Source organism: Saccostrea cucullata, unplaced genomic scaffold (assembly GCF_032062105.1).
Source record: "Saccostrea cucullata isolate Sc308-1 unplaced genomic scaffold, CSIRO_AGI_Scuc_v1 ctg294, whole genome shotgun sequence".
NCBI lineage: Eukaryota > Metazoa > Mollusca > Bivalvia > Ostreida > Ostreidae > Saccostrea > Saccostrea cuccullata.
In genome coordinates, this window is record NW_026936003.1 from 207,332 (window position 1) to 351,510 (window position 144,179).

Here is a 144,179-nt window from a genome sequence, read left to right on the forward strand (position 1 = left end):
AGTTTTCTTGCATTCGGACAAAAATTTTCTATAGCCTCTTTTTAATGTGTAGAACTTCTCACGACATTGACTGGCAGACGGGGGATTTACTTCATTTTTGGACAGCTCTTTTGATAGTCCCGCCCATATCTTTTTGTTTATGGAAAAAGAATCTGGTGCAACTTTTTTCTTTTCCTCTAATATATTTAGGAGTTTTCTGGTTGTTGTCAGTTTCCATTCATATCTTGATTTTGATCCTGACTCTTCCCAATCACTATTGTCATCTTGGTGCATGGGGAATTCTGTTTCACTCGGAGGGACAAGATCTGAGGCTTGATCACTCGGATGAACAAGATCTGAGGTGCTGGCTTGATCACGCGGAAGAACACGATCTGAGGTGCTGGCTTGATCACGTGGAAGAACACGATCTGAGGTGCTGGCTTGACAGGATGAGGAGCTACTTTCATTATTATCCTGCATTTCATCATTTCGGAATAATTCTTGTGGAATGACTACTTCTCCATCAATACAATCAATAAATATTGGATCCTTCGGGGGGTCAGGAGGTAGTAATTTTTCTAATTGATTAGATACCACATCAAGATCTAGTAATTTTAAGAAAAGAAAAAAATGTTAATTAATGAATTACCATAAGATCATAAAACCTTAAGTTCTATCAGCATTTTTGATTTGTTCAATGCAACAAACTGAGCATAACTCAGTATTATTAATTTTTCATATACTAGGCCTAAAAAGATAATATTTGCATCGTTTATGTGACTATAGTGAGAAAAATAAATGGGTAAGCATGTTAAGACTATATTTTTGAGACAGATTTCTAAATAATTTTTTAATTAAAAATTGGCTAAAACTGTTTTATTTGTATACATCAGAAATAAATAACTGTTTTTGAATATATTTCATTAATATCAGGGTAAAGTATCAATTAAGATTTACTATGATTAATCTACCAAAAAATTTCCAACCTATCCGGGTATTCCCGATATATATATAATTTGTTTAAGGAACTGGGAATGAGTTTAAAATGGTTTTTATTCCTTATATGATTATATATATTTGTTTAAGTAAGCAGTGCAAAGCGCCGCTCACATAGACTAACGTGTAAGAACAGAGGAAATTCCGAATGAAATCTGTTCATTCGTCAACGGTCACTTTATAAGACTATATAGCAGAAAGTGTGCATACTTACTGTCAGATATATGCTGAATGTTTGAAGCCTTTGTTAATATACGGTAATTTTTTCCTGCAACAACGAGGTTTAAAGGAAAAAGTTGAGATAAAAAATCTGTCGCTTTAAGCACATATGCCATACCCGCCATTTTTCGTGACGTCATAAAAAAAGTTACCATCGCTAACAGAGCTCTAGTTCGTCTGCAGAAAAATCTACCTATGGTAAATTTTTTCGGCAAACTTTGGTACCAATGGCATACCAATGGTAAAAAATTCTACCAATGGTAACTTTTGTCAGCCAACGGTAGTACTCTGAACGCACCCATTATAAGGGAACTGTTATCTCTACATAGTATTCAAACAAATGATCACTTGTTTTGGAAAAAGAATATTACCTGAAGACAAGTTTTCATATAAAGTTTAGTTATGTCCATAAAAGTAATTTTATTTTGTTTTAGGAATACAATAAACAAACTTCATTGTGAATTTGTTGTTTCTGGAAAATGGTGAATAACTCAACATTTGCCGTTGGTTACCATTGATTACCATTGGTGACCATTAGTAACCAAGCGTTATCATTATTCACCTTTGACAACCATCGGTACAGCCTTTGGTCGTTTTGTCATTGATTTACCAATATATGCTGTTCACAGTTTAAAGGCAACCAATTGTACCATTGTTCAACATTGATGCCAAAGACAAGCCAATGGCAAATCGATATTTGTACCAATGGAAGAATTGTGAACGCACCCAATGTTTATCTAGCATATATTGTGTTCATTTGAGATAATTTCCATTTTTCAAAAGATAAGATATTTATAAGCTTGTATCTTTAACTTGTTGTTGGGAAGCTGACACTTATTCAGTTCCCAAGGAATCTGTAGCTCTGGAGCTTCAAACGCTATTACCCAGAGAACAGGCCCATAGCAACGCGTATCAAAGTATCGGGAGCAACCTCCAACATCGCTCACCTGAGCACATGGGCTAGGTAAAAACAAATCAGCTCAGCACTCAAAAGTTTATTTGGGGAAGGGAGGGGGATGGACTTGAATTTTATACTTCTTGCCACCATATCAATATAAACTAGTGCTAATTGTAACGGGGACCGTTACAGATGTTCCCCAAACGCTCCCCAATTCCCTTTTGATGCCATATTCCCTCTAAGCTTCATTAAAGAAGACAAACGCTATGCATTTGAGACTTTAACAACGTTTACCCAGAAGTGTACCAAGTTCATTCATATTTTAGCATTGCACGCATGCACATGTGAATGCATGTGTGTAATGACCATGTCATCTTGTCTAAACAATCTAATTAATGTATTAATGTAAAAACTTTGGGCCAGGAAAGATGAAACTTATGTAGAAGCATCCTCAGGTAGTGTACATTCAAGTTTATTCAATTCAGGACCCCCGGTGGTAGGGTGGGGCCACAATGGACGACCAACGTTTTAAATAGGAATATATAGGAAAAATCTTCTTAATAACAGCAAAGCCATGATTGGTCATGTTTATATGGAAGCATCCTCAGTAGTGTAGATTCAAGTTTGTTCAAATCATGACCCCCGGGGGTACAGCCACAATGGATGATCAAAGTTTTACATAGGAATATATAGGAAAAATATATAAAAATCTTGATTGGTCTTGTTCAAATGTTAGCATCCTCAGGTAGTTTAGATAAAGATTTGTTAAAATCATGACCCCAAGGATTGGGTGGGACCACAAAAGTACATAACTTATTTGGAATAAAGCCACAGTTAGTCAAAAAATATGTAGGCACCCTTAGTTAGTGTAGATTCAAGTATGCATAGATTCAAGTTTGTTCAAATCCCCCCCTCCTCTTTTAGGATCGGGACTTCTTAGGCATTTACTGAATTGATTTTTCATAGCCACAGTGCTCAGGTGAGCGATGTGGCCTATGGGCCCCGTGTTACATGGATGAGTTCGATGTCAATTTTTTGTTTTTGTTGCATAATATTTCCATTTTAAGATATGAACTAACCGGATACATGAAGATGACCCTCTAACCATCGTTTGCATAATTTTTGAAATATGTTTGCACTACATGAATGCAAATCTCATCAAACAAAAATAAAGTTTCTACTTGTGTGACTAGCCATGTTTTAAATTCATTTGTATTTGATCTAGCTTTGGACATCTTGCAATATTTCTTTCAAATGGTGTAAACTTCAATTTTATGTAAATAACCGTAACTGACTGCGATGCGACTTTTCTTATTTTGATTTATTTTAATGTGCCGCGGCGCCCTCATGGAGCAGTGGTTAGAGCGTCTTCACTAGAGTCACGAAGTAAGGAGCTGATCCTTACGTCGCGGGTTCGAATCTGTGGGATGCAGTAGGTGCTACCTTTGAGCTACCACGAACGGTTCTTTTCGTTTGGAAAAAAACCTCTCCAATCTATGACAAGTATCATTCAATAGAATAATTAAAACCTGATCTTCCTATTCAATTGGAAATATCTTTGGTAATGTTTCCATAGTGACGTTATTCATTTTATTTATCTATTTATTTTCATGAGGAATTAATTCATACATTGTAATACTTTCTGAGAAATCTGTGACGAGTGCCTAATCTTTCAATATTATGAATAACGACTACAGAGTATTCCATACTGAAATTGTAACATTGTTTGCTATGTGCTAGAAAAAGTTGTTATGGATTAAATGAGTTTTAAAATACTATCGAAAAACAAACATTTCAACATCATTTTTTTTCATGACGTGATTTAGATAAAGATTTACAGGTAACATGAATATGCGTCAAACTTTCTTTGTGTCGTTGCTAGGGGAATGGTGTTGTTGCTATGGAAGTAAGTCATTGAACAATATTCAATAACTTGATACAACATTTTAAAGTCTTTCCGAGCAATCAACATGCAATTATCAGTTATATATTACTTGAATATCCAATTCCATGACAAACAATACAATCCCAAAGTCAAATCTGTTTTACAGGAGACATAGGAACTTTGGTTGTCATGTACACGGAATCCTTGCCATATGGGTAGATTAAGTACCAAAAATAATTAACAATAATAAAACCAACATTTCATTGTCGATTTTGCTCAACCGGATTTTTCTGACTTATTTTGAATAAGCCTTAATAAGATTACACGAATACACGCCAAAATTACCCCTTTCTTTGCCTTGTTGCTATGGAGAACCTGTCGTTGCTATGGAGATAAAGAATTATGCAATATTCAATAATGTGCTAGGGAGACCGAATTTAATTACCCTATTCAAAAATTTGTATCTCGTTTATCATAAATAACCTTTCATTTGACTTTTCCGTAAACTTTTTACATTGTTTCTCATTTTATGCATCAAAAAGCCCATTTTTGTTGCTAAGCAACGGATTCGATTTCCTAAAGAGCCCATGGATTTGACTTCAAATTCTAAAAGAGAAATACCTCTGCTTTTATGTGAGATACATGCAACAACTGTATTAATCTGGCCATTTTTAAAATTTGGCCTTGAATATTGCCAAAATCACAAAAAATGCTGAATAAGCAAAACTTGTAAAACATATGTACCTTCCAATGTCTACCACAGAACTGACTTAAGACCTAAATATTCTTTATTACATTATTAGAACACAATAAATGTGTATCTTTATTATACCCATAAGTAAGAATAATTCTCATGGTATTTACGTGTTATTTTAAGCCTCAAATATAGGTGATTTTTTGTCCTTCAACACTGAAAAATCCGCCCGTTGCTAAGGAAATTTCTTTGGCCGGGTTTCCATGGTTACCATGACTCAAAACATTTTTCATTTTACATACATTGTTCATACTTCAAAATAAATCTATGAGTGAAAAATCATCAAATTCTGAGAACCCTCATATATCACCCTTTGTCTGATTTTTATGTGGACTGGTACTTAATTGTAAATACATGTAAGTGTACATTAACTGGGAAAGATTTAACCATATTGCAAAACAAATGTGTATGGGGGATTTTACTGAAAACGTCCATCCTCTTTTCCTTTTTTATCATCTTCTATGCCATTTATTATCACGTATTTGATGGTCAAAGTTCTCCAGAAAAAAATTGGATAGCTGGTAATTCTGTGGCGGTTTAAATACACTCCCTAAATTGTGGGTCGATAGCCGTATCATGGGCTGCGCAGGCAAATAGTGGGGGCGTTAATTGAAACGGGGGGGGGACTAAACCAGCAAAAAAGGTCAACCCCACTTTTAAATGCCTATATTATGTCTATCTTTGCAAGAAAGCCCCCCCCCCCCCCCGTTCTGACGCTTATGTGTATCCACGGTTTCAAGGAGCTTGAGAATTGAATGTGTACAATTTCCGACAGTGTTGCGATTAAATGCAGTATATGTAGTACTCGATTGATTTAACACTTGTCGATAAAGGGGGAGAAAATTAAATATTAGGTTATGATGTATCTTCTTTTCTTAAACTATTCTATTTGCATTTTAACTTCTTTTTATGAAAGTTACATGATCGAGTTTATAGTGAACAAAGCAAGCTCTGAAAAACTTTGTTACAGGTATTTCATCACTGTAATTTTTCTTTAAATGAGTGATTTTTTTTTTCTTGGCTACCTTGAAGCAGTTCCTTCTCTTCAATCCTATAATTTGTGCACAATGATCTCGGCCAAATTGTATATATAAAAAAAGTCGGATAAAATAGAGAAGAAAATTAGTACGATGGACAAGTAGACTTAGCAAAATAATATGTATTATTTTGAAAATTTTGAGCCATATTTATTTTGATCTTAGCATAAAAAGAGAGTTGAGATAATATTTATTGAATACCATATTCTGAAATAGTTTTTATATCAAACCACAAATGATGTTAATGAATGATAGTCAAAAGACGTTATCAAATGTCGCGTGTGCACATGGTGAGGCACAGACGCCGGAACTGGGGGGGGGGGGGGTTGGGTTGCAGGCGTAGGATAGGCTCCCTTTCCACTTTCAACAGGCATGTTGTATTGCAGTCAAAAAAGAGTACGTGGTAGTGTTAAAATAAAGGCGATGAAAAACGCTCGACCCACTCCGACCCACCCCCCCACCCCCCCCACCCCCCCCACACACAAAATAGTGTTTAAGTACTTTTTTTTGCATGTCAGGGTTTTTCAGGTTTATATTTTTTCTCTTTCAATTACCCCCCCCCCCTACTTTCAATTTGCTTCTAACGCCATTGTGAGGGGAGGGGAAAGGAAGGAGTTGAATAGGCTCTTCAATACATATACTCAATACTTGTAACGGTCCTGAAGCGAATTATGAAATCAGTTTGAAAAAATCTCTTTAAAAACGGCCACAGCGTTTTATCAATCGCGTTGATGATAACGTATTTTGTATTTCAATGTGTGTGAGGGTGGGGGGGGGTATACTGTTATACCGTGTAAAGGTATATGAAAAATACTGAATATATCAATAAAATACCCTGATATTAAGCGAGAGGAAAAAGAGAAAGGGGATTTCCTACAAATATTTTGAAACAAATTGAATTCATTTTAAAACAAAATAATTAAAATGAAATATTGTATACTTAAATTCATTTTCTTTTATTTTTTAATAAATAGTTTTCTACGAAATGATAGCGGGTTACAGCAGTTTAGTATTTTTATAGAAAAATTGCCATTTGCTATTTTCCAATGCATGACTGTGGCTTATTTAACTACAAACAGCGATAGAAATTGTATTAAATGGTTGAGACATCGGGATCGAGATGCCTTTCATATCTCGATACGGATACGGATACGGATACGGATACGGATACGTCAGATAGAACAATCTCTAATAGAAGGGATGCGAATGTACTTCCTAAAGGCACTGGGCTTCCAACGACCCATGTTTTGAATTTGAATTTCTGTGTATCCCGTTGCAGCAGCTGTTGTTGCTGCACCTATCCTGAAACTATGGGCCTGATATTTCGAAAGATCTAAATTGCTAAATTTAAGAGCTAGCCGAAGTTGTGAAGTAAAATATTGACGGGGGACTGGGGTGTTGTCCATAAAAGAAAAAAGGGGTGCTTCTGGGGAATCGTGTTTTCTGATGTTAAGGAAATCTGTGATCGCGCGATATGGACATAGCAATTGGTTTATGGTGTTCTGACATAGGTGGATAGTTGTAGAATTTGACTTTGAATGTTTGAAATGAGGTATTGCAACTTCCAGGAAACCTATGCCATTTGTTTTGTTACCCTTTGATACGTGTTTTGCTAATAGTTAATGATGGGTCTTTCTGTTGGTTTTAGTAATTTCTCCTACCCTTAGAAAGGCGCAATAAGCTAAGATAAACATGGCCCGAAGCAAAATTCTGGAAAAATATGAATCTGCAGTGTAGGGGAGGGCCTGTACTAGTTTTAGGAGAATATCTGGGGTTATTGGGAGTCTAGGGTCGCCAATCGGTTTTGCTTTTAGAAAGCCTTGAAGCATTTTTTTGATGATGAAATATTGGGTAACATCCTGGGAAGAACTTAACTGAAAAATGAAACTAAGAGCGGATATAATGGTTCGCGTAGTGGACGCAGCTAAATTTGTTTGGTAACAATTTGTTATGAAGTAAGGTAGGTGTTCCAAACAGGGTAGTAGTGGTGACGTTTCTTGACCGTAAGTTTGTAATATAAAGAGCTTGTATGCCTGGAATGCTGATTTATATGCTGCAACTGTGGACGGTGATAGAGAACGATACAACAAGGACTCTGCGGTTTGATTCAGAGACTTATCAATGCTGGGTTCACAGGGGTGCAGGCCGAATCCATGTAAGGAAACCGTGTTTGGAACTCTTTGACCTGCAATCGAGAAAGTAGATCTGCAGCTATATTCTTGACTCCTTCAATATGTTTAGCTTGAAAATGTATATTGTATGTTAGGAATAAGACCATCAGTCGTCTCATGAGTTGCATAAGCAATGCATCTTTAGAAGAGTTTTTGTTGATGACGTGAACAACTGCTAGGTTGTCAGAGTGCAGAATAACAGTGCTGTTAGAAAATAAGTGTCCCCATATGTCGAAAGCGATCACAATAGGCAGGAATTCCCTGACGGAGATGTGAAAATCAACCCATTGATTAGGAAAAGGAGCATAAAACCATTTCCTACCAAAAGTACAGCCGAGCCCCAGATTGCTAGCGTCAGTAAATAAGTGTAAAGAGGAGGATGTGTGTAGTACCCCTGAGAGGAAAAAGGCTTTGCCGTTAAAATGATCCAGGAAAATGGTCCATGCTCTCAAATCGGCTCGGGCTTCCTTGTCTAGATTCCTATGATGAAAAGGATTTTGCAAACCTCGAGTAAGATTGATAATCCGCCTAAGGAATGTGCGTCCAGGGGGAATGACTGCGCAAGCATAATTTAAGGTACCTATCAATGACTGCAGTTGGCGGAGTGAAGCGGTGCGTTTATTTTGGAATGATTTTATTTCAGATTTTAAACGCTGCAACTTATCCGCAGGATAAGTCTAATTTCCAATTTTAATGTGTCTAATTCCAACCCCAAAAATGTCAAGGTGGTAGTTGGGTGAACAGTTTTCTCGGATTTGATAGGGAGATTGATATCTTTGGCAAGGGAATAGAATGCTAAAAGTGAGCTATAGCAGTCTGGGGACCTGGGGGGACCCACGAAAAGGAAATCATCTAGTATGTGCACGCAATAAGTTATACCGAACTTGTTCTCTAAGATCCACTGCAAAGCTGAGCTGAACTTCTCAAAGAGATGGCAAGAATAACTCAAGCCAAATGGAAGTGTTTTGTCATAATAATATAACCCAGATATCTTAAAACCTAGCAGTTCGAAATCCCGTGGATGTATGGGTATTTGTTTGTAGGCATTTTCCAAGTCAGTTTTTGCGAGAAGAGCCCCCCTGCCAACTTGTTTGATGATTGCGATGGCTGTACCAATTGATTGGTAACTTACTGTAGTCATTTCTTTGGGGATGTGGGAATTGATGGAGTTCCCTTCCGGGTAAGACAAATGATGGATTAACCTAAAATCCCCAGGGGCTTTTTTAGGGACTAGACCTAGGGGGAAATTTGAATATTTTGGAAAGGTGGCAATAGAAAAGGACCAGAGACTCTTTTAGCTTCGATTTCCCTACAAATCTTGTCCAGTAATATTTTTTCTTTGCCTAAGATAGAAGATTACGAGAAGACCTAAATTTACGCTCCCCCATATATGGGATCTTAAAACCTTGAGAAAAACCTTCTATTAAAAACTGCGATAAAGAATGGTCATATCCAGCTAAACAATTTTGAAGCTGTTGAACATTGATCGGAGTAACGATAGAATCAGAGTTTTTTAGGGGGGCTGTCGATTCTGTTCTGGTTGCACCTTGTTTGGAGTTCTGTGTCTGAGGTTTGTCACTTGGTTTAAACTTTGGGCATTGTCTCTTGTGGTGTCTAGCTGCACAGATTTGGCAGACATGGGGATGTGGACATCCTTTAGTTTTACAGAATCCGTTATTGTTGTATGAGAAGCAATAGCGGTGCTTAGCCTGGGTGTTTGAGGCACGAAAGGGCTGGTTTCTATTTTTAAACTTAAGCTCTAGTCCCTGTGCCATGGCTTCCTGGTACAATTCTATATTTTTGGATTGCCATGGGCAGGCTTTGGGATCCAGTTGTCGCCAGCGTCGGAAACTTTCATCGTAGGCAATTGCCGCCTTGTCACCGCTTGATTTAGAAATTTTTTGCACGATTTGGCCGTATACCATAAGATTTGGTACTTCGTTAGGGTGTTTTTCCGCGTAGATAGCAACAAAAACATGAAAACACTCGATCCATTTGTAGATGGAAGTGATTTGGGTTTTGTCTGAAGTCTTTTTAAAGATCATATGTCCGTCTTTTTCTACAGTCTTGTAACTTTCTTCTTCATCAGGGTCAATGGGTTTAATTAGTGAAGCAAATTTGACGAACTGGTCACTCTGAATTTTTGCCCGTGTTTTTTGATCTACGCCTAACGTTAAGGACAAGGCAGATAGGGCCTGGGGGGATCTGAGTTAGCTACACAATCTTTGTTCGTACTATCTAGAGATTGATCATCTGTAATTTCACTAAGGAGTGTAGTTGCTGGCGACGTCATACTTGGTTCCAGTGGCCCTGGTGGCGGAGGCGAAGATGCAGTTGGCTGAGGCGAGGATGCAGTTGACTGAGGCGAAGATGCAGTTGGCGGAGGCGAAGATGCAGACTTGGACTTAAAATAATCGTCCATACACGTTTTAAACGTCTCCTCGATCGTCGGCATGATTTTCGACATGCATTGCTGGAAAATTATACTAACGTCTTCGCTTCTCGTCTCTGACGTTGTCGTTGTTGTAGGTGGATCCTGACGTTTGGTTGAGGTTCTTCTTCGTTTTGGTTTCGAAGCCATCCTAAGAAAATTCATAAGTCATAAATAAGGTGGTAATTAGAAACAACTGTAACAAGTGCTACCAATCAGTGTTTACTGAAAATATCATTATAATCAGAACCATTAAGGCCTGCGTTAACTGCATATATGATTATAAATCATATCTTTTGTTTGCTATTGATAAATAAAGTAGCATATTATATAAATATATGGGTGTACATATTTTGCCACAATCGGCCGAATTATTAAGCCGTGTGGATGAATTATATAAAAGCACGAACCGCTAGGGCAGTGTGATATCAAATCATAATATAAAATATAATACCACATATATGCCGAAGCTGTGTGGTTGGATCGTATATAACCACTATCCGCCGAAGCAGTGTGGTAACAAATCATGATCCATATACATATAAAAAACCATATTGCCGAAGCAGAATGGTTCAATCATATATAAAAACACAATCTGCCGAAGCAGTGTGGTGAAACAATTATAGTTCATATATTAGCATTGGCCACTAATTGTGGTGCTTCCATTTGAAGCATAAATAAAAGTTGTTACTGCCAAATAATTAAGCAGTTAGAACATGAATGATTTAGACCAAAGAAACGACTACGGCTAAATCATTAGGTTTTTCGTCATACAGAAATAGGTAGCCAAAAAACTCTTACCTTCCAGGTCAAATAATAACAATATTGGAACCCACGGATGTAGATTCACCCTAGGACACAAACTTCTGCTGTAACCAAAATAATTGAATTGTAAACATTGCTGAATATGCTTAACCAAAGGTGCAAAAATATGGACGATTCATGAAATTATTATGTAATATAAACCATAAAATTTTTATACTACTTATAAATCAAATATTGTATGCATGATGATCATAAAAATAAAAAGTTAAAGAAATTTAAAATGTTAACAAGAACACATAATGTGTATTTTGCACCTGTGGACCCGAGAAGCCCCTGTCTTCAAGGGTAATTAGTGATCCCTGGATAACAGAAGGAGAATTCCCCTAATTTGTCTTAAGAGTTTGTACTGTCCAAGATTATTTAAATGGACCCCGTCACATAAAACGTTATTCCTGCTACGGGTAAAACCTTTCAGTTTCCAAAGTGCATGTCATCTTGTGTTACGCAAGTCTTCAACAAGCGATTGGCCTGATCCACTCGACGAGTGTATTCCGAAGGGCTGATATTTCTTGTCCGATCCCGGGGAATAAAACTCAAAATCACCACGCATTTGAGGTTGAATTGTCTCTTAATTAGTGACACAAATGAAATCAGTCTCATTACGATACAGTCAATGTCCTCAGAGGAATCTAAATCGTTGCCTCCTAAATTCACAATGATATGCTGTGGTCGCTTATCTCTAACCGCGGCAGTGATGGCGCGGGTGTGTGCGTGATTGCCGATTGATCCGCCACTTATACCATAGAATTCGAACAATCCCAAGTTCCTAATATTAAATGTTTCATCGGGATGTTTACCATTCACAAAGTCTCCAAATCTGCGTACATGTGAGTCACCAACAAAAAGAATATGCATCTTGGCGATTGTACTTAGCGATGCGCTGTGGATATCAGGTTACAGCGATGTGCAAACTGGAGGACGAAGTGACGCTATTCGCCTTATGACATAAATAGGCTCCGAATCGAACAAATTACCTGTTCTGTAAGACACGATCCTCAATAAGACAATACTCCCTTACGGGGCAGTTCCATTTTGTCCGGCGTCCGTCTGTCCGTCTGTCTGTCTGTCTGTCTTTCCGTCTGTCCGTCTGTCTGTCTGTATCAAATAAGCTATTGGGCCAATTTCAACCAAACTTGCCACAAAGTATCCTTGGGTGAAGGGGATTTTGTTCAAATGAAGGGCCACACACTTATTCAAGGGTAGATAATTGGGAATTAATGAAAATTTAGTGGTATATTTTAAAAATCTTCTTCTCAAGAACCACTGTGCCAGGAAAGATGTTTTCTTTTAGACAATGAATGCAGCCAATGTTTACAAATAAAATAACCAATGCGCATGCGCATGGAAAATTCCACTAGGAGCTATGCAGAGCAGTGGGAGTGCCCACATGGCCGACCAATGTTTTACATGAAATATATAGGAAAACTTCTTCTTTTAAGAATCAAAGCCATTTCACATATTTATATGGGAGCATGTTTTTCCTCATGATCAATGTTTTACAGTGGAAACATCACACATCCATATGACTCATTGTCGGATACATTCAACATCAGCAGATGCTCTTCAAATTTGCAAATCAGGCAAACATAGAGATATATAGGAAAATTCTTTAAAAATCTTCCTCAAGAATGACAAAGCCATTATTCATCATATTTATATGGAAGCATGAGGTAGTGTAGATTCAAGTTTGTTCCAAAGTATGGCCGACCAAAGACAAGAAATATATAGAAAATTCTTTAAAAATCTTCTTCTCAACATTTTCTAAAAAATAGCAAATCCATATTAAGATTTAAACTTTATAAAAAGAACTGCAGAAGCCTCCAAGAAGACTCCATAACAAAACGCCTCAATTTTTCAGCATTAATAGATCATTACAATCCACATATTATACATGCAACTGAAACCCACCTTGATAAGTCTATAAAAACATCAGAATTCTTAGATCCAGATTTCTACGAAGTGCAAAGGAAAGACCGACTCTTTACTGAAGGACATGCAGGTGGGGGAGTACTTAATGCAGTGCGTAAAGATATCATAGCCTGTGGAGAAACAACACTAGAGACCAATTGTGAAATAGCATGGACAAAACTACAAGTGCAGGGCAGTAAACCCCTGTATACAGGGTGTTTCTATAGGCCCCCAGATAACGACACCGAAGCATTAGAACAGCTTAACATTTCCCTGAATAGACTCAATCATGGAAAGACACTAGCAAATCTACTACTGACAGGAGATTTCAACCTACCTGATATTAACTGGGCTGACAATGCAGCAACTATAAAACCAAGGCCACAATACAACTATGAAATCAATAATACGTTTCTACAAGTGGTAGGGGACCACAATCTAGATCAATGTGTCAGAGAACCAACTCGTGAGAACAACATCTTAGATCTTGTACTTACCACCAACACCAACCTAATTAAAAGCATATCTGTTGAAGATGGTATGAGTGACCATCAGGCAGTAGTATTAGATATAGACATCCAGACAAGACCAAATAAGAAACGACCGAGGAAAGTGTATGTATATAAGAGAGGAGACATGGAAGGGATTAGGAAAGAACTGGATAGCAGATATAACAATTTCAGTAATGATAATATCAATACACCAGTAGATGAATGTTGGAGATCTTTTAAAAACATCCTGACATCATTAATGGATAAGTACATCCCATCCAAGATGCTAACTACCAGATGGAACATTCCCTGGATTAATAGAACCATCAAGCAACTAATCAGGCGGAAACAAAGATGCTACAATAAAGCTAGAAAAACCAAAAAGGAAGACGACTGGGAACACTTTAGAGAACTACGCAGGCAAGTGAAAGCAGAACTGGAGAAAGGACATCAAGAATACATCGGAAACCTGTTGAATACATCATCAGACATGACCAGCTGTGACAATAACCCCAGTGTGAAAGCCGGAGTCAGCAAGAGATTCTGGTCATACATCAAAAATGCAAAGAGGGATAATAGTGGGGTGTCCACACTTAAGGTAAACAACACAAGCATAGAAGGCAGCAAACAGAAAGCTGCGGCCCTGAACAACCAATTTGAATCAGTTTTCACAATGGAAGACCACCAATCAACACCAGACCTTGGAACACCGGTAGCACCAGTCATTGGAGATTTACACATCAGCATAGAAGGAGTGGCAAGGCTACTGCAGAGTGTTAATGTAGCAAAGGCTAGTGGACCTGACCAAATATCCTGTCGGATCCTAAAGGAAGCTGCAAAAGAGATTGCACCTTACCTGACTTTCATATTTAAGAAAACACTCCAAACAAAGAATGTACCTGATGATTGGAAGACAGCGAACATCATAGCTTTATATAAAAAGGGAGACAAAAGTAAACCGGAAAACTATCGGCCAGTTTCACTGACATCAGTCCCCTGTAAAATAATGGAACACATCATGTTTAAGCACATTATGGAACACCTTGAAAACATCAAATACTGGTGGAATTTCAGCATGGATTCAGACAAAGAAGATCATGTGAATCTCAACTTATCATAACAGTAGAAGAAATATCACGTAAATTAGACCAAAAACAACAGGTAGACCTCTTGATATTAGACTTCAGCAAAGCTTTTGATACAGTGCCGCACAAAAGACTTCTACTAAAGCTGGACCATTACGGCATCAGTGGAAACATCAACAGTTGGATAGAGTCATGGCTGGTAACAAGGCAACAGAGGGTACTTGTAGATGGTGGGGAATCTTCATCAGTCCATGTGAAGTCTGGAGTCCCTCAAGGAACAGTCCTTGGCCCCCTGATGTTTTTGTTATACATTAATGACATTGGTAATAACATCACCTCATCTATTCGACTGTTTGCTAATGACAGCTTATTATATCTTGCTGTTTCTTCCAAGAGTGACTGTGAAAAATTGCAGAAAGACCTAACATCTTTTATACGATGGGCAGAAAAATGGCAGATGGTTTTTAATGCCACCAAATGTTATGTTCTTCGTATCTGCAAAAAACGAAAAATCATAGACTTCCCTTACCACATGAATGGACATGTTCTGGATAAAGTAGACCATAATCCATACCTAGGAGTAGAGCTGACATCAACACTCTCATGGGACCACCACATAAACAACATAACCACCAAAGCAACAAGATCACTCGGATTTGTCAGGAGAAATCTAGGGAAATTTCCCCAAGAAATAAAACATCAAGCATACTTGGCATTAGTAAGACCTCATCTAGAATATGCAAGTAGTGTATGGGACCCTTATCTTCAAAAACACATACAACAGCTGGAAATGGTGCAAAGAAGATCTGCAAGATTCATTGCTAGTGAATATTCAAGAGACCCAGGAATAGTTACCACACTTTTAGATAAATTGAATTTACCATCTCTTGAGATAAGGCGAAAAATATCACGCCTTCTCATGTTTCACAAAATACTACACCAAGAAATTGAAATACCAATACCTGACTACATCCAAGCATCAGAAAGATCAACAAGAAGAACACATCAGAAACGTTTTATCAGGCTAAGATCCACTGGAGAACAATATAAGAACAGCTTCTTTTCCAGAACTATCAAGGATTGGAAAGATCTACCACCCAAATTATTGAACATCGATAATTACGAGTCATTCAAGACCAGACTCGTAGAACATCTGAATTAAACACCAGAGCCAAAATTGTTTTTATCCTGCACTTCTACTGTAAATAGATGATTTTAAAATGCACCATTTGTCTGACGTCAAACTTGTGTGATGGGTCGGTGACCTCTTACAAGTAAAGAAGTAGAAGTAGAAGCAGTAGCTGAATCTATTAATAGCTAGTACTGCGTATAAAACTAAAAATGAACACACAGTGCAACCACCATAAACCATTTATATATGTAAATGTGTTAATGATGTAGTGAAAATAAATATTGAAAAACTTTTTAAAGTGTATTTAACATTCATTAAAGTGTCCTGCTTTATATTTGCCAGTGCGTGTGTGTATTATACGTACAGACACATTGACAATATATATTTCTGCAAACATGTTAATTTTTTAGTTTATAGTAGTATGCTTGTTTTTTCTACACTTTTTGTACTCACGCAGATCTATCATTTATTTATAATTATCCTTCTTAAATCGGTGTTTGATGTTTTTGACAGGGCATGGGTGACAAAAGTGTTCATCGAGCTACGAAGAATGAAGAACACGTGTATTCTATTTTGTATTGTAAATATTCTTCGATTTTAAAAACCTTTCGTAGAGATAGAAATTGAAAAGATTACTTAAAAAAATCAGGAAACGTTTTTCTTTTGAATCTACACAGATGTACTTATTTTGATCATCTACAGAGGCCTATATCTCAATGAACTTCTGTTGACGACAGTAAACTTCCCCTTTATGTTTAAATATCTTTTATCTTCTGCCGATAGTCATCTTCTTATGTGGAATAATTTGTCTCATTATACCTATTTAATTCCATGACGGATGTTACATTTTGCCGACAAAGACAAAATAATTTTGATAATTAACATTCCTTAATAAAATATCACTTGAATTTTAACTTAATCTTACATTAAGTTCAGAATTACAAAGACAGCTACTGATGAAAATAAGATTGACATGTTTCGTTTTTTCTCTCTAACCATAAAAAACTTTTACTATCCACTCTTTGCACAATTTCTTTTCCTTCTTCGGAGTCAACCGAAATGAAAATTGCGCAAAAATAATAGTTTTCTTTATGCAACCAAAAATTTTTATGTTGATTTTACATTTACTGACTTTCGAGGGTCTCACTGTCCACCGAATTTCCCGGCCGGTAGCCGTAGACCGGTGGTAATCGGTAGTAATCGGTGGTGTTAACGATGCCCCAACATCGGTCCACATCGGCCTATTAGTCCTAAAAGTATTAGTCACATTATCCAGCGATGTGCATACGATGGGCAACCAATGTGTTTTATGAAAAAAAACAAAGGTTCAACGATGCATTGTACATCGCTCATACATTGGTGAACATCGTTCGTACAAATGTTTGGTAGAACATCGACCGATGATCGGTTGTTATCTGTTGCCCACCACTCAACCCCATGATGACCTCAGATTCAACGGATATTGGACGATGCTCAGCCATACATCGGTCGATCCTTGAAAGATGTGTTAATGATGGGTTGCCGATGAGGAGCGATGTGAGGCATCGTTGGAGACATCGCCGATTATTTCCTAGATGACCCCACCGATTCGCAAAAAAGACTCAGTCACCGTCCGATCACTAGTGGTGCCCGGCCGGCAACCACACCATTTTCATCAAAAAACGCATCGGTTTCTCATCGTATACCCCATCGTTGGATAATGTGACTTATACTTAAGGCCGTTAGGCCGAAGGCATACAGTTTGGTTTGAGGGTCGACAAAACGCATTTTGCCCGAGAACATACAGTCAATAAATGTTTTTGTACCGTTCATTTTAATTTTATACTGTCTTCCGTGGTGTAACCTCAAGTCCGTCACTTTTGAACAGCAACGAATGAAAATGAGATTATGCTCCGCCCATTCTGTGACGTAAGCGGTCCAACATTTCACTCAACTGTCAAACATCGATTTTTTATGCACACTCAGCAAAACATTAAAAATGTTTTTTCGTATAAATCATAATAGGAACAAATTACTATAGCTATAACAATAGATTTTTTATTCAGGTCTATGAATAGCAACTACCTATGGCAATCAAAATACAAGATCGTACATTAATTTTAAAGTTGTTCAAAGTCAACTTTGAGAACTACTGCGGACAAAACTTAGATAATCAATGTACATCTACATACTAGTATCATACATAGAGACCGTCATGGTAGTTCATCCGATAGAGCTTTCTCCCAAATGACCCTCGTAAAAATGTAGCAACTTCTTCTTCGCCATGCTCTCGGTACTTTGAAGTGAAAGTTTTTGGACGGGACCTTAAAAACCAAGGCTTCATGCCAAATAGGAAGGAATTGGTACGACAAAGACCTCTGATTAGTGGCTTCAAGTGCCAAGTACAGATCTAAATATGCGGCCCTTCACCGGATAACGGTAAGTATCTATATGAGTGAAAAATTGTCCACCTGAACGTCAAAAACCTATAATCAATTAATGGAAGACAAATTTTATCATTCAATCATACGTAAAATAATTACAATCTAACTTTATTTCAGGTGAGAAAAACAATGAATTAAAACGGCTCTGAAATAACATTTTATGAATGAAGAGGCTTTGTTCCTGATTTATGAATCTGTTTACTATATCCACGTGTTATGAGTGATCTTATTTCATTTAATCATAATCAATTGCAACATTAAATGATTTATTTGTATATGTATTTATATTTTCAATAAAAAAAACATTTGAAAAAAAATATTCAAATGAAAACTTTACAAAATAAGCATTTTAATACAAAAACATTTTTGATGATATACCGGTATTAATCCAAGCTTGAGTGAAATACAACTTATTTAATACAAATGTTATACAAACAGTACATACAAACTTACGATGAAACATTAAAATAAAACAGTAAAAATGTACAGCAATATAATGTGATAAGAAAAAAAATTGCTAAACAAATAGGAAAATTACAACACAAATAGGGAATTATGTTTTAAAAAAGGAAATTAAGGAAAATTTCCAGTTGTAAAAGACAATCATTTAATTTGTAAGAAAAGTCAACTACGATTTTTTGGCCTTTACATTTCAAACATTCTAAAAGTGATGTATATTTTAAAAAAGATATCTAGGTTTTTTTTATATTCTTACAGAAATATAAAGAAATTTAAAAATCGTCGATATTTTTGTCCTTATCAAACAAATATTGAAAATCCCCGTTTTTGTTTAATTTAATAAAAATATACCATAGATCGGAAATGAAACATTTGAGACGTCTATTTTTAAGGATTGCCTTTCTAAATACAGATTGGAAATTAATTGAGCTTTTTTGTTTTTATTATTGGTAAATGTACTGTGTTCATATTTTGGACTTAAATGATGATTTCATGTTTGGTGATGCAAGATAATACTATTTTGACAAGGAAGGCCATATTTTCTAAAATAGTTAGCTTCCGTATTACAAGGCGTGCAGCTCGTGCAACTCATTTCCCGCCAAATTTAGAATAAAACTGTAGGTGAATGTCAATCATTTCATTAACCATGTGTTGGCTTTTGAGGAAAACATAGAAGTGAAGAAACAGGGGTATGGCAATGAGTGATAGAGGTAAGATAGAAAATAAACAATGCTTCAAACAATATTTGAATATTCAACATATGCTTAAAGCATCGTTTACCAGTCTTCTTAAGCCGTGTTGGGTGCTATATTTATCAACAGTGTTGTGTTTTGCATATTATATTGTGCCTAAATGGTTGTGTCTGTTTGAACATACAATTATAGTTCAAGAAGGAAAGAATCAAACTTGAGGAAACACAATAATTAGTTTTAGAATTGAAGTGTATTGATGCCAAACCGATATACATGTGTCCCAGTGAACATGAAATAAGAGACACCACTGAGTCTGCCAGTCTGCAGAGTCTTTTACAAACTTAATGTTTAAAATATTTCAAACCATCTTCACGCATTTGTGTTACATTTTAGATCACTTTTTTATCTTCACCATTTAACGTATAAAGGAACTGATATCAACATTATTATGATGATACATTATTATACTAAAGAAGTATTCCACTTGAGTATAGTAACGTGGTTCCTTTTTACACCCTTGGTTTACTGGTTAGATATAAGGAAAGAGTATTTTGTTTGATTTCATTGTGTATAACAAAGTATTTCTTATGGTGGCATATTTCTGCCCCCTACATGCAAGATAAATTATGTTAACATGCAAGAAAATTATGTCAGCATGCAAGAAAATTATGTATACATGCAAAATAATTATGTTGACATGCAAGTCACAAATCTTTTAAGGGAATCTGATTTAAATATGGGTAAAATCCCGTGCTGACGCCCGTATCTGACATCGTAGATGCAAGATGCAACATAATTATGAGAAGATGCAATTTACATATGTTAACAAGCGAGAAAATTATGTTGACATGCAAGATATTTATGTCAACATGCGAGTTAATTATGTACACATGCAAAATATCTATGTCAACATGCGAGTTAATTATGTACACATGCAACTACTTTATGTCAACATGCAAGATACTTATATTAACATGCGAGACATTACGTAGACATGCAGAATATTTATGTTTACATGCAACTTATTTATGTGAACATGCAAGATAATAAATTGCACATCAACTTACATATCTTGCATGTTAACATAATTATCTTGCATGTTGACATAAATAAGTCGCATGTTGACATAATTATCTTGCATGTTGACATAAAAAAAGTCGCATGTCTACATAATTATGTTGCATATTGCATCTAAAATGTCAGATACAGGCGTTAGTAAGTAAATTTACCCATATTTAAATTATATTTTCTTATAAGATTGGTTAACTTGCATGTCAACATAATTATCTTGCATGTATACATAATTTTCTTGCATGCTGACATAATTTTCTTGCATGTTAACATATTTTATCTTGCATGTAGGGGGCAGAAATATGCCACCATAATTTCTAATTAAAGCATTGTGTATTTATAATGAATAACTAAACATATCAAAAAATACAAGCCAATTTTTAACACCCATCGCACTAAAAAAAAAATGCCGGAACATTTTCCCCCATCAGACGACGGTTTCTCCTTTACATGGAAATGTGCGGAGACATTTAGATTAGATATTATAAAAAGAATATTCTTGATATATGATATTTTCCTTTCAAAGACGAATTATATGTTCAAGATTCACAATCAACTACAAATACAATTTTCTATTTACAAAACTTGAGCAATTAAACACTATAACAAGATTAACCAAACAAGTCCATGCTGACCGATATAAAACTGGACGTTTCAACTGAGCGCTAGCTTGCTAGCATGTTTGCCCGGGCATTTACCCGTAAAGACACAAATCCACGTGGCTTGTTTTGATTCTGAACAGGTCATAAATAGGCTAGGTCTTTCAACTAATTTTTCAAGTTGCACATGTAGTAAATAACATTTCATTGATAGATTTATAGGTACACGAAATTATTTAAAAAGATAATAACTCTTGCATACATTTAATTAAACCATTAAAAAGTTTAATTATCTACAATTGAATTGCACGATGTTGTGTTTTAAGGACAGGTAACTCAGGTGTGAAAAATGACCAACTAAATGCCAATTTATGAGTTATCGTTTATAGGAATGACATACAGGCTACTTCAGCATTGGTATTGTTATGTACACCAAAGGGTTCCTTACATTGTTTTGTACACAAAAGTGTTGACCAAAAGAAGGAGAATGTCTTCACTCTACCTGAAATAACAGTGTCAAATGAATGGGGAACAGACTATATTTAATATTTTTAACTCTCTTTGACGATTGTTATGAGGAAGAAAATATATTGGCATGTTTTTTAGTGCGCACTTTTGCGCTTCCTATATATATAATTATATATATTTTTACAAGTAAATGCAACAATTAAGTATCTTATTTGTGTTACCTAACACGAAGAAGAACGACCGAGTACAAACATTTAATCAGGTTAGAACTAAGAAGGGGGCTAGATTTCACTTTTTATTTTTATCAAAAATTTTACTTATATCTAATTAAACGGTGTCCGCAACTATGTAATAAATAAAATTAACATTAGTGCTAAATTTTAAACCACTGGATTCTATTGACAGCAAAGAAACACTTGGGAAATGATAAAAAATGACTTACGTATAAACAGTTAGATACTTCGGACCTGCTCTAAACAAGTTTCAGCAACGAGTTATCGTTCATAACAGCGAATCCCAGCGGCAGTTGAAAGGCCTACAATAATAATAATCTTTATTCAGGTAAAGACATTTAGCAATGTACAATAACATTTAGGTGTGAGTATGAACTCAGTATAAAAATTTATAAATAAATAAATATACATAATTTAAGAGATCAGTTATAAAACTAATTGACTTATAAATCTTATTTTTATATAATTCAAATAAATATATTATATTAAATATGCCTAAACCCAAGGATAGCCCATGAAAGCCAGTATGGCTTATTCCCAATGGGGTCCTTTTATATGTAACAAAATTACTGGCATATGACATATATAATATACAATATAAACAATAAATAGTATACTAACTATAATCGAGGTGGCTTAAAAATTTAATCATACTATGAAAAAGCATCTAAAACATAAGTTCTTAATTGTAGAGGTAGAAAGAAAAATTAAGTTATAAATCTAATAGTATAAAAAATCCTCTTTGACATTTTTCTTGAGTTTCTCCATAAAATGTTTTTTGACCTCTTTTTTGAATTTTGATTTACTTGTTATTGTTTTAATCTGGTCAGGTAGAGCATTCCAATTTTTAATTCCATTATAAAAAAATGTTTGAATCTCCATTTTTTGAACCCTTGGCACAAAAAAATTGAATTGACTTGATCTTGTACAATTTTTAGAAACATTTCGCTTAAAATTGCTATACATATAATTTGGACCTTTATTATGAAAAATATTGTAGACGTGATTGAGGCGTAACTGACACACTCTACTTCTAATGTTCAAAAAAACTAATTTTTCAAATTCAGTAACACTTACTCTTGATCTAGGTGAAACATCAAGAGTAAATCTAATAATCTTGTTCTGTATAACAAGAGGTTAATCGCGTGTAAAAGAAGACAGCGAAGAGGTTCAAAATCACAATACTTTAGTGAGAAAACAGAGAGCACAAGGTTGTTCAACAAAGATATTTTTACTCAACCTTTACACATATAATGAACACATTATACATTGTATATCAAATTTGACTCTGAACAAACCTGTGCTCGGTGTTTACGAAAGCTATAAAGTGTGTACCTGTCATTGATGTCTTACATATTCATGAAAATCAAAGGACCCTAACTTCAGCACGCAGCTTCGTATGCTGCGTATATCTATTATTTGACATTTTTAGACGATGACTCAAATAATAAAGACATTAGTTAATAATAGAATATAATTTTTAAGGCGTTTGATAAATGTTCGAAGTTTGACGAGGAAGCGGAGACCACAGATAAGCCTTATTGAGACTTGCCCTTTCTTATGCATAAAATATTCCTTATTCCTTACTGACAATAGCAAAAATACTTTTTAAAACGTCTTCTTGGCAGAAATTTCATTAGAAAATTCGATTGTTTTCTTATTTAATTGGAAAATTGAATATGCTTAGTATGAGTACAGCGAATCTTCACTTTAAATTTATTATTTTAAGAATGGCCGTGCACAAAGTGCACGTATCTTAACAGACCAGAGAGGATGTGCTGCGAGATTTGTGGCTTCAGGTCTATTGAAGATGATGAAGTCCCTTCTACTATTGTTCATCCTCTCTCCACATTTGACATAGAGGAAGATTCTGTAACAACCGATTCTAACCGAGACTCCTGGAATCCACCCCATCAAATATGTCCACCAAGTCAGTCCACAGGATATTGGTTTGAGCATATGGGCGACGACAGGCGAAAAGGTACATACATGTGCTTAACGATGTCAAAAATCCACAATCAGTATTAAAACAAATATCTATATTATTTTATTTTGGATGTTGTGTAATTTTTAAAAGATAAACTACTTCAGAAATATTTGAGTGTTATTTTGTCATTTTTGATATCTCAAAAAATGTATTTCATATACATTATATATGTTTCGCATTTCTGGAATTTCAACCTGATATATTTTCTTCTGATTCTTAAAGTTATCAAATACATCAACGAACAAAAATTTCAGAAATCTATTTTTGGAATGTTTTCATCACTGAAAATATCCTCACACTTATTTAATCACTAAAAAAATTCCTATATTTGTTTTCCCTTTCAAAGACGGAAGCTTTTTGAGAGATGAGTTGAGGATCATACTGGTTGGAAAAACCGGATCTGGTAAAAGTGCGACAGGAAATACCATTTTGGGCAAAAGGATTTTTGAATCGGATGTATCTAATTCAAGTATTACCAAATGTTGCAAAAAAGGATCAGTCCGAAGATTCGAAGAGGAGTTACTAGTCGTAGATACTCCAGGCCTTTTTGACACAGGTCTCTTATTAAATGAATGCTACATTTCTTTAAAATCCAGAGGCAAGAGGATGGGGAAAAGATTTAAAAAGATATTTTTTAACATATTTTACACATAGCTATTTAATCTTTTACGCTGATTTATAAATGTAGATCCAAATTATCTGAGTTCAAAAAATTCATGCACGAAATATAATTATGAAGTCACAACCGTAAATAAGAAACGATGCCTAATAAACTTGTCTATCTTTCGAGAGTTGTATTGCGGAAAAACTATTTCTTCCACCATGCAATTATAACAGTTTTTTCATCTAGAAAATTACAGAGCAAACCACCATTTAATTTTTTGATTATATTTTAGACTAATAGGCTTATCAAGATAATCAAAAATACACTATAATTTATCAAAATAAAGAAACAGTTGTATTATGATTTTTCCAGGCATGACAAATGAGGATATTACTAAGGAGATTTTGAAATGCGTGGGAATCAGCGCCCCAGGGCCTCATGCCATTTTGCTCATCATCGGAATCGGTCGGTTTACCAAAGAGGAAAGAGACACAGTTGAATTACTACGGAAAGCCTTTGGTCCAAACATGCTGAAATATTTGATAATTGTTTTCACACGAAAAGATGATTTAGACCGTGGGGGAAAATCTATAGAGCAGATTATAAATGATGCCCCTTCGTCTTTAAAAGAAATAATCAGCAGTTGTAAAGATCGATTCTTTGCCATAGATAATACAGAAAAAGGTACTGAAAAGTCTGAAAAGCAGGTGATGGCCCTTATAGAAATGATAAAAGCAATGGTGAAGGAGAATGGAAACAAATTCTACACTAGTACTATCTTTGACCAATCTGAGTTGGCTATTAGAGAACGCGAAAGAGAACTGAGAGCTAAATATGAGAAAAGCATGGAGGAGATCTCAAATCTTAAAAAGAGAGAAAGGACATTGGCTGACAAACTAGCATGTATGGAGGATCAGCTTCAAATTGACCAACAAAGTCTCACTCGCCGACTCAGTTCTTTACAGACGGATATGGACCATTTGATGATCGAAACCATTCCTGATAGTTTTGATGAGGATGAAAACTCAAAATTGGTCAGTTTGCAACAGATGATTTTAGGAGTGAAGAGCCGTCTGGAAGATGTGAGGCAAGAACAAGAAGAGAAGATGGACGAAGATTTCAGGTGTATGTTTCCCCATGAGTGCTCTGCATTTCATCATCCATATAGCGATGGGCTTGACCGATATTTCAGAGACAATGTTCGAAATGAGATTGAAAGTGGAGATACAAATATATTGAAAAAAGCGTGGAAGAATATCAAAAAGGCGGGATCAGAGCTAGTCAATAAGTTTAAGGATATATTTGACACAGTGAAGGAGAAGATGGGAGTTTGATGAATTTTTCATCAGTTACTTTATAGTTTCATACTCTTGATTGCATGTTAATACATCATCATGCACCAATTGTTGTGATTAATGTTTCAGTAAAAAAAATCCACTTTGCATCAGCAACCTAAATTATCATATAGTAGTCTCATACAAACGTTGCTATGTTATATATTAAAATCAAATAATTTCTATGCTAAAAGTATTACGGGTTTTTTTCTTATGTCAAAAAAAGACGAATCAGATGAGCGTCAAACTTTCAGCTGTCTGTCAGTTTTGTTGTTTGTTATTTATGCATGATCAATGGGATTTTTCTTTTACTTTTTTGTAATAACGAACAAAATACAGTCCTAATTTTACCTTATACGAAACAGAAACAGTCATATTGTTTAAAAGTACACACATACAAAGTTATTTCATTTTCATATACATTCCTGGTTTTTAAGAGGAAAATTTATTAAGGTTTCGTCAAAGGTCAACATGTCTAAAAAATTATTTTTACAATAGCTCAAAACTATGTGTGGTATAAAGTCAAAACCTTTACAGTTTATAAATATATCATTGATTCATAGATAGAAAGTATCACTTGATAACAAATATTTTCAAAAAGATATTTTTTGAGAAAATTGTATCAGAAAATGTGCATATTTAAAGAAAAATGCACCTGCTTAATTCTGTCTTTTTTGTGAAAACCATCATTGCAGAAATAATATATGTTTATCATTGAAGGGCAAGTTGGACGTGAATAGTCTCTGAAAGGCTGTAATTGAAAGCATGACATGTATAAAGACAAGACCCCTACAGAATCCGCCATTTGCAAGGTACTTTCACTTTCAAGTCTTAACATTTGGACAAAATAAACAGGGGAAACAACTTTCCAGAGGCTATCCAAGTCCAACTTGTCCTTCATTGATAAACATATTTTGTTTCTGCAATAATGGTTTTCACTAAGAGCGTGGAATTAATTAGGTGTATTTTTTGAAAATATAAGCATTTTTAAGAAGAATTTTTCTCAATTAATACTTTTTCCAAGTATTTTTTTTTATCAAGTGATACTTTCTATCTGTTAATCAATGAAAAATTTATAAACTGTAAAAGTTTTTTAACTTTATACTTCACATAGTTTTGGGGCTATTGTAAAAATAAATTTTTGGACATGTTGACCTTTGACAAAACCTTAAAAGATGTACTGCCAAACAAAGATATTCAAGATGTTAAGTGGAAAGAGAGTTTTAAGATGAAGGTTTGCACATAAACAATATATAAAACTATGTATCTGATTTGTTGTGTTTGTTTCACATTATATTACATTGGACTATCTTTTAAACACACCATATTTTGTCATCTGGAAGGCAAAAGGGTAGATGCTTATCATCATGTATTGTGTATGATGAAAAGTGATGATTACAAACAGTAAACTATCTTTTAAAAAAAAAAACAACTAAATACAATACAAATCTTGATCAAGACAAAAAAAAGTGTACCCCTGAAAATTCCACGGGTGGGATTATGTGCCTTGGAAAAGAAAGCATCCCACATCGACTGGTCACACTTGCCTTGTGCTCTCTGCATTGATCAAGAAAGACGGAACATTCGTTTCTTAAACTTAATTTGAAAACAAAGACCAAATAATGATAAAGAAGAAGTCGGAAAAAATATGCCTTAAAAATAGAAGAATTAAACTTAAAATTAATCAGCCAGAAAGGATATTTATTAACTCTTTAATTTAATACTTATTCAAAAAGTCTCAAATGAGACTTGAAATCAAATTCTTTTCAAGATTTTGCTGAGCGGGCATTAAAAAAATCAATGTTTGACCGCTGAGTGAGATATTGGACCGCTTGCGTCACAGAATGGGCGGAGCTTAATCTCGTTTTCATTCGTTGGTGTTCAACAGTGACGGACCTGAGGTTACATCATGGAATACATTACAAAATACATGTGTTTAAAAAATTAAAATGAAAGGTATAACAATCATTAATATAGACTATGTTCTCATGAAAATGCGTTTTGTCGACCTTCGAACCAATTTGGTTCTTGGAACAGACAAAACGCATGATGCCCTTGAACTCAAATAATGTATATAGTCGTATATAAATAATTACCATTTGTATTACCTCAAACTTTTAGTTAACGTTGTTATCTGACGTTGATATCATTGTTAATAAATTAGGTGGAAGAAACCTCTAGAGATCTGTAGATTGAAAAGGTCGTTGTGAGAGAAATTAGATTTATAAAGAAACCTTATATTTCTCATCAATCAAAGTTGCTTATAGAGAAACTAATTTATTAGATTTTTTGGAAAATAATATAAGCCCTGAATATGTCTCTGTTTTTAAAGAATATGGCTACTAGCTTCGAATTCTTGTGGGAAACCCAAAATACCCCCTATCTTTAAAATGATAAATTGTTCGAAATGTTCGAATAATAGGAAATTAACAATTAATAATTAACACCACGCCTGAAATTATAAAGAGGAAGACAGTGTGTTTTTCTGCTCTGTAGCGGAAGGAAGGCAGGAAAAGGCAGAAGACTATTTAGGGATAACAGGATTTGTTCTCTGACCCAGTTAAAACAGTGGGTTGGGCAAGGGAGATATAAGAATGAAATATGGAGATCACAAACAGTATCTAAGCTCAAAGTCTATATAAACAATCAATAGCTGAAGCAGAGCAGGGATCAAATGCAACGGAGGAAAAATCCGTAGAATAGTTCAATGTAGAAATGATAACCTTAGAAGTAAACGAATGGTTCTTCTAAATGCAAAGAACATATCATGTTCGTTTTTGCTCCGCTCCTATTTTGTAATGTTTGATGGACTTTTCAGCTCGAATACTGTTCGTTATCTCCACATACTCCATAGAGAATGATCTCTCTGTCCATTATAAAGAAAACAAAATTCTATTCAACCACTACATGTAATGTGTCAACTGAATGAGCATAATTGTATTTTAAACAGAGGATAAAACTACAGTGCATCTCAATGCCCTGTGGAATACAAGGCATACACCACGTATCTTGACAATTGCAACAATACTTTCCATTCCGTAACAAAAGGTTTTATTGTTGATAAAACTTAGCTTTACATGTATATTGTTTGTACATCAGTAACTGAATATTTTTGCAACGACCTACCCGTAGGGGTCATGATTTGAACAATTAAGAATCTACACTACCCCAAGATGCTTCCGCATAAAATTCAGCTTTTCCGGCACGTTGATTCTACAGAAGAATATTTTTAATGACATCAGTCTATTTTTGTCTTTTCTTACTTATCTTCCCTTGAAATGTACTTGACTTTTAATTTTAACAATTTAAACACCCCCTCATCCAAGTATGACTTTGGTATCAAGTTTGGTTAAAATTTGACAAGTGGTTCTTGAGTAGAAGATGAAAATCTGAAAAGTTTTCAGACGGATGGACGGACATTGATGATCGGAAAAGCTCATTGGAACCTTCAGCTCAGGTCAGCTAAAAATGCTAAGTATATAGTGGAAAGCTTCGTCCAATTTTTTTTTACTTCAGATGCAAACTAGAATACCAGTTTGGTGCAACACATTATCATTGATTTCGTCAGGCAAACATGTTTAATAGATGCTATTTGGAAGTAAGTATTAATTGATTAAAACACATTAAATAGTTGATTAAAATTAGAAAACAGACAAAGCCTATTCGCACCCTCTCCTTGTATAATAGGTCAAGACAATTACAATATTGAACATTATGATTAATATAAAAAAATTATAAGATTCACGATCAAGTTTATTTCATCAGTATTGATGATCCCCTCATAACATACAAATTACAAGTACATGTATTCATTATAAGAGACATGATTCCATATAATGCAAGTTTTAACTTACTTCTCTTCTCTTTTTGAATTTATAATTCCAACAAAAACATAAACTCTTTGTAAGAATTATAATTGATTTCAAATCATAACCGGCCAGTGTAGTTGGTATTAAAAACGCACACACACCCTCACTCACCCTTTCTCCCCCCACACACACCCTCACCCTCCCTCAATCTTCCCCAATACACACCCTCTCCCTCTCCCCCCCCCACACACCCTCACCCTCCCTCAATCCCCCCCCACAAACACACACACTCTCACCCTCCCTCACCCTCCCCCCAACACACACACACCCTCACCCTCTCACAAGCACGCTGAAGGATATGTCTCTGGTCGACTGAGCAAACGAAATGATAATTGTTGGACCAGTAATTTTCAAAATTAAGTTAAAGATAGAAATAAAAACAATAGAAACGCTGATACAAATAACGATATGTGTAGATATCATAGATTGATTCCATGTCTTTACAGGATAATAAATGACATAAATAAGCCTTGAAAATGATCGAGGGAAAAAACTTAATTCAAAGAGAGAAAATTTTTTTAACAAAGTTTATCAAAATCATTCACTCTTCACACATAGATAGTGTGTCAAAATGATCAAACAATTCTTTCAGTAAAAATGATGAATTCACAAAATCGTCGAAAATTTACAACAAAATACATTATACAATTTTTTTCATATGTTACAGATAACTCTGGGGACTTTATTGAAACAGATCTATTATATCTAGGAAGAACATAATTGTATGTTTTGGTACGATGTGTATATAACACTAACAACCAGAAAACAACTGGGGCGGTGATGCGCATAGTTACAAAGTTATTCTCAGTTTTAGTGTTTACTCACTTTACCACCCACGTTTTACTTTTAAGGAAAGAACAAAGATAAACTTTATCTGTTTCAAAGGTTTAGATAGATGATAAACTATTTTGGGTTTTAAAATCGATCAAAATGGCAACAACCAAAATAAAATTTTAAGAGATGGAGTTGGATGATATCAACATTTTTTTCCGAGTTTTCTTTCCTATCTTATCTTTCTTACAGAGGAGTATCCAAGACAGGAACAAGTACTTCCTGCCTAAAGATATTGGCTAATTTAGTCATTATCATAAACAGGAACTATTTCCCAAACAAAAATAGTATATTTCCTTGTGGAATTCTGCTTTGAAAACACATGATTCTAGGATTTCAAACAAAAACCGGCTTCCTTCGGAATCAGACTCTAGAACTTTTTGGGAGACTCAGATGGAAGAAGGTGCCGAGTCAAACATCTTAACGTACCCTTCATCAACAGGTAAGATGTTTGCATTTTCTTACATTAACCATCACTCAATTCAGTGTTAAAGCAAGGTGTTTTGTCACGTTGATAAAACTATATTCTTAATATTGTGGTGAATTATTTTCATTAGGGGAATGGCAATGTGAAAAATGCACCTTCCTAAATAATCCACTTGAGTCCGTGTGTTCTGTTTGTGGCTTTGAACAAACACAGATGGAGAGTTCCTTTACTTGTCTCTCCTATCCAGGTTCGCTTCCAGTCGAGGATTTGGAGGAAGATTCTGTTCGGAGAGATTTACCACCACTTCCAGACCTTCCCCCGTCAGGAGCTTCTGGTAACTCACAACAATATGTATTACACAATTTTACACGAAAGTTTTTTATTATTTTTTTGTCAGAGAAAGTTTCTTACTATTTCATAACGAAAAGTTATATTTTTTTTTAAAAATTCGTTGTTTCTTTCTTTTTTTAAATACACAAAGTATTTTTCCTAAAAAAATAAATGCAAATTTTTCTGAATAATTTGGTATGCTGGATACTTTTGTTACAGATACCAAAGTTTTTATTATTTCATCCCGGTCACAGGATTTGGAACTTTTTTTTTTAAAAAAATGAATTAAAATAAATGAGATAAGTTTTTAAAAAAAATCCATACGCTTGGGTTAAATTATTGAAAGAGACAAAAATACATTTAGAGAAATAGTCGTATGTAATGTAAAACAATTTTAACAAATAAGAGCACATAAGTGGCTTGGTAAGTGTGATCCAATTTTAAAATTTTTATTATCCATTCCATTATAGAGTGGTAAACAATGTTTTCATCAAAGAAAATAAAAAAATATAAATTCAAATATTTTTCAATAAAACATCTTGAGTACTACTGAAAGAAAATACAAATTTATCAGTGTCACAGTAGGTAAAAAATCAAAATTTTCCGGTGGTTTTCATAAAAACCATAGATACCTCTACTTTTGCTTAATTTTATGACAGAATGCGAATACTTAAATGATGAAATTCGTATTATACTCGTTGGAAAGACGGGCTCAGGGAAAAGTGCAACAGGAAATTCCATTCTTGGCAAGAGAGAGTTTGAATCTGATGTTTCGAATTCAAGCATAACTAAAATCTGCAAACGAGGAACAGCAGCACGGTTTGGTCGGGAAATTTTAGTGGTTGACACCCCAGGTCTATTTGATACCGGTAAGTACAACATTCATCGAGAACAGAATATATGTGACACACTTCCAATCAGAAACTCCAAATTAACAAATTTACTCGAAATCAGATTATTCTCTTTATTTCAAGGTATGACAAATGATGCTATCACGAAGGAGATCTTGAAATGTGTGGGAATAAGTTCACCTGGACCACATGCCATTTTGTTAGTGATAGGTATTGGTAGGTTTACGCAGGAGGAAAGGGAAACTGTCGAATTGCTACAAAGGTCATTCGGTCCAAGCATGCTAAAATATCTTATTCTCGTTTTCACGAGGAAAGATGATCTTGATCGTGGTCGAAAATCTATACAACAGATACTTAGGGATGCTCCGCCTTCTTTACAAGATATAATAAGAAATTGTGAAGACAGATTCTTTGCCATCGATAATACAGAAGAAAATATCCATAATATGGACCAACAAGTAAAAGATCTTTTGCAGATGATTGAAACCATGGTGAAGAAAAATGGAAATAAATATTACAGCAGTACTATCTTTGATCAGACTGAATTAGTAATCCAGGAACGCGAACGAGAAATTAGGCAGAAGTATGAAGAACAGAATAGACAAGAACTTAGCAGGATGAAACGAATGATCTCCATGGAGTTCGATCACAAGAATTCACATTTTAGAGAAAGAGAAAGCGCGCTGCTTGAGAAGCTTGAAAGATTGGAGAGTCAGCAATCGATTGAGAGACAAACAATGCGTGAGAATCTGAGAGCTCTTCAAACAGAAATGGACAATTTAACCATGGAAGCCAATCCAGAAAGTTTTGATGAGGAAGAAAACTGCAAGCTTTTCAACTTACAGCGAAAGATCCTTGAGGTCAAAAGTCGTCTGGAGGATGTCAGACATAAACAAGAGGACATGATGCTCTACGAAGATATAGAAGAGGTTCCGGGTTTGGGATACAGAGATGAAGCGGGACTTAAAAGAGCTCTAAGAGAAAACGTCCGAGACGAAATTGAACGTGGTGACAAGAACATTCTGAAGAAATTCTGGAAAAATATCAAGGACGCGGGAAAGGGTTTAGTGACTAAATTCAAAGAAATATTTGAGGTAATTAAAGGGAGGGCAGGCTTCTACTGAGCCGCTCTCAATATTCATCTTTTCTTGATCAATTGCGAAGACAAAAAATCTGTATATATCAATGGTATCGTCAATCTTAAATGCGAAGGTGAGCAGGAACTTCACACAAAACTTTATTTTTATGCAAGATAGTTACAGAAGAGCAGGGTGATTTGTAAATTGTAAATTTTATGATGTTTGCCATAGATAATGCAAATAACATTGAATATGTTTTATTATTATTATTATTATAGATGTATATATATTAAAGTGTGTTTTGTTGAGTATAAAATTATGAATTTCCATTTCTATTTGTTTTCTCTGTGAAAACTTTCGAAAGTTAGGTGAGTTGATGTCTTGATAATTCAATCGGAATGCAAAGAACAAGGTAGGGTATATGTAACGGTCATATCTGGTCCATTACATGATGTAAAAATCAGAACACTGGTAAAATTTTGATAGTTTGTAGTAACATGTAAGAACTTAAAATGATGTTTGCTTTGAATCAACACTAATCCGGATTCAAAGGTTACATGGAAGCCACTAGAGGGTGCAGAAGTAGGACATTTTCCTCAATTCTGGTAGAATTTCATCATATTTGAGATACTTTTCTCTTCAGAAACCATAGAGTACAAGCTTGCCTATGTGAGACTTTTACATGTAAACTGCATCTGATACTAGTGTATAAAATATGTAAATTTGGTAGATAGGCAAGTTTGTGCTCTGTGTTTTCCGAAACAAAATGTGCTGTAAAATCAATGAAAATTTGCATAAAAATGAAAAATATTCGAAGATTTTCTCACCTCTCTGTGGCCTCTGTGTATTTTAAAACTTGGAACCAATACTCACTTTGTGGCAGGGATGACAAGATGTTTCTAAAGATAAACTGTTGCATCATTCTGAAAGACACCCAAAATCAGGGGCCAAATACGGGTCTTACCCTATCTTGTCTTTTCGCCAAGCTAGAGGTCATGAGCAAGCTAAGGAGACCTAATGTGCATGTCAATCACTTGCGTCTGTCTTTGTGTTTAAAGTCAGTGGGTGGGAACTATTGAAATTGACATGGAAGGCTGCTTGTTATCAAAATCTAAATTTAATTTCACAAACTGTAAAAATAAGGACTCGCTGTTTGTTGGTTACGCTTGGAACAAGGGATAATTTATGCAAATGGAACTTCGATAGTCCATTATGCAAACTATCTCAAGTTTCCAACTATCGTTGATGCCCTGGCATTACCATTAAACTAAACAATGATTTCTTAAGCAACTTGCTATATTTTAATGTGTTTTTAATATTAATGAAAGAATATACATGTACATGTATCTGTCTTGAATATTTCTGTAAACGACTTTAAAAGTATTTTTATCTTTAATTTCTGTGGAATTTTGTGATTTGAGAAAGATAAAAAGAATAAAATATCGCTTGTGTTTAGAAAGAAAACATGAACCAAAATCTATGGTGCATCACAATTTCTGTTACATGTATGTATCAATTGATGATGATACATGTATTAGGCCATCTTTGAAAAATTGTTTGCTTGTCTACTCCCGACTGATTGGACAAAAAAAAACTCTTAAAACAGTTTAAACCTTTTAAACCTCCAGGAAAATTTTTAAGCATTCCGAAAGTTTGCATCTAGCTCATAATTTACTACATATATTTTAATTGTATTAAATTTCCAATTTTAACATATTTTGGATATTAAATTTTTGAGGGAACCCTCCCAACCTACCGACCTTTTTATCTCGAGGGAGGAAAAATAAACAGTATTCTGGAGGTGGTCTAAAATAAATCAATCTTATAAATCCAGATATGAACGTGTACCACGATCAGGGCAATAACATAGACCCTGGAAACTCAGGCGTCAAAGAGGAGTATAAACATCAGCTATTGACCAATAAACCAGGGTTTTAAGCCTCTAATCAGGTATACGAAGTAATCTGTAGTCAAATTGTATTGATTGAAATTTGAAAAATCAGAAAAATACTCTTGCGTACAGAATTATTTGAAAGAGATTAATACCATTAATACAATATTCAATGATATAGGAATACATGTAATACTTAATAGGAAAAGAAATTAACAGTATGACATTTAACTCTGGACACGACATAGTCCAGACTTTTTACTACCATTTCTAATTATGATAACCAAAATATTTTTATATCACTTGGTGGGATTTCTTAGCAGTATTCCAGGGTCTTAAGTTGGACTCAAGAACAGTTCCATGTTTCACAATGTATTGGAGAAAATAATTCATTGTCAATATCCGTGGGATTTATCCCATTTGAACAAATTCATGGGAGAAAAAATCCCCTAGGAGAAAATATCCCATCTGACATTTTTTCTCCCATGGGAGAATGGTGGGATAGTTGGTGGGACTGAAAATCCCACCATTCTCCCATATGATTCTGAGTTTTAGGACTTCATATCTTTAATAGTGGAGATGTTCTTGAGTCCAACTTAAGACCCTGGAATACTGCTAAGAAATCCCACCAAGTGATATAAAAATATTTTGGTTATAATAATTAGAAATGGTAGTAAAAAGTCTGGACTATGTCGTGTCCAGAGTTAAATGTCGTACTGTTAATTGACAATAAGAGGTCACTTTTTCGAATAGTTTAATTTTAGTTGGTCATTAATGTCTATACATACAAGAATCTCAAAATGTGTTGGAGATTCCAAAGTCCATAATCTTTCATTTATCTGTTTATGTGAAATAACTTGAGTCGAGTTTCATAAAATATAATCCTAAAAGTTAATAGTATACTGCTATTTTATTTTTTGAACAAAAATGTTGTTTTCAGTTTTGTTAAAGAGTTGTTTACAGATATTTTATGAAGTTTCATTAAAATATTACTATTAATTTAGAATTACATAGACCAAGGTAGAATTTAGTAAAAACAGTGCTTTTTAAAATCATAAATTACATAAAATTTAAATGCAATTGTTCATAAATTTCCATGACATTAGGATTATATTGGTGGGCTGTAAAAGAGAAATGTGTAATTTCAACACATGTTGATATGATTAAGAACACAAATTTAAATCAGGAAAGTACGATTTGTAGTGGAATTCCGTTGAAACCTTATTTTGTACGTATTGAAAATTTTCAAAGTTTTCCTGTCTGAAAATTAAAAAAAAATTCAAAACATCTTTAGTTACTTTATATAACATAGCCACAGGTAATGATCATAACCACAACACGGAAATTTTCGAAATTTTGAATTATCCTTCCGTGAAACAACACCACGATTGATCAACTTCTCATTTTGTAAGCTGATAATATGCTTTTTTGGACAAGAGAGAAATCATGGACCTCCTTAGTAACTGGACCTGCGCGTGTGGACACCGGAATCAGAACAACAGATGTTGTCAGTCCTGTGGTTCCCACAAGGAACGGATGAGTTGTGCCCTCAGTCTTAATCCAATGTCTATCCATAGCAATTATCAGCCATCTTTTCAGATCTCAACAACAGGTTTGTTCTGTGTTTCTTTCTGCTCTTCCCTCTGATGTAAGTCTTTATATCATGTCTGTCAACATCAATAACAGGTTTGTTCATTATTTGACCATTTGCATGCTCTCCTTTTATCGCTCGAAGGTTTTCTGGTTTGAACAGTTTAATCTTTTATATACTAGTAGATGTAGACAAATATTCTTAGGTATATTCATGATCAGCTATGGTGAATATACTGGCTTTATTCTAAGAACAGGACACAACTTGGATAACATTCTTACATAACATTTCCTGATTTTAGATCTGAATTTTTAACCATACATGAACTCACTCACACTTAATATGTACAATCTAAACCTGAATTTGATTGGTAATTCTGTCTGGGTTTTTTCTTATACAGACAGTGATTGGCAGTGCTCTCGGTGTACATACCAAAATAACCCCGTGGAGACATCCTGTGAGTTGTGCGGATACAGCAAACCTGTTGAAGTTGAAGCAGTAAGACCAGAGGGAATGGATTCTAATAATACATCTTCTGCACAGGACAATGGTGAGTGAAACCTTAATTTAAAGGAAAATAGTTTAATATTGAGATAAAGTGATTGCATCTATGAATAACTTAACTCATTTATTTGATATCTATGTTAGCAATAGGAAGCAGGAATCAATTTGCATATGTGGAAACACATTTTATTAATTATATTAACAGATCAGCAAACAAGAGGCCTTTATGCTAAAATATTTTATTTTTCCTAACTTGCTTTGCCTGGTACTCTCTCTCTCTCTCTCTCTCTCTCTCTCTCTCTCTCTCTCTCTCTCTCTCTCTCATGCTTGCTTAAGAGAGGAGGTACAAAAAAAAAAGAAAGTTAGATGAAAAACATTAAAAAAGATTTCAGAGGGTCTTTTGCTCAGCTGATCAACATTGAATATTACAATGACGATAACGCCTTTATTTGTTTGACTTGTCAACTCAAATGCACAATATTCAAAAACTCTTACAGACGAAGTTCGAATCATTCTGGTCGGCAGGACGGGGGCCGGGAAGAGTGCTACTGGGAACACCTTACTCGGCAAAACTATTTTCCACTCGGATATTTCAAATTCCTCCATCACCAAGAAATGCAAACGAGGCTCAGTCGACCGTTTTGGCCATCGTCTGCTGGTTGTAGACACACCAGGGCTTTTTGACACAGGTACATGTATATTGGAAATATCAATTGTATCATCAATGTGAATGAATAATTATGATAATGTTTAAATGATATACATGTATAAAAACTAACAAATAATTTTTTTTATAAATTATTTAAGATGGAAGCGATTTCTCTTGTCTCCTGGCCTGGGGACCATAAAACTAAGAAGAGCTCACTTTTGGTCTCAGTCGCACTTTTTCCAAAGGAATTAATAGTGGAAAAGTGAGACTTAGATCAAAAGTGAGCTCATCTATACTAAGTTTTATGGCCCCCAGGCTAGGTCTTGAGGTCAGAATGCCGAAGGGTTGAATCTAATTTTTGCTTCTTTTCTCGCTCTAGAATATAGATTGATACCCTTTAAGTTTTATGCCAGCGCATGGGGGCACTTACATTATGAAAGCCTCATTCACTTCAAGATACTGCTAGTGGACATATGTCTTATACAAAACAAGGCTGCTGATTCATTTTCAACACTGAAAATATGTACCTACATTGTATGTTACTTCATGTAAAGAATGTTGGAACAATTTTTTTATACTTTGCACTTTGTAGTGGTGGTACATGTATGTGATTTGGTGGGAAAAGTAATCTTCATCGATTCCCTTTTCTATATTTTGAAATCCCAAGCTCACAAGAGAAACATTCATCATTACATTTTTTTAGTTTGAAGAGCAATTTATTATCAATAATATGCAATAAGTTTTGATAAGGAAAACCAGGAAATTCATTAATTAACTACATGTATCTGGGAAGTAATTATCACATAATTTAAGTTTTGTTGAGAAGAAAGTAACTTCCCATTAATGTCCGCGTGATTGATGTAGTGAAATGAGTAGGTCAAAGTTCAGTAATAAGTGGTGGTATCTCTATATCTTTCAGCATTTGAACAATTTTACTTTTTTTACCTTTCTAATCCCATGAAGTGTGAAGTCACCCAGAAATAGCAACAGTTTTTCAATTTTCAGTTATTTTACATCAGTTGTTAACATTTGGGATTTGGATTAGAGAGTCTTGCCTGCCCGAATCAGTAAAAAAAAATTAACGACTGCATTCTTACCATAGTTTTGAATAATCTTATTTCATATCGTCAAGTCAATGTCTTTCAAACAAGGACATGTGTCAAAAGTGTTTGAAAATTGGTGGAGAATCTGGATAAGATTTTAGTTGTAAGCCATTGTTGACTGCCATCTTAAGCATTTAGTAATTTGGCATTGGAGTTGTTCTTTCCTTGTATCAGTCTATCTGTGTTCGGATTTGCAAAGTGATGCTTGATACTGTGTGATCTCAGATATCTAACTCATATCATGGCATTGGTGGATTGGGACATGGTGTTTAAAGTTTCTTCCACGATCTCACATCAAATTCTCGAGAGGGACGTCAAACAACATACAATAAATCAATCATTCCTCCTATTCCTCTAGAGTTTTTAAGAAAGGACCTTAAGCCGATGGTTGAAGTAATCGGGCAACACAGTAAAGGAAGGTTTTATATCAGCAATTGAAGGGAGTGAATGAATCAATACAAATACATCGTCACGAAGTTATTGTGTTCCTCGGGTGGTTTCCTCTGGAGACAAGTATGTCAAAATGTATGTTAAGTATGTCAAAATGTCATAGGAGGAATGAATGTCTTTTTTGGTTATCCCTTGGTTCATTCTTAGCCAGCATTACTTCTGTAACTTAAAATGAACAGTTTTATGTTAGAATTTTTGAATACAGGCGGAGATTGCATAGATATTGAAATAATTGTAAATTGTAAAAGGGTCAGTTTTAAATGTGGTATATTTTCCCATGTTGAATGAAACATCTGCGTATGACAACTGTTTCTTGAAATCAATACTAAAAGCTAAAAAGCTATGATAATATGATACGGCATATAAATTACATAATTTTTGGCATATAAATTGTATTTATATTTGTATTTATATATATTGTTGATTATGGACATGGACATTCACCGTTAACACTGCCAACTTCTCCCTTCCTTCAAACACCATTATAATACACCTCGACTTTACACTACCAGGAAGTCTTTCCTATTTCTGTAATGTTACATGAAAAACTAGTATTTTTTTCTCTAAATGGAAACAGAACCTTAGGTTATAAATACTAGTACTTGCACTAAAATGGGTGGATTTGCATTTAAAAGGAAGTTGATTGAACCCACCTGTATTAATTAGGAGATCACTTCCACTTTTTAGGGCACTCTGTTTCTGGGATGAACTTTGCTATATTGGATATTGATGGTACATGATACAGTTCACGGTTCATAGAACTGCAGCTTTTTCATAGGCGTTATGGTCCTTTGTGGGCCTAATTTTCAAACTTTTTCAGGCGTCATTACTACTGTTCATGGAGGTAGTAAGCTTGTTTTAAGTCTGAAGGAGGGGGGGGTGTTGTAGTTGTTATCCAGTTACTCATAAAAACATGTATAGTCTTTAAATTGCTATCATGTTGCAAATTCAGGAGGTTATAGCTATAAGTATCGTGTTGCTAATTCCAGAAATCAATATGCTACCTCCCTAAATACAGAAAAAGATGAAGATACGTAACGTTCACTGGGATCGTTCTTTTAAACAATACATATCGTGAAGAGAGAAACCACAGACGTCTGACAACACGCTGATATGACTACAAGTGCCTAAAAATATAAAAATTCTGTCCGGTCACAAATGTACGCTGTATTTATAAGGACAACTTAAAAAAAACGTTCTACACAGTCATGTAGTTATCGATTGCTGTGAAATAAGTCAGAAAAAAATATATAAACCAGACACATTTGCATTTGCAAAAAGACAGTATATACGTGTAAACCTTGTAAACTATTACATGTACAAGTATTTTATTGAGATTGTTGAAAGCCCTGCAACATCAACATTTTTCAGCAGCCTGATTTAAATATAGATCGTTCTAAGATATTGATTTGCGACCGAATCAGATTGGAAATTTGTTTGTTGTTTAACGTCGCGGGTTCGAATCCCACTGAGGGACATGGAGACTTCGGATGAGATCGTAAAAAGGTCCCGTGTCGCGGCACATTTGTAGGTGATGGCACGAAATCCCTCATTGCTCTATGGCCCTGAATGCCGAGCATACGACAAAATTTGTACCTCTCCATCGGCAAGTGGTGGTGTCTCCATATGAGTGAAATATTCTCGAGAGGGACATAAAACAACAAACAAACAATCAATCATTCTGTTGTTCATGTTTTATTTCATTGTAGGGCTATCCAATGAGGACATCACAACAGAAATCCTGAAGTGTGTGGGCCTGACGGCCCCTGGTCCTCACGCCATTTTGTTGATAGTGGGGATCGGACGTTTTACTCAAGAAGAAAATGAAACCGTGGTCCTTCTCCGTAAAATGTTCGGCGCAGATATGATGAAATATCTCATTGTTGTGTTCACTCGGAAAGATGATTTAGACCGAGGTAAAAAGACAATCCATCAAATTGTCAGAGATGCTCCGAAGTGTCTCCAAGATATTATAAATGAGTGTGACGACCGTTACTTTGCTTTGGATAATACCGGGGATGATCCGAAAAATTCTGAACAACAGGTCCAAGAGTTATTGGACATGATACAGTGCATGACCAGGAGAAATGGCGGGGACTATTATACAAGCCCTATTTTTGATGAAACAGAACTCGCAATCCGGCAAAGAGAGCAAGAGTTAAAGAAGCAGTTAGAGACTGAAAGCAAAAAGCGATTCACTAAACTTCGAAAACGACTCTCTGAAGAATACCAGGAAAAGAACAATATATATAAACAGCACGAACAATATTTGTTGGAAAAGTTAGAAACGTTGGAACAACAACGATTCAGTGAAAATGATGCTATGTGCAAGAGACTCACCCAGTTACAAACAGAAATGGATAATCTTCAGATAGAAGCCATCCCTGAGACGTTTGAAATGGAAGAAGGGGGACACGTATCAGGAATTCATCAAAAAATTTCGGAAGTCAAACAGAAACTAGCGGAAGTCCGCAGAGAACAAGATGAACTTTATTCTAGAACTGTCTCTGCTATTCCTGATATTGATTCCACTCCTGGATATGTTGAAAATGGCGGGTGGGAAGTGGTGCGTGAGAGTGTTCGAGATGAAATCGAGAGAGGAGACAAGAATATTTTAAAAAGATTTTGGTCGAATATAAAAAATGCTGGCCTTGGTTTACTTCAAAACTTTAAAGATATGTTTGAAATTCTTAAACAAAGAGCTGGCATTTCTTCCTCTTCGTGAGAATATTTATCAATTGAAATGTTTTATGATGTTGTTTATATGCTCAATATCTAAATGTCCCAGAAATAAATATCTCTGTATGATAATTATTAGTGTTAATTTGATGAATATCATCAATATCAAAATTCGTGTTAGTATTGCTTTAAAAGTACACGCGTAAACGAAGATTAAAAGCTCAGTTGAGGTAATGAAAAAGAAAAAGCTAGCGAACAGTGATCCATCTCAAAAATATTTTAAACGATACAAATTTGTAAACAAACCATAAAACACGGATCCCGGGAAATCTCCAGATTGGGATCAAGTACCTAGGAGGAGTAAGCTTTCTTCTTACTGATCACACCCGCCCAATGCATGCATTGATCAGTTAGACAAATTCAATTTACAAATAAAGCCTGGCAATTGGTTTGATACATGGTAGTCAAAATGTGACTAGATATTTGCTGTATTTGCAAACAAAGTCTTTATTAAAAAAAATAAAATGTATGATGTGCTGATTTAGAAATCCCCGGGTATAGTCAAGTTATTTGTCAGTAGAATACTATTTTTTTTGATTTGAAAACTGATCGTATTCAGAAAATGCATTTGTGTGTCTAATAAGTTGATAAAAAGACATGTAAACACAATGAGTAAAGGATAGTGGAATTTTACTAAAGTACATAAATATGGAACGTTGCCGATGGAAAACCTAAAGTCATCTTGTCTGTCATTTTACGGTGTAATTGTCCAAATATGTCATTTATTTCGAGTGTATTTGGAAATATCGAATTATTATACATATTAAGATCGCGAGTATCTCTTATTAATAAATGATATTTTTATAGAAGTTTCGAGTTAAATTCCACAGCAAGATGTGTTTTTTTTTCTTTTTTCATGAGGAAGTTTTTGAATAGATTTTGTTTCACTGGAATATACCCACAGCGGTCGGTAAAACAAGTGTTTGATTAAGTTACGTTATCACTATATATGATATGCATTTTGTATATAAGATCACGTAAAATCAAGTACATGTAAGATATGTTACTAATCCCTGTGAATATATACCCAGTCAAAACAGATCGACTAATAAAGGAGCATAATTTACTCATTGAAATTCCAACAGATTGTTGTCAGTTAGACTTTTTAAAAAATATAAACTTTAAAGTTCTTTTATGAATCAGAGAGATTTTTAACAAAGTATTTGGTTGATGTCCAATCAGACGATATAGATCTATAAGACTACAGATATGCTGTCTCTGAAAAAAGTCCAGTATATCTCTTCAATTTTGAACAATGTCAGAGTAGTTGTGTGTTCAACTATGAGGATTTAACAAAGTAATGACCAGTCACAAGATCTGAAAAATTGCATTTTTACTGAAGAAGCAGTAACTGTTTTCTTTCATATCAAATACCAAATATTTAGTTTTTCATGAGGAATAGTTGAATAAAGTGCACAGATAAGTCATGCGTTTAATGACTTTATGTTATTGACTTTGAAAATGTTGTGATATACAGACTGTTGTTTTAAAGAAAGTTCTTTAAAGTTTTGAGAAGCTACGTACATGCACTGTGTGGTTGACACACACGTCATGCGTTTATTTTACAGCAGTTGATATTTTTGTGTGGAGCAAAAATTGGGACTGGAAGAGAATTAAATTTGTTTGACATTCTTTCAGAGATATTTTTACAAAAAATGAAATGTACGAATGTTTGCTCTGTACATTAATGTATTCTTCCGCATGCAAATACAAATATAAATAGAGATTCATTTTTTCCGTCGTGACGAAAAAAAATGTTCCAGAATTTTTACGCATTGAGTGAAACAAACTTTCTAAAACGTGTCATTTATATTTGGAAGTCATTTACATGTATATCGAGACAAGTGCGAGTGTTCTATTTTTATATTTAAGAGCGAGCACGAGAGATTTAACTTCACATTCTTCATCCGTTTCCTTCCTGGTCTTTTAAACATAAATCTTCCTCTATTCAAAATTTTTTCCAATAAAGTATTTTTATTAATGGCTATTAGTTCTCAAGCAGAATGGGAAAAAAATATCAAGTGTATTTTATGCTGCAAGGGAAATGAGGGATAAATCCGATTAAAAATAAACCATTAATTTAATTTCGAACCATGTAAAGCATTGATGAAAATACGTTATACGTTTGTGAAACACTTATCCCCTCCCCCTCCCGGCATGCATATGACAGCTTATGGCGAAGTTTCAAGTTTCTCAAATGCAAGTTAAACTCATATATAGGTAAAAAAATGTTGTTATTCAAAGAAGGACTTGTTGAATATAAAAGCCCAAGCACCAACCGTTCAAACGATTATGTATATGAATATTGTATAATAATGATTCTTTCTACAATATAGGACTATTTAATCGGATTTTTAACTTAAAACAATTCAGTTAATTCCTAAACTAAGATACAAATCCTATTATTTATTGCAATGTTCTCATGATTACACATGTATATGATTTTTTTTATTAATAAAATCACCTTTTCTCTTGCAGGCTTATTTTGTTTAGTTTATTTTTAAAACTTGAATACGGTTTTTCCCTCTTCATTGTGAGGAGTGGAGCAAATCAGGAACCCTTGGTTAGCGAGAATTATCAGGAGAGGATCAAGGAATTTAACTTTTTTTTTTGGGGGGGGGGGGGGGGGGGGGCTCAAAAAGTTAATTGGCAGTGGGTTCTGGATGAAGCATTGTCTGGGGCCTAGTGGGTGAGTGGGTGGAGGGAGTTCTGGTCTTTAACTTAGTTCACAAAATTTATTAGTATAGGACACATATTAGATTACATTGTACATGTAGTAGAACTTTATCGGTGTTGTTTTAGCTACTAATAAACACATGTATAGTCGAACATTACGAAGTCCTTTATCTGTAAGTATACATGTATATAGAAAAGACCTGAATGTTGTTAAACCAATTTTTTGAAGAGTTCTATCTATACAATGATCTAGAGATTGACTACATGTTGTTTTATGTCCCTTTACTCCGCATTCGGGGCCACGGAGCAGTGAGGGATCCCTGTATCATTCCAACGCATGCCGTGACAAGGGGCCTGGAATCTAGCTTAATTCAATGAGATCTGGTTTGAAGACAACGAATTCATTTTCTTTGCTACAACACTTAGCTATCTTACAGGATTTTTTTTGTTGTGGTAATAATAGCCTGGAGGCAAAACTGCATTTTGTATTATTCCTATTGTTTCATACTTGTTTCACTTGATTTTCAAACAATATTTCTGCAAAGGAAAACAATCAATCAAATGTTCAGTAATGTACTGAAAAAAGGTTTTTTATTATTAAATAACATAGAAATATATCAATGTTTTACACATTAACAAAACAAAATGTATACTTATTCTGATGAAATTCTACAGTTGTGAATAGCTTAATAATAAATAATATTTATGCACAAGACGAAATATTTGTTCGAAAGTCTTGAGTCACACAAAAAATAAAGCTTACACACTGAACATTAATGACTATTATTCAAATATAAGGTAATCATGTTCCATTTTAAAGATATTAAAATTACCTGCAATTTCTTGGACTGTAACCAGATTAATCCACTACAATAGAATCAGGCTTTTTTTTTAAACAAATTCCAAGAAATAATTTTTTTTTGATTTACAATTCCATAAAATTAAAATTCTAGCAAGATGCAAATTTAATAATTTATCCCAAAAATTAATATATAATTTTATCCCAAAGTAATCTAAATGATTTTATGAAAAATTAGATATATAATGGTAACCACTGAAGCAGAAGAAATTACTAGGGATGTATAAATCGAGATCTAAAATCCATTACTTGAATGCAACCAGAAGTCTCTGTCGAGACTGAAGCTCTACTGGTTTGTACTTATAGCAAAGGAAGAGAAAAGTACTTAAGCAGTTGGAAATTGAAACTTTTGAAAAGCAATAAATAGAATAATGATCCTTGATTAAGTCTCTATATGTTCTTAGTGCAGTCTACTTGCATGCCACATCTATATTATAATCAGACTAAAATTGTATTTGGAGTAGCATTTTGAAAGAATTTCACAGAAATTTCTATTTTTAGTAACCACGGCAACACCGTTCATCGAAATCAAAAACCGATATACAGAATTATGTATCTTATTGTAGATTACTTGTGTGCCAAGTTATACTGAAATCAGACTAAAACTGTAGAAAGTAGCATTTTGAAAGAATTTCACAGAAATTTCTATTTTTAGTAACCACGGCAACACTGTTCATCGAAATCAAAAACCGATATACAGAATTGTGTATCTTAGTGTAGTCTACTTGTGTGCCAAGTTATATTGAAATCAGACTGAAACTGTAGGAGGAGTAGCATTTTGAAAGAATTTCACAGAAATTTCTATTTTTAGTAACCACGGCAACACCATTCATCGAAATCAAAAACCGATACACAGAATTGTGTATCTTAGTGTAGTCTACTTGTGTGCCAAGTTATATTGAAATCAGACTAAAACTGTTGGAGGAGTAGCATTTTGAAAGAATTTCACAGAAATTTCTATTTTTAGTAACCACGGCAACACCGTTCATCAAAATCAAAAACCGATACAAAGAATTATGTATCTTAGTGTAGTCTACTTGTGTGCCAAGTTATATTGAAATCAGACTAAAACTGTACAAGGAATAGCATTTTGAAAGAATTTCACAGAAAATTTAGTAACCACGGCAACACCGTTCATCGAAATCAAAAACCGATACACAGAATTGTGTATCTTAATACTAGTGTGCCAAGTTTACTGAAATCAGACTAAAACTGTTGGAGGAGTAGCATTTTGAAAGAATTTCACAGAAATTTCTATTTTTAGTAACCACGGCAACACCGTTCATCAAAATCAAAAACCGATACACAGAATTATGTATCTTAGTGTAGTCTACTTGTGTGCCAAGTTATATTGAAATCAAACTAAAACTGTAGGAGGAGTAGCATTTTGAAAGAATTTCACAGAAATTTCTATTTTTAGTAACCACGGCAACACCGTTCATCGAAATCAAAAACCGATACACAGAATTATGTATCTTAGTGTAGTCTACTTGTGTGCCAAGTTATATTGAAATCAGACCAAAACTGTAGGAGGAGTAGCATTTTGAAAAATTGTTTACAGACGGACAGACAGACAGACAGACAGACAGACAGACGGACGGACGACGGACGCATTACTATCGCATAAGCTCTTCTGGTCTCTGACCAGTAGAGCTAAAAATTGAATCCCTTCTAAAATTTCTGCTTTATATAGAGAATAACAGAATGCTTTATACAAGATTGGTGTGTGCATGCGTAATCAATTTTATTGATATTTTTTATAATCAGTAGTGAAATTCCTGGTCTTCATAAAGATTAATAGGTAGTACATATCTTACTGAAAATACCAATAAAATCAAAATATACCTGGTATGCTGAAACCTGTTGTATATGTAATAATATGTTCTAACACCAACATAAAGACATTCTGAAAAACTATGGCAAAAATTAAAGAGAATTATTCAAATCAGTGAAAGAACAGTATGGTAAACAAAATAATTTTACTTTAATACGGGAAAAGATACCATTTTCACAAGAATTTTGTAATCATATTGTTCAGCTCTCCAATTTACAACATATATGTATACAACCAATACTAACATTAAATGTTTTGCATATCTATCAATACTTATATTACTCCTTCATGAAAATCTAGTCAAAATTTTCCATTCCTTTTTCTCTCATAGAAAATACTCTTTACAATCTAACCTTTTGCTTTATACTTCTAGTTTCTCACCAAGCTCAAAAATGTTCTTCAGAAAAGTATTGCTAAAAAAATTACATCATTAGTACCTTTGTGCACCCAATTTTGCCACAATACATTTCAGGAATAGAAGAATTAATAATCAACCTTTATTAAATGCGAACTTTTCCTCTTCATCAATATTGCACTTACTATGTACCTGTTTCAGTTGTAAAGTCAAACTTTGTATTCAAACATAAGTTAACAAACTCAGAACACATAGTACAACTTCAATTCAAACAATTTTTTTTCTGCAACTCTGAAATCCTAAGGGAAAGCTTAATTACAGCTATGTTCAAAATACACCAAATATAATTACATTTTGTTTTGGAATGGTTATTCAATTGTTATGATTTATGATCAAATGAAATTCAATACAAGCATCAAAGCATTCAACTACCAAACTGACTCAATACATCAATAATTAAAAAAAAAAACATGCTGAAGCTACTGCATACAGGTTGTTTTTCCCTTCTGTATTATGTTCCCTTGCATTCCTATCAAAATAACTTTCAAAACATTTCTACTTTTGCCTTTACACTTACATGTAGACTCCAAAAACATACATACTCCATACACAGCTTAATATACATATTTTGCATTATTGATTTATTTAAAAAAAGCAACCAAAAAAAAATACATCCAGCCCATACATATATACATAGTGTAAACAATCACGCAAATAGTTTTGTATCAAATAATACACAACATTCAATGTCTTTAACTTAGTTTGTGCTAAATACCCACGATAAAACTGTTTTACTTGAATCTTCATCTGTTTGGAAGGCTCACCGACAAGCAAAGGGCAGTAACCCTGTTTTTTTTCTGTCAGAAAACTTTTTGAGTCTATCAAGTCTTTTGTTTGTTGTCCATAATGCATTGGTATTTTATAAAGGAAAAAACTGTTGTCTACTCTGCATGTTGTCTTATCGTCCAGATTTTGAGTGCTGTATTAGCCACTGTAATGTAATATCTGCAAAAAAAAAAAATATAATGCTTAATAATCAAAACAGTTCTTTTTTTAAGTTCTTATAAAATGTGTAAAAAGACGCACACTGTGTCATTTTTCGAGAAACTATTGCAAATGAATTCATCACATTTGTTCACTAAATACATTTACTTACTAATAATTTACTTACTAATAATTTACATCTAGAAGTACTGTATGTGTACTTAAAATAGCGGGCTTTATATTTTAGCGGCTTTGACGGCGCAGACAATGATGCCCTAATTCATGAATACCGCCAAGAAATAATTTATAGGTAGAATATACAGCACAGACACGTGTAGCGCTAATTCATGATTATGCCAACAACTCCATAACCATTGATTGCGCTAAATTTTGAATACACCAAACTATAGGGACGGGTATCGCCAAAAATTTCGTTTCGCGATATATCACGATTTTCTCCCGCAATATCACGATAATAACATGATATTTCTTAAAGCAGTTTTTACAATGATTTTAAATGAAAAGTCATTATTTTTCCAAAAAAATATGCAAGAAAAACAAAATTTTACCTTCTTAAAACTTTTATGTATATAAAATCCATTATGTTTGGACGGTAAAATGCCATTCTTTTCACTTTTTACAACATTTTTTATTCTTTCTTTAATTGTAATTTGAAATATTGAACAAATAAATGAATAATTTCTGGACTTTATAATATGTATCTAAAGACCGGTATATGACTCTCTATGGGATACGTATCACGCAACAAAAAATTGCGATATACCGGTATACCGATAAAATCGCACATCCCTACCAAACTATGTACACATACAGTATTTATTTACTTCCCAATATTTTTGGTATGGTATTCATAGTACACATTTACTTATCAATATTTTCTATATTTACATAATATATTTATTCTAGTATCCATATCTTCTGTATTTACAGTAAGTACATTTACTTAGTACATTTACTTACCAATATTTTCTTTTTCTTTACAGGATATAGAATAACAACAGATTTCTCTGTCCTGAATGGCCGATAAATTCCTGGAAAAAATAAAAGGAATATAGAAATGTTCATATTAGATCATAAACACATTCATTATATTGAGACAAAAAATTAATCTTATTGCATTCCTTAGTTTGGCCTTGGATATTTATAACATTCATCATATTTGGCCAAAATTGAGAAAAGCTTATACAAAGTAAAACTTACATTCTTTCTATTAACTCCTTTTCATCTAGTGCCCCTGGTAAGTCCCTCTTGTTACCTAACACTAATACTGGAATACCCTGAAGCTGGGGTTTGTCTAGCAGGTGATGGAGCTCATTCTTTGAGGGTTCTATCTTATCATGATCTGCAGCATCTACCATGTATCTACAAATCAAATCTCTTGTTTTTAGCTCCCTTGTGATACAAGCTCAGGTGAGCTTTTAATGTTCACTTATTGTCCAGTGATTGTTCAGCCTTCTGTCTGTCCCTCAAAAAATATTTATGGGATTTAATTTCACAATACTTCATAAAAGGAAGGAATGCTAATGCTTAAGTTCCTCAGGTGCATGAGCACTGTGGCAGCTGACCCATAGGCATCTTGGGTAAATTGTATTACAGCTATTTTCATGCAAAGTTCTCAAATTCCTCTCATGTACATTAACTTATTAATAAGAATATCGTTGACTTTTGCACCATAAACTGAACATGCTCCAGAAAATTATCAATTGTTGTATGACACAATGTAAGTGAGTCACATCATGATGAACTAAATTCAGTTTGATTGTTCAATATATCCTTCAAAGTAGACTTCCTCCAAAGCATCATAAACAGGGAAATTTTCACCCCTTTCGCCCTACCCTCATTTGGGCGAATTTAAAACAGGCCAAACTCATAGAATACAGTATAATTTCTTAAACAAAACTATAACTGGGTGAATTTGAAAGGGGCAAAATTGTTTGGAAGTGTGAAAGGGTGAAAATAACATGGGGCGAAAATAATCCTGTATACAGTATTGAAATACTGAATTCAAAAGTGTAGAAACTTACACAATAGCATTAACTCCACGGCAGTATCTTTCCCACATTGTTCTGAATCTTGGTTGTCCACCAATGTCCCACAGCTGTAAGAACATTCATTCATCAATTTGACATAATATACTTAGTCTTATCATGCTTATAATACAAAACATTTGACAATGATCAGTGATGATTGTCAGTATTTAATTTGTTTACCTTTATTGTGACGTTTCCTTTTGTAATCTTTCTCATATTAAAACCAACCGTGGGAATCATATCTTCACTGAATTGCCCAGACTGTGAAAAAAAAGTACAGATACCATTATTTTAGTGACAACATGATTTAAGTTATACATTTAAAATCATGAAAAATAGTTGTGATATATAAACAATATATTATGCATACATTTTGAAATCTCTCAGAATGTGAGAAGGGTATATAATGCAACCTCTATACTGAACAGTTTGCGCAAGGAGTATTTCCCTATTGAAGAATTAACATGAAGCATTTCCTTTTCACACTTTCACTGAATTATGTAAGTATTAAAACCACATGTTTAAAGATCAAAGTGGAAAAATTGAACATCTGGCATAAATTCTTTATTCAGATCTATAACAAATTTTAATTCAGGTTTCATGTTTCTGACTTGAACTTTTTTATGTCAAATACTTTAACAGTGGAATTACAAAAAATATCAACAAAGGAAGATAAAAAGGAAGTAAGTATTAAGGCAAACCTGAAGATAATTGTACAGCTTTATATATCTTCAAAGTTAAACATGCAAAAAAAGTGCATTTTTTTGGCTTGGGCTGACTCAGCATAGTAGAATGAAAATCAGATACTTGATAAAAAATAAATTTACAGATGATGCTAGAACTTTCCATGAATTAGAATGCGACTAGAAATATTTATTCTAAAAAATATATATATATTTATTCTCATTAATAAACATTACAAAAAAAAAACAGATTAAAGCTAACTTGGAAAAATGACTGTGTCTGGCAACGCCCTCTTTAAAAATGAAATTCAGAGGCCTGCATTTGTACCAGCCAAATCGGATGATATTGTAAATGATTGATGGCATTGAAAGTATGCTGACTTGTTTGAATGCAAACAGGTGGAAGAAACTATTTAGTAAGTTCTCTGGCTGGTTTTCAGACCACAGTTAAGTGAATAAATCTTTTATTTTTTCAATATTTTTTTTTTTCATGTGGAATGGCAATGGCATTTACAAAATTAATTGATATGGATGTCACCTGGATAGCTCAGTCGGTTGACCTGACTAGTGATGCAGTTGACCTGGGTTCAATTCCCAGTGCAGCCATACATTATATCCTTTCCTGTAACAGATTTGGTGCTATTGAACACCCCAGGAACTGCAGGTGAATTCCTACTAGGGGGCTAATGAGAACTTAATAGGGTTGAGTCTTTGAGAGCGAAAAACATTTTAAGCTGTTAAGGAGGGTGGAATTTCAAGTAATGGTTTGGGTCATGGAAATTTGTCTGGAGAGACCAGTTAGTAGAGTATATGACTAGTGATGCAGGGGTCCTAGGTTCGATTCGCGGTCCAGCCATACATTTTCTCCTTTCCTGTTACACTTGTAATACTTGTGTATTTGTACATCATGTACATGTATTATCTGAACCTTCAAAATGTGCATAATTCAAGACACAAAAAAATTCATCAATTTATATGAAAAAAAAATGACATAAAATTTAAATCCATTCGTTACATATTTTACATGACATAAAACCAGGATTAAAAATAATTATCATTTGTAGGCGGAGTTACACACTTACAGCTATGACATTAACGAATGTTGTTTTCCCTGAGTACTGGAGCCCGACTAAAGTTAATTCCATCTCTTCCTTCCAAAATAAACTTTTGAACCAATCTAGAATTCTTTGAAATAGGGCCAACATTTTGTCTCTAAAACTAGATGCCCAATCCAATATTTATTTTCTGATGTTTCTTCCTGCGACACACAGACAGATTAATCACATGACAAAGGGCAAGGTCATAACACCTTTCTTTTAGAGTCTGCATTAGACAAAACGAAAAAGGACTCTACACTCTTTAGTCCTTTAAAAATAATTTACCATGTTATTTGAAGGTCAAATCTACAAGCATACTAGCTGATAACTATAAAATTTAAAACATAAAAGCTAAATTGTCTGGGGGGTTTTCAAACAGAGTATAAATTTGGGTACTCAACATACAAATCGTAAAAATATAATCATATTAATTTTGTGCAGACGAAATCGCATGTGACAGGAACATCGTTACTTCAGTCAGGTGAACGGGGAGGGATAGAGAAGTAGTATGTTGTTCTTCGTGTGTTTTCTGTCTTTCTTTGCTGCAGTTTTTGCAGATACTCCAGCAAATTGCACATACGAAGATGTTCAAGGAAGATGGATGTTCCAGGTTGGAAGCAGGGGGCATGACAAGACCATCAAGTGCGATTCAGAAGCTTTAGGTAAACTGGAGAAGTAATGTTGAATAATACTCACCAGTTGTTGAGTCAGAGAACTTGAGTGAGAATTATGACACATATAGTTAATACATTACTACTGGACACTCCGATATCATAGGGAATGTTAACTTAAGCAGAACTATATCGTTGTGGTTTTGTATATTAGTCTTTGACCGTACAGATCCTGTTTATGCAAAAAAGGTGCAATTTACAGCGCAAGATTTGCGCACTTTTGGGTAAAAATTATTCACATCAGCTATTTTTTACTCGGACCCTAATTCTAGACACATTCTTTAACCAATCTATATTTTTTTATCCACCTCCCAACCCTTTTTAGTCGTCCCTGCAACTGATAAACAGCTGTTGGATTGCTGAAAATTTACCTCAAGCGACTGCAAGTTATATATCGCCTGTAGAGACTACTATAAAGGATTGGGAGGTGGATAAAATATACAGATTGGTGTCTAAAATTAGGGAGTGAACGGTAGTTGATTGACCATGCAATATGCTGGAAAGTTGAGAATTTCTCCCCAAAAGTGCGCAAAAAATCTTGCGCCTTAAATTGCACCTTTTTTGCATAACGGGATCTGTAGCATTATGGTCAAAGACTAATATACAAAACCATAACGCTTAACAGTTCTGCAGCTATATGAAACAACCAGAGATTTTTTATATTTTCACTAACAATTATGTTTTTAATTATTTCAAAATAATAAATATAGCTGATGAAAATATATATCCTAGCTAGGTGATTGTAAAATCTTATCATTTTGAACAACTGAACACAGAAAGTTAATGTTGATTGAGACATCTGCATGACATGCAGCTTAGAGATTGGAAAGAAAATTTCGTGAATTTTCCTCAACATTTCAAGTTTTATTCCTGGTGTTAATTAATTGGACAGAGTACATCAAATCAATTTGTGTACTTTTAAGCTCCATATATATAAATTAAATACCTCCATTCCATCCTTTTTCCAAAAACAGAAAATTAATTTCTATTCAATTGATGCTAGAATGAAGCATACTGTAAAAGTTGTATGTATTGATGCAGGTTTTTTATTTAAAGATATATGACTTGTTGCTATGAGAGCCATTGAGAGGTTTACATCATTGACATTAATGTTTAAGAAGTAAAATTGTTGATGCAGCTTTCTTTTTCTCACAGCGGAATCCACTTTTTATGTGACCTTGAAGTTCCCTGATGTGGCCATAGATGACCAAGGAAACACTGGATTCTGGACACTCATCTACAACCAGGTATAAATTATCATGATTATAAGGAATTTAATATGTATATACAGTATAATTACATGTAACAGAAATATGTACACATTACATTTTGACTCCTTTCTCCATGCAGCCATAATGGAATTTTAAACAGTCAACATGAATTAAGAAGCGGTGATGCCTAGTGGACATGTAATTAATTTGGTTGTAGTAATCAAATTCCTAAAATATTATGATATTGTAAACTTTATATGATGTTGATCTGTTCAAAATTCTACCTTCCTGTTATCACAATAATTAAAAAAAAAAAAAAAAAAACTGTACAATATTTTTTTTCACTTTATTGGAGGACTTGCAGTAAAATTTTGAATGAAAAGAATTAAGAGCAACAGCTATATGGTCATACATAATCTATTTACATTACATGACAATACATGTATAATGTTTTAATAATATTATGGTTTTTGGAAAAGGGTTGTATTATTTGTCCTTATTTGATATAAGACAGGATTACATATGTACTTTCAAAATTTTTATATGATTCCTTTTTAAAAAAGTCATTCTGAAGTTGACAAGGAATGTTGAATGCTATAATTAATCAATTTTCCATGAAATTGTTATAGAGCATCAAATTAAATATTTTATTCACTCGATTACAGGGATTTGAAGTTAATATTGGAGGAAGAAAATATTTTGCCTTTTCTGCCTATCAAAAAAATGGGAGTCATGTGACCAGCCAGTGTGGGAAAACATTGCCAGGGTGGACACACGACGTGCTGGAGAGGAACTGGGCCTGTTTCCAGGGACAGAAAACCACACCTGTACCCCCAAAGTATCATGTCATTCCAGAGAGGCATTCTTCTGAGTATGTTCAATGTTTAAATTCTCACTTAGGATCCTAATAATAGGCTGCTATTTATGGGTTACAAAACATACATGGTTAAAGAAATTTATAGAAATACTTAACTCCCTGTAGCAGGATTATCCAGGTGCCAGGGAATTTCCCAATCTAAAATAGTGTAATACCCTGAGAATTTTTTTATTCCTGCTAAACTCCCAATTAAGAGAGGAACCCAATTTTAAATCCTTCTACTTTCTTATTGTCCCCTTCTATTTCAATTCTCAGGGACAACCCTGTCCTTGAAGTATATCTTATTGCTTTGTAGCTCACCTAAATCTTCAAAATTTGTCCGTTGTCTGTCGTCGTTGTTGTCGCTTTTTGAACTTTTCACATTTTGCTACAAAGTATCCTTGGGTAAAGGGGAATCAAATTTGTTCAAATGAAGGGCCACGCCCTTTCCCAAGGGGAGATAATTATGAATTTAAGAAAAATTAATGGCATTTTTAAAAAATCTTCTTCTCAAGAACCACTGGGCCAGGAAAGATGAAACTCATGTGGAATCATCCTCAGGTAGTGTAGATTCAAATTTGTTCAAATCATGACCCCCGGGGGTAGGGTATCAATGTTTTACATATAGGAAATATAGGAAAAATCTTTAAAAATCTTCTTCTCAAGAACCACTGGGCAGGAAATTGAAACTCATGTGGAATCATCCTCAGATAGTATTTCAAGTTTGTTTAAATCCCCCTGGGGGTAGGATGGGGCCAAAATGGCTGATCAAAGTTTTACATAGGAGTATATAGGGAAAATCTTTAAAAATCTTCTTCTCAAGAACCACTTTGTCAGGAAAGATGAAACTCATGTGGAATCATCCTCAGATAGTGTAGATTCAATTTTGTTCAAATCATGACCCCTGGAGGTGGGGTGGGGCCAAAATGGCCGATCAAAGTTTTACATAGGAATTTATAGGAAAAATCTTTAAAAATCTCCTTCTCAAGAACCATTGAGACAGGCAAGATGAAACTCCTCTGAAATTATCCTTAGGTAGTGTAGATTCAAATTTATTCAAATCATGACCCCAGGAGGTAGGATGGGGCCAAAATGTCCGATCAAAGTTTTACATAGGAATATGAAGGAAAAATCTTCAAAAAACTTCTTCTCAAGAACCACTGGGCCAGGAAAGATGAAACTCATGTGAAATTATCCTCAGGTAGTGTAGATTCAAATTTTCAAATACCCAGCGGACCAAAAATTTCACAGGAATATATAGGGAAACCTTTTAAAATCTTCTTTTCAAGTACTTCAAAGCCATAATTAGTAATATTTATGTAGAATTATCCTCAGGTAGTGTAGATTCTAGTTCGTCCAAATCATGATTTATGCTTTTTCCTAGCTGATGTGCTCAGGTGAGCGCTGTGGCCCCTGGACCTCTTGTTAAATTTTAAAGTTCCGAACTAATTATGATTTCATTGACCAAATCAACCAGAAACAGAAGTTGTGGAAGGCTGTAGCCTACAGGGAAATGGAGGACATGACACTCGAAGATCTGGTGAAAAGAGCTGGGGGCAGGAAATCAAAAATCATTGGGTAATATGCTTTAATGATCAATTTTTACAGCATTTACAGTAAAATCATGCACGTAGGGTCAGATTTTTAGGATTGAGGAAAAAATATTGATCTGTCAAATTTTACATTTTGTGGTGGTTATAAAATTGGTAGGTCTCTCGAAAACAACAAAAACCCTCCACAAAAATTAGCGATTTCACAGTATAGTGAAAAGTATTTTTTTAGATTCACCAAATTCAAATAAATAAAAAAAAAATACTTTCATTTCAAATGTCTTTTTGTATTCCTTTAATGATCGATGCAAAAAAAATTTCCAAAATTCACTTTAATTTTTTGACATAAAAATAATAAAAAGACAGTTCAAATATTTTACATGTACAGTTGTATTAATTACTGCAGGTATTAAAGGTAATAGTATTTTAATTGATTCATCTCTCAATGGCAGGATACCAAAGCCAGCTCCAGTAAGTGAAGAAGTAAAGAGAATAGCCCAAAAACTACCCGAGTCATTTGATTGGAGAACTACAGGATTTGTCTCCCCAGTCAGGAATCAAGGTCTGGTGCTCTGATAAATTCACATCAACATCAGGCTGATCTTTATTATAAGTTCAAACATGACAAAGACTAGTGCTGAATGCCTTAATTGTAAATCCTATGTAATTATACTTGTTCCATTGTAATATAGATGTAAAAATAAAGTACCTGTTGATGATGTGTTGTAGGGGGTTGTGGTAGCTGCTATGCCTTCTCTTCCCTGGGTATGAATGAAGCTCGCTGGAGAATGAGGACCAATAACACAGAACAACCAGTGTTCTCCACTCAAGACATTGTAGAATGCAGCGAATATTCTCAGGGTAATCACAACAGTCCCTTTTTATATCAGTAAAAGATAAATGTATTAGTAAAGGAATTGGCCAACCGGAATACTTCATTTACTATAATTGTGTGTTGGATCAAATCTCAGAATTTTTTTTTAGTTCAGTTATGTATACTGTAGATGAGTATTTGGTGTATGATGACTTTAAGGTAGGACACAATAGATAGACCAAATTTTTCCTCAAATTCAATTTTTCTGAAACTTTGATATTTTGTTCTAGGATACAAAATCTCTTTATATATGATATGAAAGAATTTCAACCACACATTTCTTGCCCACATAGTCTGAAATATGGCTTATCAGACCCCTGTAAGAAGATTGAAAAATCAGACATTCGACTTGAGAATTAGCCTGATTTTAGAATTATCAATTGATCTACTGCAAATTTGTGTAATACTTTTAATAAAGATAACCTTTTTGTTGCTTTCAGTTAGTAAGTCAACTTGATACTGGAAAATTTGAGTAAAATATTAAGTAAAAATAGAACATACGTAGCGTCGGAATTGAAAATTTTCATGTAAATATCCGACAGTTTAAGTTTTCTTAAGAGAAAATGTATATTTCAATTTTTACAAAAAATCAACAGAATGAATCAAATGGGTCCTAGAATAAAATGTGTAAAGGTAAAGAAAATTGAACCGGTGGTTTTAGATATTTTTGCGATAAAAAAAATTTCAATGGCAAAAAACTTAAAGATTCAGTAGATGACGTCACAATATTTGACCTTTGACCTCTTGTTATGACTTTGACCTTAGTAGTACATAAAGAATAAAGACTCCTTATAGATATGTTCAAATATCATTCCTCTAATATGTATGGAACAAAAGTTACACTGCATTTTATAACAGACTGTCACATGCTTGTTTATTACACTTACGGTAGTTAGCATAAAAACATTCCAAAATGTAAGCCCCCAAGTGACCAATATATAGGATTCTCTGATTTTCTCACAAAATATGACGCAAACATGCCAAAACTTATTATTTTTCTTACAGGGATCATTCATTGTTGTCAATATAGTAATATTATTCTTTTTTTCTCCAGTACTTTTTAAGAATTGGGTTAAAATAGAATCCACGGGTGTTTAGTCCTACCTTAAAGTCAGTTTTCTTTTCACAGAGTAAATTATATTACATCATACTTATTCTTGTATACATGTAAACTTTCACAATTACACATACCCTTTTCAATTATAGGGTGTGAAGGTGGATTCCCTTACCTAATTGGAGGGAAATACGCGGAGGACTTTGGACTTGTGGAGGAGAAATGTAATCCTTACAAAGGAAAGGACGGAAAGTGTTCCACTGACCAGAGCTGTCCACGTCAGTACTCCTACAGATATAAATACGTGGGGGGATTCTATGGAGCGTAAGTTATACCATATAAGCAGAATTTTTCAGCAAGAATTGGACTTAAACATTTTTAGCTCACCTCAACGAAGTTGGGGGAGCTTATGTAATACCCTCGATGTCGGCGCCTGTGTCCCAGGTTAAGTTTTTTGGAGCAGTTTTCTTTTTAAGTACTTCTATGTCCTATTTTGATTAGACATGCATGGAAGATGCTTCTAATGTGTTTCATTGTACCAGGTCAAAGTTTCAAATGCTGCAATTTCAGCAAAAGAATGACCAGGTTAATGTTTTTGGAGCAGGTTAACATTTTTGGTGCAGTTTTTGGTGTAGGTCTCATTTCCAAGGAACTATAAGACCTATGTTGACCAAACTTGCATGGATGATACATCTAAGGATGCACATTACCAGACTTGCTTCGGATGCTGAATCTGACCTACAATTTCCGGTTGAGTGAACAGGTTAATGTTTTTAGTGCAGGTCTCATTTCCAAGGAACTATAAGCCCTATGTTGACCAAAGTTGCAAGGATGATACATCTAAGGATGTACACTACCAGACTTGCTTCGGATGCTGAATCTGACCTACATTTTCCGGTTGAGTGAACAGGTTAATGTTTTTGGTGCAGGTTCCATTTTCAAGTAACTATAAGCCTTATGTTGACCAAAGTTGCATGGATGATACATCTAAGGATGTACACTACCAGACTTGCTTCGGATGCTGAATCTGACCTACATTTTCCGGTTGAATGAACAGGTTAATGTTTTTGGTGCAGGTCTCATTTCCAAGTAACTATAAGCCCTATGTTGACCAAACTTACAAGGATGATACATCTAAGGATGCACATAACCAGGTTTGCTTCAGATGCTGAATCTGACCTACATTTTCCAGTTGAGTGAACAGGTTAATGTTTTTGGGGCAGGTTTATAAGCAAGTTATAATGAGCCCTATAATGACTAAACTTGCATGGATGATACATCATAGGATCATACTACCAGACTTGCTTCGGATGCTGAATCTAACCTACATTTTCTGGGTGAGTGAACAGGTTCAAGTTTTTGATGCAGGGTTCATTTCCAAGTAACTATGAGCTCTTTAATGACCAAAGTTGCATGGATGATGCATCTAAGGTTGCATTCTACCAGGCTGGCTTCAGATGCTGAATCTGACCTACATTTTTAGCTCTACTGGTCAGAGACTAGAAGAGCTTATGCGATAGTCATGTGTCCATCCTCTATCTTGTCTGTAAACAATTTTTCAAAACGCTACTCCTCCTACAATTTTGGTCTGATTTCAATATTACTTGGCACACAAGTAGACTACACTAAGATACATAGAATAGTGCATCGGTTTTTAATTTCGATGAACGATGTTGCCATGGTTACTAAAAATTGAATATTCTGTGAAATTCCTTAAAAACACTACTCCTTCTACAGTTTTGGTCTGATTTCAATATAACTTGGCACACAAGCACTACACTAAGATACATAGAATAGTGCATCGGTTTTTGATTTCGATGAACGGTGTTGCCATGGGTACTAAAAATAGAATTTTCTGTGAAATTTCTTTAAAACGCTACTCCTTCTACAGTTTTGGTCTGATTTCAATATAACTTGGCAGACAAGTAGACTACACTAAGATACATAGAATAGTGCATCGGTTTTTGATTTCGGTGAACGGTGTTGCCATGGTTGCTAAAAATAGAATTTTCTGTGAAATTCCTTTAAAACGCTACTCCTTCTACAGTTTTGGTCTGATTTCAATATAACTTGGCAGACAAGTAGACTACACTAAGATACATAGAAAAGTGCATTGGTTTTTAATGTCAATGAACGGTGTTGCCATGGTTACTAAAAATAGAATTTTCTGTGAAATTCCTTTAAAATGCTACTCCTTCAGTGATCGGAAAGGCCAAAATGGTCAATGGGACTATGGCGCAACTGTCAACATTTTTGATGGGCCATTTCGAAAATAAATGGGCCATCAATGTAATCTGAAGGGCCGTTTTAAGAAATAACAAAGTGACAAACAAATATCAAATACGAGACAAAACACGTTTTTAATTAACCGAATCCGATTTTCAAAGCATGAAATGCAGCAAATTTAAAAGCACTTGCTTAGAATATAACTGACCCGAATTTTGTGTTTAAATTACAACAGTTTTGGAAAGGGAACAGCCCTACCATACAAATGAATGAAGTTATTGTACCTCATGTATGTGCTTCGTTTAACCGGAAGTACTTTTTGACAGGTTTCAAGCAATGAGATTTGTTGTTTTAAATTGACTGCATTTAAAACGAAAGTAAAAACAAGAAAGAAAGTTGTACGCAAAATATTTCCAAACAGCATCGCTAAAAATTAAATGCGCACCTTGGCGCCATGATTGATTGATTTAATGCGCCATTTTTCACTTCAATGCGACTATGGCGCGTGGCGCAAGCCCTTCCCAATCACTGCTCCTTCTTGTGACACTACTCGGCTGTCATTGTGTTACATTCTACAGTTTTGGTCTGATTTCATTATAATAACTTGGCAAACAAGTAGACTACACTAAGATACATAGAATAGTGCATCGGTTTTTGACTTCGATGAACGGTGTTACCATGGTTACAAAAATGAATTTTCTGTGAAATTCCTTTAAAACGCTACTCCTTTTTTTAGTTTGATTTCAAAATTTGGCACACAAGTAGAAAAAAGATACATAAAATAGTGCAATGGTTTTTGATAAGTACAAACCCGTAGAGCTACAGTCTCGACAGAGACTTCTGGTTTTCTGGATGAGTTAAGAGGTAAAATTTTTATGCAGGTTTCATTTCTAAGTCACTATTAGCATGATTAGCCCTATGTTGTGCAAACTCACATGGATGATACATGTATGTCAATGGACTTGCTTCGGATGCTGAACTTCGACATACATTTTAAATGGACTAAAATTGTAAAAGCTATTGCAGGTCTATCACCAAGAAACTATAAGGCTTAAATAAACCAAACTTGCCCAAATGATGCATCAAGTGATGAAAACTCATAAAATTGTGAATTTTGATCACATTTTCTGATGAACACTATGAAGTTTTTATATGTTATTCCAAAGTATATTTCAAAATTGCATAAATTTTATTGAATGTACACATTGTTTGGTAATTGTGTGACTTTGCCTTACTAAAAGACAACATTTGTTGAGGTGAGCTCTGTAATCTCTGATTACCTATGTTTAATGAAGATGTTGGGTTTGGTAAAATTAAATATATTGCTTTTGTTTCATTTCATACTGAAGATGACTTGGCTTTAATTGCTAAGCATTACAAAATGGCAAAAATTTTTCTTTAAAAATACTAATTTTTTTATAATGAAAATTGCTAAATTTGCCGCTAACTATGAATTTCACATAAACTCTAATTGTTCATTTTTTTTTTTTTATCAAAATTAATGTTACAAAACTAGGAAATTGTTGGTTTGGTCATCTTCAGTAACAAATTTGCCGAAAAATTCCCTGATAATTGATTCCAAAAATATATTTTAGACCAGCAATTTCTTGTATGACATTTCTTTCCAGTTATCTAAATTTTACCATGCAGCCATCTACTAGTATACTTAACTTTTCTGTTGAATTTTCAGGTGTAATGAAGAACTTATGATGATAAATCTGATCAAGAATGGCCCCATGGCAGTGTCCTTTGAAGTGTATAATGATTTCATGCATTATAAAGGAGGAGTCTATGTTCACACAGGACTCCAGGAAAAATTCAATCCATTTGAGATCACCAACCACGCGGTGCTGCTGGTGGGGTATGGAGTGGACGCCGCCACTGGGGTCAAGTTCTGGACGATAAAGAACTCCTGGGGTACAGGCTGGGGGGAGGACGGGTACTTCAGAATCAGGAGGGGCACTGACGAGTGTTCTATTGAAAGCATTGCTGTTGAATCATTCCCCCTTTACTAAAACCAAATGTGTGTGACCACATGTCTCAATTTTATACTATTTGATAAAAAGAAAATCCTGTCTTCCTTACTTAGTTTAATACATGAACAATCAAAACAGAATTATGTGAAAGTATATTTTAAATTATAAAAATCAAAATTAATGTCAGTTAAAATGATTTGCTCTCAAACTAAATAATATCAGAACTACACTGTTTATCATAGGTCATGATATTTTAGTGTTAAAAGTGCAATAGAACCAAGATTTGTGCTCATGAAGTTCAACTGTGGAGGTAAATTAATTTGCCGTATGTGATTTGAAGTATTTATATTTAATACAGCTGTGATTTTATATTGATATTTGATAATTTTATTTTTTCTACTTTTTTCATTTACATTCCAACAATGCATATTAATGCTGTTCATTTTAAGTTATATCAAATGAATTATAAATAAGGTACAATATTATGACAATTTAAAATCAATTCAAATACAGTGTATGTTGTACAGCCTTTTTATTTGTAATAGTGCCTTAGCAAGTCTGTGCTTTATACTGTTGAATAAATGGAACTGTGTATTGCATTAAATGTTGAATTTATGCAAAAATTTCTTTGAGTACTATCTATAATTGGCATTCTGGTATGTTTCCCGGTTTTAGATTTAATTTCTTGTATTGCGCTTCATATAAACAATTTTGATTGTAAATTTAATTATAGTATATTTTTCAGAATTTTTCTAAAATACTCTATTTATATAAATAAATACTTCTTCATTGTATAATTTTACAAGAGGCCCATGGACCACAATGCTCACCTGAGTAGCTTTGGCCATGCTGTTCTTCACCAGATTTCCCCCTTGTAATACTTTGTAATATGTGGTCTCAACCTACCCTTTTGGGTGAAGTTTGACAATTTAGAATCTACTACAGCAGAATGCTTCCAAAAGGGGTGATCAGAAAAGCTCACTTAAGCTTTCAGCTCAGGTGAGCTAAAAAGGAACCAAAGAAATGATTTTTAAATGCTGGCATATTGGAAAATGTTTTCAGAAATATGCACTGTAGATGCAGTGCAATCAAATTGTTTGCTTGGTAAAAGAAGGTCCCAAGGATTTTGTTTCATCATAAATATTGAGAAAAGTCTTGCAATTTTACAATCATTTATCATGATCTTTTCGCTCCCTTTATCATCGTTACAATCATGCACTTGGTAATTTCATGGCAGTGTGAGAAAATGGGATATGTATACATGTATAACAAAACTTATTTTTAATTAATTTTGGACAATTACATGTATGATTCGTAACGTTATTCCGAGTCAATATTTGGTAACGTTGGACCAACGTTAATTTTGTACGACACTTTTTTTTTGTTGAAATGTCGACGTACGTAATGTACAACATTATTTTAACATACCAATGCCAACTCATTTTCTAACGTAAGCCTAAAGTTGGCTTTCAGATCAAATTATAATTTTTACGTTTGTTCAACGTAAAATTAGTACAACGCTGTTTTTTGAACTGTAAACGTTGGCATAATTATTCTTGAATACCATTGTCTTCCAAAATCACATCCTGTGACTTATTTTTTCATTTTCCAGATTATACGATACTAGCTGCAGATCTGTTGCTCTCCGGTCTGTCAATATATTTTTTTTCCGGACAACTACAGATCTGCAGCTAATCACTTGGTCAAATATTTTCCCCTTGAAAATTTATCACAATAATTGTATACAATTTTTCCCGTAATTTGTGGAACGAAAACTAACAGTATATTCCACATTACCCAGTCTGACTACAGCCAGCCCCAACTATTTCACTTCGAACGCAGTGAAATAGTAGGGACTGACTTTAGTCAGACTGCCACATCACCATGACAACTATGAAATATTGCTTTGATATATTTAAATGTATTATATGTAAGAGTCTTCAAGTTAAAAAAAAACTGCAGAGTTTTGAGAGGTCACATTTGAATGAATTCATTTTTCTTTTCTCGTTTCACTAGGAACCAATGTCCCCCACACATATTAACTTCCATATGAAGATTAACTGTAACATCAGTTGGTCTCTTGTACAGAGGGGTTTTCCATCCCACCATTTCTTATAATTGTTAAGAAAGTCATCCTTCAATTGATTTTTTTTTTGTTTAAAAGTTTACCAAATAACAAATTCAACAACTATACTTGCATTTCAAGAGTTAAAATTCATTATCGTGCGACATCGAGATTCAGCTAAATTAAGGGTCAATGGCGCGACAATGTGATGACGACGTTGCGATACCACGATTGAGCGATAGTGAACATCGCTTCATCGTCATAGTGCATGTATCACTGCGCCATCGTGATCACAACATTGCTATTGCTGTTGCGTCATCGCACTGCCGTTTCATTGTCAACGCATTGATGCGCCATCGCATCATTGTCGTCGAACCATAAATTCATCGTCATTATGCACCATCGCTTCGTTGTCATCGCATTATATCGTCACCGCACTATCGATATCGAGCTTAAACTCAACTCAACGGTGCGATTGTGAGCTTCATGGCCCTATCCGGATTTCATAGACAACAGAGAAATCTGGAAATCCCCTAGGAAGATTATATAATAACAAAGAGAACTTTAAAGATAAAACATTCACGAGTAAAAGAAGTACAGGTGGACAAGCTTCTTATTACAGAGTTTATCGGTAATAAAAAATGACTGTTCACATTCAAGTGGTCCTCTTGGGTATCCTTTCCTGTCTTATATCAGGTAATTTTGTATTTAATTAATCAAAGTTTTAATCAAAATTAATTTTTATTTGTAAAAATACGCACACGTGGGAATGGGTGTTTGGATTTGTGTGTGTGTCGGTGAAGATAAACTGTCTAATAGTTTTTTCTTCGCGATTATTGAAAAATAATTATTTTTAATTGTCAAAATCACAAAATATGATGTACATAATTATGACTGCAAAAGGGTTATTTCTTTCTTTTAAAAAATACTTTCTTTTTATAACATACTTGACTACAAAACAGGTTACCATAGGTCCATGCATACCGAGTGTCTATTTAGTTCCGGTATATCATACTATAGGTAAAATCAAATAATCTAGTTACACCTGTAATTTATCAAACACAAAGTATACCTTAAAAAGGACTTAAAACATGACATATATTATGGTGTAACTAAGAAAGATGAATACAATGTGAACAAATATTACAACGTTTCTAGCTTAATCATAGAATCCCCTTTGCCGCATTAAGCGCGTTACAACTTTTTGTTCATCGTTTTTCCCCAAATGGTACTCTATAGCTAGTTTATACATGTATAAATATTTTACGACTACTTGGTTATGTATCGGGATCAAAAGGGGGATGTAAAAGGGTTAATTTTTACTGGTGAAATTCTTCATGGAATAGAGAGGAATTTAAACATTTGAGAAATATGTAATTATCTATGACCAAGCATGCAGGTTCGGCAATGCATTTGATCTAACGCGTTTTCAGTAGTTTTTAGGAAACGAAGAAAATATAACAAGAAAAGTGAGACGTTGAATGTTTGTTTGCATTAGTCTTAAAAGCAAACAAACCTTGTGATAGCAACAAGGATGTGAAGATAACAGAATGGGTAACATGGGTAACCTGTCCCTTAAAGTTCATATCGATTTAAATTCACGCAAATGCAGTGTAATCTAATTTGCCCCCAATTCCCTCCCCCAATGGTCATACACGGACTCTCCGACCCCAAATATTTTTATACAAAGAAAGCTTATTTGTTTTTAACTCTCTAAATAATATTGTATTGAACTGCTTCTCGTAAAAGGCGACTAAATATCCCACCGTATATTCAGGCCCCGTGTCACAGCAGGTGTTTTTTTAAGTGCCGAGTATAGGCCTAAATTTGCAGCCCTTCACCGGCAATGGTGACGTCTCCATATCAGTGAAATATTCTGGAGAGGGACGTTAAACAGTATACAGTATACAATCTAAATAATAAATATCCCAAGATTCATTTTTTTTGTCGAGGATTTCTCTTTTCTATTCAATGTGTTAACCTCTAGTCTAACCCTCTCCCTCATAATCATATACACATATACTTACAAGTCATGCACGTTCAAAGAAGAAATTCGTCAAATATCACACCTCCGTGGTTAATACTTTAAGTATACCAGTTAAATAAGATGAGTTTGATCTACCCTCTTTGTACTGAATTCCCTGATAAAATTCTGACAAAGATACTAGTATACATGATGTATATTGCTGGGTCAAGATAACCAAGACAGGCTACTGACAAATAAATTGATGTTACAGGGATTTCAACAAAGTAAGCATTTGCAATTTTTTTTTGATATAGTGGCATTGTAAGCAAATATTATATATAATTGTTCATTGCCCCCCCCCCCCCCCCCCCCGCTCGAAAAGTGAAAGGGTATATACATGTAGTAATCGGGATGTCCGTCTGTTACGCTTTGGGATACCCATCTTTTACCCGCAACTGCAGGAGTCCTGGCTTGCCACTGATTAAATTTGATGAGATTTTCACAGAAACTATGCTACTTAGTGCCCTTCTGCACCCTCACTTTTAGTTTTTGATCGAACACATACTTCGGGTTTCCATAGCAAAAACATGGACACTGTCATTATAACCCCTCCCCGCAAGCTTGAAAAATGGGAGGGTATATAGTAGTAGATATCATTTAGTGAGCTCAGCGCTCCCAGAACCTTGCAGCTCTAGTTTTATACATATTATTAGGCCTTTGCTTTTATACTGAATTTGACTACAGAATGTTCAGTCTCTTGATCAATACTTAAAGGAATCACAGCGGATGTGCAGACACGTAGCAACAGTGGGTGGGGGCGGCATGAGGGCCTGCCTTTTTTTTCCCAAGCAAACTTTTTACTATTCAAATTGGTCATTGAAAGGCCGGTTGCCCCCCACGTTCTGGTGCGGCAATATGAAATAAGGGTAAATACATGTAGGAGTATTGTATGAAAACAAGAGGCCCACAGGCCTTATAGGTCACCTGAGTATCATGCAACAACTTTCAAACAATTAAAATTGGTTCATGTTTTAAACCAGAGGCCATGAAATTCACAATTCACAATTTTGAAAGAGGCTCCATTGCTTATCATTTAAGAAATAAACAACGTCATAGGCGTAGTCACAGGGGGGGCAGCGGGGGCACTAGCCCCCCCACTTTCAGATCTGGGGGGGCAAGAGTATGTCTGTGCCCCCCCACTTTTTAATGAAGAACAAAATCACAGATATATGAAATAATAGCAATACATAGTTGTATAACAAAATTGTGTAGGAAAATTGAAATTGAAAATAATATGTCTTTGAAAAAAAAGTTGGCCACTACCCAACACTGACCTTAATAGCTGAAATTATTCTTGAAGTCGATATACTAGTTATACTAGTTTTCTGAATGTTATTACCCAAGTGTGAAGAGTTATCGTTCTTCGAACAAATATGCATGATACAAAAAATAAAAATAGGGCAGTTTTCTACAATTTTTGAAAAGTTTTATCATACAATTAAATACATTGACCAAAATTGAATTTTTAAAGATATAAATCAGCAATTTTAATTATTCTGAATTTCTTTTTTCTCAAAGAATATTATTAAAAACTTATTTTTATTCCTTTTACGAAAAGTTTCATATATATACTTCTCGACAGAAGAACAAGTGTAATAGAGGAAGTGTTCTAGAGGAATTTGATAGAGCAATTTCTCTCTTAGCAAAAGCAATTGCATCTGTAGTCCTATGAACGCAATTGATGACCACATGTTTAGAGTGGGAGAGAGCAGTGGATAAGCAAAAGCAATTGCATCTGTAGTCCTATGAACGCAATTGATGACCACATGTTTAGAGTGGGAGAGAGCAGTGGATATGCAAATATAATTATAAATTTAGCATGCTTACTCTATTTACCCAAATACCCAGATGTAGATCAGAGTAACAAAGAGAAAGTGCACTTCCACTTTATAACCAGTTGTACACCTCATCCCAAAGGAACCACTGACCCTGGGGCCACATATTTCAAAATTTTGCAAATTTTATCATAAAATGGTTGATTAAACCTAAAGAGCAGATATCAAAGCATTAATTTATTTTCAGACTATGAAGCCCCCCCCCCCCCGACCGGGGGCATAAAAAATAACCATTTTGCTAGATGCACCTTTCTTCATCATAGATATATATACTTGGATCATTGGCATAAAACACAGGAGCAAAGGAAAAGATTTTCAAAGAATTAATGCATTTTCACTATATAATCAATAGAGCCCCGCCTCATACCAGAACCCCTGATCCTGGGGCCATAAAATTCACAATTTTAGAAGAGGCACTCTTTCTTAACATAACTATGAACTTAATTAGTTTATTTAATACCCTGAAGCAGAGTTAAAGATTTTCAAAGAATTAATGCATTTCACTATCTGATCAATAGAGCCCCGCCCTAACACTATAACCCCTGATCCTGGGGCCATAAAATTCACAATTTTGGAAGTGGCACTCTTGCTCATCATAACTATGTGTTTTGTTAGTTCATTTAATACCCAGAAGCAGAGAAGAAGATTTTCAAAGAATTAATGCATTTTCACTATATGATCAATAGAGCTCCGCCCTAACACCAGAACCCCTACCTGGGGCCATAAAATTCACAATTTTGGAAGAGGCACTTTTGCTCAACATAACTATGTACTTACATGGTTTATTTAATACCCAGGAGCAGAGAAGAAGATTTTCAAAGAATTATTGCATTTTCACTATATGATCAATAGAGCCCCACCCTAACACCAGAACCCCTGACCCTGGGGCCATAAAATTCACAACTTTGGTAGAGGCACTCTTGCTCAACATAACTATGTACTTAGTTAGTTTACTTAATACCCAAGAGCAGAGAAGAAGATTTTCAAAGAAATAATGCATTTTCACTATATAATCTATATAGCCCCGCCCTAGCACAAAAACCCCTGACCCTGGGGCCATGAATTTCACAATTTTGGTAGAGGACTCAATGCTGATTACAGTCATGCCAACAGTTTTCCTGCTTGATGTCCAGGAGTAAAGAAGAAGATTTTTAAAGATTGCAATAATTTTGGTGGTTTTGGCCCCACCCCTCAGGCCCCAGGGGGGCGGGGACCATAAAATTCACAATTTTTGTTCCCCTTCACCCATAAATGCTGTATACCAAATTTGGTTGAAATTGGTTCAGTGGTTTCAGAGAAGAAGCTGAAAATGTTCAAATGTTAACACACGACGGACGACGAACGACGGACGACGACAGACAAAAACAGATAGCAATAGGTCACCTGAGTTACTCAGGTGACCTAAAAATGGTACAGAAATAAGTAAAACGTCTACCCCCCCCCCCCCCACACACACACACCCTCACACGCACGAATAGGATTGGGCAAATTTCCTCTTTGTTTTGGATTGACAACTTTTTTTCAGGTGAGTCATTTTTTTTCTGGTTGGCCCCCAGAAAACTTTCAAAAAAGATGCTACGTCACTGAATTGTGAGCAGAGGATGTTTACTCCTCCTAGGTATTTGATCCCATCATTTGCATATCCGGGGTGCGTGTTAACATATTCAAGTACTCTAGATTACCAAGTTTTGGCAATATCTTAGGCTTATTTTTGCGAGATAGCTACTAATATTTCATATTTTAATGAAAGACAATCAAATTATCACGACTTCTAAGGATTTTTTTAAATTTGTACATTTCAAAGAATTGTGGTCCCCCGCTTTCGGTGTCTTTGTGGGTGAGATGTTATTTTTTATGACATATTGTGTCTAATATGCACACCCTATCATATGTCATTTATTTAGAAATTATCATTGAAGTTAATATTTTTTTAAAAATAAGGTCAATCGTCAAGGTCAAGGTCAAGGGGTAAGAAATCATAGCATGCTCGGAATTATCTTGTCACAGGTAATGCGCATGTCAAATATGAAAGCCCTATCTCTTCTCAATATAAAGAACAAGATGTGTTTGTGAAACATGAGGGCTTGAATTTTTCTTAATTGCAAATTAAATATATCACTATCTAAAGTAGGGTTTTTCTCACAAGAAATGCGATTGTGAAATACAAAATCCCTAGCACCATCTGTTCAAAAGTTATAGTCGAGGATAAAGTTTTGAAAGGTAGGTCAAACTCCAAGGTGAAAGGGTTTGAGTTGTAGTGTTCTTAAGAAAGGTCTTGTCACAAGTAATACTTATGTGAACGATGAAAACCCTAACCCTAACCGTTCAAAAGTTATTGCCAGGGTTAAAGTTTTTTAAAAGTAGGTCAACTCCAAAGTCAAGGTCAAAGGGGTAAAGTTCTTGGTATCCAATGAAAGGTTTTCTCAAAAGGATTACAATTATTATGTGAAGAAAAAAAGCCTTAGCCCTTACCATTCAAAAGTTATGGTCAAGATTAAAGTTTTTTTTCATAAGTACATAAATCTCCAAGGTCAAGGTCAAAATGTCAAAGTTATTGGCATCCAATGAAAGGTCTTGCTACAAAAAAAAAATTGTGAAATAGGAAAGTCCTAGTATGTACCATTCAAAAGTTGTGGCTTAGGTCAAAGTTTTTGAAAAGAAGGTCAAACTCCAAGGTCATAGTTCCTGATATCCAATGAAAGGTCTTTTTACAAGAGTTACATATACGAAGTACGAAACCCCTTGCCCTTACCGTTCAAAAATTATGGTCAAGTTTAAAGTTTCTTCATAAGTACGTAAATCTCCAAGGTCAAGAGGTCAAAGTTGTTGGTATACCATAAAAGGTCTTGCCACAAAGAATACATATGTGAAATATGAATGTCCAAGTATCAACTGTTCAAAAGTTGTGACCAAAGTTAAAGTTTTTGAAAAAGAGGTTAAAAATCCAAGGTCAAGGTCAAAGGGTCTAAGTTTTTGGTGCTCAGTGAAAGGTCTTCTCACAAGGATTACGTATGTGAAGTATGAAAGATCTAGCCCTTACCATTCAAAAGTTATTGTCAAGGTTAAAGTTTTTTGTAAGTACATAAATCTCCAAGGTCAAAAGGTCAAAAGTTGTTGGCATCCAATGAAAGGTCTTGCTACAAAAAATACTTTTGTGAAATATGAAAGTCCTTGTATATATCATTCAAAAGTTGTGGCTAAGGTCAAAGTTTTTAAAAAGAAGGTCAAACTCCAAGGTCAAAGTTCTTGGCATCCAATGAAAGGTCTTTTCACAAGAATTACATATGTAAAGTACGAAACCCCTAGCCCTTACCGTTCAAAAATCATTGTCAAGTTTAAAGTTTTTATAAATACATAAATCTCCAAGGTCAAGGTCAAAAGGTAAAAATTGTTGGTATACCATAAAAGGTCTTGCCACAAAGAATACATATGTGAAATATGAATGTCCAAGTATCCACTGTTCAAAAGTTGTGACCAAGGTTAAAGTTTTTAAAAAGTAGGTAAAAATTCAAGGTCAAAGTCAACGGGTCAAAGTTCTCGGTGTTCAGTGAAAAGTCTTCTCACAAGGATTACATATTTGAAGTATGAAAGCCCTAGCCCTTACCATTCAAAAGTTTTTGTCGAGGTTAAAGTTTTCCGTAAGTACATACTAGTAAATGTCCAAGGTCAAAAGGTCACTACAAAGAATACATATGTGAAATATGAAAGTCCTAGTGCCTACCATTTAAAAGTTATGACCAAAGTAAAAGTTTGGAATTTTTGTGTTAAAGTTGGTCAAAAAAGTGGGTCAAACTCCAAGGTCAAGGTTAAAAGGTCAAATTTGGTGGTACCCAAAGAAAGGTCTTGTCACAAGGAATACGCATGTGAAATATAAAAGTCATAGCTCCACTAAATCAAAAGTTAAGGGCAAGGTTAAAGTTTTTGTGACGGACGGACAGCTAGACAGACTGACGGACAGACGAATGAGATTTAATGTCCCCTCGCTTTCGCGAAAGCGGGGGACAAAAATATACATGAATACGAGTATGAGTAAATTTTTTGCGAGAAGACTGCACTAGTCTTACCTTAGTTCTTTCGAATAAAATAAAAGTGATTAAAAGTATTACAAACAACAATATTTTCTGTTTAAATTAGTTCACTAATCTTTTGATTTTTTGTTTTGAAGAAAATGACGCAAATGATATGTATACCTTCAAAAAGGGAGATGATAGTATATTTTACTACAAATATTATTACTATGCAGAAGAGGCAGCAAAAAGTAAAATGTAAGTACACTGTACCAATGCTATCGTGTGTCGAGTGGTGTCTGTAAACTATTTCAATTTTATTATTTCATGTTATCATGAAAAAGTCATTTTGCAGCAAACCTTTGTATACAACGTTTAAGTACTGCCTTATACAGTACATGACTTGTATATGACATACAATTTATATGTTTTCTACAATTAATTTATTATGAGAGTTTATAATAAACAGATACTTTAATTTTTAATTTTGGTTGCTTGATATTTTATTTTTGGACATTTTATATCCAGTCAGTGATCAGAGACTAGTTGTGACTTTCATTAAAACACACTCCAAATTGGACGTCAAACAACATACAATCAACCAGTCAGTCATACGAAAATGTAGGCAACTAGTAGAATGTTAGTCTCAGCGATAATGTACATTTGGAATTACTCAATTAGTCTTGGTAATCGGGTTTTTCCTTCTTATCCCCAGGAGTACAGGCGAAATAGTAGGACTCGTCTTTGGAATCATAGGGGGTTGTCTTGTGTTCGTGTTTCTCTGTGTTTGCTGCATTGTTTGGTGTGTCCGCAGTAGTGAACCCAGAGGAGCGCCCCCCGGGCGAATGTCAAACTTCAACCTGTCTCCACAGACTCGGAGGAGAGAACGCACGCTAGGAGAAGGTAGAAAAATATTTCAATTGAGACAATCTTGAATAAATTGGCAACATTTTTAACCTTCCATTTCTTTGCAGTTCCGAGAAGAGTGGGTGAATTGAGAATTGTTCGAATTTTTGGAATTCGTGTGCAAGGACCGGAAGAAGGGGCTTCAAATCCCACAATGCCGCCAGAATACAGCGAAGTGGCGAAGAATCAACCGCCATCTTATGAAGAAGCGACCTCTGGTGGAATAGTAAATCCAGGTTGTGGAATGTCAAATCCAAGTGATTCATCACATTTCCAAGATACAAGAACAATTGACTCTAATGCATAATAGTCATGTCATTTAAGAGAGAGAGAGAGAGAGAGAGAGACAGAGAAAGAGAGAGAGCGAGAGTTATATTTATAATGCATGATATTAATATGCCATTTAGGAGAGAGAGAGAGAGAGAGGAGAGAGAGAGATCATGGTAATGCGATTGCAATGAAGTATTGTTTATATTGTTTTGTGTATACCAGTTTCAAAAAGTAAGGTTCCTTGCCACATGAACTTGACAGTTGAAAGTGAAAATAAAAGGAAGATCCTTTTAAGAGCTCTACAGTTCACATTTTAGGACTTAGAATTTCAGTATGAAGGTAGATTTATTTAATATTTCAGATAAAAATGGTGAGGAAATACTTTCTTGTCGGTATGTTTTCATTAATTCTGGTTAGAAATTGCAAACTTATAATCTTTCTTACACATAATTGTATTTTATAATTTTTGTAAATAAAGTCACATCTGTGTAAGAGTTTGCAGGCGCGGATCCAGAATTTTTTTCGATAACTTCTAATGCTTCAAACCATTGACTAACTTTTCATACCAATTTAACACAAATTCGGTATACTGGGGGGGGGGGGGGGGTCTGCGTTTTCCGAGGTGGGTCAAAGGTAAATTTTTATTGCTTTAGTATATAAATTTAATAACCTTTCAAATCTCAGGGGGGGGGGGGGGGTCCCAACTCCCCCTCTAGATCCGTGCATGGTTTGAATAGTGTTATTTTCCTTCGAACAATCAAAAGCACAGTTATCAAACGGAAGTTTAACCATTATTTTTTATTCAATCTTTCACTATAAAAAGGAAGCAAAAAAGAAAAGGAATATAATTAAAATTTGCAAACAACATAAACAGCCTGAGATAAATGTTTACAGTATGACAAACAAGAGGTAGAAAATTTATTGTCAGTTATAATACAATTTTCTTTAAAATAGCACATAGTATATGAATGCTTTATAAAAAAAATTCGAGATCTTCAAAATTTGCAACAAATTCACAAAAGTTTAAATTATTCGTCTTTGCACACATCAGAGTTTCTTCAGAGTAATATAATTATGTTTCAAAATATGTATTACATTTTTTGCTTCCATTGGGAGATGGTCCCACTCCACATTAAAAAAAACGCATTTTGTGACAAAAAATTCAGTCGTATTGTACAGAAACATTCGAAATCAAGGAATAAAGCACAATCAAATTTTAAATGTCACCACATGCTTTGGGTGCAGTTTTTAGCGTGTCAGTCGCTTAGAAAAAAAATTGCCCCAAGATTATTATCGGTTGGGTTCGGGTCTCAAGAAATCCTTTAATTCAACTATTAGACTAATTATTGCCATAAGTCTAGAAAATATATCTATTAAAAGTTTTTTAAACACAATTTCATACTTTTTTTAAATTGTCGAACTGTGCTTTTAATACATGTAGTTTACAATCTGTGAATTTAATTTGTTTACATTTGAAGCTCATGCAACTGTAAATATTCAGGTAAATAAGGCATTTTAAATTGCTCGCCTTGCTCGCCCATCTTCTTATATGTCTCCTTGGAAGTTATTGTAATTTTTAAAAGGCGTCAGATAGAGACAGCAACAGTTTAAGGAAAATTATTTGAAAAAAGAAAGAATTGCAGTGACGTAGCATCGTTTTGGAAAGGGGGGGGGGGGGTGCAGAAAAAAAAATGATCAAAAGAAAAAGACATGAACATCAAACCCGATGCAAATTACGTCATTTCCTTTTCGCACAAGCACAAACTAACGCGCACACAAACACACAAAAGCGCAAGAGATACCCCCCCCCAACTCCATTGCGAATGGATAAAAAGCAGCATACCTCTAAGATAATGTCACTTGGCACAGACAAGTAGAGCCAAAGTGAGGTTAAATCTGTGATGTTATGAAATTTATTATACTACATATCTGTAGTTTATTTTCTTTATTTTTGAACATATGGGAAAAAACGCATAAAAACGCAAATTGTGTAAAAATCAGACCTAAAATACAATGGGATGCAAAGTATTTAAAATATGCTTACAATCATTTCATAATACTTACTAATGTTTCTAAATACTAGTAAACTTGCAAAACTATAGAAAAAAAAACATTTGAAATCAATTTTAAAAAAATACTAGTATATTTACTTGAAATACCTAAATGTGTGTTTTTCCCTTACAAATTATCCTCAAATTTTGTCGAATTATTTTTACAGTATTTAGACCATTCCTTGGGCCATCCGAAGTGTTATCGAAGGTTATTTATATATTCTTTTTATTTCATCTACAAGTGGGTTAATTATGTTCTATTTCTCATTAGATTAAATAGACTAGACAAACTTCTCAATATAGCTTTTAAAGCCACTTCATCGTTATTCATACATTAATTTTCTGATTAAATATGCTTTGCAACTTTCAACCACATTCTCAAACATTGATATGTGGAAAAGTGTACGTGTAAAATATTATTAGAGAACAAAACATTCATAAAGAGTTTTTTATTTGCAATTATAAAACATAACAGTCTGATGTATGTGTTGTAACTGGATTGTTAATAGACAAAGTACACAATCTGAAAAATCTTCACATCTGGAGTACTACAAATCGAATTGCATGCATAAAGGACGAAAAAAGCATCTTCACGTCGTTTAAATATACATGTATACATGCAGTCATAAACCTTAAATACTGTTCGTTATCTCCATATATTTCATCATCCTTACCTCTTTTTTCGAAACTATATGGAACTACATCAGTTCTATAAACATAACAGAGTTTTGCAAATTGATTTTGCAATTGAGAATTTCTTTTCTTAAAAAAAATCCAGGACATTAAAATTTTTAATTCAGCTTTTTTAATTAATTTTTTTTATTCATGGCGCTAAACTAAAACAAAGGCAGACGGAATTTGAATGACAGGTTTAATTGACACAACATACATAAATGCATGTGATGAAATAATCACATATTAAAGAAATCCAGGGAATTCCTTTGTGTATCTACGCGTGCGTAAAATTGCGCACATATACATGAAGAATTTTCCTTACATTTTGCAATGAAGTGTCTTGTAAATCAAACAACAAAGTTTAATTCTTGATAGTCGTTCTACGTTCATTGAAGTACAGGTACTTTTTATTATTATATATGTATTATTATTATAATTATTTGTCTATTAGTTGACATTGTGCATCACTGTACTCGGTATAGTAATTGTATGTAATTGAGTTCAATCATGCATGTGAAGATACTATATGTGCTATATATTTATTAGCTTAGCGAGGCGATCCACTGCATAAAAAATTTGGATTTACAAAACAAGTAAATATAATGTACATTTTATATTCACAATGCATTTATTTGGCTTTTCTGAAAAAAGTCTAAGTTTAAAACTGTAACAATACTTCACATGTACTTAAATATGATGTGATGTACCACTTTTTTGTTTGACTTTACAAAAAGGTATAAATAAATATTTACAAGCATTAGCACAGTATTTGAGGTAGATTAAATCTGATAATTGCAAATCTTAAATTTAATTTAATACCATCTTTAATAACCACAAACGATAATAATTATGGTTTAACACTCTACTGAATAAACCTTGTCCACATGCTAAATAAGCCCTTCATTTAAATTTACCTAAAATTTTGATAAACATGATTGGGTATCATGCGACTATATGTTCAATGAAAAAATATCTTTCCCTATTCCCCATTACTTTTTTTTATTCCCTGAATTTTCCTTGACTTCGAAATCTAGCATAAGCATTGGGCTGATTTTTTATGGCCCATTATAGATCTATATTTTATCTTTAATACTGATGAGAGTATTGTACGAGGGCTGTTCAATAAACAATGTCCTCAACTCTATGACATACAACATAGGTATCATGTGACATTAAGCTTGACTTTCTCTTATGATTGAATCGACAACAATGAATTGATAACAGTTAATGTGACTACTTTTCATCTCATATTTTCATTGTGAGGAGCTGCAAACCAATGGCTATTCCAGACAATATCTGTCACCCTTCGACTTGGTTCATTTTCCAAACTTGAAAAAAAACACCTTTCAGAAAGGAGAAACAAGTCCAGGAAATTATAGGATCTGCCATATTTCAGTATATTCCAATATGGGCCATACTCATAATGAGTTCTAAATACAATCAGAAATCGGATGAAAGTGTTACGTAGATGTGTTATAATTAAAATAGAATAATTTATTAAATAATTAAAACGAAGACATTGAAAAGCGTCTCTTGCTTCCGTGTCCGAGCACCGAGGACATTAATATATATTGAACAACCCTAGTACAGTTACTCTATAATTTTTTTATTATACCCCCCGCTTGAAAAGTGGGAGGGTATATGGTAATCGGTATTTCCGTCCGTCCGTCTGTTATGCTTTGGGGTACCCATCTCTTATCCGCAACTCCTCTAATACCACTGAAGGAATTTAATGAAACTTTCACAGAATCTTCATTACATATTGCCATTGTGCACCTCTTATTTTACTTTTTGATCTGACATATATTTTGGATTTTCCAGAGCAAAACATGGACACTGCCATAATATTCATATGGGAGGCGGGGGGTATCATTTAGTGAGCTCATTGCTCACAGTACCTCTAGTTTTTATTTTAAAGTGCATGGACACAGATTTTGTTCATTAGCCTAATACACAACAAGATTGCCACTTTTTCCTATTAGTATCAAGAATAAAAGTAAAATTTGAGAGAGTGCGATGATGTGTCAATCAAACCTATCCAAAATTTAAAGTTTCAGTAACTTTAAGATGAAATAAAATTGTTAATTTTTTGTGTGAAATGCTATTAAAATATATAAGTCGTGATATTATACAGAAAATATTTACTTCAAATATGTGTCCATGCGCCTTTAATTATCTTCTATATTAACCTACAAAACCATTACAAGGATGTAGTTTCGTTTCTCGGCGAATATTTTAGACAATCCTCATATGGTTTAGAGTAATTTTTTGCACTTATAAATGAAACATCCATGCTCTTTGAATAATAATAATTATACAATTTTTTTTAAAAATAAATAGTTACTTGTGACATATCTTATATTGCAGGGGACTTTGCAGTTAAAGCAGAATGTGAGTGTTGACATACATGACACACACCCCCTCTCTCTCTCTCTCTCTCGACTCTATGACTATATGATTATATTTAAACGAGGTGAAAATACTTTTTTTTCGTGTCATATGCATGCGATCCGATTGGTAGTACTCCAATTCTGTTTCTTTGATGTAACAATTTTTCAGATTGAGCACTTTGTCTGATAACATCTCATTTACAGCACATACATCAGACTGCTATGTTTTATAATTGAAAAAAAAAACTCTTTATGAATGTTTTGTTCTCTTATAATATTTTACATGTAAACTTTCCCAAATAATAATGTTTGAGAATTGTTGTTGAAAGAATATTTAATCAGAAATTTAATGTTGAAAGAATATTTAATCAGAAATTTAATGTCTGAATAAAGATGAAGTGGCTTTCAAAACTACTGTATATTGAGAGGTTTGTCTATTTCATCTTATGAGAAATAGAACATTAATAAACCCACTTGTAAATTATTTGGGGGAAAAATACATAAATACTTCAATAATACTTCAGATTGACCAAGGGATGGTTTAAATGCTGTAAAAATAATTCGACAAAATTTGAGAATAATTGGGGGGGGGGGTTACACATTTGGGTATTTCAAGTAAATACTAGTACAGCAAAACTCGGTTATAACGAAGTCACTTGGACCTATGAAAATACTTCGTTATATCCGTAATTCGTTATAACCGTATAAGAAATTCATTAAATTTATACAGCTGGGGATCCAAGATGACTTCGCTATATCCGTAAATTCGCAATATCCGTGTTCGTACTAAGCGAGTTTTACTGTATTTCGATCTTTTCTTTTCTGGAAAATTTTTTCTATAACTTTTGGAAGCTTATTTTAACTTTGAGTTTGTTTTTTTAGGTCCGATTTTTCCACAATTTGGGGTATGTTTTGGTCGATCCTCTGCAAGGCCATCATTGGAATTTTTCTCTGCGTCTTTATACCAGTACACTTTTATACTGGTACGTCCTAAAATAAAACTCACCTGGATGGATCAGGCAGAAAAAGAGGGCTTTGTAATTAATTAATGTTATGGTATAACACTATATACTGAAGTATGCACATATTATTATCAAAACATTAGTAGAACTCCAAGACCAAAATTTCAGACATACTAGAGTCCCCAAATATTCACTCAATGTAAATTTACGACGACGTTTTTAACCTCTTGCGCGTGCCCCCTCCCCACTTTCAAAGCCACAAAGCGTAGCATCCCCTCGCAAAGAGCATATTTATTTAATCAAGACAGTGTTTGATATCAATCCCGAATCAAATTAGTTCATGCATTTCCATTTTGCACAAGGAAAAACTAACACACATACAAAGCACACACATGGGCTTATCCCATCCAACTCTGTTTTGAGGGGATAAAAAGCAGCCAATCCTTATTAGAAAAAAAAAGAAAATGTTAAACTCCATGTCACATGGCACAAAAGACAAAGAGCGCTAGAGTGTGGGGTATTGAAATTTATTAAACTTTGTAGTTCATTTTCTTTATTCCTGAACATGTTGGGGAAAAGTAAATATATGCAAGTCCTCGCTATACTTAAAGAATGAATTTAATAGCTACCCAGTTTTATACGGTATAAACTGGGTTGGGACGGTTTACGTTTTAAAAAACCGCGAGGCTGATTATTAAAAAAAAGATAAACTGTCCAACATAGTTCAAACTGTATAAAATGGGTAGCATTCATTTGGTGTAAGATTAAAAGATGATTGCTCTTAAAATACGACTTCGATTTGTACAGAATTTGAATGTAATGTCAGGCGGACTGATACGTTTTTGACGCAAGTCATTGTGACGTTGGTAAACCCATTTTATACGATATAGGTATTTTTAATCGAATCAAATACAGCATTACAACCAGAATTTAATTATTATATAAGAATGTTTTTGTCGCATAAGTCCAGACTAGTTCCAGATATTCCAAAAGTGATCAAATCCTGCCAAACTCATGATACTCATCAGAGGTCGTCAAGGCTCCTCGAGCGGTCCTCAAGCTAAAGGAGATGTCGATCGAAAACATTGCTTCCTTTGTCGTTCTGAGATTTTTTTTTTACTTTTATGAATGAATGTCGATTTTTTTTTTAATTTGTGAAAGGAAATATTTTATTCAAAGAATGAATTTGTTAAAAGATTTAATTTCATGCACTTTTACATTCATAAATTTCAATTAGTCTTTGACAGAGATAATTCTAATTAAAGAAATAAAATATTTTTAATGTATTTTTTTTGCAAGTGTGTCACAGCGAGCTATTAATAGATTTGTGTATTTGGCGCACGTTACAATTGAAAAATGCGTGGGTCCATCCTCGGGTGGATCCTACTTCATCGGCTGTTACGGCGCTGTCCACTACAGCCTCCAGATGTGTGCCGACTGGGGTGATCAGCCTGGAACCACTTGGCTCTATATCACTGCTGTTCTATTTTACTGTCCATCGTTTACCACTGTTTATTGTCTTTCCAATTCTCTGCTCTTTTTCTCCACAACCACATGGACGCTGATTACGTCTCCCTGCACAGACTCCCTATCAATCTACTTCTCTCTGCACTGTTATGCCAATGGCTCTCAGTGTCCTTTACATCGACTTAAATGTCCTTTAGGAATCCTCTACAACCCACTTCGCGGTTTGTAAATCGTAAACTAAGTTATATTATATCGTATATACATGTAAAATAGTTTAAATTAAGCTTCAATCCTTAATTAAAGTAACAAGGATATAGGAAAAATATGAGAAATAATACCCAAAGCATACAACTATAAATTAAAAACACTGTAAAATGATCTTTTTTCTTTCTTTTTTTAGGGGGGGGGAGGGGGGTATTTTACAATGGGTGTATGTTAAGGCTCCGATATGTCTGTTAGAATACAGTGTCACAGGGAGCTACATCTAGAGTTCAACGTCCATACCTCGAAATTTGCAATATTTCTTTACTGCTATTTATTATGTCAATCATGTAAGTGTACTTAAACGTATATGTAAGCCCCTTACCTTCGGGCGTAATATTACAGCTACATAGGAACCAGTGTTAAATTGATATCTGATATCAAAAATAAACTGTTGTGATTTTTTTTTAGTGTGCATAGAACCAATAATTAAATGTATAAAGAAGAAGTTGAACCGCAGGACTGGGGACACACGAGTAGATGCCCAAGAACAATCATGCAACATACCCCCCGAGAACAACACGAGAGAGCGTTAGTTATGGTCAATTCACAAATAAATAATTATACTTTGTATAAAAGCAAACAAGAGTCTTGACAACAAATTAACTTTTCAATTACAGAGGAAGCAGAGGCAAGGGAGAGAAGGAATAGATTGAGTAGTACAGAAAACCCTATTGTGGGGCAGCCAGCAAGAGAAACTCCAATATGCCGCCCAGAGAACACCGTCAACCTACCTTACATGAACCAGAATACCGAACGTAAGTTATTCAAAGCTTTAATTCATATAAACAGCAAATAAAACGCCTTGACTACTAATTCAATTTTTCTTTTGAAGGGATACCGATAGCCGAATCACGAGAGAGAAATGAAAGATTGCGAAATGGAGAAACACTCATTTGGAGGGAGCCAACAGACTACTCTCCGGGACAAACCATCAGTTTACCTCTCGAGAACCAAATTGGACAAGGTAAACACGGACGCTTGACGTTTTAAACCTTTTTTTTTTTTTTAAATCATAAATATAAAATTCCCTTTCTAAATAAATAATTTTATTAATGAAAAGAAAGGTTAAAAATGTCCCTCAAAGAAGTTGTATCTCAGTACGGGGGAGATACGAGTAGAGGCCCCAGGACGAATAGACCCTTTTCCTATGACATATTTTGTCTAGGAGTTATTTCCCTTAGCCGCCATATTGTAGGGCAACATTCCCAGATCCCTTCATTATTCAACCAAGTTCAATTTGTTATAATAGTTACTAAGGTAAAGATAATGCTATTTTTCTTATGAATATACGTTTGTTAAAGCATCTATTAATTTATGATTATAAGATTGTGAATATTTCCCCCCATATATTTCTTGCATGCATGTTTAAAATTGGTTGCTCAAAGAGGTAAATTCACTACTTTGCCCTACAAGATGGCGGCTAAGGGGAATAACTCCTAGACAAAATATGTCACAGGAAAAGGGTCTATATCCAACATACATGTACCCCTTGAGAACAACATGGGAGAGTGATAGTTATCATATTCAAATCACCGTAAATACTTATACATTGTATGTAAACAAACAAGATAACAAATTAACTTTTCATTCGCAGAGGAAGCAGAGGCAAGGGAGAGTAGTCCTAATAGATTGATTTACCGTATAATATACCCCTCGGGGCACGTCGTCAACCTACCTCACATGAACCAGAATTCAGAAAGTTTAAGTTGTAAGTTATATAAATACGAAGCTTTTATTCACAAACAGCAAAACCAAAGGCCTTGATAACAAAATTCAAGTTTTTCTTTGAAGGGATATCGACTGACGAATCACAAGAGAGGAGGGCTTCACGATTGTGCAGTGAGGAATATCACATAATTTTTACGGAGCCAAGACACTTTTCCTCGGGACACACCGTCAGTTTACCCCTCGAGAACAACATTGTACAAGGTGAACACAGACGATTGGCGTTTTAAACCTTTCGTTTCATAAAATAATATAAAAATTTCCCATTCTATAATAACTTTTTTTTTAATAAAAAGAAAAGGTTTAAAACGTCAAGCGCCTATTCACAAGTAAATCACACTGTGTGCAAATGAACTGTCTTTATACCAAATAATTAATCCTCATTAATTTTATAGAAGAACCCGACTTTACTACTGATCAGCAACCAATTTATACCATCTGTGCAGAGGTAATAGAGGAACTGCCAACAAATAATGATAATGAAAGGAGAGAGGAATTTCAGCCTGATGTGAATTGGACTCTTGTGAGGGAACTATCGAACAGTTCGCCCCTCCCGCCATCGTATGATGACGTCATAAGTAGGCCGCCCCCGTCCTATGACGAAACATTGCAATAAAAGGAAATGAAATGGCTAAGTTATAGAAATGTTCTTCCAAATTTTTACTACAAATATGTGGCTCATATTTTTACAATAAATGTATGACAATACGTACATACATAATCCATGTAATCTTTCATCTACTGTAGAATCATAATTACTCATGGGGGACTGATGTTCATGAATTTCGTGGGTCACCCTTACCCCGTGCAAATTTACATCCCCACGAACGTTTATTTTGTTAAAATATTAAAAATTAAAATGATATCACAGTATATGTTAAGCTAAACTGCGCTGAGTGTTCAATTGAGCTTTCATGGTCGAAGATTAATTGTTGGTGTCAGTTTGAATGTTCTATGAACTCTGTAAACTTTTAAAATAGATATGCTTATTAGTGTTAGTATGTGACCAGATATAGATACTCAAGGCCAGGCTTTATAACAAGAGAATTTAATTCATGCATCTTCAAATCTCAAAAAAGAAGAATCATTTAAACAACGATACCATATTTAATTATCGGCTGACGGAGCGGTTGATCTACATGTATTTGTGGTTGTGTTGGAATTTGCATGTGGGGTAATATTATAGACAATAAGCTAATAATGAAAAAAAAATTCACAATCAAGCATTATAAATCAGTTTTATTATGAAAAGATGTTACCCCACCCCCCAACTATTACCTACAATAAATATGGCAAGAATCTCTCTTTACGATAAATTTTTGGCTTCGATCTTTTGATGCAAGGAAAATGAAAAACACAGTTTGATACTTTAGCTTCGAAATTCTAAAAACTGTGTTGAACACATCGACTTACACGGGTAGTTCGGAAAGTTACTGGACTAGCGCCATTAAATTAAAAACGCTGAGTTTTACAAACTTTTTTTGGAAAGATATTGGGCAGTTCCTATTAGATCAATTAACTATGGATTTCAAAAGGGAGAATTATCCACCACTCAGAAACAAGGAATTATAACATTCTTACCAAAAGGCGATAAACCAAGAGACTTTTTTAAAAATCGGCGATCAATATCTTTGCTCAATGTTTAATATAAAATAGTTTCTGCATGTATAGCAAATAGAATAAAATGCGTATTAGATTTTCTTATACACGGCAATCAAAAAGGTTTTCTTAAGAATAGCTTTATTGGTGAAAATACACGTATTATCTACGACGTACTCCAAAGTACAAAGACAAGAAATATACCAGGAATTATTTTACTCGTTGACTTTGAGAAGGCTTTTGATTCGGTTTCATTGAAATTTATATACAAAACATTAAAGACTTTTAACTTTGGTCCTGACCTTATCAAGTTGATACAAGTACTATATAATCAAACTCAACTATGTGTAATTCAAAACGGTATATTTTCACAATTCTTCAAAATAGGTAGAGGTTGTCGCCAAGGAGATCCAGTCTCTCCATATATATTTAACCTGTGTGCAGAGATTATGGGATATATGATTAGACAAAATAAAAATATAAAGGGAATAAAAATAGGTGAGGAAAAAATATGTTTACTTCAATATGCAGATGACGCAGTCATGTTTTTAGGTGGTTCAGAAAAAAGCCTAAAAAGTGCCTTAGATCTTTTTTTTTCAATTTTCAAAATTCTCAGGACTTAAACCAAATATTACTTAAACAAAATCAATATTGATAGGTTCTGAAATAAATTCCAGAAAAACTGTATGTAATGAAACAAGACTTCAGTGGACAGTAGAACCTTTTTCAGTTCTTGGCATCACATATACTGCTGACCTAAAAAATATGGAACAACTTAATTTTGAGAAATTTCTTCAAAACATTAAAAAGGAAACCACTTCATGGTCAAAAAGAAATTAACCCCACTACCGAAAGTTACAGTAATAAAAGGTCTATTCTTATCCAAACTAACACATTTATTTACTGTTCTCCCAAATCCAGATAAAAAGTGGATAAAGGAATTGGAAAAACATTTTTTATAAATTTATCTGGAATAACAAAACAGAGAAAATCTCAAGAAAAACAATGCAACTTTCGAAAGAGAATGATGGGCTTAATATGACAAATATTGACTATTTTATTAAATCTCCAAAATTAACTTGGATCAAAAGATTATTATTTACAAAATCTGATTGGATTCCACTGTTCACTAAAATAATAAAATGTAATATTGTACACCTGGCCCATTTTGGACCAGAGTATACAAAAGTTACAGCAAATAACACACAAAATAGCATTTGGAAAGAAGTACTGCATTATATTTTCGGAATTTTTAAGTTTGGTAGCATGCAACTTGAACCAGGGAGAATTTCTTTTTTTTGGAACCTCTCTGGTATAACATTGAAATTGTGGTTCAAAATAAGTACGTTTTTCAAAAGCTTTGTATGAAAAGGGATTTATTATAGTTGGTGATTTATTTGATAATAATGGTAATTTTTTATGCTTTGATGATCTTGTCCAAGAATATTCCTTAAAGATCCCTTTTACTTTATACGAAGGTATAAAAAGAGCAATTTTGCATTCTTGGTCTAATATTAGAAATATAGGCATAAAATCTATCATGAGACCTTGTCGTTGGGTTTGAAAAATAATGCATTTCACACGTTAAGGACATACGCAAGGTATCTTAACTACTGATAATTTTTCAAGATATTCTAAATTTAAACTTGTATATCCATTACATGTTCTTAGACAAAAAATCAACATGCGTTACCACGGGTTTTGAAAAGATATCAAATTATGAAATTTTTTGCACTATTCAAAGAAAAATGTACAAAAATTACAAAACATAAATCCTAGATTTTTTTTCATCATAAATTGTTTTTGAAAAGGTGTACAGATCCATATATAGACATTAAAAGTATTTCACACAGGTCCTTCAATTAGTGGAACTCTTCAACTCCAGGGAAGAACCCATTCAAGTTCGAACTACGTTGCGTATGACCTTAAAAGTCACAATCAGGCAATATAAAGTATGAATAAGTCACAAATGTAAATATAAGTAGTAAGGTATCATTTTAAAACTGTACATCTATCGGGCTATAGATACGGGTTGGTACGAGATAAATTCATCATAAAGGCCTTCGGGCATTATGGAATTTGATCTCGTGACCAATCCGTATTTATTGGTTTGTCCTGGCTGTGCAACCTCGAAGATTACGTCTTTTTTACCTAAGTGTATCTGAGAAAAAACTTTTTTCAAGGACCATTTGTCATCCAAATATGCCATTAATTCAATTTTCTGTCGTTGAAAAATGACTCCCAGGTCATTATTCGATGGGCTCATAAGGTGGAATGCCACATCAACTTTTATTTTATAGATTTTTGAGTCAGCCTTTTTGAACAATGGTTTCAGCATTGAAAGACCGATATTTGCTCTTAATTATTTTATATGAATTTTTTGTATTTTTTCAGAGAAAATGAAAAAAATTATTTATATCCAAATAAGTTGTTTTCGAGTAAAGGTTTGCTGTAAATGAATTCATCATATGAATATCTAATAAAATATGTAAAGAAAGGCTGGTTAGACTATTTAAATTTTTTTTTTCATAAAAAATAATTTATGAAAACAAAACACATTATTAGTGAATACTAAGTATTCAATTTTCTAAACCTATGGTTAAAAGACCACAAAACTAGTCACAACTGAGGACAACATGTTTGTCAATCATATTTTAAAAAGAAATTGAAACGAAATTGAGAAATTTTAGAGAAATTATTTTTTTTTAATATTTGGACCTAACCCGATCAAAATTTAACTGATCCCGATCAAAATTAACACAAAATGATTAAATGCTAATTTATTGCCTCTTCATGTATATGAAAAAAAAATATTTTATTTTCAGGTTCGATAATGTTTTTACCTTATTACACTTAATCAGAATAGTGTTCTTGGGAAAATGTAATTTATTTCCAATAATTTTATAATTATGGTTGGGATCAGTTTAATTTAGATCGGGATTGACCAAAATGAAAAAAAAAATATTTCTCCAAAATTTGGCTATTTCGTATGGAATGCCATATACGACAGCCAACTGCATACTGCCAACTGCTGACTGCTTATTGCCAACTAGCAGCTGCTTACTGCCAACTGCCACACACATTTGAATAAATTTTATTTTTATATTGATATTTATGTGAATTAAAAAAAAAGGCGCGGATCTATAGGACATTTTTTCCAAAAGGGTTACCCTGGTAAAAAAAAATCCAACCCAGAAATTTCTTGACAAGAAAAAAATACGTAAAGTCCTTTCCTATTAAATGTGAAAATTTATTTCGGCCGGGGAGAGGGGGTTCTTATGCGTCTGACATTTTTCATACCAACTTGACACGAATCCATTTTCGGTTGGGGAGGGGGGGGGTCTAAGGTCCCCTTTAGTTGATTTATTTTATACATTAAATAACTTTTAGTTGGTTAAGTTTGTGCATTAAATAACTTTACAAATTTCAGAGGGGTGTTCCGGACCCCTCTCTCTAGATCTATGCATGTAAAACATATTTTATTTGTACAAACAAAGAGATATAAATGTTTGATCGGCGTTTTCTAAGTGGAGGGTCCAAGGTCAGTTATACCGGTAGTTCGTTTAGTTTATTTAACGTATGACTGTACAAATTTTAAATGCCCCCCCCCCCTCATCTATGCATGTGAAACATTATAACACACAGAGATATACATCTTTAATTTGAGGAAATTTTTAACTATAGAATATAATGGAAAACGGAAATTTATTTTCAAAAGCATCTTTCACCGCGAAACGACAAATCTCTTCAAAGGTTTTGCTGTCTCCGGGGGAGGAGGGGGGGGGGGGGCTTCTTTAAAGATTAAAAGCAGAAAATAGTCAGTTTATTACCTATTTCAAATAGGAAAGCAAATTAAAAAATAAACAATGTACTTTTTCAACCGCATATATTGAATATTACATAAGATAAAACATATTGGTCATTTATTCAATTCAATTTTACCAGAGTGACCCCCTTGGAAAAATGTCCTGAATCCGTGCCTTTTTATCCTTTTTTGTGAAAATTCGTATAAATATCAATACAAATATAAAATTTATTCAAATATGTTTGGCAGTTGGCAGTAAGCAGCTGACAGTGGGCAGTAAGCAGTCAGCAGTTGGAAGTAAGCAGTTGGCTGTCGTATATGGCATTCCATAATTTCGTTTATATGATATGATTATGAATATGATTAACGAACATGTTCTCACCAGTTGTGACTGGTTTTAAGAAAACTTTAACCACAAGTTTAAAAAATATTCACAAATTATATGTTTTATTTTCATAATTTTTTTTTATTTAAAAAAAATTTAATATCCATACGGCTTTTTATGGAATGCCATATATACGATAGCCAAATGCTTACTGCCAACTGCTGACTGTTTACTGCCAACTGTCAGCTGCTTACTGCTAACTTCTACACATATTTGAATAAATTTTATTTTTATATTGATATTTATGTGAATTTTCAAAAAAAAAAAAAAAGGGCGGATCTAGAACATTTTTTCCAAGAGGGTCACTCATGTTAAAAAAAATCCAACCTAGAAATTTCTTGACAAGGAAAAAAAAAAGTAAAGTCCTTTCCTTAATGTGAAAATTTATTTCGGCCAGAGAGAGGGGGTTCTCATGCGTCATACCTTCATGTGTATGACATTTTTTATACGAACTTAACACGAATCCGCGTTTTCGGGCGGGGGGGGGGGTTCTTAGGTCCCTTTTAGTTGATTTATTTTATACATTGAATAACTTTTAGTTGGTTTAGTTTGTGCATTAAATAACTTTACAAATTTCAGAGGGTGGTCCGGACCTCTCTCTCTCTAGATCTATGTATGTAAAACATACCTTATTTGTAAAAATGTTTGATCGGCGTTTTCTAAGTGGAGGGTCCAAGGTCAGTTTTAATTCGTTTAGTTTATACATTAACCCATGACTGTACAAATTTTAAATGCCCCCCACTCCAGCCCCCAAGGTCTTTGCATGTAAAACATTATAACACACAGAGATATACATCTTTAAATTGAGAAAAAATTTTAACTATAGAATATAATGGAAAATCTAAATTTATTTTCAAAACATCTTTATCTGCGAAATATGGAATGCCATATACGACAGGCAACTGCTTACTGCCAACTGCTGACTGCTTACTGCCAACTGTCAGCTGCTTATTGCCTACTGCCACACATATATTTGAATAAAATTTATTTTTATGTTGATATTTATGTAAATTCAAAAAAAAAAGGCGCGGATCTATAGGACATTTTTTCCAAGGGGGTCACTCTGGTAAAAAAAAATCCAACCCAGAAATTTCTTGACAAGAGAAAAATACGTAAAGTCCTTTCCTAAATGTGAAAATTTATTTCCGCCGGGGAGAGGGGGTTCTTATGCGTCATACCTTCATGTGTATGACATTTTTCATACCAACTTATCACGAATCCACATTTTCAATTGGGGAGGGGGGGGGTTCTAAGGTCCCTTTTAGTTGATTTGTTTTATAATTAAATAACTTTTAGTTGGTTAAGTTTGTGCATTAAATAACTTTACAAATTTCAGAGGGGTGTTCCGGGCCCCTCTCTCTAGATCTATGCATGTAAAACATATTTAATATTTGTGCAAACAAAGAGATATAAATGTTTGATCGGCGTTTTCTAAGTGGAGGGTCCAAGGTCAGTTATACCGGTAGTTCGTTTAGTTTATTTAACGTATGACTGTACAAATTTTAAATGCCCCCCCCCCCTCATCTATGCATGTGAAACATCATAACACACAGAGATATACATCTTTAATTTGAGGAAATTTTTAACTATAGAATATAATGGAAAACGGAAATTTATTTTCAAAAGCATCTTTCACCGCGAAACGACAAATCTCTTCAAAGGTTTTGCTGTCTCCGGGGGAGGAGGGGGGGCTTCTTTAAAGATTAAAAGCAGAAAATAGTCAGTTTATTACCTATTTCAAATAGGAAAGCAAATTAAAAAATAAACAATGTACTTTTTCAACCGCATATATTGAATATTACATAAGATAAAACATATTGGTCATTTATTCAATTCAATTTTACCAGAGTGACCCCCTTGGAAAAATGTCCTGAATCCGTGCCTTTTTATCCTTTTTTGTGAAAATTCGTATAAATATCAATACAAATATAAAATTTATTCAAATATGTTTGGCAGTTGGCAGTAAGCAGCTGACAGTGGGCAGTAAGCAGTCAGCAGTTGGAAGTAAGCAGTTGGCTGTCGTATATGGCATTCCATAATTTCGTTTATATGATATGATTATGAATATGATTAACGAACATGTTCTCACCAGTTGTGACTGGTTTTAAGAAAACTTTAACCACAAGTTTAAAAAATATTCACAAATTATATGTTTTATTTTCATAAAATTTGTTTATTTAAAAAAATTTAATATCCATACGGCTTTTTATGGAATGCCATATATACGATAGCCAAATGCTTACTGCCAACTGCTGACTGTTTACTGCCAACTGTCAGCTGCTTACTGCTAACTTCTACACATATTTGAATAAATTTTATTTTTATATTGATATTTATGTGAATTTTCAAAAAAAAAAAAAGGGCGGATCTAGAACATTTTTTCCAAGAGGATCTCTCATGTTAATAAAAAATCCAACCAAGGAAATTCTTGACAAGAAAAAAAAAAGTAAAGTCCTTTCCTTAATGTGAAAATTTATTTCGGCCAGAGAGAGGGGTTCTCATGCGTCATACCTTCATGTGTATGACATTTTTTATACGAACTTAACACGAATCCGCGTTTTCGGGCGGGGGGTTCTTAGGTCCCTTTTAGTTGATTTATTTTATACATTGAATAACTTTTAGTTGGTTTAGTTTGTGCATTAAATAACTTTACAAATTTCAGAGGGTGGTCCGGACCTCTCTCTCTCTAGATCTATGTATGTAAAACATACCTTATTTGTAAAAATGTTTGATCGGCGTTTTCTAAGTGGAGGGTCCAAGGTCAGTTTTAATTCGTTTAGTTTATACATTAACCCATGACTGTACAAATTTTAAATGCCCCCCACTCCAGCCCCCAAGATCTTTGCATGTAAAACATTATAACACACAGAGATATACATCTTTAAATTGAGAAAAAATTTTAACTATAGAATATAATGGAAAATCTAAATTTATTTTCAAAACATCTTTATCTGCGAAATATGGAATGCCATATACGACAGCCAACTGCTTACTGCCAACTGCTGACTGCTTACTGCCAACTGTCAGCTGCTTAGTGCCAACTGCCACACATATTTGAATAAATTTTTATTTTTATATTGATATTTATGTAAATTAAAAAAAAAAAAGGCGCGGATCTATAGGACATTTTTCCCAAGGGGGTCACTCTGGTAAAAAAAAATCCAACCCAGAAATTTCTTGACAAGAAAAAAATACGTAAAGTCCTTTCCTAAATGTGAAAAATTATTTCGTCCGGGGAGAGGGGGTTCTTATAAGTCATACCTTCATGTGTATGACATTTTTCATACCAACTTATCACGAATCCACATTTTCAATTGGGGAGGGTGGGGGGCGTTCTAAGGTCCCTTTTAGTTGATTTGTTTTATAATTAAATAACTTTTAGTTGGTTAAGTTTGTGCATTAAATAACTTTACAAATTTCAGAGGGGTGTTCCGGACCCCTCTCTCTAGATCTATGCATGTAAAACATATTTTATTTGTACAAACAAAGAGATATAAATGTTTAATCGGCGTTTTCTAAGTGGAGGGTCCAAGGTCAGTTATACCGGTAGTTCGTTTATTTAACGTATGACTGTACAAATTTTAAATGCCCCCCCCCCCGATCTATGCATGTGAAACATTACAGGGACGTAGCAACAGGGGGGGGGGGCAGGGGCCTGCCCCCTTTTTTTCCCAACATTACCATTACTATTTAATATGTATATTGAAAGGATTCTTGCCCCCCCCCCCCCCACTTCTTACCATAGTATAAAGATATTATGGATTTGTAGTATTGTGTGGAAAAAAATGTAAGTGAAAGGTAGTTGGCCTTAAAAAAAGTGATTTTCGAGTTTGGGCTATTTCCTTTTTTGTTTTTTTTTTTGTTTTTGTTTTTTTTTTTGTCAACTTTTTCAGGTAAGTAAAAAAAATTTCTCTGGTTGCCCCCCCCCCGCCACTTTCAAAAACGATGCTACGTGCCTGCATTATTACACACAGAGATATACATCTTTAATTTGAGGTAATTTTTAACTATAGAATATAATGGAAAACGGAAATTTATTTTCAAAACATCTTTCTCTGCGAAACGACAAATCTTTTTTATTATTATTCTCTCTTCAAAGGTTTTGTTGTCTCCGGGGGAGGGGGGGGTCTTTAAAGATTAAAAGCAGAAAATAGTCATTTTATTACCTATTTCAAATAGGAAAACAAGCAAAAATAATAAAACAATGTACTTTATCAACTGCATATATTGAATATTACATAAGATAAAGCATTCGTCATTTTATTCAATTCAATTTTACCAGGGTGACCCCCTTGGAAAAAATGTCCTGGATCCGTGCCTTTTTTTCCCTTCTTTTTGTGAAAATTCATAGAAATATCGATACAAATATAAAATTTATTCATATGTGTGTGGCAGAAAGGCAGTAAGCAGCTGACAGTTGGTAGTAAGCAGTCAGCTGTTGGCAGTAAGCAGTTGGCTGTCGTACATGGCATTCCTTAGCGAAACGACAAATCTTTTATTTTTAAATTTTCTCTCTTCAAAGAATTTGTTGTCTCCAAGGGGGCGTTGGGTGTTACTTCTTTAAAGATTAAAAGCAGAAAATAGGCATTTTATAACCTATTTCAAATAAGAAAATAAAAATAAACAATGTACTTTATCAATGGCATATATTGAATATTACATAAATTAAAACATAATGGTCATTTAGTCAATTTAATTTTACCAGGGTGACCTTTTGGAAAAAATGTCCTGGATCCGCGCCTGTTTTTTTTTCTTCTTCTTTTTGAAATTCATATAAATATCTATATAAATATAAAATTTATTCAACTATATGTGGCAGTTGGCAGTAAGCAGCTGACAGTTGGCAGTAAGCAGTCAGCAGTTGGCAGTAAGCAGTTGGCTGTCGTATATGGCATTCCATGGCTTTTCTTTACATATTTTATTAGGTATTCATGTGATGCATTCATTTACGGCAAAATTTTTACAAGAAAGCATCTAATTTGGACGTAAATAATTTTTTTCATTTTCTTTAAAAAAAAAAAAAAAAAAAAAAAAACGTATAAAATAATTAAGGGGGCCGAATATAGTTTCCATTGCGCAATATTTCGCGCATCATAGAAAAATGAAGCGTATTTACTGTTTTAATGCAACTTTTTTTGCTTAATTATCAAAATTAAACAAAATTAAGAAATTAAAGGTATAAAAATGTAATAAAATTTGATATAACTGATTTTTTAACCGATTTTGTAATTGATAGGTAGGTTGACGTCGTTGCAGTGTGTTTTTGGCGTTATGGTAATCTTAGCTCTTAAAGAAAGGAGTAATAAAAATATTATTAAGGAAAAAGTAATAAATATTCGCTCTTGAAATTTAAAACATAGAAATTTGATAATATATCCGATATTTTTTATCATGTTTTCATGTGAATCCATTGTGTATGTCATAGTTTGTAAAACTCTATAAAAATAGTAAAATTTGCTTATATTTTGCATTTTGAGATACCCCCTCTGGTAACAAGACGGTAGAATTTTGTGTTTCTTACATATATTGTATAATATAGTATTACTCATCAAATATTATAGTTTGAACAAAATGTCTATTGTAGTATTTGTATAATTTTCTTTAAAGTGCTAAAAATTGGCATTTTCCTATATAATCCTATAGTAAATGTACCTGTATTTTGAGACGGTCCCTCAAAAATACCTGGACGGTAGATTTCCCCCAAACTTTGCATGTACACTGAAGTTAATGTAAGTTATATATGGTATAAAAATGAAGAGTTTCGCTATTGTAGTTTTCACACAATAAAACTATAGTCGGCCCCCTTAAAAGATATGTCGACTTTTCAATGCTGAAACCATTGTTTAAAAAGGTTGACTTGCAGATCACTAAAATAAAAAGTTGTTTTGGCATTCGTAGTTAACTTAAGCCTTTTTATATAGGCCCTGTGAATATTTGAAAAAGTTTAAAACTGCTTTGTTTCAGTTGCCTATGCTTTAAATATCATTAATATCCTTGACAATTGCAAATCTATTAAAATAACTTAATTTTCTTGCTATAATAAGTGCACAATGAAGTCAAGAATTTTGTCATTTTCGTCATATTCTGAAAGATTCAACAAAATGGCCGATTTTTATTGCTATTTTTTCCTCAATATTTCATACAGAAAGTAACTTCTGATCTAAAATATGTAATAATCAAATGATAGAACTTTGAGTTGTCTGAAGATTAAAAAAAATTTTTTATATTTTGGATCAAGAAATGCACTCATATAATTTTTCTTTTCTGAAAGAATCTTTTTTTCCCCCTTAAAATTAAAGAACATTGCAAGTTCATAAAGCCAGTTTTCCAATACCTGAACTTTTAGGGGAAAATTTAATAAGGAAAGAAAGCACCAAGTCTCTAATTGATTTTGATGTTTTGACATAAAACGAAGAGTGTTCTTTTATAAAATAATATATCTACAGTCGAGGGCCATTTTTGCATAAGTGGACCTAGCTGGGTTTTTTTCCCTCATACTGATCAGCATTTGCTTGTGTAAAAGATCAGCGTGAACAGTTTATTAACGTTTTAGTCTAAGTAATAAATTCTTTTGTCAGGTAAACATAAATATATATATTGAGTATTAATCGAAACAACTAATTTTCAGCACATTTTATGAAGAGAAAGAGCTAGGTTCACTTTATGCATAATATGGCCCTAATTATTAACTAGCTATCACCTTCTTTATATTTCATATACATGTATCAAAATAAGACACTTGATGTTTCGTTTCCTATAATAAAATTTCTTTATAAGAATCCAGATACTGGAAAACAGGAATTGAAAAATTGCAATGTTCTTGAAATTTGCAGAAAACGCGTATTTTACTACCTTCAGCAAAGAATTAAATGAAAGAAAAAGTTAGCAAGCTCACATACTTCACGCTCCCCCAAAACTCAAAAGTGCTGAAAATCCCGGAAAAAATGAAAGAATCGGAATTTCCCGGTACGGTAATATGCACATCTACAAATTGTGTCCTAAATATCTGCAGAGTTTGATGAAATTCTGCGCAGCGGTTTCTGAGGAGTTGCGCTGACAAAATGTTCACCACTATATTCAAGATATCCCCAAAAATTTAAGTTGTAAAGTGCAGAAATTCCCAGAAAAATAAAGGAATCGGAATTTCCTGGTAAAATGCACATCTATACATTGTGTCCTAAATATCTGCAAAGTCTGTCGAAATTCTGTGCAGCGGTTTATGGGGAGTCGCGCTGACAAAATGTTCATCTGTATATTCAAGGTATGGCCAAAAATCTAAGTTGAAAAGTGTGGAAATTCTAAGAAAAATAAAGGAATCGGAATTTCCTGGTAATATGCACATTTACACATTGTGTCCTAAATATCTGCAAAGTTTGACGAAATTCTGTGCAGTGTTTTTTGAGGAGTTGCGCTGACAAACTATTCATCTCTATAAAAAAGGTGTGGCCAAAACCTAAGTATTTAGTGCGGAAATTCCCGGAAAAAATAAAGTAATAGGAATTTCCTGGTAATATGCACATTTACACATTGTGTCCTAAATACCTGCAAAGTTTGACGAAATTCTGTGTAGCGGTTTATGAGGAGTTGCGCTGACAAACTGTTCATCTCTATATTCAAGGTATGGCCAAATGCCTAAGTTAAAAAGTGCGGAAATTCCCGGAAAAAATAATTGAATCGGAATTTCCTGGTAATATGCACATCTACACATTGTGTCCTAAATACCTGCAAAGTTTGACGAAATTCTGTGCAGCGGTTTATGAGGAGTTGCGCTGACAAAAAAAAAAGGACTGACTGACTGACACTCTGACGGACGGGTCAAAAACATTATACACTGTACCTCACGCATCTAGTTGCGTGGGGTATAAATATGAGCACAGCAGCCCACGATCCAAAAAATAAAACATGTTTCTTGATCTTCAGAAATAAATCTTTCATTATGCTAGCATATTTTGGATCAGAGGTTGTGCTTTATATGAAATATTGAAAAAAAAACTTCAATTTTAGGTCATTTTCAAAGGAATTTACAGGATATGAGGAAAATGGACGCATGCGCATTTTATGACTAGTGGGAAAATTACGTCATGATTATTAGATATGTAGTCACCAACACTCCAAGTGATAAATACTGTATTTGCAATAGATGATGAAAATCATTTTTTAATAGTATGTAAAAAAAAATTTGATCATCAAAGAAAAGAAATATTTCAGTTAATTAATCATAAATTTCCACTATTTTCAGCTTTAGATGATAAACACAAAAACTTTATTGGTTACTCATATACAGAAGATAAGGAAACTCTTAATTTTGTGGGCAAATTTATAAATGATAACATGTTATAAAAGTATTAGTCTTTTACACATACATGCATATTTGATGTATTCCTTTTAGATAGGATTATTGTTGAAATGATTTATGTCAACTACTAATTGTATAATTGTTTTGCTATTCATTGGCTTATTAATCTTTTCCTTATTATTGTACATGTAACAACCTCATACTTGTTTGTTATGGGCTCTAAATTAGAAATATATACATTTGTGGTATCTCTCCATTATATAAACATACAGAGAGAAAATATCTTCAATTCTGTATGAAGTTTGTCAGAGGTCAGAGGTCAATACGTGACCTAATCACACGGCGCAATAATATCTACCGGTACATAAATTATAAAATGACCTGCTCTACTTGCTTTTCGTGTATAAAAATGAATAAAATAAGCAAGTAAAATGATAATTATTTTATTTTAAATGTAAACAAGTATTTCATACAGTTTTTGGGCTATCGATTCAACCTGTGTACATAGAGAAAACTAGGAGCCTAGCGTTTGTTTACATTTTTCTTCACTTTTGTCAGCTGCACAGTCTCTAACGTTCATCCTAATTTTTTGGATAGACCTTTGGTTAAATTTTCATGATAAACTTTTATTTTATCTTTAAATTTTACTCACGATAAATGTGTAAATCTGTTGGAAAATATCTTTGCAATCATGCCATGAACAGCTGCCAAACACCTCGGCGTTTTCGTAGTTCAATGTAAAGCTGTCGCCAGTGTCTCCGTGTTTATCAGTGTTTTACGATAAGTATGCCTTTAGTTACTGAAACCGTGGAATATTTTTGATCAAATTGCAAATTAACTGGCTCGAACAAGTGTCTTAGTCCAGCGGATCCATCCATCCCTTTCCAGCGACCGAAATTCCTCCAACTTTTTATCATCAAACTTTGGACGTGTTTCTTGTGTCTTTTCAGCATCGATTATCATTTTCACGAATGAAATATTCCCAGACAACAATCTGTTCACTATTACTGATCACAAGTAGCCTTTCACAAAATATTCTCTTCGAAACAGATTCCTTAGCCTAATGAATTTGAAGCGTAACCGCCATGCAAGCCGATTTACACCTTGCGTCATTTTTCAAAATCTACGACGGACGGTTAGTGCAATAATTTAAATTCGAAAATATTCAATTGTCTGTCTCAAATGTATATATAAGTAATAAATAACAAGTTTATAAACTTCAATGGGAATTGAAGTGGGTCGGTACGTGATCAAATCTTCTGAGAAGGCCTTCGGCCTTCACAGGATTTGATCACGTGACCGACCCACTTCAATTCCCATTGAAGTTTATAAACTTGTTATTTATTTCTTAAATAAAATGTTCTTTTCTGTTCTGCAATCTAAATTTAACTGAGCGGTTTTGATTTTTCAGAAATATTCTCAGCCCCTGGCCAAATAAGGTCCAAAGTGGCTTTTACTCTTTTAAAATTAAACAATCAGAGAGCATGAATGAGTTTTTCTAACGAAAGAAAATAGGCCTATATAAAAAAAAAATAAATGGTACAAATAACTCTTTTCAAAATTACTCCATTATACCAGAGACATAAGAGAGGGATGTGTCTGATGAAAGTCGTGATCCGCCAACGCGAATCAACACCGTAAGGATAGATAACTGCAATGTTGTCTGAAACCCGGAAGTTACGTAATCGTTGCTGACAAGAGAAGATGGAGGATGGAACTAGCTTGAAGACGGGGTTTCTTCTCCGATATGTAAGTGTTGACAGTCATATTAAGTTGAGCATGGATGTGTATAATATTTTCTGTGATAAATGTAATACGAAAGATAATCTGAGCTTCTTTATTTCCCTATTATAACAGCATACAAACATGTAGGAGGCGATGTTGTTTTGTTGATGTTGCGGAGGTCACAGCTGATTATAACTTTACACTTTGTGCCTTCATAGAATTTGTGGGGAATATATGAGTTTCCTAGTATAATACATAATAATTAGCTGGAAGATCTGGATTTTTTTGTATACAATGTGCACTCTAGTGTCTCTCTGCTTCCGGAATATGAAACTGAGACTTGTCTAGCGTTAATCAGTTTATAAAGTCAATTTGAAATGGAAATGCCCTTTAATAATTTTATAGAATGAGTTTAATCTCATTAATTTTACAAAGATTTATAAATCAGGACTTATCGTATTAATAGCAGAGAATTTATCTCATATCTCCAATTGAAAAACTTCTATGATAAACATTTTAGTATGAATTTTATTAGCTTCGCCTGTTATGCATGAATTATCCCATGTTTCCCACTATCGTTGATTTCCCTGGCATACTACAGTTGTTTGGCCAGTTCCGAATAAGAAACCGATTCGGCGGTGCTATAAATATACTAGGCATAATTTCAAAATTTAAGTGTTTTGTCAAGGTAGTTCGTTGACTTGTGGAATTAAATATTGTTTCACAAAAGTTCAGCCTTCCCTCCAAAAAATTTATTTCGCAAGTTACCATAGGTGTCCATTTTACCAGTTACGAATAAGCCGACGAGTTCCGGATAGGCTAGAGATTCTGATTCAATACAACCCTAAATTAAACAATATACGTCCCAGACGTTATCCATTGACATGTCTAAGAAAAGTTAAATCAATTGCTTACCAATAAATTATTTGTATTTCCAAACGTTGAGGAGAAACTAGAGGTACTGTGGGTACCGGGCTCATTTTAATGATACCCCACACCTCGTTTATGATTATTTATGATAAAGTCCATGTTTTGCTCTGGGAGACCCGAAATAAGTGTCAGATCAAAAAGTAAAATAAAAGGTAACGATGTCACAATATAATAAATAATCTGTGAAAGAATCATTAAATCTTATTCAGTGGAATAGGAGGAATTGCGGATAAGAGATGTATATATACCTTTCAATATTACAAAGAATGGCAGTTTATCTATGTTTTTCTCAGGGAGCCCGAATTATGTGCCTGATCCAAAAATAAAATAGGTGCACTTTGGTACTGTTAAACAAAGGTTCTGTGAAAGACTCATTAAATTCTGTGAAGCCTCATAAAACTTCATTCAGTGGTAGAAGAGGGATTGCAGATAGGAAATGGATACCCCAGAGTGTATCAGACGGGTGGACGTACAGACAGACGGATGGGCAGACGTAGAACCGATGGATGGACAAACATCCCATTACTATATACCCCTTCTTCCTGTTTTTCAAGCGGGGGTATAATAAGTCACGTTTACAATGAAGAAAACAACGAAGAGTGAATTTACAATAATGTTTAAAATGGGTATTCGGAACTGGTAAAATAAGAGCACGAAAATATTTCAATATCTTACAGTGTTCTAAATATTTATTTTTGACTAGTTTTTAGTATATGTTAGAGTACATATCAAACTTACTTTTGATACCTGGAACGTGATTCTATGTGAAAAATTAATGTATTTAAAGAGGTCACATCTGCAGACTTACGCGTCGCTTGATTCAGATTTGTTGCGTTGTAAACGTATGTCGACTGTTTCAAGTACGATTACGCAAACAAACCGAGTGCAAAAAATCAAAACTTCATATTATTCAAACAATCATAAATAGGCCTTCTTACCATAGAAATCAATTTATTTTTACACCGTTGAATTTATTAATTACCAGTCCTTCAATGACTAATTATTCGGAACTGGCCAAAATCCGGAACTGGCCCAACGACTGTATACTAACTAGATACAACATTCTATCGTTAAAATGATATTGTCCTATGGACCCTTTGGTGAGGGCTTATGTACCGAGACACAGTTAGATTATTCTAACTATAAACTAACTAGACAGTGATTCCTGATATTTCCATTTCATTGTGAAATAAAATTGTAGATTTAGATTTTAAAAAATCTAGACATAGTTTTAAATTACATGAGGACTCCTGTGCCAACTTCAACAGTCCTTGCCCACTGACAGAGTTTTTGAAATCCACCGGTCCCACCGGCAAAACTGGTAAATATTTCAAAAGTCCGGTAATTTTCTTCATGTAATCGGTCCGAGGGACCGGTAAAAAAAAAATTGGATCTTTCCGGAATTTTAACCTCTTTAATAACCTGTGAATTTTAAGTTTATTTGTGAGATTGTCAAAAGGATTGAATCTGTGTGTATGAAAAAATAAACTCAAGGGCTTTTACGACAGTTAGTCATGATTTTTTTCTGCCGTATCTGCGTTTGTTCGATCAATCAGCTGATTCAATTTGTAAAAAAATGTTAATTGTAGCTTTATTTGGGGTGCAACATATATCAACCGAATTGCTAATCATCATTTACCTTAAATTCATAGAGTTTAAAAATAATCATTATTGTTACATTAAACATTTCCCCACATTTTGAACTTCGTTTTCTGCGGAAGGCAGCCATGTTGGGTACCTACTGTACATATCACACCTGGTGAATTCAGTCCGGGGATATTTGACGCTCTGGATTTTTTAAGGCCTAACTGGAATTAAGACATTTTTTTTTTTGTTTTGAATATGTTTGTTGATGGACCAGTGAATATTTGTGTGGACTGGTGAATTTCAGTAAATCACTGGTCCACTTGACCAGTGAATTTTTTTTTATTTCCAAAACTCTGGCCACTGACGTCAAATGCAAAGGCAGCCGCACGAGATTTACATGCATATTTGGCATAAATATATAGAATTATCAAGAAATCAACTCCGCTAACTTTTGAAAAGTTATCACAGAGAAAAAAATTAGAAATGGTAATATTTCTTGATCATTCTACCAGAATGTAAATATAGCTAAGTGAAAGGTGAGGAGGTACTGTAAGGATGCCAAATATGCATATAAATCTTGTGCATCTGTGTTAAAATCTGAATGCTGAGGATCTCGAAGCCTATAATTGTATATCCATGTAAATCTCATGCAGTTGTCTTTGTGTTAAAGTCACTGGGCAGGGACTATTGAGAATGACATTGGAGACCTCACGTAATTTAAATCTATTAGTCTATATCTCTGAAAATTAAATTTACAATTTTATTTTAGAATGCAATTGAAATATAAGGAATCACTGTCTAGTAAGTAGAGTATGCCAGGGACATCAACGATAGTTGGAAACTTTGGATAATTTATGCATAACGGGCTTTGCATACCATGCAAATTTATACCAACTTTCCATCTATCGTTGATGCCCTGCATACTCTAGTAACTCGCCAGTGATTCCTTAATATTGATTCATCATTTCAATATAAACATTACAGTAATTTGTATATATGTATTTCATGATTTTTTTGGAAGTTGTCTTTTCAGTATACATCATGGTATATAATATACTATTCCTGCTAATTAGCAAAGATTTTGAAATCCCCAACAAATTAACATACTTAAACGAAAGGTCAAATAAATATAATCATATACAAACTTGTCATATTTGCATGCCTGTGTTTGTATATAACTTTAAGCTGGCCAGCATAAATGAGTCAAGTTATTTCCTGTTTATGATAATCTGGTACGTGTGCATAGCATTTAGTCCGTATTTGGTATTTATATATCCTGTCTATTAATGTGATTACATACCTTTAGTAGTATTCATTTTAGAGTGCTCTATATTTTGACAAATATAGTTAAGCACATGGTTATAGTTATTTAAGTTATCATGCTAGTAACACTTATAGTTTTATTTGATGAACTTAAACAAACAGAATGATATTGGTATATGAATCAAGATAAGATTTTTTAAGGAATATATATATTTTAATAGCTAACACAAGTTACTAGTATTTTGTATAAAATGGGTAGGGCAATTTTTTTTTACCTTCAGACATGGGATATTTTGAATTTGCTATAATTTATAAAAATGTGGTATTATGGTGATGTAAATTCAAAACATACGCATGGAATGTAATTATGTCATGAACTTAACAAATATTCACATGAATCAGTTGAAGATAATATTTTTTTAAGGAATTATTTTAATAGTAACCAAGTTACTAGTATACTGTATAAAATGGGTAGGAGCAGTCTATAATTTATGGACTGGAATATGGTTAAAAATTGATAAAAATGTGTAATATAAAGGCACTATATAAACATACAACAGAAATCTTACTGTATAGTGTGGTTTGCAGGCATGACTGACAACATTTCCAAAATATTAAATTTCAGATTTTTATTTTACTTTAGAAATCTAAATCCAAAGTGTTTTGCCAGTATAATATTGGCATTATTGGTACTGGTAAAAACATATTGCGAAACAATATTTTTGTTACCGAATCAAAATGATTGATATACATGATAGATCAAATGAATATTATCAAACTAGCTCAGTTGGGACATGAAGTAAGCACCTACAACTAGGATTCAGGATTACAGGTTCAAATCCTGTTTTGGTTTGTTACAATTTTTTCCCTCACTGGCTACATTTAGTAATGTTTCATATCCTGGAAGAGACAGGTGAAAGACCTGCCAAGGAAAGATATTCCTGAATTTTTTGATGGACAGAGACCCAGAAAGGAACTGATGGGTTCAGTCACTAGTGGTCAGATAACTCTTGGTAGAACACTAATTGACTTGTAATTCAGTGGGCCTACAAGTTCAATTTTTGGTCTGGTTTGTCACATTTTCTCCAGATCATTACAAATACATTGTATGGTGTATGCATGTTATGGGTTAATGTAGATCACTAAATTTTCACGACACCTTATTTTCATGAGAAAATCACACTCATTAGCGAGTACAAAATTTTCATGAATTGTGGTTATTAATTGCTCTATTTATCTTAATAAATACTATTATACACGAGAATTAAATTTTTTCAGGCACACTGTCTTGCGAAATTATGCAAAAATAAAGTTCTCTCGATTAAAAAGTGATTTACAGTATATCAGTCATGATTAATAAATATCTGCTGGATAGAGGAGTTTAAGCATAAGTTGAAGTATTCCATGTTTTCCTACAGGAACCCAGTAAAAGGTGGAAGTTAAGGTGGTTTGCCCTTCTGGAGGAGCAGTTGGTGTGCACACACAAGTTACATCATTCAATGGTGGTGGACATCATTCCCCTTGAGGGAGCCTCAGTTGTTTGTCCAATAACCGATCCCCAGCTGAATACACCAGTAAGTACAAAGTTACCCCCCCCCCCCCAACCCTTGATTTAATCATTTTGATGTGGTTAAAAACTTCATAATTATCTAAAGTTATTTTCCGAGAGCTTTCTCACAAAAACAATATAACTTGTATTTGAAGTGTTCATTCAATGACTTATGTATATAATCATAGTTATCCTTTAATTTAGCAGAGAAATTTTGGGAATACAAAATATATTGTTATGATTTAAATTAAATGAATTGTGAAAAAAAACCCACTTTGGAATCATGGTCAGCTCTCAGTTTGTTCTGGGAGAGTTAAAATACTGTAATCATGAAAATATGCCAGATCATTATGTATTTTTTTCTTTATTTCAAAGAATAATACACACTCATTCTGTGTAAGTAAGTTTTAAGTCAATTTTATTTTGCAATCATTGCCATGCTTTGACCTTCTATCTCTTAAAAGGGCATTGATTTACTAACTTGCTTCAAATGTTCAGTTGTTTTGATTACAGTTTTGAGTATCTAATTTTAAAATCAAGTTTATTGAAAGATTGATTCAGTTTGATGATAGTTATGAATTTGCATGAAAATACTTTAAATACTTAATGACAAGAGCATTCTCCTTAACCTTACATTGAACACCTGTGTTTGAAAATATTGACACTCTTAATTAATTGATGCAAGCTTCCTTATAGGACAGTAATTATTTTTTACAGGATAACTTCAGCTTTCTGATTTGCTTACATCACAAACCACCAATTAAAACACTGAAGTGTTGGTTTTTGCTTTGCATATTTATTTTCTGATTTATTTTTTTGTCCCCTGCTTTCAATAAAAGTGGAGGATATTACTTTGGGTCTGTCCGTCCATTCCTCTATATATCTGTTGATCTGTAACACTTTTTTCAATGCAATATCTGGAAAAACTTTTGAGTTTTTGCAATGAACTTTTACATAACAGCACTCTTGGGCCTTTAGCAAACCCTATTGATTTTGAGGTGTAAATGACACAGGTGGTGAAAAGTCGAAGTCTCAAAGGGACTCAAACACAAGGCCTGTTGGTGTACTATGCCAGCACTATAACCACTGGGCTATTGAGAGAGATTGACTGACTTTCATATAGTGAAACGGTGATATAAATTGCCCCCTAGAATTTCATATTTTAAAATTTTCCTCATACTTTAATGAGTTAAAAAAATGCATTAAGCATATTCCAAGGGAATAGTGTTTTTTTGTTTTTTTTATTGAGTGCCAAATGTCACAGGTGGTGAAAAGTCCACAACTTTTCAACAATTTAATTGGTTTGTGTTTCAAACCAGGGTTCATGACATTCAGAATTTTTACAGAAGCACCATTGCTCATCATAACTATACAACATGCATAGTTTTATAGTTACTTGAATAATACCCATAGGCAAAGTAGGGGAACAAAAAATGCATTCAACTAATCAGCAATACACTGTAACTGGTAGAATTTCACAGTTAAACCATTATACCACATATTACCGTGTTGCAAAAAATGGTTTATTGAATAAGGTAGACTGTTTAGCCATTCCTCAATCTTCTGCTTTATAGTGTTTCAATTTTGTCTTTTAACCTGCTAAGCTTATCACAACTCCCTATTATAATATGCCCCCATTAAATTTCATGTTTACAACTGAGGCCTAGAAAAAAAATATGTTTGTTTCCGCTTTCCTGACCGACCCTAATTTATAGTGCCGACCCTAAATATTTTTTTAATGCTTTTGTCCCATGATGTGCAAGATTTCAACCAGGGAATTATAGCCTCCAACTTTTCAAGCTTTTCAAGACAGAAAGAAGTTTGGGTCACCTTTCTATTATAAGTTAAGTCACAGTAATGCTTGAAAACACCATTTCTTTTGTCATTAATGTTACTTCTATACACGTTTTGATTAAAGAAGCAAAAAAATTTTTTTCAAAAAAAAAAAAAATTGCCTACCTACCTACCCTATATTTTTTCAGCCTGAAAGCGGAAACAAACATATTTTTTTTCTAGGCCTGAGGCTTAATATTTAGTTAGTGCCCATTTGCATTATCATCATTACAGCTGTGACTGCATTTAGTATTGTACAAATGTAATATTTTTACCTTCCAGTTTTATTTTTTTCTGAACCAGGTACAAACTAATGAGTGTAATTTTTGGAAAGTGAGAAACTTTTACATTATATTTGAGAAAGTATAAAGAGATTGGATTAAACTTCTTCAATAAAGATAATATTATAAGTTACTAAACAGATTTTCATTGTTGTTATACATGTAGTTTAGAAAACAGAATGGAAAACATTAAAAATAACTTACATGCTTGTTTATTTTGATTTGGACAAATTAAGTATAAATAACATATGCATATTATGTGCACATGATGTATGAAACTAACCTGCCTAAATGGTAAATATAACAACTATATAATTATTTTTTAAAAGAAAAGAACTATTTTAATCAAGTTGAAAAATTTTTTGGACTTGAAATTTATTACTGGAGACAATATGACAAAAAAAATTAACATTTCACACATATAAGGCCTTATTACATGTAACTATATTTAAATTGATACAACTGAAATAAATGCCAGTTTGACCATTGTGTGTGTTTAATAAACTTTACAAGCACAATATAGAGTAATATATATATATGTGAAAAAAACTTCAACATTGATTGTATGATAGATAAAGTTCTTGTTATGAATTTCAAAAATGTTTGCAGACCAGTGTAAAATTTAATTAAAGTTTTTGTTTTTGAATGATAATAGTACATGTAATTAAATAATAGTTACTGTTATACATACTTATGGATTACTCCTTTTTTCTTTTATAAACAGGGAACATTTAAAATTACTACTCCAGGAGGAGATGAGTTATTTTTTCAAGCAGCTGGGAAACATGACAGGGATATGTGGGCTCATGCTGTTGGGGCAGTGATTCGGGCACTCAGTGGGTCTAAACAGGTATGTATTAAGGCAAACCTGTGGTATGTATAGTCAAGTGTGTACAATCAAACTTAGGAGTTTACCTAGGTGAAAAATTAGGTAAAGGTTTTACCTTCTATTTGTAGGACTCCCAGCAGCCTATCCCATTTACCTCATTCAGAGCTACAGCCAATGTCACGTACGTATTCCTTAAATTGAATTCTAGAATGATCGATATTGTAAAAGTGTAAAGATAAAACAGAATTCTAGAATGTTTACACTCAACATAAGTAGGAATTCTAGAATGTTCTCCGTATTTAGATAGAATGTTCTATCATTAAAATGATAAATGTCCTATGGACCCGGTTTAGAGGGCTTGTTCCGAGACACAGTTAGATTATTCAAACTATCCGTAATTGTACTCATTGAAATCTCCAAGGTATTCTCATTCCCTTCTTGTGCTTCATTTTAGAGGACTAAGAAAATTAGTTTTGAAAATTTGTTTTACTTTATTTCAAAACCAGAAACGCAACAAAATACAAAATAAAATCAGCTGTTAATTGATTAATGCTGCACATTGATTTTAAAATATTTAATTTTTTTTTCCATAACACAGTGAAATCCTGGGAGCCATGCAGGATCCAGATGCTGGGGTTAACCTGGGGAGTCATGTCCGTAATGGAGCTGTCCATAAAAACTGTTTCACAGGTATACATGATGACTTAAATCTACTGCATAAAGATCAGTGATTTGTGTGTGTTTGTTAATGTATTCATTTTCTCACCTTAATCATCTTAGCAAAACAGACCTGTTATGCTTTTTAGATTTTTTTTTTATCAAAGGAAGGGAGTGCTAAAGGCACACTTAGTAAATTATAAGTGTCGACATTCATTTGAGGGTTCCTTTGAGGTTTCTTTTCCCCATTCTCGTTTGATCTGCCACTTATTTCAATGAAATAAGATGTTCACCATCTCAGCTGCAACTATATGATGAATATCCCTATTTATATTACTGTGAAATCACAAATTTTAGTGGGGGTTTAATTTTCGTTGTTTTCGAGGTATGACGAGACCCACGAATTCGTGTCCACCACGAAATGTAAAATGTTACATACATAAGTATTCATTAATTCATGATCCACTAATTCAAATCCCCATGAACCAAGAGATTTTCCTCAAACCACGAAAATTTGACCCCACGAAAATATGTGATTTTACAGTATATAAACAAGGAAAATTACAAAATTCAATACTGTACACTTTGTATCAATGGGACATATATAAAATTGTTTGCCTCTCTTAGTGCACATTACTGAGCTGACAAAAAACGCACACACATAGTCACATACAAACATATATGCCAGGGATTTATCTAGCTATTTTGTTTTACTACCGTTTTATATGTAAAGGGGAAAAATGAGAGCCGCAGGCTCGATCTGAGTGCCGGAGGCGCGCAATAAAGGGGGGTCCATTGATTTGGGGCATGCCCCCCCGGAAAATTTTTAAATAAATGGAGCAAAATCCTGCATTCTTAGAGCTTCTGAGGGTCATTTGTGGACCTTTACAAAGGCCACAAAAACTTCACTTTTTGGGCAAAATACTAAATAACACACACACAAAAAAATTTAACCAGGTCAGGACTTTATTTAATTTTTTCTCTAAATATCTATCACAAATCAATTCTGATTTTCATGTTTCACTACTAACATTGTTTTTGTTGTTACTCCATTCTTCCGATTCATAGTGATATAAGCTCCATCTTACTCATCTACACTTTTCTTTTTAACTCTGCAATCACACGCGTATCTTTCGACATCATGGACTTGGCACATGTTTACCGATCAATATCAAATAAAAGCTTGAATAATATATTCTTATATTTTAAAAGCGTTTGAATGACTAGGATGGTAAATTTGTAAAACTTCAATGGGAAAATTTCAGAATGATGTTTTAAAATTAATCGGAGAATTTGCATCTCTTGAAAAAGGGGAATTTTTGCACCTTTTTCAAGAGGGGAAAGGTACCGTTTACCGGTAGTAAAAACAGCCTTGATAAATCCCTGTATGCAAACAATCAAAGCTCCTAGCCAATTAAAATTCCCTACTGGAAAACATCTGTATGCTGGCTTCATATTCATTGGTTGATTAGTTTGGTGCTTCAGTGGTTTTGCCAATGTTAAAACACCTTTAATCTACATTACCAGGCAGTGCTGTGGTTGACTGGCTAGTGAGGTGGTCAATCATCAGAAAGAGGGACGACGGCTCGGCCATGATACAGACCCTGCTGAAACTAGGTCACGTTCAGGAAGTGGACATTAATGATGGGGCACTGGGAGCCTCGAAAAAATTCAGCGATGGAGACAAACTGTATCGATTTGTAAGTTGTGTTTTATTTAAACTTGCTTAAAATTAAAGGTTTTTCTGATCACAGTTTATTTTGTGTTTGTCCAGACATCTTCTCAAAAACAATTAAATCAAGATTAGTCATATTGGTATGGAAACATTCTTGGCATTGAAGATTCAAGTTTGTTTAAATCATAACTCCTGGGGGTAGGGTGGGACTGCAACAGGAAATTTAAGTTTTTATATATAAGGAAGAAAACTGCTGATGAAGAACAGTAGGACCAAATTAACACAGGAGAGTAAAATGGTCCAAGAGCTCCTGGTTAAAAAAAAGTGTTTGTATTACCAGCTCAAGTCCATTTATCTAAAGTATAAAAAGAATAAATACGAAATAAAATTATTTTTTCAACTTGTAGAAGTAATTGAACAGCAGAAATGAATGTCTTACCTTTTTTTAAACAAAAATTTTCATTTTATGCTTAAATATGACTTTAAAAGGGTTGAGACAGTGAAGATGTTTGTTATATTCTACATAATCAAGAGGGGAACTAATTTTAAATATATCAGAGGTTATTGTATATCACTGTATATATCATGTGCCTGCATTTTTTAATGTAGTCCTCATTAAACCTTGGTGCCAAGAGGAACAGTTACTATGACAGCACAGACAGTGAAACCAGCTCTTCTGAGGATGAAGAGGACGAAACTCAGGAAAACAAGCTTCGAAAAGGCAAAGTTCTCAAGGCATCCTTCCTGGCTAAAAAGGTAAGCTTACTAAAGGCAAAGTCCTCAAGGCATCCTTCCTAGCTAAAAAGGAAAGATAAACAATGGCAAAGTCCTCAAGGCATCCTTTCTGGCTAAAAATTTAAGATAAACAATGGCAAAGTCCTCAAGGCATCCTTCCTGGCTAAAAAGGTAAGATAAACAAAGGCAAAGTCCTCAAGGCATCCTTCCTGGCTAAAAAGGTAAGCTTGATAAAGGCAAAGTCCTCAAGGCTTCCTTCCTGGCTAAAAGGTAAGATTAACAATGGCAGAGTCCTCAAGGCATCCTTCCTGGCTAAAAAGGTAAGATTAACAAAGGCATCCTTCTTGACAAAAAAGATTCTTTTTTAATAAACTAACTAAGGTAAAAGTCCTCAAAGCATTTTTTTTTTTTTTGCAGAAATGATAAGCTTTACAAAAGCAAACTTTTAAGTAAATTGTTATTTTTTTTTTATAGAAAAGTATCAGAAAAGATTGGCGAATTGTCAGGGTTACACTGAGAGAAAATCCACCCTCTATTGAATATTCCAGGGTTTTGGTAAGTGATTGATAAAAACGGTGTATATAAAATACCTTATATGTATCTGTTAATGCACGAAAATAATTATGCTGAAATATGTACATTTGTAAATGTTTCCCTTTACATTCAAAGAATACACGTCAGGTTCTTTGAATGTCATAAATGTTCAATGTAATTTTTCATTGACATCATAATGGGTCAAGATGCATCCAACAGATTACATATATGCCACTGAGTTTGAAAAATAATACATCGTGCATTAAAAGTCATAATCAGGCAAATATTAAATATGAATAAGTCACAAATGTAAATATAAGTAATAGGGTATCATTTTAAAACATCTATCCGGCTATAAATACGGGTTGGTATGAGATCAAATTCACCATAAAGCCCTTTGGGCTTTATGGAATTTGATCTCATGAGCAACCTGTATTCATATCCCAATAGAAGTTTAAAAATGATACCTTATTTCCTTATAATGTTATTTTACACAAGTATGTATACATGTATTTAAGAATGCGTAGTCTACAGTAATAATGTACTTGTATCTCATTTATTGGTTTCTTTAAAAAAAAGTTTAAATGAAAGTCATAAAAATGACTCAAAAAAGTATGTTGCTAGAGTGTGAGTGAAAGCTAAAAACTTAATAACAAATTGATTACATGAAGTGCTTCTCACCGAGTTCACAGGTGTGTGAAAGTCAGTCAATTTATTATATGATTGAATAATTTCCATCTCTCTGATTGGCTGAGATCCAACTATGTTAGAAAAATACTACTTTGTATTGACCTGCACATGACGGTCAAGGTCAATACAAGGATTTATTTCCTCTACATTGATCTAAAAATAGATTGGGAAATTCCAAATTGATACAAATTGTTTAATAAAGCTATTTAAACGACTGTGATTTTTTTTATGTGAAAAAACATAAGTGAATATATATTTTAGTGTGAGGGTGGTAAGAGGGGATGCAGGGACCCCCTCTAACACTTTTACTGAACAACATTTTTTTTTTTTTTACTTTTTGGCAGTCAGTTTTCCCCGATAATACTCCTTCCTTTCAAAATCTATCCTATAAAAAGACTGACATTATATTATTTTTTCATGGCAACTAAAATTGATTTTAAGAAATCCATTTCAAATTGATACGACTGGTAAGGTTTATTCTCACATTTTAATTCTGTTTCTCTCTTGTATTTGGCTAAGACTTAATTAAATGCAAGTTAACACGTAATGAGCTGTATCATTTTATCAGTGAATCATATAATAAAACAATCATTGTTATTTTTTCGGTCAATACAATGATTTAGCCATCTAAAAAATATACACCTCGCCCTTGATTCATGAAGTGGTAGTACTCACCAGGCTTCACATTGTGTGACCTCAAAAAACAGCAATAATTGTATAATATTGGGTCTCAATAACTCGGTTAGTTAGGCCAATGGCACTGTACACCAGAGGCCCTGGGTTTGAGTCCCGGTTGAGACTTGATTTTTCACCACCTGTGACATGCTCATTACAACTTTTTCAGCATGATCACACCAAAAGGGGAAAAATAATTGATGTGGAAGAAGTTAATACAGAGGAGGCTAAGAATGATTGCCTTGGTAAGAAGTTATACTATGAAAAATAAACTGAGCTCCTCAGGAATCTTAATGGCTTGAAAGTGGGGGGGAGGGTTGAATCTAGCATTGATTTAACTTAAATTAATGAAATTCTGCATTTAATTCCCAGTGAAGAAGTTACTAGAGTTTTGGAATTTGGATTAATGAGACATGTTAGTTTGCCATGGGCCAATGTTTTGCTTTGTATTAATTTGAGTTAATTCGAAGTGCTAAATAATGAGATGGATTGCAAATTAGTATTGACAAAGAAAGTCTGATTTATTTTTTATTTTGTACAGAAATAGAAATTTTGAATAACAATAGCTTTTTTGTGTCTATTTGAAAAGTTTGTATATATACATATTTACCTCATCTGATGATACAGTATTTTTGTCAACAGCTTGTGGACAGGATGCTGCAGAAACGGCCAGGCTGAAAAAGAGAATTGTCCTAAAGGACCGCAAGGGGAAATGCTACATCTTCAAAACCAAGGATGAACAGGAAAAACTAGAGTGGCTTCCCCTTTTACAGAGTCTCAGCAGAAAGGCCTCAGCTGCTCAATAATGGATGCCAAAAACAACCAGGATTCTGAACAAAATTAAAGTCTTATAACCAGAGAAGATTCACAAATAACTGTTAATGCTCAGAAGTTTTATTGGTGCATTTATCTTTTTTTTTTAATTTTATAGGTAGATCAAAGTATGGTGTCAGTTTTTTTGTTTTTGTTTTTTTTTGGTTTTGAAAATTTTCATTCTTAGTTATCTTTAAAAAATCATTGATTTTTTGTTTGAAAATAAGATTTATTTCTCATGAATCCTTATTTTAGCAATATACATAAAACAAGTGCATATTTGGCTAATAGAGCCTAATTTTTTCCCTACTGAAATAAATCTAGTACAATTTTCAGTTAACCTTGCACTTTCATGGGGGCGTTACTCTTTCAACATTACGAAATAAGCATCTCTCAAATGGCGAATAGATTCTTATTGGTTAAGAAATTAATAACATCAACAACTTTAAATTTTTGTTGATAACGATGAGAAGACTTTAGCCCCACCACTGTTCTATATGAGGCATCATCATTGGATCATTTCTACACTCGCTGACATTCGCTGGAATGTATATTTCAACTGTGAATGAAAAGCTGTGTAAATTTTAGACGCTAACTAGGTAAAGTCAAGAATACCACGTCTTACTGAAAGTCTAAGGTTGACAGAGAATTGTACCAGCAATCCAGAAAAACCAAAATAAATTTTTCTAATCAATTAAGACAAGGAAGCTTTTGAATAGTGTAAATGTTTTTAAAACAAAAATGTAAAATTAGAATTAATTACATACCCTAGAATACAAATAGGATCGTATATAAAAATTTTTTTTTTTTTTTTTTGCTGAAAATGTTTTTTATATAGATGTTATATAAGGCTTTTATATGTCAGAAAATATCATTGAATATGATGCTTCTTAAAACTGAATTTTATTGAAATACCAAGTTTAGTCAAGTTAATGATCAGAGTTGGTAACCAAGATTTTTTCTACATGTTATTGAGGAAAGTTGTTTTTTTTTTTTTTTTGTTGTTTTTTTTTTTATCTCACTTGAGCCAATATTGCTGAATTTTGTGTGCAACACATTCTTCTATAAAACTTGACTCCACAATACCTTTTGTTCCAATTCAGCCAAGCATGATTATCATAGTTAAAAATGCATATTTGGATTAAGGAAATTTAAATATTCATATAAAATACTATACTCTTGCAAATTCATCTCCTACAGTGTGTATATTTTAAAACAAAAACTATATTCAAGCTTTTAAATAGAACGGAGAAAGATAGTTTGTGGCCACAATATACTAGTATACTCAAGAGAGCATTATTGCCCCTGCCTTTGAATTTTTCCCTTTTATTGCATACTGTTGAATCATTTTTGCTCATTGGGAACCAATGTTCATGGATTTTGTGATCATCCATGTCCACAAACATACATATCCACAAAGTAACATCCCCATAAACAATTTTTGTATTTTTTAAATTGCTGTAAATGTATAACATTTAGCAGTGTATTCTTTTCAGCGCTTTTTCATGCAATGAAGTTTCCGCTAATTCAAGTACAACACTACCGGTAAATGCCTTGCACATATTTAAATTAATTATAAAAACATAAAGAAATGTGCTAAATCAAATCCATGCTAAATTGTTCAAAAGTCAATTTCTGACAAATATCGTACACACTAAATACATGTATAAAACATTTACAGGATTTGAATAAATAGAATAACATTCCCACCAACCAACAAAATTTTGTTTATCCATGATTATTGACCTTCACTAATTTAAAAAATGATTTTAAGGTACGTAGTTCAAAAAACCTTTAAGCAGTTGGTATCTTTGATAGGATTTTACATTGAAAACATTGTAGTAAAGCCTCTTAAGTGCTATTTAATCCATAGAAAATTTGGAAATTGCTAGACTAGTATACTTGAAATATGTTTGATTTAATCTATCCTATCTTCAAATTAATGAATACATCTCACCAAGCAAATAACCAAAATAAGTCTGTTTGTCAGTAGTCATGAAGTTGCACTGATTCATCAAAGCTATGTTCTTGTGTTGTTGTGATTTATTTTTTCTCTGCATTACCATATCAAATGGGATTACCAGGTCTCTGAATGCATGTGTATTAACCAAAATAAATTTTACCTTTTCATTAGATAAAAAGTAACTGTTACATGTAGTAGTAATAATATTCTAACAAACCAGCCATGTATAAATAAATCTTGCATGAAGAAAGTGTAATTGTCATGATATGTAGTGCATGTACGTTATGAACAAAGAAATAACAAAAAAATAAAAGGTAGATCAAAATAATAAAAACACCACAACATGTTAAATTTCTACATGTACATTATTATTGTATGAAATCTTTATATGTGATACACATTTATACATTGTATTACAGGAAGTCTTTCAGTATGTCTTTCATTTCACTTTAAACAGTACTTAAATAAATATATGGCTATATTATATTATCAAGTACATGTAAATGAGATATATGTTATTTCAGATAATCCTAAAAATGTGGATGTACTCACAGAATTAGATTTCACTTCTAATATCTACTTCGACTGCTTAACCTCATATCAATATTTACCTTTTTTCTCTTCATATCTGTTTTAGTGTACATGGATATGTTTCATTTATTTCAAAGAGAAGACGGTGTTATTCTGGATGTTTTTTTTTTTAATGTTTTTTAATTGTTTTGAAAATTATGCCTCCTTATAGTGTTAAATAGTAAGAAATAAACTAATTTGGCAGGAATTTAAGATGCATCATTGTGAAAAACTTAAAAGGACACTGAAATATTTCATGTATTAAATGTACATTTAGAAATTTTTTGAATGGGATTATTTTATGTTTTTCTGCATAAATTTATGATGGAAATTTTTAGAAAATACATTTAAGGTTTTAAAACCCTCTGCTCACTCATATAAAAAGTTGCTTGAACCTTAATGAATTTCTAAAAGAATTGTATTTTATAAGTAAAATACAAGCATTTAAAGCAAAGCTTGTGGGGTAAAATTGGACCAAAAAGACACTTCAACTTGACAAATCTGTAAAGGGGTAATAGACATATATGTCATTAAGAGTTATCTCTCTTATCAGCAGTATCAATGAATCTTTTAACCTTAAGACTTGCATTGACAAATGAGAGTTTCTGTGTAATTTCCCATCCACATATGAAACAGATTATCAATCCTTAGAGTTATCTTGCCATGGAAGAAATTATAAAATTATTCACCATATTAAAATTTTAAAATCCCAAGCACAATCACACCGTATGTATATAATATAAGCAGTACTGGATGCATTTGATTAATAATAATATGACAGATGACTGTTAAAATTACTGTATTTTACTTCTTGTTCTTTTTTTTTTGCCTTTAACAAATGCAGAAATCCTTTTATATATATAGTTTGCAGTATTGATATCACTGAGTTATCCATTTTTCTCTTCTTATGTTATACCATACTCAGTTGTATTTGTTTTTATATTTTATGCTGTTAAAATGCCTTTTTTTCTCTGTGTAAATGGATGGTGCATATTTCTGGTGCTTATTGTTTACGGTAGCAACGGGAAATTATTGTAACTGTTTGTATTGCTTTTATTTTTATTGTTTGTATGTGTATATCTTTTGTTCTCTAGTTATGCACCAACATTCCCACATACATGTACGTTTGCATTTTATATGCTTTTAAAACACATGTGTTCTATAGCGTGCAATTATTATAGTAGAATTCATTGAAGGTGCTTTAAAGGTTTCCCCCCAGAGTATTGAAATAACACAGCTAAAAGACCCAAGAAAGTAATTCTTTGAAGTATGATTACATAATAATTAACATAAGAAATACTTATGCTAAAATAAATGTAAAAGATTTTACTATTTGTCATTATTTACATAAATTTACATTTGAAAAAAATGCATTAGTTATTCATTGAATCAAGTTCAACGTGTCTTGAAAAGAAAAAAGATAAATTTTGATAGCATTATTAAAACTGAATTTCACATTGATGAATTATCAGCGGAACATTTGGTTTAAATTGATGCTGAATTTCATTCAGATTAAAAATTCAATTTGTTTTTAAAAAGTATATTTTTACAACATCACAGCAAGTGAAATTCTTTGCTTTTCACTTACAAATTATGATCAAAACTATGAAAGGGTTTTATCATTGCAGACCCCTCCCCTTCCAATTTTAATCTTTGCAGACCCCCCTCCCCCCTCCCCTCAAATTTTGAATTAAACTAGGTTATAGTTAGTAAGTGCAAAATGTGGGTTAAACTTTTTAAATCATGTTAATAGCCAAAATGGGGAAAAAAAACATACTGCTTTCAAATGCTTAATTCTTGCCTTTTTTTAATCAGAATTGTAAAACTATGAGAACATTTAAAATGCTTGATTTTTTTTAATTTTTTTTTTTTTTTGGGGGGGGGGGTAGCTTTTGAAGTAGGAAATTGATTAAATATTTTAAAAGATAACATATTGTTAGAACAGTGACCCGTTACATGTAGTAGGCAAACACAGTTTGAAGACATATATGTTGATACACTCTCTGTATTGTTAATTACAGTTAAGGTACTTAGTCTATGCAATCAGTTTGAATTAAATTTGTGTATGTGTAAAATAAAGAATATTAGACAAAACAATTTGAAGTTATTTTTTTTATTTTTAAGCTTGAAAACTTCAAATATTTTTTAAAATATGTTCATTATAACTATATTTATTTTTTATATATAAGAATGATATATTCCCAGCTGAAAAAAATTGAGAAGATGAGAAGAATTTTTTTTATTTTCTAGTTACCGTTTGCCAAAAACTTTTCCTAAATATACCGACATCAAAAAATGCACTATACAACAATTTTATTTCATCATCTAGAAAGTACACTGCACAAATAAATAAATGAATAATTTATAAGCTGCACTGAATGTTAATAAGATATGCATTTAATGAGTTTACTAATCTTTATAATGTTCAGGACAGTTGGCTCTGGTTCGTCACAGATTTTAAAGTACATCATCAACTTTTGATTTATAGCATGACACGTGACCTCGTATGCTAATGCGGCCATGATGATGCGCATGTTTTCGTTGAGTGACTATATAAAATGACGGAATTGAAGAAAATGAGAGGAACATTTTTTTAACACAGAGTTTCTGGAGTTCATTTTTTTGTATCTGTGATTGTTTCTCACCTTACTCTTCGTAACATTCCCTCAATTAACTGAATAAATTTTGACACATATTTTTGCCAGTAAAAGCTTGGAAGTTTTAAATGTTTTTATTAGCTTACATTCACCTCTCTTATGGTACAGATACATGTACATATGTTTGCCTTGATAACTTCAAATAGAGTTACAAGCCTTCGATAACCTAATGGCATTTATCTTTTAAAAATTATTAATTCAGTGGTCAACATGAACATTTGATTGAGGCAATATTTGAAAACTTTATATGCAAACTAACCAACCAAAAAACAAGTCTCAAAGTGATATCATGTAAAATATTGTTGACATATTTAAAAATATACAATTATCTACAGTATCGACAAGGAAATGATAAAATCTCTCTTGAACAGTTTCATTCACACCACACAATACACAATATATGGTTTCTCAACAAACCATGCATAAAATCTGAGGATATATATTTTTAATATTATAAATTAACTGCATGTTAATATGGAATACTTTGATGCTTTTTAGGCATTATTTTCCTCAAACTTCGATCTACAAGAAGAAAATTAGAATTAATATGTGCCCAACATATTTTAATTAATGAAAAAAATAATCATTGACTGCATTATCAATATATCTATATTAAGTTAATTTTATAATCTTTTGTTACTCTTTAGTAAAACTATTTTTTCCTTTTCTTAAATACTTTGTTTAGAATAAATTAAAACTTACTCCTGAAGATCGGTTTTCTCAATTTTTATATAATTTAAGAAATGTTCTGATTTATCAATCTTACTGAAAATTAAAGTTATACAAGGATAAACATGATAAAAGGATCGAGAAATATTTGTTTGATCTATAACCTTGTTAGAAGAACACCCATTTAACCCCAAGGTAAACATATAAGCTAATTTCTGTTTCTGTATGATTTTAGGATAACTGTACGTCGACAATAATTTTTTAACAGTTTTGGTCCCTAGGTTATGTTATAATGTTGTTGGTCCCTAGCTTATGTTGACAACAGTGATCTTGTTTTTTTTAACTGGCCTTCAGTCAAGGTGTGAGAAAATGGACTGAGAACAACATAAAAACAAAATCTACAAATAATACAAATATGTGAAACGTGCTTAAAACACGGACCCCTAGGAAATTAGGTATCTGTGTGTAAATGAGGAGTAATCATAATGGTCATTTAATGGACCCTATGCATTGACCTGGCATACGAAATAATCCATTGTCTAAATTAGTAAAGAAATCATGGCCTAGCAATTGATAGTCAAAATATATGACCCAATGATATATAATTTTTTTGCAAACAGGGTTATTATAATGACAATTTAATTTTTAAATGTTGCCTTAATATAATGTTTTTAAAGTTTCTGCAATATCAGCTTATTTGTTAGTTGTTGCCTCCCTTGGTTTGAAAATTGATCAAACTTTTTTTTTTGATTAAATAAGTTTGAATGAGAAAAAAACATATTTAATTGATAGTATAATTTACTGCATAAAGAAAGTCGTTGACAATAGAGAAGCTGAAGCAATCTCCTTTCTCACACAGTTTATTTTCAATTGTCCATTTGCCGAGTTCAAGTAAAACTTTAAGATTAAAATAAACGTATGAACTCTCCACCCACAATTTCTGTTATCGAACACAATTTTTTATGCAGATCTATAAAGTACTAACCTGTGATAACCTAACATCTTTGAGACCTGGTTCAGTAGATTGCATTTTATCTTCTTGTTTACTTAACGTTGGTTCCTGGCGTTGATTAGTTGTTGTCACGGAAGGTGAAACTTAATAGAAAACACTAGAATTAATGAGTTTTAGAAAAAAATATTGATGAAGAGAAGATATGTATCCAGATATTCCAAGTTATTTGATATTGCAACTTACAACAACATATTTGATATGTTATTTTTTGGAGTCTATAATAAACTTTTTCTGCTTCAAATTTTTAAAATTATTACCTATAGATGCTGCTGCTGTTGAAGACTCGGTTGTCATTAAGACTTGTGTATCCTGTTCTATAAGTAATACTAGTATTCATTTAGTTCAATGAAACATAGCTAGAATATGTTTAGCATTGTACGTATTCTTTATTACTGCAGTATGATTTCATATACTTTTCGTGATTCGTTGATGAAAAAATGTTTGTTCAAAGTAAAGGTTTTGTGGTTAGAATTTTCAAGATTTCTGTGAAGTTCATTATATGATTTTATAATGATTATATTTTTTGTCCACATACATGTATAGTAAAAATATATCAATGAAAAAGAGAAAAGGTGTTTGACAATTTTGTACTGTTTAATGGATCTTTGAAAAAGAGAATAAGGTTATCTCCATATATTTCATAGATTTTGCAAATACGCATGTTTGTTTCTATGCCTTGTAAAAGGATGAAATCCAAGTTCTTTATTCACCACCTTCTACTTTTTTTCCTGTTACCAGGGTATCATTTTTTTTTTTAATTTTGTAATTAATATAATTTTAATATTTTGCTTAAATGATCATATAAGGCTTAAAATGTTGCGAACTGTCGCAATTTTAATGTATCTTCTAGAATTTTGATGATGTACATCTATAATCTAGAATGTTCTTTATGTTACGAGAATGAATTATCAAGAAGTCTCTAGAATATGTCAGAATGTGATGACCTAGAATTTTATAGAAGTTTCTATTTCCAGATGTTTCTTCAAACTAAATATATGAGAGTTTCTGTGAGAAAATAACAGTTGAGTTTACATTGAGTTTAGATTGAAGACATATAATTTATATCATATCAGAAACCATCTGATCATCTTAGCCAATGTGGTATTGTGATTGTTAACCCTTGTGGATTTGTTTTGCCTTTAATTTTGTAATAAATTATAAATTTTAATATTTTGCTTAAATGATCATATAAGGCTTCAAAGCACTAATCTTTTTTTTAAACTTTCAAAATCTTTAATTATTACAATGAAATATTTATTTGACATGTACAGGAATCAATTATTTCATTAGATAGCAAAACTTTAATTATATACCAAATTTCTAATTTAAAAAATCAGATAAATTCACTTTTTTTGCTGTGACATGAAAAAGAAAATAATGCTCACTTGCAACGCAAGAAAATATTATTGATATCTTTATCTGTCTCTCCTTTGAGGTAACCAAAGCATCAAATTCTGAGAAACACCCAAAAAGAGAAAAAATAGTGAAATACTTACTTCCATGTTCCTCGGCTTTTTTAACGTATGATATATCTGCAAATAAAGGATTTCTGCGGAGATGCATTTCATTTGAAAAGAATAATTCATATTAATAATAATGATAATGGTAGGTGCAAATTTTAAAACAAAGCAGTAATAAAACAAAGCTTTTTAACATGTGCAGTTGATGCTGACCTAGTTTATTTTATCTCAGGAAATTGTTAAAAATAAATATTTCAAACCTGCTGCGAGTTGCGGCATACTAAGATGATTATCAGATGAAGTTGAATCGCTGCCATCTGTCCGAAAAATATTTTAAAGTGAAATACTCACTATCTACTAGTTTATTTATAATACTAGTATTGGATTGCTGATGATAAATAAATGAAGAAAAAACTAACAAATATTACAAATTTTTCATTAAAATAAGAATATTGATGTTCCCTACAATTGAGGCGAAATATTCAATTTGCATGATTCCACTTTTTAATCGTATCATAGGAATCCGAGAAACATTTAGAAAACTGGCTATTTGTACTGTATTTGTAGAAATACGGGTAAGTATAATTAACATCACTTACTGGGAAATTGACCATGTGATGGTGACTTCACGTTATTGACTTTATTTTTCACAAACATGTGTCCTTCGATCGATCCATAAAAATCTACAAAATTGAAAAATATATAACCAGGTATACATACATTTCTAACTGTATACAAGAACTTCATAATAAGTAAACATTTTTAAAAAAATTATTATAATGCTGATTTTCATTAGTTTTCTGAGTTCATTTTGAAAGTATTTGGTTTGCTTGTGTTTTGATCTTCCAGATGGTGGTATTATGAGACACAGTTTAAATACGAATGCATAAAATGAAGATGAAGAATGCGGATGTTTGATGGTAACCATGGTAAACTATCAATATCTGACCTACTGAAGGCGGCGGTTCCATATCTTTGTTGAATTTTAACTTTTTCCAACTTTCAATCGCTGGTCCCATTTCCTTTAAGCTGGTTAACGCTAAAACAAAGACACTTGCAAAACTATATCTTTTACAATCAATGTGATTCAAAACAGTTCTAAGAATAAAGGATAGCTTTTTAATTTAACATTAATTGATTTAGGAATAAAAATACTTACTTACTTCGCCATTTTCTGTAATTAAATATCAAGTGCTTAATTTAAACAGTAAAATAGGAATATAATTATTAAGTTTGCTTTATAAATCAATCATCGAAACTGAATCTATTGATCAATAAATCAGTCAATTATTTATTATGCAAATTTTTATAAAGTTATGGAAATTATTCAATTCTACTCTGTTCGTAGTTCAAAATATTTCATTGCACAGAAATAGTAATCATCCTGTAGGTATGACCTTCCTATTTATATAAACAGATGATTTTAAAGTATTTTTTATGGTTACAAAGAACAAATGTTCATACCATGATATGTTAAGTTATTCTTCTCAATTATCCGTTCAATCTTTGGTTGTTCGTCAAACGAGTATTCTTTCAGTTGAACGACTATGCCTTCCGTCCCATCTGCATCAAAACAGAGATTAAAGTTAGAATAATTTCAAAGGAATTTAAATCTTCATGTGTTTTTGAATAGGTATTAAACATGAAAAAAAATTCTTTCAGCTTTCTTGCAGAACACTATACATCCTAGTTTGTTTCTGCTTTATTACTCTTTAGAACTGTAAGGGGTTTTTTCTAGCAGGGAAATGGAATGACCGTGTCATTGAAAAGACCTATTGACAGTTTTTGAGTCTATTTATATACTCTGCACTGGTTATGGGTAAAAGTTTGACTGTAAAAGGATGATAAGCAAATTCAAGCTTTCTTTCCCTAAAATGTGTGAACTTTTTTGTATATTTATTCCCGTACTATTATCAAAGATACAGGAATAAATAGTTTTTTATGCATCCTTTAGTCTTTCTACTGGCTATCTGTCTGTCTGTCTGATCTTTGAAGTTTGATGTAAAATTTAAAAAATCATGAACAGTGATCAGTCTATATAAATGAAAGAAATTTTGAACATGGCAAAAACTCGATAAACCAGAAGTTGGATCAAGTTCATTGAAGGAATGGGTATCCCCTACTGACGACCACATCCGTCGCAAGCCACGTTTTGATCAGGTACGGAGTACTCAGTAGTTTGATCTTAGTATAAGAGAAATGACGTAACAAATTGTACACAAAATTCAAACTCCTTTTATTGGAAAAATCCCATGGCCATGTTGATAGTGTTTTCATAATTCACTTCATAATTCACAGGATTTTCCTTTTGACAAGTCCATTTTAGGTACCATTTTTTAACCCTTATCCTTGACTTTGAATTTGACAAACATTTGCTTTCGAAAAACTTGAAAATTGACCTTGAGCAGCCATCGTAGTTCAACAGACGACACTTGTTTTCAAATATTATATGAAATCATTTACCATCAAAAGTAGTAAGCTCCAGTTTGTATAAGAATATGGTTTCTTATTCATATTATTCATCGTTTATTTATTCATTAATTATGATCATTTTTAATTTCAAACTTGTACTTATACATGTTATATAATGATAAAATAAATGTAAGACAACTCACTTTTTTCAGATCCATCTGAATCTATTTCAGGCAACTGAAACGCAGAATAAAGTAAAAGATATTTTTTTAACCCAACATCAGCGGGAACAAAATGGATCCAAACACAATTATAAATCCTCAGGGTCAAACATAAGTCTAGACGATATCAACCTACTTACCGATTTTGATCTAATAACAACAACAAAACAACAACACAAAAACAATCCGTATGTCCTTTTCGTTTCCATTACAAAAACGGTAGCAATTTTTAAATATTATTATTATGCTTTCAGCTAGGACACAGTAATAATTCCAAGTATCTGCTTATACTTGTAATCAGACCTAATTCGTGATATAAGATTCATCATATCACATGTTGTGTCAGATCTTGCATTTATAATTATTAAACGTATTAAGTTATCGTACCAATCATGTCTGAATGTATACTACAAGAAATGGAGGAATTGATTGTTCATTCATGACTTTGATTTACAATCCGGAAATTAAATTATGAAATATTGCAAATTAAATTCAAGGTATAAATAGAAATATAAAAAAAACTATTAAATCCTTAGAGCATGACAAAGTCAATATATAAGGTTTTTCAAAGACCACATACCTTGAAAATCTTCCGTTTGCTTTTTTTCTTTTCTTTTTTTTAATTTGCAATTTGATTGGAACACAATTTGCACAGCAATAAATATGACTTTTAAAAGATCTCTACAAGGCTTCGCACAAAATACTTACACACAAAATATTATTATATTAAAATTGCAAGCTTACATGTAATAAAAACAAACCAAATATACCATGCATCTTTCTTGCTTTATTCACTATAAAAACAATTAATGAGTTTCAAGGAACACATATCTTGCATACAATAGCAATAAATGACAAGTTGAGAGTTTCAGAAATGTCATAAACATTGCAAAGTACAGGTGAATTATAAATGCTACTATATGCACATGTGTATGCATTTGTTAAACGGGCGAAGTGACAGTCAATAGACCAACCATTTTTATTATTATTAAAGGCTCCATTATACAATTTATTAATTGGAAAACACATACTTTGTTCAAGGAAATTCTTTAACACTAAAGATAACCCCACATCAAAAAAACAAATAAATATTACACATATATTGTACATGCATATGAAATTTAAGTACATACTTGTGTTACGATTAGACGCCATTTTAGAATTTAAGCTAATTGAATTACGTAAGTACGTAAGAGACATAAGTGTTTGTTTCCCATTAATCACACAAAACTCAATTTATAAAAATACAATTTTAAAAGGAAGAAATCCATATATTTTAAGAAATAAATAATACTTTCATTTCTGCTGAAATTGTTTTACGTTTTAAAGATAGAGAAACATTTTTTCGACATTCACCACAATAAATTTCGTATGATACACGTATATAAGCATCGAAAGAGAACAGTTTCGAATTCTAATCTATCACTTTAACAAAACACTTTTTTAACATGATTAATGTTCAAACTTATAAAAACATACTGAAATGCTTTAAACAGTTTTGTTAATCGTCATATTCATCATCCGAATCATCGTTGTAAGTTTCTTCTCTCTTTGCAAATGCCAGGAAGTAGGGCTGTCCAGCTACATCCCAGAAATCTGCCGGTTTTGTGTATTTCCCACCAGGATTTCCTCTGATTATGATTTTCTTCCCGTCATTTTTGGTTGTAAATCTCCAGTCTTCGATTTTCTTCGTTGATCGCCAAATCTCAAATACCTTTGAGTAATCATTCAAGGAAAGCTGTTTCAAAACCCAGAGGCTTCTGTTGTTTCTAGCATAGTACTTGTTTGGTTCTTTGTACTCAGCTTCTTCCATGTTCTTTAAAATGTAGTCTAGATATTCCTTTTTGCCTTCAATTATTGCATCCAGTACGGCTCCTATCTCTTTGTCTTTTAGTATCCCCATTGCAAATTTATTTTTGACTGAGTCCTGTGAAAAACTTACATCCCTAAGGGGATCAACTTTAACCTAATAGGTGAAAGAAAAATAATTATGATTTACACGTATTTCGCTTTTATTGTTAATATCCAATACATGTACGAGGGTTGTCCAAAAAGTTCGTGGACAATGACGTTTTTGTTAGAATAAATGGTTCCATATGCATCTATTGTATATCAAAATATTTCTTATGAAAAACCAAGTAAGAATGAATTATTTTTTACTGATAAAACTTAATATTTTTGAAAACAAATCGGGGTCTTTAAAGATCGCAGATTGTGCGCACGGACCAGTCTGACGTTAAGCTTATTTTATTATAACGTCGAACATTTGGATTTTGACTTAACACATGTTCTTGGACACACATTACATTTCTTTTTTAAGGAGTAACGCACTTCTATGTGCTAGCAATAATCTTTAGGTATAGATTATAATTTATTTAATTTTTAAAATTCAGAACAATGCACAAAAATTTACGAGCGCCATCTAAATAAACAGTTTGTATACACAAACTGCACAGCCCAGTCCGACGCTGCGCTAGATTTATAACAACGTCATGTATAGAAATCTCCATTTTCAGTAAATCACATGTGTTTTTAAATTCTTGTATTGTCTTCAAATTTGTACGCACCGTTGAAAAAATCGTATATACCAATCTCAAAACAATACACTAAATGTATTTCAATAATTTTGAGTTGTTTTAACAAATATATTCAACCAAATTAGAACAACCGTCTCTTTTTTTGCGAATGACACATATTTGTTTGGGTTTTTGTTTAATATTTGTACTGTCTATATAAGTAAACGATACTTAAGATATCATAAAATGATTATAGCCTCTTTATTTGTGTTACATAAATTTTTTATTAATTTTTGACTTGTTTTATTTAAAAATAATCATTTTAATCCGAATACTTTATATCAGAGTTTGTGTCATTTTAACCTTGTTCCGTGCGCACTATCTGTGATCTTTAAAAATCCTGTTTTTTACAGAAATATTAAGTTTCATCAATAAAAATTAAATCATTCTGACTTGTTTTTTCATAAGAAATATTTTGATATAGAATAGATGCATATAGAACCATTTATTTTCACAAAAACGTCATTGTCCTCCAACTTTTTGGACAACCCTCGTAAATTCAATTCAACCGTTTTGCAATGAATAAGACGTATTTCTTTATTCTCTCGTGTCTTATCTATAAACTACTTCTATCTTTGTACATTTACTTTCATTTTTAAATAAACAAAATATGTACATATACCTTATGCCTCTCTCCCATACTTTTTAAATAAAACGATAGCAAAAGCAAAAGTAACTGTCGGTTTTCCCAACTGAAACCGGATACAACGTTTTAAAGACGACCCGCCTTAACTATACTCTATTCCATTTAAGTAATCTGTTTCAATAGACCATAACAGGGGGTAATTTTTATTCTCTAACGTTTAGGTATTTGTTAAACGAGTTTACTTATTATTAAAAAAGAGCATATGTTTCTTGGTTGCATATATAGCCTTCAACTGTGTTTTGATTCTCAGTATTATCTGATACTATATTTCTGAAGTGCAAAGTTCACTTTTTATTTAAATTAAATCTCTACTTTTACCTCGATATTCTATTATAAATGAATAGTTTAAAGATTTGCCTTTATTGTTTTTTATGTCTGTGTAAGAAAAGTATTTTATATAATATTCAATGTAACAGATTGTGAACCAATGCATTCATAAGTATACGGGTATATATATAGGGTGAAGTTTGATTTGCCTAAATTTATCATATTTATCTCAGATTTCCCAGTAAAATATAACTCAATAAACATGAAAAATCTCAATTATATATATAAAGGATTCAAATGCACGTTGGTTTACGTACATATCACAAAACATATCTTTGCGAAGATAAAAGTCCTTTATAATACCGGAAATCAACTTCAATTAATAAAACCCAACTAATGCATTTGTTTTCTAATAATAGCAAATAGAGCTTTTAAAAAATAGAGAATTATATTAAAATTATTGAACGTTGACGTTGAAGCGTAGAACGAATCAACATTTTTTTTGCATTTCATTTATTGAAAGCTTGTGCCTAACACTTGTATGTAATACAATCTCACCAAAACACCAATCAATTTCTTTACACTTTCTAAATGTAATATTAAAGTTATCTGTACTTTTTTAGTATATGGAAAATCATAATCATTCCGAATTTCCTTGATGAAAATCTGCACACTAATGTTTATCATCTTCTTCATATTTGTAATCTTTTTCTCTCTGTAAAGGTCATAAGATAAGACTGATTAGCAATGTCCCAGAATTCTCCAAGCTTTGTGTATTTTCCTCCAGGATTTCCTCTGATCAAAATTTTCCTTCCATCGTTTTTTGTGGTAAACCTACGTTCTTTAATTTTCCAATTTGACCGCCATATTTCGAATTCCTTGGCATAGGTATTTAGAGAAAGTTGTTTTAAAACCCAGAGACTCCTATTGTTTCTGGCATAGTATTTCTTTGGTTCCTTATACGCAGCTTCTTCCATATTTAAAATGAATTCAAGGTATGTGTTATTTCCTTCCAAAATAGAATCTAACACTGTTCCAATCAACATGTCTTTCAATATACCCTCTTTAAATGTATTTCTTATGGAATCCTGAGAGAAAGCCACGTCATTCAGAGGATGGACTTTTACCTAGATTTAAAAAGTAAAGTGTCTTTTAGTATATCAAAATGTCACAACCGTCAAGTACTGATTGCATCATAAAACTGTCATCATATCTTCAATTCTGTAAAAATAAAAAATGACTGATTTCTTTCAAGTTAATAAGATTTAGAATATTATCGAATTAGTTATCTGTGTTAAAAAAAGAAGTGTTTAGTTTTACTTTTAAATAAGCTGATATATTATTTCAAAATCTTTGATTTATTTTAAAAAAAACTTTGACACACATGACTGGTTTCAGATGATAGAAAATGTCAAGACACGTATTAAAGCCGTGGTCCTTGACATTTTATTTTGGCCGAGAATAAATTCCTACATTTAAAATGAACTTACTTTTTACATAACATCTACACAACTAGAAAGTTTCTTCTTGGAAAACTATTTGTTAAAATTGTGTGTTTCAAATAAAAACAAACCTTCTTTCTCTTTCCTTTGCTCTTTCTATCACATGATATGTCTGTACATGTCGAATTCTTCCATGGAAATACTCTATAAAAGCCTCTTGGGACAATCTCATCATGTACATTGTCCAGGTAGTTCAGTGGATGGAATTCTGAATAAACATGTTCAATGGCTTTAAAATAATGATTAATCATTATTCATACATGGTCTTGTCTAAATTAAATAGACAGAAATAGAAAACAGTGCGATTTCTTTCCTTAAAATTAAGTACCTCAAATATAAGCCAAATTATAGTTAAAATGTTTGATTTGGTAACTGGTAAGGAACACACATATAGTAAATATTCAAACATGTTAATTTGTTATTGAGACCTGAATACAAACTCGTAATTATCCTGAATATCTTTATTTAGTTCGTCATTGTAATTCCAATGCTAGAGATAGAAACTAAGTCTTAGGAATACATCAACATAAATATTATAAAGATTTTTGAAAAAAAATTATCTGCATTAATTATATAATTTTCAATAATTTTGTTTTACAAAAAAATGATCAGAAAAATTTAGTTCCTTTAAATAAATATCAAACAGAAAAGAAATAAACACGTAAACCATTCAAACAGCAATGAAGAGAGTAAAATAAGAAAAATTGCAAGTCTTACCAAATGATCCAGCAAAAGCAAGAATAAAAACTAACTGCACAAACATAAGGAACTTTTCCTTCAAAGTTAATCACAAATATTATACAGGTAATGCAATCATGCTATGATAGTTTCACATTGAAATGTTAATGCATTTTGTGCATTATGAAGGTCAGTCTAAAATTAATTGTGGTGCTGAAGTTGTACAAAATGTCAACTTAAATGTCATCTTTATTTCCAATCGATATTAACATTTTCTTTCTACCACATTTAAACATTTTATTTCTTCCATTGCTGTTAATTGTTTTCCTAGCACCTTGAAAATTCCAAATAGTGTTCTTGTAAATACACACAGTTTTAATAACACCTTGAAAATCCACAATCATTTAATTGGAAAATTTAAAATCTATCCTTGTCAGATTCACCTTTAGTTGCAAGCGTTCTTTCTAAAACCACATACGTTTTTTACATAGATATTCTTATTTGAACTTTTTCTATGCCTCTTTTCAGAAGTTGGTCAATTGCATACTTTCACACACCATATATACAGCTACATAGATGCGGCACAGCTTGCACCTGATCAATTGAATTAAGGCAATAATTTTAGATTGGTTTGTTGTCTGGATCATACATTTCCTTTTTTCGATTCTTATTTGAGGTGCATCGTACAATTCTCTCTGATAGAAAATATATCAATATGTGTTTTGGTAAAAAACTATAGAAAAAATGTTTTAAGGAAGTTGGGTTCTGTTATCAAAAGTATTAAGAATGTTTTGCCAAGTATAATTTTAGAATAAACACACATAGCTTCATAAAATACTGTAAAAGTGGTTATATTGCGAAAGTTTAACGATTTCTTCATCTTAAAAAATTTGACGAGTGCAAACTTTGACGATATTTTTGCTATGCAAAATAAAAATGAGTTATCTTTCTTTAATTCCTTACACCTTTGCCAATTTCTCCATACTAGTATCGACGACATAGTACGGACTAAGTCCATTGCTACTATGAACTTATGTAAAATTAGTATTAAAGGGTGTTTTTCAAGTTTATTTTTTTTCAGTATGCATGTTACGCTGGCTAAATAACCTTCATTGCAGTCGGTATTAACGGACGGAACCTGCTAACACACTGACTTTTTCCATGAAATTGTCACAAACAAAATTATCTCCTCCAGACCTGTACATACTATGGATATGTTTAAATAGCTGTTATAGATAAATAAATTAATAAAAGGAAGCTTTTGTTTGTATATCATTTAACTGTCAGGTTATACTGCCCGGGGAAAGAAACCTGCCGATCGGCAGGGCATGATAGTATTTACATATCAATTTACCGTGAGTCATTTAAATATGTGTTTGTTTGACTAATTTATCAAGTAAAAATTCAATTGCAAGTGGGTATCTTTATATATGCATTTAAACATTTGAACATTTTATTTCACTTAATTAGGGCCTCACATGAGGAATAAAAGTACAAGAAATAAATCAACAATGACAAGGTAACAAATGAACAAAGGATTAACATATATATACAATATTAGTTTTGAAGTTTGGAAGAAATTCAAGAGTGAAATAAAGACATTACAATTTTACAAAATTTACATAAGCCAATTAAGATAAATTTATCATCTATAAAATAAATTGAAACAAATTGAAAAAAAATCTACTTTTTGAAAATATTACAACATTTGTTTTAGAACATTGACTTTAAGACTCCAGGTTTCACAATCAAGATACAAAGCATTCAGGGCTGACTGTAACTCCGGAGCAGTTTAAGCAAATATAACTTTGTCGTCAGTATATAGTAACAAGTAGAACTTAAAAAAAAATACCTCAATATCTTCATTATCAAAAAGTAAATGAGATATTTTATAAACATCATTGAGCCCATTATATGCATAGGACATAAAATCAGTCAGATCATTTAGAAATAATGAAAACAAAAGGGGAGATAGGTTTTCACCTTTTCTAACACCAATATTACACATCAGAAAAAAAAACTCTAACTATTTCTTACACAAGAATTGGCATTTTTATAAAAGTTCTGCAAAAACATTAAGCATTTTACCATTGATATCGCTGCGCAGGAGCTTCTGGCAAAGTAAAGTTCTATTAACTGAGACAAAGGCTTTTTTGTAGTCAATAAATGCACAATTTAATTATTTCTCCTGGCTATATACAAGTCAAAAAGACAATTCAAGTTAAAAATATGTCCTACAGTTCCATATCCCTTCCGCCAGCGTGGAGTAGTGGTTAGAGCGTCTGCTCTAGAGTCGCGAAGTAAGGAGTTGATCCTTACGTCGCGGGTTCGGATCCCACTATGGGACGTGGAGACCGGTCCTTCGGATGAGACCGTATAAACCGAGGTCCCGTATCGCAGTAGGTGCTGGCACAAAAAGATCCCTCCCTGCTCAATGGCCCTGAGTGCCGAGTATAGGACAAATTTTCCAGCTCTCAACCGGCAAGTGGTGCCGTCTCCAAACTCCTCGAGATGGACGTTAAACAATATATACAATCAATCAATCCATATCCCTTCCGAAAACCTGCGGGCTCTTCACAAAGAATACCATAATTTACCACAAAACAGGAAAGCCTATTATTCAAAATACATGTAAATAGTTTTCCGAAAAAAAACCTCTGTATACAAATGAAGGAATTATCCCAGATAATGACATAGATATTAGCGTAGTCTATCACAAGTGAAGAAATAAAGAATGCAGTAAATAAGTTAAAAAACCAATAAAACCCCAGGTGGTGATTAGGTTTTGAATGAGTATATGAAAACAACTATTTCAGTTCACACAGGTGTATAGGTCATTTCTCCGCCGCCAAATTGAATGCATTGTTGCAGTTGATGAAACAGGAGTTGGTCAGAAAACCGATTTGTGTGGATGTTAAAAATAACAGAGGAAGTTGAGTTGAGAAGTATACATACCACAGGTATTACCATGCAATTAACAAGATTTACTTTTGTAGTGTTTATCATAGAGAAAACATTTCGAAATGGAAATAGTATATCAGCACTAATGCTTCACGGGCTCCGACTGTCAATACCTCATCCGAGAGAAACATGAATTTGAAACCGAATGCAGACTTTGGATCTCAAATTTGGGAACTGTTGATAAATCCATGTATCAAATGTACAAATACAAAATCCCTCTCCCCATCCGTTGAACGTTTTTTGAGTTGAGCGAACAACAATTTATAAAGCAAACGACCTTCTGTGTAAATTTCAGAAATGTACATATAAATATTCACACCCCAGTTGTGATTACTTTGATTACAGATCCGCCCTATTCAGATCAAAATTGCCAGAACGTCTGTTATCAAACAAATCATATGCTGCTTTACCTTTGCAATGTCAATACAGTATTATTGTATTATTATTCACGGTCTTCTTCAAAGTGCAAGCTGATGTACCATTGTACATTGACCGGCTATTTATATTGTAGTATTGCTCGCTCATTTATTCTAGTGTATTTTTTTTAATTTTGAATGTTGCAAATTTTAAATAGAGAATTTTATGGTATTTGTTAATTTTGAATGATGCAAGTTCAAAAAAATGGAAAATGATACATGTAATTATACTTAAAAAATTGAAATAGTGATATCTTATTTTTGTATGAAAATGACATTTATATCATCTTTAAACATATTTGGTGTGGTAAGTAACCTGTTGAATTGCTCCTTAAATGTCATTTTTTTCCCCTTTTCCAAAATAATACTTAGAGTTATCATGCAAATAAAGAACTTAAAAACAAAAGTACAAACATTATGTCACTACTAGAAACAAATAGTTTTCATTTGATTTGGGAACTGGTTAGAACCCAAATAAGATATTATTGTAAAAGATTCTTAATAACAGAAAATATGCTCCATTGAAGAAAAAAACCACCTACACAAAAACAGTATGAATTTCTGACAAATGCACTTCGAAGCCAAAAACATAAACACTTGAAAAAAAGGTAAGATGATCAAAGAAAATTTGTTTCTAAAATATCAAAATGTATGCAGTATTTTAAAACATAAAGAAACCTTGAATGTAATCAGAGGCATGGTCGTTATTACCTGATGAAGAAACAAAACTGTGTTTTGTTGAGGTCAAGGGATCCTGATGAAGATCCTCCCCAAAAGTATCCTTTTCTGCAATCGAGATACCCAGTAAAATCCATCAATTATTTACCTCATTATATCAAATCTCAGTTTTTTCACATTTAAAAAAAAATCCCTTCTTTTTTTTATAGCTTTACATGTATGCGCATTTTCAAAACCATTTAATGTTGGTTTTTTTTTTTGTAATAAATACAAAGTTTAGAATTTCCTGCATCTTTTTTGAGAATCAACTTTCACAGCATTCCTTAGGTCATTAAACATTTTTTTTTTCAAATGATGAGCAAATAAGCTAATTCTATGGATCTCATTTCTATATTTTAAGGCATAAACGGCAGATTACCTAACAGTCCGAAAATAGAGAGCAAAAAAGATATCACTCGCATCTGCCTCATCGTCGTAGGATTGACACTTACCTTAAAGGACTGTTTATGCTAAAGAAGATTAGGCGCATTCACTTGTAAGTAAATCGTTGTGTTTATAAGTAAATATTCCATAATCGCAGCATTTAGTCACATTAACATACGAATATATTTCCGGAAATAAGCAATCCTCCTTTTCATTCACAAAACAACGCACATAGCAATTTAAGTTCAGAAAAAAACACGTTTATTGCATTTTATTATATTTTTGGCTATAAATTTTCTAATATCAATATTGATTATTTTTGATGTGTAGGATTAATCAAGCTTACTTCAAAATATGTTATTTTGAATTTCTTGGGTTGAATTACGGAATTAAATTGTATGTTTTAAATGATTATTGATCGCTTTCAGCAAATTTTGATGGATGATAAGGGGGAAATTGTGTAATCAAAAAAAAAAAACACATTTTGCTTAATTTACAGCGTTTTTAGTTTCAAAGTTTGATTCGATTTGAACATTTTTTTTTAAATAAACGTATACAATGGGATTGGACACAAGTTCTAAAAACTTTATTTCCCCTCTCCCTCCATGAAATATCACAAAGAATGAATTAGACGTCTTCAACAGTTTGTACAGAATAAAGTAACGCACAATGTAGACACATATAATGCTACATTATTCCTTATTCAAATTACAAAATTAATATAGGAACAATCAACCGATCTACCAAAATGCTGATTACAAGAATGAGCAATAGAAAAGAGAAATTCATTTTCAGCAATTTTCAGCAATACTGACTGATGTAGTATAGTGTCAGCATATTTGTTAAATTTTCTTTAACCCAATTGTTATTCTCAATTGTAATAATCGACCTTTATCCGTCATTAACAATGTTCGAATCCCAATATTCCAATACAACATAACTCCATGCATATTCAAATAGTCTGCATTTTCTCCATACGTGTAATTAAACATAATCGATCTTTTTCGATATTTTCGTTTTGTCTTAGTTTAACCATGACAATGGAATGGGGTTACTTAATATCTGTTTCTGTAATGGATTGAGCCTCCTCTATGTGTATTAATCATATACTGAGATTGAAATATAATTAAAGCAGCTGCAAACTTCCCAATCATAAAATATTCCTTGTAAATTCTTTGTCTTGAGACTTTGGTCGGTCAATGCCGACGCCTGCATTCAATTACAGTAGAATCTTGTATAATGAAACTATCATTGACAATATTTAAGAATTTGATTTGAATGTTTACAAAATATTTAGTTTAGATGTAGTTTATAAAAAAAACTTGTCACAAGGAATGCATTCTGCCAAAAATGAAACATTTAAATGTAGTTTATACAAAACAGAAAAATGCAATTAATTTTACTAAACTTACACAACATGACTTGTTGCATCTGTATAATTTCTATGAGAAATAGAGATATATGATCGGAACTGAAATGTAATCAGTTATTTTACGAGGCAGCATCTGTTTCATGGCTTGACAATGCCCTCTGTCTATCTGCACGTAATGTGTTTGTCTGCTGTGAATGATATTTCATTCAACCACATTTTTTGACTCCACACATATTATATATAGATCCATCTATAAATGTACAGTGGAGGTTTGCAATCATGGAAAAACCTAGACTCTGGTTTCGTTGATTGATTGGTTTTATGTTGGTTAAACATCACATTTGAGAAAATTTATTTATTGTGAATTATATAGAGACGTCGCAATTTATTTTTAGCCGGGCTTATTGCTCAAAGAGCAATTGACGGCTTATGTCATCCTGTTCAAGACATTTTAAAGCTACTTGTAAAAATATAGTTCTTACTCTCGACCGCTTCTGAGATAATACAAACGCTACATAAAGCAACATGAATAGAACGAAGTTTTATCTAAATAAATAAACATTAGTTGTAATGACTTTGAAAACTTCAGTCTTAAGTCAAAGAACATAGTTTATTAGCGTAAGGATTTCTGATAATCAGTGTTATCGTAGTTCTCTACACTAAGGAGGAAAAACAGGAGAGGGAACCAGGCGGGTCTGTTTGTTTACATTCAGCCGTAGAACCAGATTAATTTTGATTCTGACAAAATCGGACCGTGGTATTTGGATCGAAAACTCACTGTCAGTGTCTTATAATTTATATTGCCAGTTTGAAAATAATTTTTCTTCAGAATTTTTAATCTGATATTCTTGTTATTTATATGTTAATACAATATAAACGTATGATTCATGTAGGAAATTCATTTCACTCTATAAATGAGCCCGGCTCTCTGTACTTCTGAGTACTTTGATTATTTTTTCTCAATTGTTTATCGGAATGAATATTAAGAATTTTACTTAGCCCTTAAAAATTTATTTACTTAAATTTCATTTTCAGCTCAATTTTTTTCTTTACAAAAAATGGGATTTAAACAAAAAACAATTTCGACGTTTAAACTAGTAGAAAACCCATTTATAAAGCCATCTGAATAAAAGATACTGGAGAAGTGGTTTATAACTATGAATATACAAACACTGCACTTCTCTTTCCGTATTTACTCTTACAATATAAAAATAAATTATACAGAAATCCATATTAACACTAAAATCGCTTTGTTTATTCTAGAATTACTTGTAACAATCTTTATAGAATATAAATGTATATGATATCATTAGATTAAGTAAAAGTAATTATATGAAAAAAAAATATTTTATTTAAACTAAGATTTTTTTGACACAGCAGAATTGACAGGAAATAAAATAGATACAATGTAAAATACAAACGATAATGATAAATGGTATGAAATTGTATCCGTAAAAACGTATTCCAAAATGGAAAACAGATTCTGCTTGAAAAGAATTAAGTCGTTTTGTAAACATGACTGTATATTTTTGAAAACATTTTGTGAATCGTATTTAGATGCAGAATTGTAACAATTCAAAACAATATTGCCAAATCGAAAACATTTGAATGGCTTCAAATTCAGGCCAAGAAGGACTTTTAACAAAGGATATTGAAAATTGTTTTTTAAAAAAATAGACACACATGGTAAAGTAGATTTTCAGATTGAATTATACGGAAAAATTAAACAAAAAAGAAACCTGGAGTTGATATTTACATGTAAGCTCAAAAGCTCATGCAAACAATAAAAATCAGGTACAGCGCAAACACGGGCAATGACAAACATCAAATGTGCGATCAGGTACCATGGAGGGGGAAACACACCCTGCTAATTGATCGAATCCGCCATTTGCTTCTTGAGATGATCGGGAAAACGAAAAAAAAATCTGCAAACAATTTTGTGCGTAAAAATTGGCCTAACAATTATTATGAAAAGGCAGTCAGCATTTGATGTATCAATGGATTGTATTTGTTGACAAGGACATTGTTTTGAGTATGGTATTTGCAAAACGTTGACTAAAAACGTGACTGTTAAATTTTCGTATTTCATCAACTTGTTTGTCAGTATATGTAACTTGCTTTTGTTTTAGAAATTATTTTTACACACGTAGATCATGTTATTGCCATACGAATCAACTGACAGGCATGAAGTCATACACATATGATAAAGGTATTTTGTTACAGTGAGGAAGTTGACGATTTAAAAGTTGAAGTTTTTATCATTAGGCTTTGTTGATAGGTTACAATAAACAAGTTTCAGTAAAATAAGAAAAACTCTGTACTTTATCTTGAAGAACTATATTATATATTAATGGCATATTTTGAAAAACATATGATATTTAAAATGAAGTTCATGTTATTTGTGTAAATAATTCATTTATTATATTTTTGACAGGTTTTAGATATTACTATGAAGAAAAAATAACTGCGATAACACGTGATCATTTGCTTAAATTTTACATAGGTTATCTTAAAATGTAATTTGTTAATATATAGTGTATAACAGAAACAGTAAAAAAAAAAGAGGAAAAGAGAGGAGGATCCAGACTTTTTCGGAGAGGATCAAACACTTATTCTGGTATCAGGCGTTAAACGAAAGTCTGAAAAAAAGAAAACACAATAATTATAATTCTCCTTAATTATTTTATTTTAAATTCCCTTTTTTCAATTACTAAACTTACATGTTTTACATGTGTTACTTACTGTGCTTGTTAATGCTCAAATTTTCAAAGAAGACGTAGAAACCAGTTTCTTTAGTGAATGGATCTTTTTTCCGCATAATTAAAGAAATATCCTTTGCATTAGGTGCTAAGGAAGCGATGCTTTTCAGACGAATAAAATCTTTCATCGAAGTTTTTTCTACAAAAATTTTTTAAAAAGATTAGCATTGAAATCAAATTTATTAATAAAATTTATATATTTTGTTTTTCATTTTTTTTTCAATTTTTATAATTGATGTTTAACAATACAGCATAATTAGGATTCTACAGGAATAAGTTTTTATTCTTCTAGAAAAATAATAAAACATTGTAAACATTTTACCTTTATCTTTCTTTTTCTTATTATTCGAATCATCACTTTCACTGGCTAGGCTTAATGTAAAGTCTTCCTTTTTAGATTTCTGTCTTGTGGCATTGTTTTTGAACTGGTTAAATTTTTCATCCCCATGAAATAAGCGGAATTTATTCTCCAAATTTGGAACTGTATTATTTAGATATGTATCTATAAAAATATGTATTATAGTAAGTTCTGATGAGTATCTATAAAAAAAAGACTTGTTGACATTGGCTTTACAAACAACATTTCCTCCAGCTCGCACTCTTTGAAAGTAAATTTTGGTGTTCTGAGATAACTAAACATTAAACACTTGTCTAAGTTTATTCTATGAAAAGGAGATATTTTTTTTAATCTCAAAACTTGTAATGATTCAATATAAAAATGGACAGTTCAACTTTTTAATAATTACCTTTCTTTTCCTTTAAATTTGATTCGATTCCTTTTTTCTTTGACACAAATGATATTCCGGTCGGCCCTTCAGACAGCCAGCGATATTGAGGGGCAACTAAATTATTAAAAGAATATTTTTTTCAGTATTTCTTTTTATCAACCTAGGTAAGCATAAACATTAGTTGTTACGTTGATCCTAAAATAATCTAATGTATATTATCACATTACATGATCAGTATATCCTTTCAAGGCACTCAGATATTAATAATTTTTAAATTGAATCAAGTATTCTCCATTTTCATATGAGTACCTTTTTTCTCGTGTATAGTGTATCTAAATGCCCTAGACAGTTTCTTAATTATTGCCATCGTTTCTGTAAAGAAAAAGATAAAAAAAATGTACATGTAATGAAGTAATTGTCTGTCCATGTAATACAAAAACTAGTCAATCACATGTATACATGTATATATGAAATATCCTTTAGGCCATATTTTAGGTTTACCTTTCTTTAAATCTGATTCCATAAGTGTTTTCTTCTTATTTGTTGTGGACTTAGCAGAAACTATTTTCTCCTCCTATTAAAAAGTTAATGTTACATCTTCAATAAACAAATCTTCTAAAGAAAAACATATTTGATAGCAAAAATATTGTTATTCAAACAATTTTTCAATCATATAATTTACATTTTGAACTGGTAGGGGGAAAATTAAAGACATAAAGATACAACTTCCTTTCTAAATCGTTTTTTCTCTTCTTTTCTTTCTTTCTTTCTTCCTTTCTTTCTTTCTTTTTTTTGAAATTAAATACGCGATTGATTGACATTGATTTACGTTATGTTGTTGATGTTTCATTAAATGAATACAAAGAACTGCTTATTCATACCTTTTGCATATAATTAAAAAAATACAATATATATGTTGAACTTTTCTTACGATATGGATCTAATCGAATCTTAACGTACTAGATATTTCAAAAGCAAAAATTCCTGAGAATAAAGTGAAATAATATATTGTTTTCTTGGTATGCTAGGATGAATTAATGATATGATGGACTATAGATTCCATCATTTTTCAGACGTTTTCTTTAATAATGGAAAAGACATCATTTTCATAGCTGCTTTGCCCTAAATATTTAAGAAATGTGTTTTCGCAGGTATGTTAAGGTTACAACCAAAAATTCTACTTGCCTGTATGATATGACGTCATAGTAAGCTATATGACGTGAAGTTTCAGAGATAACAATTTCATAAAATCGATATCTAAAATTGATTTGAGGTCGTAAATTGGATCAAAATATGCAGAGGCATAATATAAACGGAATTTTGTCCTTTCTGGGAAATATGTATTTATACAGGGGTTAAATACCAAACCCGTGACGTCATAACTGTTGATCATGCAGTAGCAGAGTGAAAGTGAAATGTAACGCGAATTCATGTAAACAAATAGGCCTACAAGAAATCGGAGTTTAAAAGTATTTAGAATGAATATCATGTGTGATTCAGGTGGGAATAAAGCTTATGAATAAGGATTGCTTATATAACTCTACAGTTTCTTCGTAAAATAAAAGCAGAAAGGGTGTTTACTTGCCGATCAGTCTTTCCTCTGTCGTTCCTAGCAAAAAAATTCAAAAGTTCAACACTACGCCGCATACTTTGAAACTTAATTTTTATTTCTATCTAAAGTTCTTATTCTATTGATTTTGGAAAGTGCTGCTAGAATCGTATGGTTTACGGGAATTGATGCATTTTTTTCGATGTTATGAACAAAATGTAAAGATTTTGGGAAGGTTTCCTCCCCGCGTTTATAAAGACTTTGAACCCAACATATCCAAACTTGAAGTGGGTGACGGCTGTGGAAACAAAGGGCTTTGTCCAATATTTGCCCCCAAAATCAAACATTGAGGAAGAAATATAAAATAATGTTCTAAAACAGAGATATATTTGCAGACTTCAAAGCACTAAATATTCTTATATGCAATGATGCCAAATAATTGATATGACGTCATAAAATTGACGTAATCTTAAATTTTGCCATGATTTTTACAGGAAAATAATTATGTATATTACGTCGATATTTTCAGTACAAAATCACCCAACTAGGATCAGCTCCAGCTTAATTCTTTTTATATAATGTGTAGAATGATGAAATCAATGAAATATTCAAATCTTCCTCTGGAGCAAGCCTGTGCTCTTTAATTTTTATAGTAAAAATTGGGAAAATTATGTCAATTTTTTTTTTCTTCTTTCTGAACCCCCCCCCCCAAAAAAAAATCCGAATGGTTTGTGACGACAAAAAATCAAAAATTGTCAGTAACCTACTTTTTGTTAATTTAGATTTCTTATAAAATATATATAATTTAGCAATTTAGTACATTTCAAGAAATTTTCAAAATTTGACATGGGGGGGGGGCGCAAAAATATGCGATATACAGCATTTAGCTCTTTTCTTAAGAACAAAAAAAACCATTAATAAAATATCGCAACATCATTCATTACTTGTACAAATACATATCTGACACATACCGGGTACTGAGTACATACACTGTATTCCGTAACATTATTAGATCTACACATGACCTACTACATGCCTTATAAATATATATAGCTGCACGTACATACCGCATTATCATCCGAGTCCGACATAACACACACAACAAATCCTACAATAAATAAGATGCACACTCGCTGCATGTTAACATTCTACTAAATGATTGCTCATAATCTGTAATAATTTATACATGCTTTCTTAAAATAATGCAAATAGACGATATAATCAATGACAAATATTAAGTACCATGAAGTGCAATTAATGGGCAGAATACGGAATTGATTTCCCTATTTTTTTTTTTTTAGTTTAATTGAAAGATATTTCATAATCTTTTTTATTGTTCAATTTAAAAAAAATTGAATTATGCATATTTTAAAAATTATCTAAGGTTCATTTTTTTCTTAATTCAAGTTTAGATATTTAGGCAACAGAATGCTTTTCTTTGTAGAAGAAACTTTGTGGCTACCGATCAAGGTAAAATCAATTATTGTGGAATTACCTTCATAAAATGTCATTTTTGTCAATCTTTATAAATGTCATACACACACCAAAATTCTACTAAATGACAAAGAACATCATGCAAAAAGTAAAATGCTGATTTGTTAATTAACCCTCGACATTATGCCATAAAGAATAATAATCAACTGGTACAGTTCTTGAAATGTTAACATAAGAATTTTCGGAAAGCAGGAGAAATGTTTGTCATTTGGAAAACCCATGCAACCGAAATCATATCACTGACATTGCTTCCCATTTGTCGTAATGAAACCTTCGAATTTGAATTATAGTTAATTAGAACTGTCTTTAACAAGTCACTGCACATGCATGAACAAGGAGAAGAAAGATCACCCTGAGAGGCATACGATTAAGCCACAAAAGAGAGTTACATCTTTCGTATACATTAAAATCTATCCATGTCTGTGCTATACTTATGAATAGATTTTGCTTTTAATTAAACACACCTCTTTAATCGACACTATTGATATTAATTTTGGAGAGGCTAAGTTTCATTATATCATCAAATGGGCACAGCGCCAAAAAGTTTATAAAAACGCTTGATCCATTGACATCACCGACTAAGCAATACCATTCTCCTATTCTCCTCTTCCTTAACCTCTCTATAATTTTTGATTGATTATTATTCAGAATGTCATGTCTGATCAACAAAATGTACAGATTTGATTTGACATCAGAACCTGTTTCATGCTTATTAGTCCTTCTTTATAAATATACCATCTTATTGTTAGCCATTACAAAATCCATGCATCTGCATTACATCTATAAACACGTCAATGTGTTCGTTTGTTTAGTTTAATTCTGTAAAACTTTGCTTTAGATTTAACAAGACAACAAGAGTTGTTTCTCTTTCCAATCCTAAAATAACAAATTAAAAGAAGAATCCTTTTTTCTGTGCAATCAACGATTTTAAATCCTTTTAGCCAATACTAATCTTGCAAATAACTAAAAATTAACTGAAGTATGTGATTTTGAAAACACTACGCCTAAAACGAATACATCTATATGCAGTGAAATCATTTAAATTGACAACTTATAGATTTTAAGGTAAGAAACAGATATAGAGCATAAAAACAGGTAACAAATATTTACACGTAAGAAAGCGAGCTCATTTATGGGCAGTATGATTCATTGCCTATCATGTTTTTCACATTTTATCTGAAAATCTTGATTGAAAGATTAAGTTCAGAAATGTAACACAAATGATTTTTTTCACGAGTTTGTTTATAGTCTGTGGTTGCGCCTAGTGGATCTATTGAGTCTTCTCTCTCTCAGCTCATTTTATATGACCAGTTTATTTCAGAAAATTATTTTTAAATTCGCATTTTATTCTTTACTTAGAACATTAATTGGAAATTCCCTTGCATGATTTAACAGAGCGAGTCAGAGAATACACACAATACTTACATGGTCTAGGGAGCACAAAAGCTGGAAATATATTCTGTATTCAGATGTAGACACATACACCTTTGTACTCTTTAGAATGAATCGAATATATATGGCATGATACATTGTACATTAATCAAAAAGCAAGTGGTACTTAACATTGAAACCATTATTTCTACAGTGTAAGAAGTGGATTCCATGAAGTCATCATAACGAAATACTAATGAAATTTAATCATTTATTTATTTTTAAGGGAAAGAAATAAATTTTGAAAGTAATATTCATGAATTGATAAAATTAAATTGC

At 32.9% G+C, this 144,179-nt stretch overlaps 11 protein-coding genes and 2 long non-coding RNA genes across 14 annotated transcripts; 8 read left to right on the forward strand and 5 right to left on the reverse strand.

The window, feature by feature from the left end:
- Positions 1-19,290: 19,290 nt before the first annotated feature.
- Positions 19,291-25,874, forward strand: LOC134244539 (GTPase IMAP family member 4-like). The gene is made up of 4 exons (XM_062726799.1): positions 19,291-19,403; positions 23,486-23,737; positions 24,090-24,299; positions 24,720-25,874. Exons 1-4 carry the CDS (start codon positions 19,385-19,387, stop codon positions 25,679-25,681), a joined length of 1,443 nt encoding a protein of 480 aa, XP_062582783.1. The 5' UTR covers positions 19,291-19,384; the 3' UTR covers positions 25,682-25,874.
- A 4,794-nt stretch (positions 25,875-30,668) lies between these two features.
- Positions 30,669-33,339, forward strand: LOC134244538 (GTPase IMAP family member 7-like). Its single transcript, XM_062726798.1, has 4 exons — positions 30,669-30,823; positions 30,939-31,142; positions 31,798-32,007; positions 32,113-33,339. Exons 1-4 carry the CDS (start codon positions 30,775-30,777, stop codon positions 33,111-33,113), a joined length of 1,464 nt encoding a protein of 487 aa, XP_062582782.1. The 5' UTR covers positions 30,669-30,774; the 3' UTR covers positions 33,114-33,339.
- Positions 33,340-36,341: 3,002 nt separating this feature from the next.
- On the forward strand, positions 36,342-42,067 carry LOC134244502 (GTPase IMAP family member 4-like). Its single transcript, XM_062726765.1, has 4 exons — positions 36,342-36,571; positions 36,951-37,100; positions 37,552-37,743; positions 40,966-42,067. The coding sequence occupies exons 1-4, from the start codon at positions 36,406-36,408 to the stop codon at positions 41,979-41,981; spliced, it is 1,524 nt and encodes a 507-aa protein (XP_062582749.1). The 5' UTR covers positions 36,342-36,405; the 3' UTR covers positions 41,982-42,067.
- A 6,028-nt stretch (positions 42,068-48,095) lies between these two features.
- On the reverse strand, positions 48,096-52,727 carry LOC134244530 (ADP-ribosylation factor-like protein 8A). Its single transcript, XM_062726792.1, has 6 exons — positions 52,520-52,727; positions 50,935-51,015; positions 50,749-50,822; positions 49,925-50,086; positions 49,685-49,755; positions 48,096-48,724 (listed from the first exon to the last, which is right to left on the reverse strand). Exons 1-6 carry the CDS (start codon positions 52,640-52,642, stop codon positions 48,678-48,680), a joined length of 558 nt encoding a protein of 185 aa, XP_062582776.1. The 5' UTR covers positions 52,643-52,727; the 3' UTR covers positions 48,096-48,677.
- A 233-nt stretch (positions 52,728-52,960) lies between these two features.
- Positions 52,961-63,556, forward strand: LOC134244531 (dipeptidyl peptidase 1-like). The gene is made up of 8 exons (XM_062726793.1): positions 52,961-53,196; positions 54,361-54,452; positions 55,082-55,295; positions 56,700-56,850; positions 57,275-57,384; positions 57,552-57,683; positions 58,903-59,074; positions 62,667-63,556. Exons 1-8 carry the CDS (start codon positions 53,043-53,045, stop codon positions 62,989-62,991), a joined length of 1,350 nt encoding a protein of 449 aa, XP_062582777.1. The 5' UTR covers positions 52,961-53,042; the 3' UTR covers positions 62,992-63,556.
- Positions 63,557-65,579: 2,023 nt separating this feature from the next.
- LOC134244541 (uncharacterized) lies at positions 65,580-74,635 on the forward strand. The gene is made up of 4 exons (XM_062726803.1): positions 65,580-65,713; positions 73,044-73,143; positions 73,601-73,788; positions 73,860-74,635. Exons 1-4 carry the CDS (start codon positions 65,659-65,661, stop codon positions 74,096-74,098), a joined length of 582 nt encoding a protein of 193 aa, XP_062582787.1. The 5' UTR covers positions 65,580-65,658; the 3' UTR covers positions 74,099-74,635.
- Positions 74,636-76,679: 2,044 nt separating this feature from the next.
- Positions 76,680-84,296, forward strand: LOC134244504 (uncharacterized). Of its 2 annotated transcripts, none has more exons than XM_062726767.1 (9): positions 76,680-77,187; positions 79,155-79,184; positions 80,060-80,160; positions 82,279-82,398; positions 82,488-82,625; positions 82,703-82,834; positions 83,465-83,578; positions 83,662-83,799; positions 83,991-84,296. In XM_062726767.1, the coding sequence occupies exons 3-9, from the start codon at positions 80,085-80,087 to the stop codon at positions 84,209-84,211; spliced, it is 939 nt and encodes a 312-aa protein (XP_062582751.1). In that variant the 5' UTR covers positions 76,680-77,187; positions 79,155-79,184; positions 80,060-80,084; the 3' UTR covers positions 84,212-84,296. The 2 variants fall into 2 exon arrangements, with proteins under 2 accessions (XP_062582751.1, XP_062582750.1); XM_062726766.1 differs by having other exon boundaries at positions 79,155-79,178.
- Positions 84,297-99,332: 15,036 nt separating this feature from the next.
- LOC134244532 (pleckstrin-like) lies at positions 99,333-113,597 on the forward strand. Its single transcript, XM_062726794.1, has 11 exons — positions 99,333-99,429; positions 104,604-104,759; positions 105,110-105,130; positions 107,573-107,698; positions 107,806-107,858; positions 108,276-108,367; positions 109,862-110,034; positions 110,619-110,765; positions 111,219-111,299; positions 112,813-112,888; positions 113,286-113,597. The coding sequence occupies exons 1-11, from the start codon at positions 99,385-99,387 to the stop codon at positions 113,447-113,449; spliced, it is 1,134 nt and encodes a 377-aa protein (XP_062582778.1). The 5' UTR covers positions 99,333-99,384; the 3' UTR covers positions 113,450-113,597.
- Positions 113,598-113,611: 14 nt separating this feature from the next.
- On the forward strand, positions 113,612-118,086 carry LOC134244533 (uncharacterized). The gene is made up of 2 exons (XR_009987238.1): positions 113,612-113,816; positions 113,865-118,086. It is a non-coding gene; the product is annotated as an uncharacterized LOC134244533 (long non-coding RNA).
- Positions 118,087-118,701: 615 nt separating this feature from the next.
- On the reverse strand, positions 118,702-120,668 carry LOC134244505 (uncharacterized). Its single transcript, XR_009987236.1, has 3 exons — positions 120,585-120,668; positions 120,301-120,410; positions 118,702-119,168 (listed from the first exon to the last, which is right to left on the reverse strand). It is a non-coding gene; the product is annotated as an uncharacterized LOC134244505 (long non-coding RNA).
- Positions 120,669-121,411: 743 nt separating this feature from the next.
- LOC134244522 (uncharacterized) lies at positions 121,412-127,768 on the reverse strand. Its single transcript, XM_062726784.1, has 10 exons — positions 127,619-127,768; positions 124,561-126,386; positions 124,403-124,436; positions 123,252-123,350; positions 122,947-122,961; positions 122,737-122,826; positions 122,387-122,470; positions 122,048-122,104; positions 121,824-121,859; positions 121,412-121,464 (listed from the first exon to the last, which is right to left on the reverse strand). Exons 2-10 carry the CDS (start codon positions 124,627-124,629, stop codon positions 121,412-121,414), a joined length of 537 nt encoding a protein of 178 aa, XP_062582768.1. The 5' UTR covers positions 124,630-126,386; positions 127,619-127,768.
- A 673-nt stretch (positions 127,769-128,441) lies between these two features.
- LOC134244506 (uncharacterized) lies at positions 128,442-130,714 on the reverse strand. Its single transcript, XM_062726768.1, has 3 exons — positions 130,129-130,714; positions 129,483-129,619; positions 128,442-129,036 (listed from the first exon to the last, which is right to left on the reverse strand). Exons 1-3 carry the CDS (start codon positions 130,172-130,174, stop codon positions 128,602-128,604), a joined length of 618 nt encoding a protein of 205 aa, XP_062582752.1. The 5' UTR covers positions 130,175-130,714; the 3' UTR covers positions 128,442-128,601.
- Positions 130,715-138,376: 7,662 nt separating this feature from the next.
- Positions 138,377-142,168, reverse strand: LOC134244507 (uncharacterized). Its single transcript, XM_062726771.1, has 7 exons — positions 142,043-142,168; positions 139,928-140,000; positions 139,736-139,798; positions 139,445-139,540; positions 139,021-139,200; positions 138,682-138,837; positions 138,377-138,578 (listed from the first exon to the last, which is right to left on the reverse strand). Exons 1-7 carry the CDS (start codon positions 142,112-142,114, stop codon positions 138,541-138,543), a joined length of 678 nt encoding a protein of 225 aa, XP_062582755.1. The 5' UTR covers positions 142,115-142,168; the 3' UTR covers positions 138,377-138,540.
- Positions 142,169-144,179: the final 2,011 nt, after the last annotated feature.

Excerpts from the sequence above, each read along its gene's own strand:
- LOC134244530 (XM_062726792.1), bottom strand. The coding sequence starts at position 52,642 with ATGTTGGCCCTATTTCAAAGAATTCTAGATTGGTTCAAAAGTTTATTT. Across the intron at positions 51,016-52,519 it reads CATTCGTTAATGTCATAGCT|TCTGGGCAATTCAGTGAAGA; the intron begins GTAAGTGTGTAA and ends TTTTTTTCACAG. Across the intron at positions 50,823-50,934 it reads AAGGAAACGTCACAATAAAG|CTGTGGGACATTGGTGGACA; the intron begins GTAAACAAATTA and ends ATGTTCTTACAG.
- LOC134244522 (XM_062726784.1), bottom strand. The coding sequence starts at position 124,629 with ATGGAAACGAAAAGGACATACGGATTGTTTTTGTGTTGTTGTTTTGTT. Across the intron at positions 123,351-124,402 it reads TTCAGATGGATCTGAAAAAA|ATGGGACGGAAGGCATAGTC; the intron begins GTGAGTTGTCTT and ends GTTTTGATGCAG. Across the intron at positions 121,860-122,047 it reads TATGCCGCAACTCGCAGCAG|ATATATCATACGTTAAAAAA; the intron begins GTTTGAAATATT and ends CTTTATTTGCAG.
- LOC134244538 (XM_062726798.1), top strand. The coding sequence starts at position 30,775 with ATGGAAGAAGGTGCCGAGTCAAACATCTTAACGTACCCTTCATCAACA. Across the intron at positions 30,824-30,938 it reads AACGTACCCTTCATCAACAG|GGGAATGGCAATGTGAAAAA; the intron begins GTAAGATGTTTG and ends TATTTTCATTAG. Across the intron at positions 31,143-31,797 it reads TCCCCCGTCAGGAGCTTCTG|AATGCGAATACTTAAATGAT; the intron begins GTAACTCACAAC and ends ATTTTATGACAG.
- LOC134244506 (XM_062726768.1), bottom strand. The coding sequence starts at position 130,174 with ATGTTTGTGCAGTTAGTTTTTATTCTTGCTTTTGCTGGATCATTTG. Across the intron at positions 129,620-130,128 it reads TGCTTTTGCTGGATCATTTG|AATTCCATCCACTGAACTAC; the intron begins GTAAGACTTGCA and ends ATGTTTATTCAG. Across the intron at positions 129,037-129,482 it reads GCAAAGGAAAGAGAAAGAAG|GTAAAAGTCCATCCTCTGAA; the intron begins GTTTGTTTTTAT and ends TTTTAAATCTAG.
- LOC134244504 (XM_062726766.1), top strand. Across the intron at positions 83,579-83,661 it reads GAATTCAGAAAGTTTAAGTT|GGATATCGACTGACGAATCA; the intron begins GTAAGTTATATA and ends TTTTCTTTGAAG. Across the intron at positions 83,800-83,990 it reads CGAGAACAACATTGTACAAG|AAGAACCCGACTTTACTACT; the intron begins GTGAACACAGAC and ends TTAATTTTATAG.
- LOC134244531 (XM_062726793.1), top strand. The coding sequence starts at position 53,043 with ATGTTGTTCTTCGTGTGTTTTCTGTCTTTCTTTGCTGCAGTTTTTGCA. Across the intron at positions 56,851-57,274 it reads AGGAAATCAAAAATCATTGG|GATACCAAAGCCAGCTCCAG; the intron begins GTAATATGCTTT and ends TCTCAATGGCAG. Across the intron at positions 59,075-62,666 it reads GTGGGGGGATTCTATGGAGC|GTGTAATGAAGAACTTATGA; the intron begins GTAAGTTATACC and ends TTGAATTTTCAG.
- LOC134244541 (XM_062726803.1), top strand. The coding sequence starts at position 65,659 with ATGACTGTTCACATTCAAGTGGTCCTCTTGGGTATCCTTTCCTGTCTT. Across the intron at positions 73,144-73,600 it reads GAGGCAGCAAAAAGTAAAAT|GAGTACAGGCGAAATAGTAG; the intron begins GTAAGTACACTG and ends TCTTATCCCCAG. Across the intron at positions 73,789-73,859 it reads AGAACGCACGCTAGGAGAAG|TTCCGAGAAGAGTGGGTGAA; the intron begins GTAGAAAAATAT and ends ATTTCTTTGCAG.
- LOC134244532 (XM_062726794.1), top strand. The coding sequence starts at position 99,385 with ATGGAGGATGGAACTAGCTTGAAGACGGGGTTTCTTCTCCGATAT. Across the intron at positions 99,430-104,603 it reads CGGGGTTTCTTCTCCGATAT|GAACCCAGTAAAAGGTGGAA; the intron begins GTAAGTGTTGAC and ends GTTTTCCTACAG. Across the intron at positions 108,368-109,861 it reads CCATAAAAACTGTTTCACAG|GCAGTGCTGTGGTTGACTGG; the intron begins GTATACATGATG and ends CTACATTACCAG.
- LOC134244539 (XM_062726799.1), top strand. Across the intron at positions 23,738-24,089 it reads GGGCGACGACAGGCGAAAAG|ACGGAAGCTTTTTGAGAGAT; the intron begins GTACATACATGT and ends TCCCTTTCAAAG. Across the intron at positions 24,300-24,719 it reads TCCAGGCCTTTTTGACACAG|GCATGACAAATGAGGATATT; the intron begins GTCTCTTATTAA and ends TGATTTTTCCAG.
- LOC134244507 (XM_062726771.1), bottom strand. The coding sequence starts at position 142,114 with ATGCAGCGAGTGTGCATCTTATTTATTGTAGGATTTGTTGTGTGTGTT. Across the intron at positions 140,001-142,042 it reads CGGACTCGGATGATAATGCG|GAGGAGAAAATAGTTTCTGC; the intron begins GTATGTACGTGC and ends ACTTTTTAATAG. Across the intron at positions 139,799-139,927 it reads GGAATCAGATTTAAAGAAAG|AAACGATGGCAATAATTAAG; the intron begins GTAAACCTAAAA and ends TTTTCTTTACAG.
- LOC134244502 (XM_062726765.1), top strand. The coding sequence starts at position 36,406 with ATGGACCTCCTTAGTAACTGGACCTGCGCGTGTGGACACCGGAATCAG. Across the intron at positions 36,572-36,950 it reads TTTTCAGATCTCAACAACAG|ACAGTGATTGGCAGTGCTCT; the intron begins GTTTGTTCTGTG and ends TTTCTTATACAG. Across the intron at positions 37,101-37,551 it reads ATCTTCTGCACAGGACAATG|ACGAAGTTCGAATCATTCTG; the intron begins GTGAGTGAAACC and ends AAACTCTTACAG.